The sequence below is a fragment of the Dipodomys spectabilis genome, unplaced genomic scaffold, assembly GCF_019054845.1.
Source record: "Dipodomys spectabilis isolate Male_0828 unplaced genomic scaffold, ASM1905484v1 ptg000082l, whole genome shotgun sequence".
Lineage (NCBI taxonomy): Eukaryota > Metazoa > Chordata > Mammalia > Rodentia > Heteromyidae > Dipodomys > Dipodomys spectabilis.
In genome coordinates, this window is record NW_024870759.1 from 3,885,204 (window position 1) to 4,029,382 (window position 144,179).

A 144,179-nucleotide genomic window follows, 5' to 3' on the forward strand; every position below is an offset into this window, starting at 1 on the left:
TCCTAGTGGCTCACATTTGTTATCCTAACTACTGAGGAGACTGAGATCTGATGATGGCAGTTCAAAGCCAGGTCAGGCACGAAAGGCCTTAAGACTTCTGTCCCCAATTAATCATTAAAAATCTAGAAGTGAGCAGGGCACCGGTGTCTCATGCTTGTAATCCTAACTACTCAGGAGGCTGAGATCTGAGAATCACAGTTTGAAGCCAGCCTGGGCAGAAAAGTCCCTGTGAGACTCTTATCTCCAATTAACCACTCAAAAACCCTGAACTGGCACTGTGGCTCAAGTGTTGGAGTGCCAGCCTTGAGCACAAAGAGGCTCAAGGACAGTGCCCAGGCCCTGAGTTCAAGCCCCACGACTGACAAAATCAATCTAGAAGTGGGGCTATATAGTGTTAGCCTTGAGCTCAAGATCAAGTATCCAGATCCTGAATTCAAGCCCCAGGACAAGCGGGGGTGCGCGCCGCGCATGCGCGCGCACACACACACACACACACACACACACACACACACACACACACACCCCACACACAAACCTACTGAAGAGTTGGGCTATGGGTGTGGCTAAAGAAGTAGAGTGTTTACCTAGCAAGCATAAAGCACTGAGTTCTTTAGCTTGTAGATCAGATTCATCACTCCAATCTCTACTTTTAACATATAGTATTCTTGTGTATGTGTATGTATGTTCCTCCTCCTCCTCCTTCTTCTTCGTGTGTGTGTGTGTGTGTGTGTGTGTGTGTGTGTGTGCATGTGTGTACCAATACAGGGGCTTGAGCTAAGGGCCTGAGTGCTGTCTCTTAGCTTTTTTTGCTCAAGGCTGGCACTCTACCACTTGAGCCACACCTCTACTCCCAACTATTTTTGGTGGTTAATTGGAGATAAGTCTCTCACATCTTTAAGCTGGCTTTGAACTGTGATCAGATCTCTCCTTCTGAGTAGCTAGGATTTCATGTGTGAGACACTGGCCCCAAGCTCCTTCTCTTCTTATAAATACCAATCAGATCATTTTAGGGCTTATCTTAATCCAGTATGATCTCATCTTAGCTCAATTACACTTTCAAATGTCCAAATAAATTCACATTCATAGGTACCAGGGGTTAGAACTTTAACCTACTTGCCAGGGAGTGGACATAATTCAACCAATAACACCTCTGAGTAAATGGGAAATCATTTGCAGGAAAGCTCTTGTTTAATAAGACTCCATTAAAGGAAGAATCACAGATGGTTGACGCCAAACCTTTAAGATTTACTTTTAATAGCAACCATGTGTATAGAACCATGACATTAGCATAATCAACACATTCCAGAACGCCATTAGAAATGCAATCTGTTATCAAGAGCTGTGTCATTGCAAGCAGTGGAAATAAGAACAGTTGTCCAATTTCAGTGGCTTTATCTGTGGCTTCAATGCTGGTTTACAACTATCTACTTACACTGCCAGAATGCCATGAAAATGAATGTTTGTTAATTCCTTTGATTGGGAGTGGTTGAATGACAGGCTTTCACTGTCTCACTCCTGCATGGGCCCACCCTTCCTTATCTTTACTCACAGAGCAGCACAGCGTCTCTGAGTCTAAACAGGAAAAGAGAAGCCCTCAAAGGTTTTAACAGAAGGAATTGAAGCCCTTGATGGATTCACACTAATGATTGAGGAAGTGAGAAGCAGAGTGGTAAGGTAACTTGAAAATGGGCAACAACAAGGTGTGACTACAAGGGATAGCCTAGGGAGTCAAAGGAAAGAAGCAATTCTCAGAGCCCAGAGGCTAAGGTCAGAGGCCGGAGATGGAATCATTGTAAAGCAGCATCTGAGGTTCCTAAGGAGAGCAGGAGACTTTTTTAATTGTAAAGGGAAACAAAGGAGGAGGCTACAATGCTTGATAAGAAATGTACTCATGGGGCTGGGAAGTTGGCTCAGTGGTAGAGCGCTTGCCTTTCATGCCTGAGGCCCTGGGTTCGATTCCTCAGCACCACATAAGCAAAAAGAAAAAAGCCGGAAGTGGCGCTGTGGCTTAAGTGGTAGGGCACTAGCCTTGAGCTGAAGAGCTGAGGGACAGTGCTCAGGCCCCACAACTGGACCAAAAAAACAACACCACCAAAAATAAAAGAAATGTACTCATTATCTTGCCCATGTAATTGTAACCCCTCTGTACAGTATTTTCACAATAAAAAAATTATAAAGGTGATGTACAGAGGGGTTACAGTTACATAAATAAGGTAATGAGTACATTTCTTTTTGAACAGCGTTACCCCCTCCCTCATTTTCTTTCCAGCCCCCCCTGACTCTCCTCCTCCACTCCCTAAAGTTCATTCCCATCATAGTGTCTAGTGAGTATCACTGTTGCATTACTTTACGTTATGCCTTCTGCCCACTCTCTGATCTGTGGACTGTCTCTCACCAGTGTTTCCCATTGGGCAAAGCTAGCCAGAAGTCCCCTTCACAGAGGCCAAGAGAACACATCCCTGTAGGACCAGGCATAGCAGGGAAAGCCCAAGAAGGATATGAGAAATAGTGCTGGAGTCCTGCACCTCTTCTTCTTTGCAAACTTCACTCAAGGAACTTTTCATCAGGACCATGTTTTCTTTTGCCTTCTTACTGCATTTCTTCTTTTGTTAATAAGTTTTTTTTAATTGTGAAAATACCGTACAGAGGGGTTACAATTACATGAGCAAGGTAATGAGTGCATTTCTTATCAAGCATTGTTGCCTCCTCCTTTGTTTTTCCCTTACCATCATCCCTGCCCTCCCCTCCCATCTCCACAAGTACACTCCCCCTTGCCCCCACCCTGCCCCACCCCCCCCCCCCCCACCACGCCAAAGTTATAAAGTTTGTTTCTCAACATAGATGATGTTAGGCGAAATGAACCCCAAGATAAGGACACAAGTAGTTTTTTGTTTCTTGCTATTGTTTCTAACGTATTTATAAGGTGATTGTATTGTTTTGTGTTGTTGCTTTGTATGTCCCCCCCCCAGGGTATAACCTGTTTTCACTGCATTTGATGTTGGTACAATTTGGGGAGGGAAAGGGAAAAATCATTGTTTAAATTCTTATTGCATTTCTTATGTCTAATATCCCAGTGATACCGTTTGTTGCTACACAAAAAGAAGCCAGCTTAGAATTCAATGCATAGGAGAACAAATGAACTTATTAAGTAGGAATAACAATTTAATATGCTACCAAGTAAAACAACCCTTTGGGAATTATTACAAGTGTTGGAGACTGGGCTTTGTTGTTGTTTAACAAAATTTGAAGAAATGGATTAGGCTTTGGGAATATAATGGAAACAAGTTTTTTCCTATTTAAGTCCTAGGTCTGGCAATTCCCAAATTGGCTACCAGCAACTTTTTTTTTTTTTAATTTAATTTAATTTTATTTGTGAACATACTGTACAGAGGAGTTACAGTTACATGGGCAGGATAATGCGTACATTTCTTACCAAGCATTGCAGCCTCCTCCTTTGTTTACCCTTCACATCCCTTCCCAGCCTCCCCCCTCCCCCCCTAATCCCAATCCTTCTCCTTCCCCCCCCCCCCCCTGTCCCCCCCACCCCCACCGATGTTGTAAAGCTCGTTTTGGACATGACAACTTGTACTTCTCATTGTTGCAACAGGTTCACCTGTATCCTTAAACAACTGTTTTTTCCCCATCTCCTCCACAAGTTATACTGACATCAAATATAGTGAAAGCAGGGGTTATACTGTGGGGGAGGGACATACAAAGCAACAAAGAGATAATCTTATAAATGTGTTAGAAACACATCCAGCAAGTTTTTTTTAAGAACAAATTAAAAGTCAAATGACATACATGGGCCTTGAGCTTCAATTAGCTACCAAGTGTTTCTATAGAGTTAAGTCAAGTGAGATCTATAGAATCCTCTTCTCAATTCTTCATTTCTATTTTAATTTCCCTAAGACTACAGAATAAACACTTTTAGGCATACAGTAAACCTTTCCTTTTGATGACTGGTTAGTTATGAGGGCTATCTTTTATCAGATATTTTCAAAATACTAATAGACTAAGTTAACTTCTTATGTTTTAAACTAATGAGTATACCTTGAAACCAAGAGCTACTTAAAATTTTTAGTTTAAAAAATGCTTGCTGTAACAGTGTTTACTGATTTTTTTAATGTGGGGGTGACAGTGGTGTTAGATTCAGGGCATCATGCTTTTGTTCAGGTTTCTTGCTCACAGTTGGCACTCTTCAACTTGAGTCATGTCTCCAGTCTTTTATTTTACTAGTTAATTGGTGATGGAGTCTTACAGATTTTTTCTGACTGGCTTGGCCTCAAAGTGCGATTCTCTGGGTCTTAGAGAAAATGAACACTCCCAATGACTTTAGAAGCACACTTTAAAAATAATTTGAAGCTGCATGTTGGTGGCTCATGCCTATAATCCTAGCTATTCAAGAAGCTAAGATGTTCAGATTACAGTTTGAGGCCAGCCTAGGCAGAGAAATCTATGAGACTCTAATGTCCAATTAACCAGCAAAAAGCTGGAAATGAATGTGTGGCTCAAGTGGAAGAGCACAAGCCTTGAGTGTAAAAGCTAAGCAAGAGTGCCCTAGGTGATGTGAAGTAGGAGACCAAATGCTTTAAGAGAAAATTTTTGAGAGAAAGAGACAAAGCAATTCATTAAAACAATATCTAATGAATCAGAATGATTGAAACCAGTTTCCAGTATCCACAGAACAATAATAACAAACTCAAGAATATTCTAACAAAACATTTTCAAAACATGTTTCTGAATAGATAAGTTGGAGCAGCAGTAGCAGTTTCTAAATGAAACAATTATATCTACTCCTCTGATGCTCTGAAAAGATTTATTTAGTGTTAGTAATGATAGATCAGGTAATATCATTACATACTCACAATAATTTGGATAATTTAAAACAGGTGGCTTTGTTTTGTTTTGTTTTGTTTTTTTACTGGTACTGGGGCTTGAACTCAGGACCTCATCCTGTCACTTGACATTCTACCACTTGATCCACAGCTCCCTTCCAGCTTTTTGCTGGTTAATTGGAGATAAGTAACTCATGGATGTTTTTGCCCTGGCTGGCTTTGAACTGTGATCCTTAGATCTCAGCTTTTTGAGTAGATCGAATTACAGGTGTGATCCACCAGTGCCCCAGATTGAAATACATGTTTCAACCAGTTTATAGAACTCTAAAGCAGTGTCAATACTATGGAGAACATGATACGCTATAAATATTCATGGAGAGACAGTAAAGTTGGTCCCTGGAATCATGTGGAGTAGGTGTGGGTGGGAGGCATGTGTTATGGTTTACAACAGTGAATGTAGGTGGAAAGGGAAAGGTTGTCACTATGTGACAGATAGTTCACATGCAGTAGTTCACAAAAACCTTACTTATGATCACTGTCAGACTGCAATCAATATGTTCATCTAAGCAAAGATACCTAGTGCTAAGAAGCTATAGAACCAGAATTGAAGCCAGGTCTGCCTGTTTTTAAACCCTGTCTGTGTTTAATCCAGTCATGCACTTATCCTTCAATATTTTCAGATAATTCTAGAAGTAAAAGTAAGACTGTGAAAGAATTACTCAAAACTAAAGTATTTTCTCCTCCTAACTCATAGGATCTTTTTATCAGGTCTACCAGGAAAAAAAGATGGTGCTGGCCTGGGCATGATGACAGGCCATGGTAGCAAGAAGGTCTTTTTACCCCACTGTGCTGTGTAATAAAGTTGTTGCACCATTGTGACTCCCAGTTCTGCTCCATAAACCTGGCTTGATCTTAATGTTAAATTAAGCAAACATGCTTTTGTGAGAAAAAAGGGGTAGGTTTGGGTGAATGTGTGCTAAAATTCAATTTGAGAGTAAATATAAGCTTAAGGATCTATGAGAAGTCATTAAATCCATATGAAGTTTTTGCTCCTGATAAGGTATTGACTCCCTTCGAGATATCATTTGTCATTCATACATAGAAAGCAAAGTATTTCATGTCTTTTCTAATATCAGGAAGGTAGCACAACTTTAACTGCAAGACTGTAATACTTTCCACAAAACTTAGAAATGTTGATTTCCTTCTTCTTTTTGGCCATTTATGACATTATGCTTGCTGGGTTGGCACCTTACCACTTCTGCCTCCAGCATTTTTTGCTCTGGCTGTTTCTCAAGATAGGGTCTTACATTTTGCTGGGGCAAACCTGGCCTGCAATCCTTCTGTTTGTAGTTTGTAGCTGGAATGACAGGCACAAGCCACTATACCCAGCTGTTGAAATGTGGTCTTTTGGACTTTTTGCTAGGGCTGACCTGAAATCGCAATTCTCTTTTGAGCTCAGCTTTCCAAGTAGCTTAACTGTTGATTCTTTTTTTCATTTGTACTTTTTGGTGCCAGTACTGGAGCTTGAACTCAGAGCCTGAGCATTGTCCCTCAGTTTTTTTGCACAAAGTTGCCAACTACCACTTGAACCACACCTCCACTTCTGACTTTTAGGTGGTTAATTGAAAATGCGTTGTTTCATGGACTTTCCTACCCAAGCTGGCTTCAAATCATGATCCTGGGATCTCAGCTTTCTGAGTAGGTAGGATTACAATCATAAACCACTAGCACCGGGATGAAATATTGATTCTTTATTCTATTCAAATCATTGGTCTCATTGCTCTTTATGTAGCATAAGACAAAGTCAGACTTTGGGAAGAAAATGAAAGCCTCTTTTTCCCATGAATACTCATGGAGAACCTCCCTCACCCTTGCCTAGCCATTATGGAGAATCATTGCATTAGTTACCTATGACTGAATAACATCTAGCTCTAAACTTCTAGGAAACCTAATGATAACTGAAGAAAACAAAGAGCATTTTGAAGCTTGGATTCTCTGGAAGCAGATGCTGTGACAGATCCCAGGGTGCAAGATGCTTATTAGAGCTGGGCACTGGTGGCTCATGCCTATAATCCTAGCTACTCAGGAATCTGAGATCTGAGGGTCACAGGTTGAAGCCAGTCTGGACAGGAAAGTGTGTGAGACTCTTATGTCCAATTAATCACGTAAAAAGCTGGAAGTGGCACTGGGGCTCAAATGGTAGAGTGCTAGCCTTGAGCAAAAAAGCTCAGGGACAGTGCCCTGGCCCAGAGTTCAAGCCCCAACATCTGCAAAAGAAGATGCATATTAGGGATACATGTTTGTTTGTTTTGTGCCAGTCCTGGGACTTAAACTCAGGGCCTCATTGCTGTTCCTTACCTTTTGTGCCTGAGGCAAGCAATCTACTAGTTGAGCCGCATCACCACTTCTGGCTTTTTTGGTGATTAAGTGGACATAAAAGTCTCGTAACTTTCCAGCCCAGGCTGTCTTCGAACCACAATCCTCAGATCTCAGTCTCTTGAGTAGTTAGGAGTTACCAACACCTGATATAACCAGAAACTTTAAAAAGAAATAAGTTTTCAAACCGATTTTTTAAAGCAATTTAGCTTAGACTTAGTTTTAGCTTTAGGAGTATTTCAGTCAGAAGTTCTGAGTTTTCACTTGTGGTAAATTTTGCCTAGACAGGCCAAGGGTTGATATTTTTAATATCTAAGATGCTCATACACATCAATAAATAAAAACATGAATACTTCATTGGTATAAATGTTTTATGATCTGAGCAGACAAATCCTCAAAAGCAGCAAATAAGAACAATCTCCACTAACAAAAAAGTAATTAAAACTAAGCAATATTTTCCTTATTAAATTAGTATACATTAAAAAATCATGAAATATCTAGCCTTGGTAGGGTTTCAATGAAACAGTCTTATTGCCAATGGAATAAAAATCAAGATAGTGCTCATGGGAAGTATTTTGATTTTTATATCAAAACTAAGAATATAATATTCTTTTTTAAAGCAATTACATTTCTTCTATTCTAAATGAATAATTCCAAAAATAGGGAAAATTCTGATCACAGCATTAATTCGTTGCAGAAACATGAAAATGTGTAAGTATGAGACATGTTTCTAAAAGTCATCATACTCATTTGATGAAGTGTTAGGCAACCATAAAAACCAACTTCATTTATAAAATTTTGAGAATTTTAAAGGAAAGAAAAACATACATTTTGTATTTTCTCTCCAAGTAGAAAGTTTTTATTTCACCTGATACCATTTGTAAACAATCATATGCTGAAACTAAACTGTTTTTCTTCAACAATTTAAAATATTGAAAAGATATTGCCTATTTAGGTTTTTTTAATTTTAAAAAATAGATAAAATAATCTTTACATTGAATATAACTGACTCATATCAGTTTGGCTAGGGATTGGACAGAATGGTTAATTGAAATTTAGAGTAGAATGAAATGCATTTGGCAGGTTAAAATAGTGCCATTGTGCAGTGTTCCTAACAACTTCAGGGTTTTTAGAGCAAAAGACCTGTGTCATTATTCTAACTTTATCTGTCTGCAAAACACACTGAAAAAACTTTTTTTGTGTGTGTGCTTGCTGGTACTGGGGCTTGAACTCAGGTCCTTGCTCTACTGCGTGGCTTTTTCCATTCAAATCTCTTGTGGTACCACTTGAGCCACACCTCCATTCTGGCTTTCTGCTGGTTAATTGGAGATAAGAGTCTCATAGATTTTCCTGCCTGCGCTGGCTTTGAACTATAATCCTCAGATCTGAGCCTCCCGAGTCACAAGGATTACAGGCCCACTGGGGCTTGGTTTAAAAAGACTTTACTGAACTACCAAAGAGATTTTTCCACAAGATCACTTCACTCTTAAAGGTATGAGCAGTAAAGCCCAATGACTTTCTGCAGGAGACCTCCTCCCCCAGTCAGTATTAGTCTATACCTGGAACTGAGCTTTATCATTAACTGGTTGACCCTGTGTTCTTTGAGTAAAGTGCAGCCAGACGTGCAAGTAATGGCTTTAATGTTGTGTACAAATATTCTAAAGCAAAATCCAGAGAGAGGTCCTCGAAACACATAAATGCTTATATTGCATTTCTAGAATTTTTTTTTAGTCCTGGGACTAATGAGTGCTTGGCAATCACTGAGCTACATCCCCAGCCCTCTACAATGCTTAAGGGGAAAAATACTTGCCAGCTAGCTTGGCCTGTGATTTGCTTCTTAGCTTAATTCTCTTGGCTGAATTTGGTACATATTAAAGTTTATTCCTTACTGGAGCTGTTCATGAATACTCATTCACAAATTACCAAGGAATGTGTTAGTTTTCAAACACCTTCCATGTTTAAAGTTTTGGGGTTTTTTTTTTCTTTTCAAATGAAAATAACAATAACAACAACAATAATAATAGGAAAGATTTCACTATGTTCTGGCCATGTAAATGTAAAAGATTCTCCATGATGTTAAAATATCTTAACTATAGAAATGTGCAGTTCATTATTTCTTTCATTTTTCAATACTTGGAAAACTTTATTGCTTTATTCCTGCTTGTGTGTATGTGTGTGTGTGTGTGTGTGTGTGTGTGTGTGTGTGTGTGTATTGGTTGTGGGGCTTGAATTCAGGGCCTGGGGAATGTCCCTGAGCTGTTTTGCTCAAAGCTAGCACTCTACTACTTGAGTCAGAAGTCCACTCCGAGCTTATTTTTAATTGAAAATACAAGTTTCACAGTGAAAATACAAGTCTCACAGGCTTTCCTGCCTGGGCGGGCTTCAAACTTTAATTCACAGATCTCAGCTTCCTGAGTAGGTGGGATTACAAACATGAGAATCCATTGTCTGGCTAGGATATGCTTTTTAAATCAGTGGGTGGAAAGAGGAGGTATGGCTGAAGTGACAGAGCACCAGCCTTGAGTGAAAAAACTAAGCAAGTATACAAGGCCCTGAGTTCAAGCCTGAGTACTAGCACATATTAATTAATTAGTTAATTAAATTGGAGAGTGATAGGAACTTGGACTTAAGAGCAGGTAACATTTGTTTGAAAGGTATTATTTGTGTGAGATAATTTTTTTATTAATTTTTAATTTTTTATAGTTACTATAAAGGTGATATACAGACGGGTTACAGTTATATAAGTCAGGTAATATGTACATTTCTTTTTGGACAATATCACCCCTTCCCTTCCTCTCTCCTGGTTTTTCCCTCCTGTCCCCACCCACAAGTTGTTTAGTTCATTTTCAATGTAGTTCCCAGTGAGTACCATTGCTGTATTTGTTCACCCTTTACCCTTCTATTTCTGTGCCTCCTCTTACCCTCTCAAAGACAGATAAATGAACAAACAAGAGTGCATTTTGGTAAATATTATTTTGTATGATCAAAGGCACATAGACATTGCACTTTGTCAAACACAGACAATTTTCATGTACTCTTTTACTACCAGACTCAAAAACATTTTCCCTTTATATATAATGTAAGTAAATTCATTTTGCCAAAGTGACACTTAATATTCAATAAAATATGGCAAGAATGTGGGGGAGGGAACCAGAGCTCTCATAGGTTACAGATGGGGAAGTAAAATAGTATTAACCCTTTGGAAAACAGTGTGGCAATTTCAAGAGTAAATTATTGATGCTGAGTAAATTCATTGACTCATGCCTATAATCCTATCTGCTCAGGAGGGTGAAATCCAGAGGATCAAGATTTGGAGCCAGCCCAGGTAGACAAATCCAAGAGACCTTTCTCCAATTAACTACCAAAAGTCTGCAAGTGGAGGTATGGTTCCGGTGGTATATTCACAGCCTTAAGCACAAAAGCTAAGCAAGAGCTCATGGTTCTGAGTTCAAGACCCAGTTACTAGTGTACACACACACAAAAGAGTAAAATATTGAGTGAAACCAGACTGTCACTCTAAAATGTGTCCCTTTGATATAAAAATTGCAATTACTTTGTGCTATGGGGATTTGAATTCAAAGCCTGTCCCTTGAGCCACATCCCCAACCTTTTTTCTGTATTTTTTTTATAGATAGGGTCTCCTGCTAACTTTTGCTCAGGCTAGCCTTGGACCTTGATCTTTCTATCTCCACTCCCTGAGTAGCTGGAATTACAAGCATGTGCCACCAAGCCTGGTTAAAAATTATTTTTTAACTAAAGGCAACTAATAATCAGCAAAGGGAAAAGGAGCACTCTGTAACCTCCCCCTTTCCTAAGGACAGAATATAAATTTCCCTGTATAAGAGACAAAGGGGGGGGGGGGCTGGGTACTGGTGGCTCATGCCTGTAATCCTAATTACACAGGAGGCTGAGATCTGAAAATTCCTTGTAAGACTCATCTCCAATTAGCCACTCAAAACCCAGAAGTGGTGCTCTGGTTCAAGTGGTAGAATGATAGCCTTCAGCACAAAGAGGCTCAGGAACAGTGCCCAGGCCCATAATTCAAACCCCACAACTGACAACAAAGGGGAGAGGGCAAAGAGTCTGTGTGTGTGTGCGTGCGTGCGTGCGTGTGTGTGTGTGTGTGTGTGTGTGTGTGTGTGTGTGTGTGTGTGTGTTTCTTCCAGACCTGGGGCTTATTCACACAAGGCTGGTTGTCTACCACTTGAGCTATACGTCTAGTTCTGGGTTTTGGCTGGTTAATTGTAGATATGGATCTTACTAATTTTCCTTCCTGAGCTGGCTTCAAACTGTGAACATCAGATCTCAGCCTCCTGAGCAGTTAGGATTACAGGTGTGAGCCATTGGTACCCTGCTTAAGAGATGGAGTCTTTTGAACATTTTTCCCTGGGCTGGCCTGGAGCCATTGTCCTCTTTGATCTCCAGCTCCTGATTAACTAGGATTCCAGGTGTGTGCCATCTGGAGAAAACTCTTATTTAGCTCATAGATTGTGCTGGATAAAAAACACACACACAAACTTTATTCTATTAGTTTCTTCCCATATATTTGCTTTCCCATAATTTTCCACTTTTGGAAGCCTAAAATGTCTTTCTTTCCACCTGTCATTTCACCACAGATTTCTTATAACCTGTTGAATAGGTTGTAGGTATAATTAACTTGAGTTGCTTTTCACTGAAGTTTTCCCATATGTAATATAGTGGAGCATCAATCTTAACTACTCAAGAGACTAAGATATTAGGATTGTGGCTCAAAGCCAGCCGGGGAAAGAAAGTCCATGAGACTGTGTCTCTAATAAACCAGCAAAAAGCCAGAAGTAGAGCCATGGCTCAAATGGTAAAGTACCAGGCTTGAACAACAAAGCTAAGAGACTGCATGTAGACCCTGACTTCAAGCCCCAGTACTAGATCTCAAAAGTTGCTTAAGGAAATATATAGGGACTAGCACTGGAGGTTGAAATGAAAGAAAGTCACTATGTGATTAGGTCCCTAGGTTATTAGGTACATAACATTGTTCCTAGGACAGAGAGAATCGCTCCAATAAGAATATCAGCAACATAAACATCAGAGATTTGAGGAGAGTCAAGTAGGTTACTAGAAAATAAAATCTTGGTCTAAATGTAATCTAGAGCTCTTTTATCTTACAAAGAGGGTTATAAAAATAGCTGTGCATGGTGCCCCCCTTCAGGAGGCAGAGGCAGGAGGATGAGGAGTTCAAGGTCAGCTTGAGTTACATCAGTAACCTTGTATCAGGAAACCAAAAAGAAGCCAGGTGCCTGTGATACATGCCTATAATCCTAGCTACTCAGGAAGCTGAAATAATAGATTGAGATTTGAAGCCATCCTAGGCAGAAAACTTCAAAAGACTCCATCTCCAATTAACCAGAAAAATGCCAGACACTAAAACACCTCAGAAGTACAAAGCTCCTCCTGGTTCAAATCCAGGTAATTGCACAAAACAAATAACAATAATAAAATTTACAAGACTAGAATCCACAGAAGGCATTCATCTGACAAATTAAAAGTTAATGCATAAGCCAGAAAGTCATTGATAAAGCATGTGAAAATACATATCATCATACAAAGTCTTTTCTTGGTTTTATTTTTCATCCATATTTTTTTTAATTTAATTTAATTTTATTTGTGAACATACTGTACAGAGGAGTTACAGTTACATGGGCAGGATAATGTGTACATTTCTTACCAAGCATTGCAGCCTCCTCCTTTGTTTACCCTTCACATCCCTTCCCAGCCTCCCCCCTCCCCCACTAATCCCAATCCTTCTCCTTCCTCCCCCCCCAGCCCCCCCCCCCCCGGACCAACTTTCATCCATATTTTTATCATCATCAATTAGTTGTAAAAGGGAGGTTAATTCTGACATATCCATATATGCACACAATGTACCTTGATCAATCCCTCTATCACACTCCCTTATCCTCTCTCTCTCTCTCTGATTCCCAAATCAATCTCATAAAACTTTCTTGTTTCAAGTCTCTTCTTTTAATAAAACTCCACCACTGGCAAATTTACCTAAGCATTCATTACTATTTAAAATTTAAACTCAATTGAAAGAGATTACAGTTCACTTAAAGTCAGGCAAGAGTGGGGTGGGGGAAGTGGGGAGAGAAAACGGACAGCAGGAGGGAGAAAGTAAAGAAAGATTAGAAGCCTGGGGGGTTCTGCCATCCTTGACTCAATGTGCCAGGAAGCAGATATCCTAAATGAGTTAGGATTATTGGATCTGCCTTCCACCTTGAAGCAAGACAATAATCCTGTTGAATAGATCTCCCCTCTGAGACTACTTTGGGACTGCTGATTCACTATAAATCTCTAAATATTCTTTACAAATGAACTTGAGATGATTTGATAAAAATGGGCTTTGAGTCTTGTTTCTAATGACTTTCATGTAAACAGTGTGATAAGCGTCCATCTGAAAGTTCCACCTGGACGCTAACAAGGAGATGAGACCTTAAAAGAAGAATACAGGAAGAGATGAGAGGAGGGAAGACCTTAAATATGATTAATGGCAACAGGAGAAGACAGGAAAGTGAATTGCATAAGAAGGTAGAGCCTGATGTTGGGGGTGGGGGGGAGGAAGGAGTTGGGCTGGTGGGGGAGGGAAGGGATAGTAGGGGAAAACAAAGGAGGGGTAATAATACTCCATAGGAAATGAACTCATTACCTTGCTCATGTAACTGTCACTTCTCTGTACAGTATCTTTGCAATAAAAAATAATAATAAAAGAAAGTTAGAGCCTGGGGAAAATGAAACTTCAGAACATTACTAATGGATATAGCTTCATAAGGAACAAATATTTAATTTAGTCTAAAAGAATGAATAATGATTATACAGGTTTTGTTCTGAAAAATGACAAGACTGGAAGTTGAACTGAGGTCTTCACACTTGGTAGGCAAGCACTCTACCATTTAACTCACATCCCCAATCCATTTTTATCTTTTGCTATTTTGGCATAGGGTCATGTTTTTGCTCAGGATCTGCCTCCTTCCTATGCTTTCTGCCACCGATAGGATGACTGACATGTGTCATGATACCTGGCTTATTGATTAAGATGGAATCTCATTTTTGGCCTGTTCCAGCCTCTAAGCCTGATCCTTCAGATTTCTGCCTCTTGAGAAACTGAGATTTCAGGTATGAGCCACTGAACTTAGCCCCAGGTAAACATTTATATAGAGGGAGAATAAACCCAAGAAGCAATATGAAGTGTGGCATTATGAAACATCATGCTTCAATTGCTGATGCATAGACTGTGTGTTAGAGATTGGGGAAGGGGGGGGGAGTTAGGAGCTAAACCTAGAAAGCTGATGTTAACACAATACAATTAACTTGAACACAAATTTTTATATATTTTTTACTGTAAAAATACTGTACAGAGGGGTTACAGTTACATGAGTAAGGTAATGAGCCCATTTCCTATGGAGCATTGTTACCTCCTGCTTTGTTTTTCCCCTTCCATCCCTAAAAAAATAGAATGGAAGAAAGACAGCCTCTTCAGTAATTAGTGCTGGCAAAATTGGTTAAACACCTGTAGAAAACTAAAGCTAGATCCTTATATATCACCCTGCACCAGAATCAACTCCAAATGGATCAAAGACCTTGGAGTCAAAGCAGACAACATGAAAACATTACAAGAAGAATAAGAAGAAACTCTAGGGTTCTTTGGCACAGGCCAAAAATTTCTTAATAAAGACCCAGAAACACAACAAATCAAAGAAAGGTTGGACAAATGGGATTGCATGAAGTTGCAGAGCTTCTGCATGGTAAAGGACATAGCTAGCAAGATTAATAGAAAGCCCACGGATTGCGAGAAGATCTTCACTAGCCATACAACAGACAAGGGTCTCATATCTAAAATATATTTAGAACTCAAAAAACTAAATCCCCCAACAACAAATCCTCCAATAAGTGGGCTAAAGACTTACAGAGAAACTTCTCTGAAGAGGAAATAAGAATGGCTAATATACACATGAATAAATGCTCAATTTCTCTAGCCATGAAAGAAATGCAAATCAAAACAACATTGAGACACTACCTCAACCCAGTTAGAATGGTTATAATCAAGAAATATAATAACAACAGATGCTGGAGGTGATGTGGACAGAAGGGAACCCTACTGCATTGTTGGTGGGAGTGTAAACTTATTCAACAACTTTGGAAAGCAGTATGGAGGTTCCTCAAAAGACTCCACATAGAGCTCCCCTATGACCCAGCAATCTCACTTTTGGGCATTTACCCAAATAATCACAAACAAGGCTATACTAAAGCTACCAGCATGACCATGTTTTTTGCAGCATTATTTACCATGGCTGAGATATGGAACCAACCCAGATGCCCCTCAGTAGATGAATAGATCAAGAAATTGTGGTGTGTGTGTGTGTGTGTGTGTGTGTGTGTGTGTGTGTGTGTGTGTGTGTGTGTGTGTGTGTGTGTGTGTGTGTGTGTGTGTGTGATGAAATTCTATGCCTCCATCAGAAAGAATGATATCTCTCCATTTGTTAGGAAATGGAAAGACTTGGAGAAAATTATATTAAGTGAAGTAAGCCAGGCCCAAAGAAGCATAGGTTCCATGGTTTCCCTTATTTGCAATAACTAGTATAAGTCTAGGACAAGCAAAAAAGTCAAAAGCTATGTACATATGACCATATAAGAGGATGTTAAGTGAAATGAACCCTAAGATAAGGACACAAGTGGGTTTCTTTCTTGCTATTGTTTTTTTTAACATTTCTAAAATGTACTATGTGATGTTTTTTGCTTCTTTTGTATGTTCCTTCCCCACAGTATAACCCCTGTTTTTACTGTATTTGATTCTGGTGCCCTGCATCTTGTATATACATTTTTCTAATTTGGCGAGGGGAGAGGAAGGAAAATAAAATGCTGAAATAAGGATACTGGTCGACCCATTGCCACAATGAGATTTACAAGACACTATGTTGAAACAAACTTTACAACTTGGGGTGGGGGAGGGAAAGGATGGTAGGGGAAAAACAAAGGAGGAGGTAACATAGGAAATGTACTCATTACCTTATTCATGTAATTGTAACCTCTCTGTATACTAATTTTACAATAAAAAAAAAACAAAAAAGATGCCATACAAAAGCATGGTAAACAAGGGTAAGGGTTAACTGATGGAAGTTGGTGCCTTCTCCATTGACAAGAGTCTGGAATGATGTCCTTCCTTTTGAGGTGTGTGTGTGTGTGTGTGTGTGTGTGTGTGTGTGTAATAGAGATACCATTAAAAATGGAGATGTCTCATATGTATTTAACTTTCCCTTATAATTGTTTTCTGAGTTTCTCCTCACATGGTCTTTTCTCAAAATTATTAGCTCATGCCATATTTGGGGATAGGGCATATTGGTTTCCTACATGAGCAATACAAATAATCCATATTGTAAATAAAGGCTCATGGAGGAAGCAATCCTACAGGATCAACTGGAAACTTGCTGGCAGTGGCGACTCCATGTAACCTAAACATAATAAATGTTGAAAAGGCTGCTTGCTGTTTTTACTAAGACAGCAGGTATTTACAAGCAAACAATGACTTGAACTTATTAAACTTGTCAGTTTTGACCTTTTTGCTCTAATTGAAGGAAAATGTGATTTCCAAAATGACAAGAGTTATTCTCTCCTGAGCCCAACAGACACAAAATGATTCTGATCATTCAAAGGGTAGGGCTTAAAAGTGGTCATTAGACCTAAAAACAATCAATAGAAACTTGAAAAGATTTCTCAACAATTTCTGTTTATTTAAGGCTGCTAATTGTTAAGATTTTTGTGCCACAGACCCTTCTGCAGTCTGGACAATGATGTTTGTAAATAAACAAAAGTTCTAAGGTCATAAAGAACACCAATTACATTGAAACACAGTTATCACAGTATTAATATTTTATGGCACAATAATATAGGTGATTCCTTTTTCTTTCTTTTTTGTTTTTGTTTTTTTGGCAGTACTGGGGATTGAACTCAGGACCTTGTACTTTCTGGTTAAGCATTCTACCACTTAATTGACACCTTCAGTCCTTTGTGTTTTTGTAGTTTTTCAAATATGGTCTCATGTCATGCTTTTGACTAGCTAACTTTAAATTGTAACCCCCTACCTCTGCCTCAGTAGCTGGTACTACAGGTGATTTTCATTAGATCTAGCAAAGTATTGTGTTAATCATGAAAGATTTGCAAGATATTTATAACAACTCCTATGTGACAATGCCTGAGATTTCTTTTTTTTTTTTTTGTCGGTCATGGGGCCTGAGCTCTGGGCCTGGGCACTGTCCCTCAGCTCTTCAGCTGTAGACTAGTGCTCTACCACTTGAGCCTCAGCCCCACTTCTGGCTTTTTCTGCTTATGTGGTGCTGAGGAATCAACACAGGGCCTCATGCATGCAAGGTAAGCACTCTACCACTGAGCCATCTTCCCAGCCCCGCCTGAGATTTCTTGTTGCTGAAAATTTTACAAGTGTAGTGGTTTATTGTCAACATTCATAATCAAAAGATATGTTGAAGTTGGGAAAAAATGTAATGTTTTTTTTTTCTTTTCATGATCATAGCTCCCTTTGAATTCTATTAGTTGACTCCAAGTTAAGAAGTAACCCTGAGGTGGGGATGGTGGTACACATCTTTAATCTCAGCACTGACTCAGGAAAGAGTATGAATTTGAGACCAGTTTGGTCTACCTAGCAATTCCTTCTCTCAAGGAAAAGAAAGAAGGAAGGAAGGAAGGAAGGAAGGAAGGAAGGAAGGAAGGAAGGAAGGAAGGGAGGGAGGGAGGGAGGGAGGGAGGGAGGGAGGGAGGGAGGGAGGGAGGGAGGGAGGGAGGGAGATAGAGCAGGGGAAATGAAGGAGAGGGGGAAATTTTCTGGTCTAGGTCCGTGGGGTATAGCTCACTAGCACTAGTATTTGTGAAGCCCTGGGATCAGTACCCACACACATACAGTACGCATGCAGGCATACATTGAAAGAAACAAACCAAACAAATAAACAAATGTCTGATCTAAAAATCTGTGCTCTTATTGCCTACCCCCATAGACACATATGAGGACCACTAGTGTATGTTTAGGAAAATCCTCCTTTTATACCAAAAACATGCTCAGAAATAATAATCAAGCCTTACTAGTCTAGGCACCTCCTCAAAGAGTGATCCCTGCATGTGCAAGGCTTGGTGCTTAGTAGTGCACACATATGCTCAGGTCATTTCAGCTCTTCTGGCTCTGCCTCTGATGTTCTAAGTGTACTCTGACTTAGTTTATTGTAGACATCAAGATTTCTAACCTCTAGGGTAAAAGTTACTTAATTTTTTAAGCCAGAGGAGTTTCTCTACATTTGTGGCAAGAGCTATGAGCCTCCAAGGTATGTGTGCATGTGTGCATGCGTGCGTGCATATGTGTGTGTGTGTGTGTGTGTGTGTGTGTGTGTGTGCCAGTTCTGGGGCTTGAACTCTGTTCCTGAGCTTTTGTGCTCAAGACTAGCACTCTACCATTTGAACCACAGGAGATAAGAGTCTCCTAAGCCTGGTGCTAGTGGCTCCTGCCTGTAATCCTTACTACTCAGGAGGCTGAGATCTGAGGATCACGATTCAAAGCCAGCCAGGGCAGGAAAGTCTGTGAGACACTTGCCTCCAATTAACCACCAGAAAACCAGAAGTGGTACTGTGGCTCAAAGTGGTAGAGGGCTAGCCTTGAGCAAAGGAGCTCAAAGACAGTTCCAGGCTCTGAATTCAAGCCCCAAGACCACCACCAACAACAAAAGAGTCTCATGGACTTTCCTGCATAGACTGGCTTCAAATCTCGATCCTCAGATCTCAGCCTCCTGAGTAGCTAGGATTATAGGTGTGAACCACTATTGCTTAGAAATTTTCAGGTTTTTATTCCAAACATGAAAACAAATGAAAAGAATGACAGGCTGACTCATATTCCTATTTATCTAAACTAGTCAGAAGACTTTCCACCTCCAAGAAAAAATTGGGCACTTTCTCTTTTTTCAGCTCAGCAAATTTAGAATAGTATATAGTGTTCATATATACTATAATTACAATATTGTTGAAAAACTTTTGAGAGACAGAGTCTGACTATGTCTCTTACACTGATCTGGAGCTTGAGATCCTAACTGAGCCTCTCAAATGCTGGAATTATAGGTATACACCACCAAACCCAGCTTGTTTTTGAAATCTTTTAAATGACTCATTTGAAAACATAACATACAAAAAATTTATACTTTCAGTCTTTCTTATCAGCTGCCATAGTAAGCCATCTTGATAAAGCTGACCATCAAAGGGTCAACTTGGAGAAGCCTGACAAATGCACTTGGGAGTCTGAATAGATTTTTGTGTGTGCTGGTACTGAGATTTGAACTCAAGCACTCTCTCTTTGTTTTTTCATGCAAGTCTTCTGTTCTACCACTTGAGCCACTCCTCCACTTTCAGCTTTTTGGTGGTTAATTGGAAATAAGAGTCTCACAGACTTTGCTACCTTAGTTGGCTTTGAAACACAATCCTTAGATCTCAGCCTTCTAAATAGCTCGAATTACAAGTGTAACCCACCAGCTTGAATAAACTTTTTTGTACTTGTTCTGGGGCCTGAACTCAGGGTCTGGGTGCTATCCCTTAGCATTTTTGCTCAAAGCTGGTTCTCTACCACTTAAGCCACAGCTCTACTTCTGGCTATTTGGTAGTTTATTGGAGTTAAGTGTCTCACAGACTTTTCTGCCTGAGCTGGCTTTGACCCACGATTCTCAGATCTTAGCCTCATGCCTAATCTAGGATTACAAGCATGAGCTCTTGGTACCTGGTTTAAATAGACTTTTAAAGGAAATGCTTATAAAGGTATGGACTGGGTTGAAGCAACCAACAAGAGAGGGTGAAGCACCCAGGGACTATCCATTGTTTGGCCTGTGGACCTGACTGGGCATAGTGAAGACTGATATTTAGGCATATTAGTTCTGAGCTGGAACTGTGGAAAATGGGCAGAAACTGGAGGGAGGCAACCACACTTTGACTTTGACTTAGTGGACTACATTGATCATGATGGAATAAACACCCTGACCTCTTTCCTGCCTGTCAGTCTCTCTGTCTTACCATGATTTCCATGGCTCAGGCAAAGAAGAAGCTTTTAGGAAAAGACCATCCCATGGGGGTCACAGCAGTTAAGGCAGAGAAGGGCAGACAACATGCAAGAGGGAGAAATGGAGAAGAACCAGCATATGCCCTCTGCCCTTTGGAATGGTATTTATATAAAAACAAGTTGAGGAAATTGAAGGCAGTTATCTGGCTTATAATTCCAGTCTCTCTTCAGAGGATGCTTTTAAGGAAGGTTTTGTTTGCCATATTGATCAAATTGTGTTAGATAATTGTTTGTTTACCTTCCTATTTCACTTGGCCTTCCTAGTCCCAGGCAATGGGGACGCCTGGAGCTGCAGTCTTGCTTAAGTGAGGCTAATTTGAACTTAATTGCTTCTCAGCTCCAAGGAAAGCACTGCTTGGCTTATTTTGTGTTGCTTTAAAAAATCCTTCTTGTTGCTCAAACTGTGTCTTGAAATATTGAAAGTTAAAGGCTTGATTTAAAGAAGAGCATGGATTTTAAATTGCCTAGAGCCACATGATTCAGAGGATTCTCTGACTTTTGTCCATTTAATGAAGAAAAGAGTAAACAAGGTTCCTGTTTGGGCTATTGATGTAGACAGCCAGAGCCAGCATTTAAAAAATTACCCAAAGGCTTGATTTAATATCATTACTGAACAGAAGTCTGGGAAAGAAGTGATGATGATGTGCTTGGAAAGCATTACCTTGCCCTGATCCTCTGTCCTGTCAAGCAACAACTTCTTTAAAGGGCCAGTACCTCTGATAATCTGAGGCTAGAAACTACCTTGAACCCCTTGGTGGCTGAGATGAGGTATCTACCATCTCATCACCCTACCTCTAGTGCCTCACTTGGAACTCAAGTTCTCTGTCATTTGTTAAGGAACTCACCCACATACATCTGTGTTTCTTGTGCATGGGAGATGTTTTTGAGAATTTAGTCTGGACCACATGCATCATATCTCAATAGTTCCATCACTACTTAATCACCATAGTAACCAGTGGGGTTCCTTCCTACAGTGGATCTTATTCTGATAGTTTCCTGTCCATTTCACTATTGTTGATACACTAGGGAACAATTTTGCACTTCCAGTCTATACTGGTAGATTAAATAAAGGCACAATAAAAGCATCCATAGTCAATTGTAGCTTTTTATGTTGTTAAATGAAAATGCTAAGATGTGTGTATGTCAGCTTTTCCTTTCCTGGAAATTAGAGAAAGAGCATGAGCAAAATGAAAAAGAGACAGCAAAGAAAACACTCAAGCAGAATGGCAAGATGATGGGGAAAGTGAGCTTTCTTTTACCACAACCAGAGAGCTGAATAAAAGGATTTAAAGGAGAAGCTGTCTTTGTGGATTCCCCCTTCCCCTACTTCTGCCAACTCATAACCTAAGGACAATTCACCTTCAATTGACACAGAAATAAGTCTTGGCATGTAGCTACGTGAAATAATGCTTGACTAGCTTGTGTGAGCCCCAAATTCCAACTTTAGCACTGGGAAAAAAGGCATTGGACATTTGCAAGTCTCCTCCACCTGTCCTTATCCTAATCCTACGCCAAAGAGTGGAGAAGGGAAACAGAAAATGAGAACTTCAGTCCATGGTGAGGTGAGCTGGATAGGGTGAAAGTGTCCTTCTTGAGAAGGGCACACATTTACTTTGCATATGGAAAGAACTATGTCAGCTAGGCCTAGTGGCATATACCTGTAATCTCAGCTCTTTGGAAGACAGAGATCTATCTGAGGGATCAACATTCAAGGTCAGGCCTGGCAAAAATGAAGTAAAACTTCTAATTTCAATCAATAAGCAGAAGCTGACAGTACAAACCTGTGGTCTGAGCTAAGCAGAGGTATAGGTAGGAGGATCATAGCCTGAAGACAACCCCTGGCAAGAACTTGAGACTTTACCTGAAAAATAACTAAAGCATAAAAAAGGCTATGGGAACAGTTCAAATAATAGAGCACTTGTCTAACAAGTGAGAGGTATTGAGTTACTCCTGTACCATCAAAAGAAAAAGAAAAAGAAGAATTATATAACAAGATTAAGTTCAGATGTTGTGACTAAAATCCACAAATGACTTTAAAATGCTTCACTCATGTAAAAGAAATCTACAGATGCACAAACTCTACTAGCCTCCTTCCATCTCATAGTCTCATATAGTAACATGAGTTCTAGCCCTCATGTCTATATTCCAAGTAGCAGGAAAAGAGGAAGGAAATAACAAGGGCTAGTCCTTCTCTTCAAGAAAACTTCCTAAGGGTTTCACATGACATTTCCAGTCTGTTGACCATACCTATTGCCACACATAGCTGCAAAGGAGGGATAAAAAATTTGTCTTTACTCTGAGAGGAAAAAACTGGCAGTCTTGTGTGTCTGTCTGTCTCTGTTTAAGCCAAGTTCTTTGTGTGTGTGTGTGTGTGTGTGTGTATGTGTGTGTCACTGTCTCTCCCTCTCTGTTTCTGCCTCTTTGCATCGATATCTCTCTTTTGTCTTTGTCTCACTGACCCTTTCTTTCTGTTCCTATCTCTGTCTCTCTTTCTCTCAGACAAGGTATTTCTCAAACTCCTAAACTCAAGTGTTACTAGCACTTCAGTCTCTCAAGTACTGGGATTACAAGCATGTGCCACTGGCTTCCATTATTTCTTCTTTGCCATACTCCTAATGTCTTCCAATTTATTGTATGTAGTCTACTTTTCCTTTGGAATTCAGTATGTTCTCAGAATCCACTGACTGCTACTTTGGTCTAGTTAGCTCTATATTGCTAGCCAGTGATCACTAGGTTATTTAATCAGATTTCTAAGTTATTTTCATAAGCAAGCTTTCAGAATGTGTGTGTGTGTGTGTGTGTGTGTGTGAGAGAGAGAGAGAGAGAGAGAGAGAGAAAGAGAGAGAGAGAGAGAGAGAGAGAGAGAGAGAAATCTTGCTATGTAGCCCAGGCTGGCCTTGAACTCGTGATTCTCCTGCCCTAACTTCTTCTGTGTTAGGATTTCAGACATGTACCACCACACTTGTCTTCTGGAGGATGCCCACAAGTTCCTTTCAGAAAGAGACAAAACTTGCAATTTGTTTGAAAGAGGATCAAGTTCTTTCATCATCATAATTAATAATTTACTCTGGTAAGGAATTTGGCTCAAATATTTTTTCTTCTAAACTGTTTTCCCCAACAATTAATGCTGACACAGCTTCAAACTTGCTGAACAGTTGAAAGATTTTAACACCAACATCCCTTCATATAGATTCACAATTGTTTTGTATTTAGCCACACTTCCATTAGTTTTTACAAGAATTATATGAAAATACATTGAAACACACATGATAATTCACCTAAGAATAAGAACTCCTCCTCCACGTATAGTACTACTAGCACCTGGGGCAACTGAGTACTAACTGGTGATGTCATCTACATTGAAATTTCTTCAATTGTCACTTTTGAGTTCTCCAGCCCAGAATCCAATCAAGTTTCACACAGTCTTCAGCCAGGATTTTTATTCTCTTATTATTACTTACCTTTTTTTTTGATCAGTGAAGGGGAATGAACTCGGAGCGTTTGTGCTCAAGGCTAGTGCTCTACCACCTTGAACCACAACTCAACTTCCAGTTTTCTGGTGGTTCAATGGAGATGAGTCTCACAGACATTCTTGCCAGGGCTAGCTTTGATCCACAGATTTTACTTCCTGACTGGTTAGGATTGCACGTGTGGGCCACCAGCCCTCGGCCATTATTACTTTTTTGCAGTACTGGGGATGAAATCTAGGCCCTTGCACACACTAGGCAAGTGTTATACTACTTTGCTATATTCCTGACCCCTCTTCCCACTTTTTTTTTAATTTAATTTTATTTTTTTTGTGAACATACTGTACAGAGGGGTTACAATTACATGCTCTTCCCACTTTTGTAGCAAGTCCTAGGGTTTGAACTTAGGGCTTCCTGTTTGGTAAGCAGGCACTCTACCATTTGAGGTGTGCCTCTATCACTTTTTGGTCTGGTTAGTTTTGAGGCAAAGTTTTGCTTTTGCCTCAATCAGCCTTTGAACCTGTGAATATCAGAGTATCCAGTAGTTAGGATGATAGGCATGTATCACTTCGCTCAGCTATGGTTGAACTGGAGTCTGGGGAGTTTTTTTTTGCTCTGCCTGCACTTGATCTACAATCCTGTCATTGTCTCCCAAGTAGCTAGGATTACTGATGTAAACTCCCTACCTCATCTCCCCCCACCATCTCGCCAACATCTGGTCCCCATCTTATTCAGTCCTCCTACCTTTTTTTTTTTTTTGGCATTCATGCTTTTAGCTTTTATTTCAGAAAGTAATAAAGCAGTGAACAATAACACAAACCTGGGAGTTGACAATATCAGACAGAGAATTCACAATTGTTTTGGCTCTGATAAATTACACATCCCGGTTGTGCAAATGAAGGACTTTGCTCTTCATTTCTAGAAGATGTATTCAGCTTGTGAGCATATTCAAATAGCCAGGACACTTCCTTTGAAGTGAAAAAAATCAAAGAGCATTTAATAAAAGACCCTACTTCATGGAAGGATAGTTTACTAATATTTTCTATGAAATGATTCAATTAAATATCAAATCAAAAAAACATACTGGTAACAACTTGAAAAATTGAATGTAGAGAGTGGTTACAATTGTAACAATGAGATGTACAAGACACTACCTTGAGAATGAACAATGAACTTTACAACTTGGGGTGGAGGGGATGAAGGAGTTGGGGAGGTCGGGAGGGAAGGGATTGTAGGGGAAAAACAAAGGGAGGGGTAACAATGCTCCACAGGAAATGTACTCATTACCTTACTCATGTAACTGTAACACTATTTTTACAATAAAAAATAAAATAAAATAATATATATTAAAAATTTTATAAGGACTCTACACAAGGTAGTTATGGAAATGGAAAGAAATTATACAAATTAATTTAATTTGGATTTTGTTCCAGTTGATACACAAGTATATAGTTTGGAAACCTCTGGTTAAAGTAAATAAAAAACAAGGACTTAGTTTTATTTTTGTTTATCTTTTCTCTGGATACTGTGAATCTCACACAAAGTACAAAAATACAAGTACTATATATATAGTATATATATATCAGTATATATATATGCTAATGACATAATAATATATGCCATCTACAAAAAAAATCAAGCAGCCAACATGTATTTAAAAAGTAAAACATACAAGCCAGACACTCACTGGTGGCTCACATCAGTAATCCTAGCTACTTAGGAACAACTGCTCAAAGCCAGACCAGGCAGGAAAGTCCATGAGATTTTTATCACTCCTCCTACCTTTTTTTATTATATTTTTTAAAACATTGACTTAAAAAAATGATCTAGGCAAGTTGTTTTGTAAAATCCAATTCTGAGATTTGTTTGCTGTTTCCTTGTGATTGGATTCAAGTTAAACAGTTTTGGTAAGCATAATTGAGTTTGTGTATGTACTGCTTCACATCAAAGAACAATTCATATGAGATTAGTGATGACTAGTGATCTGAAGTTCAATCTTTCTGTTCTGGTGGTGACTGCCAGATGCCAAATCTGTGAAACAATGGCTTTTCCTCTTATAGTTAATAAAGTAATCTGTGGAGCAGATCAAAACTTGGCTATCTTATGAATAAACTGTTTTCCAACAATCTTTCACTCAATGTGTTCAGCAACTGCTGATACCCTTACCTGCACTGATTAAAGTGGTAGGTTTAAAGTAATTCCTTCTAGTATTTATACTGGATATTTTTTCTATAAAGAAGAGTTTTCCACTTTAATTCCTATTTTGGCGTAACATCATGGACTGATGATTTTTATTAATGTTTTATTAATTAATATCAATGATTTTGAGACACAGTCTCACTATTTAGCCTAACCTGGCTATTGTATAGACCAGGTTGGACTCAAACTCCCAATCCTCTAGCCTCATCCTCCTGAGTACCAGCATTACAGGTGTATTCCATCATGCCTAGATTCATTTTGTTTTTTTGTCGGTCATGGAGCTTGAACTAAGGGCCTGATCTCAGCCTTCTGAGTAGCTATGATTACAGGTATGAGCCACCAGTGCCCTGCAATTATTCTTTTTGGTGCTCAAAATGTTCCAACATTATTGGGAGACATTCCTTATGGCAAAAATGTAACTTCTGATTGGCATATAATACTTGGACTTGTAGACACTATAAATACATTATAAGCTATTGAGGCAGTCATAACTTTGGACTTCCTTTAGCATAGTCACTGTTCATGTGATCCCATAAGAGGAACCCTGGAAATTATAACTGTGGAATTATTCCAAGTTATTGGCTCCTATGGGGCATCAGGCTGCAAATCCAGCCTAGTTTCCACACATTTCATGGGAATCTTTTCTTCTTTGTGCAGATTCTAATATCTTCCTTGGGGGAATTACAGAGAACAGCTGTTGTCCAGCTGTTTGGTCTGTTTTGTGATCTGCTGCTGGTGAAGGCTCAAGTGATAGAATGCCAGCTGTGAGCAAGCTAGCCAAACAAGCTCAAGGCCCTGAGTTCAAACCTCAATATCTGAAAAAAAGAACTCCTAGAAAAATCTAACTACCATCCCTACTCCTTGCATGCCATTCTCACTCATTATTTTCCTATATTTATCCTAGACTTATCTTTCCTATATTTTGAACATTAAAGAATTTTCTTATAGGAAGAAACACTCATATTTATAAAAGTATAACACTTATGTCCTTTCGTACCTTAATTTTTATAATTTGAGACTATCTTGAAGTTCACTGATATTACTTCATAGAAGTCTTTATTAAAAAAATTGTATTAGCATACATTAGTTGTACAAGAGGGGGTTTGCACCACATCAACCTTACATAGTCACTCTCCCTTACTTTCTCCTCCCTTCTTAAAGCAATTTCAACAGATTTCATTGTTGAGTTTTCACACATGCAAACAAATAACCTCCTTATCATAGAGCTTGTTTTACTCTCCTATCATTCTTTTTTATGTATATTAATTGGGCCATAAAGTTTCACCATTGTATTTCACATGTGCATATTATATTTTAATACAAATGGCCCTTTCTATTGCTCTTTACTCATTCTCACCCACTATTATTTAACAGCTTTCAGTAAGATTCCTTCTGCCATCTTCATATGTAGATACATTCTCTTTTGCCCTGCCCCTTTGCCCATCTGAAACCTTCATTTTTTTACATGTGGTGTGTGTGTGTGTGTGTGTGTGTGTGTGTAGTAGTAGTAGTAGTAGTAGTAGTGGGTAGAGCTTGAACTCAGGGCCTCCTGCTCTTACTTGGCATTTTTGCTCAAGGCTGGTGGTCTACCACTTGAGTCATACATTTACTCTTCATTTTTAAATGGCAATCTCATTTCCTTATGTAGACATAACACAGTTTATGCAACCTGTCTCCGAGGAATAGGCATGGAAATCATTCCAGAAGCAGGTATGCTGGAGTATACCTATAGTCCCAGCTACTAGTGAGGCTGAAGCTCAATGGAGATAAGGAATGCAAGGTCACCCTAGGCAATACAGCAAGCCTCAATCTTTTAAAAATATTTATTCTTATTAAGTATTTGTAAAAATGGGGTTCAAGTCCAGAACTCGGGTTATGAATACAAATCATCTTTCAAAGAAAAAAAAAACACATTAAAAAACCCATGGGGGGCGGGGCTGGGAAGGTGGCTCAGTGGTAGAGTGCTTGCCTTGCATGCAGGAGACCCTGGGTTCAATTCCTCAGTACCACATAAGCAGAAAAAGCCAGAAGTGGTGCTGTGGCTCAAGTGGTACAGCACTAGCCCTGAGTTGAAGAGTTGAGGGACAGCGCCCAAGCCCAGAGTTCAGGCCCCATGACTGACAAAAAAAAAAATCCCATCTAGGCACCAGTGGCTCACACCTATAATCCTAGCTGCTCAGGAGGCTGAGTTTATGAGGATCATGGTTCAAAGCCAGCCTGGGTAGGAAAGTCTGTGAGACTTATTTCCAATTAATCACCAAAAAGCTAAAAGTGAAGCTGTAGCTCAAATGGTAGAGCACTAACCTTGAGCAAAAAATCTCAGGGATAGTTCCCAGGCCCTGAGTTCAAGACCCAGAACTGGCACACACACACACACACACACACACACACACACACACACACACACACACTCCATATGGTGGCAGGCAGTACACATCTTTGATCACAGCACCCCAGAAGCAGAAGCCGAGGCAGGAGGATCCAGATGCTTCAAAGTCTAACAAAGATTATAGTGATTCCCTTTTAGCCCAGAATCTCAAGTCCTTTTCTAGGAAGTAGAAACTATTAAAACAGGCAAAGACTACATTTATATTTCTTTTTTTTTTTTTTTTGGGGGGGGGGGTCCGGTTGTGGGGCCTGAACTCTGGGCCTGGGCGCTGTCCCTCAGCTCTTCAGCTCAAGGCTAGTGCTCTACCACTTGAGCCACAGCGCCACTTTATGTTTTTTTTCGTTTTTGCTTATGTGGTGCTGAGGAATCGAACCCAGGGCCTCATACATGCAAGGCAAGCGTTTCTACCACTGAACCAACTTCCCAGCCCTACATTTATATTTCTTACAGCTTATTCAACAAAATGTTTGCAACAGAATAGGCAGGAGAGGCTTATAGATGATAACAAATACCTAGCTAACTTCCTGGGGTTCCCATCACTTATTCTTGAATTAGTGTCATAATTTTTAACTATTTTTGAGGGTTTCATTGATAACGAATCAGATTTAGGAGGATAGGAAAAAGGGAAACTTAAGAAAGGGATAAAGAGATGGACGCGAGTAGTTCACACCTATAATCCTAGGTACTGAGGAGGCTGAGATGTGAGGATTGCGGTTCACAGCCAGCCTGGGCAGGAAAGTCCACAAGATTGTTATTTCCAATTCACCAATCCCCTAAAAAGCCAGAAGTCAATCTGTCGCTCAAGTGGAGAGTGCTAACCTTGACCAAAAAATGCTCAGGAACAGTGCCCAGGTCTTGAGTTCAAGCCCCAGGACTGACACTGAATGCAGGTGAGGGCTTATGAAGTTTCCCTCTTCACTTAGGATCCTTGATTTTGATCTCAGAATAAGAATTTCTGAACAAGATATAGTGGTTTTTTTAAAAAAAAAACAAACTTGGCAGAAGCTTGAAATGTGGCTTAGAGGTACAGTGCTTGCCTTGCATGCATGAAGCCCTAGGTTCCATTCCTCAGTACGCATAAAGAGAAAAAAACAGAAGTGGTGCAGCGGCTCAAGTGGTAGAGCGCTAGCCTTGAGCAAAAGAAACTCAGGGACAGTGCCCAGGCCCTGAGGTCAAGCCCCAGGACTGGCAAAAAGAAAAAAGAAAAGAAAAAAAAAAGAAAAAAAGAGAAAACTTGGCAGAACTTGAGTAAGTGAGTAAGCAAAGAGGCAAGCAGATAGCCAAGCAGAAAGGCAGGGGCACACTCTTGTAGAGTGCTCTCAAAGGGAGACACACAGCTGTTTGGCATCAAGGGTATTTACATGATAAACGGGGTTGACTTCAAAGTTGTGCAAAGATTGGCATTTTATCTTTGTTTTAATCACTCCTGCTGTTACACTTTCAGAGTTTCTGGATGTTTTGGACAGTACTTCCAGATAAGAATGCGTGCTGCTATGAAACAGATGCTTATCCTTGAGATAAGGCAGTAGTCTGGTTGTCTCAGAAGCCGATAATGCTTTTATGTTTCTAAATACTTTGGTTTCTGAGTTGCCTTCACCTCGTCTCACTTCCCCTAATTTATCGCACCTTGTTTTCCCTTAAAATGGTTTTGGTCCCTTACTTTTAAGGGAAGTAGAATGATTGAATATCTCCTACATTTGCTTTAAGGTTAAGTTTTTTGAATTCCTGGCAGCCATTTACCATGACTAATTTTCCCTAGTCTGTCCTGCTTCAGGACCTGCATACACAAACAGGGATAAAGCCAGAAGGTTAGGAGCATAAATACTGCTTCCAGTAAAATAAGGGAAACTTTTCTTTTTCAGTTTGGGCACTTTGGCTATCCTTTGCTTTTACTTTTAAAGTGCAGTTCCACTTAATATGTATAGGCGAAGTTAATTTTTTTGCATACTTGGTTCGATATTGGTTGAACCAACTCAGCTTGAAAAACCCGGGAACCAAAAACTGCCGAGTCCCTCCCCTTCCCACGTGACAGTGACTTTTCCGCCCTGCCTCCGCTTCTGGAGGACGCGCTGCTGCGCACTCAGGTGACGTTACCAACAGACCAGACCAAGTGGAGGTAGAGTGATCCCGCGGCCAAGACCTATGTGGTCTCTTTCTTCAAATTCTTGCTTTTCTCCTGATCACGCTGAAGCCCATTTCTCTTCAAATTAAATCGTTATAGTGAAAATACCTGGTGAATAATCCACCGACCACATCTGCACCTCCTCTTTAACCAACACCTGGGCAACGCTCCCCCGCAAGCAGTGGTATCGCCCGGCAGCTACCAGATAGACGCCTCTTCGCGAGCACGCGCGCGCGCGCCAGCAGCAGGCGGGAAGGCGGAGCCAGATCCTACCAACACCTCATCTCCCCGCCTCTGTGTGGGCCGGGCGTTTGGGCCGGGCCTCAGAGTGCGGGACGGTAACTGCTGGGGCCCTAAGGCAAGCGTCGGTAGGGGAGGGTCAAAGGTAGCGGCGCGAGTTTAAGAACCATGAGTGCCAAGCTCCCGGTCGCTTCAAGCGAAGGCAGCGGCAGCGTAAGCGGTAGCGAAGGCGGCGGTCGCGGCGGCGGTCGTGGCGGCGGCGGTCGCGGCGGCGGCGGCGGTGGTGGAGGCAGTGGTGGCGGCGGCAGCGTCGGCAGCGTCGGCAGCGTCGGCGGCGGTAGTGGTAGCCTCAGCGGCGTCGGTATCGGCGGCAGCAGCGGCGGCGGCGGCCGTCGCGGAAAGCGACGTGAGGGGGAACCCGTTATCAAAATCCAGGGTTCGGCTCCTAAGGTCTCGAGCCCGGCGCCGGCCTCAGGTCTGGCGCCATCACCGGCTTCATCGCCTCTGGCGTCGCCACCACCAGCTGTGGCGTCGCCACCAGTTCTGGCCTCCTCTGCGGCCTCAGTTCCAGCGCCGTCACCGGCTCTAACGCCGCCGCAGCCGCTACAGCCACCGCGGCAGCCGCTGGTGCCATCCGTGGCTCCAGCCATGGCCCTCTCTACGGCCCCGCCTCCTGTCTCCAACGCAGGTGCTACCTCGACTAGCCCTTCCGAGTGGAGCACCCAGTCTCAGTGGCACGCCCCCGCGCACCCACTTTCCAACACCCAGTCAAACGTGTCCAGCCGGGGATTGACTGGGTCCTGGGTCTCTAGTGTGCCCTCTCATTTAAGTAGCGGTTCTGAGCAGGTGGTTGGCCCAGATGCCAAGACTGGCTCCTGGGGCTTCAGCGCCCCAGGCCTTAGCCACCCACCTGCCACTTATGCCTCTACCCCTGACCTTAGCGTGTTCCAGTCATTGGCAGGGGAATCCTTCCAGCCCTTGGAGTCCTCCCGAATTTCAGTACACGGGTCCTCCTTGTCTTCTATTCTTAGCACTCCCCAAGGGACGTTACAAGGCTCTATCCCCTCCTCAGTGGCCAGCACCCCACAAGGGTCAGGCCAAGATCCTACTATCTCTTCGAGGTCCAGCTATCCCTGGGTATTGGTTTCATCAGGATTTCAGGGATCTCCAGATTCTTCCCAACTGTCGGTACCAACACCTCCTACACCCAATAATACTCCCCGAGTGTCATCACAAGACACCACTCCCTATCTGTCCAGCTACCCTTGGATGAGCATACCAGTTTCTTCTGCACCCTATTTTCTTTCTCAACTGTCAGTTCCAGGACCTCCTGCACCCAGTAATTCTCTAACAACAGGAGTAGGGTACTTCATACCCTCACCAGCCAGCTCCCCATCGGGTTCAATACAATTTCCCTTTGTACCCACTAACACCCCTCGAGTGTCTGTAGACGAGCCCACATCATTCTTAGGGACAAGCTTTCCCCGGGTATCTCTAGAAAGATCAGCTCCGCCCCCAGGCGCTCCCCTAGTGTCAGCACAAGGGGCTGCCCCGCCCTCTGGGCCAGGCTCTCCCCGGGTAAGGGTGGAAAGATCGGCTCCGCCCCCAGACTCCCAGCAAGAGTCAGTAGAAAGGTCCGTTCCAACCTTCACATTCGGCACTTGGATACCCACGTCTCTGGAGCATCCCAACCAAAGCATGGCGAACCGGGAGAAGGCGAATCTTACAGGCCACATGTTCGACGTAGTCGTGATTGGAGGCGGTATCTCAGGTTAGTGTGGACCCTAAACCGGTGGTTTAGCTTGAGGGACTCTGGTTAACCCGGATTGGGGAACTTGCAGTGTCTTTGTAGTGTTTGGGGGATCTCATCGGTGCATGCAAGCAAGATTGTAACAGTGGCTGGGGTCCCAGATTCTGCTAAATGGGAAGGAGGGTTAGGTCAGTTTTACTGGTGGTGTGAACTAGGGAAGGGAGGCAAAATAATTTTTACTGCTACTGCTGCTGCTGTTAAAGGAGCATACTTAACTAGTTCTTGTTGTGCAGTTACATTTGGCACTTTATGTGGATTTCCTCAGTGCTCAACAGTCCCAGGATGTGGGTACGAAATTATAAAACCAAGCAACTGAGGAGTTTGAGTAACTCTCCTGACATAAATCACTCAGCTGGGAAGATGCTGAACGATTTTTCTGCCACTTAAGACCCTCCTAGTTCCTGAGGTGGCTGGTTTGCCTCCCGGATTGTACATGCTTTCCCTTGCAGAATATCAGCCTGTGAATTTCTGTTGTATTGAGGTAGTAGGATTAATCTAATTCTGTGCTTCTTTAAATCACTTTTCCTTAGAAAATTGGGTTGATGAAGAACCAAAAGGCTTAATTCTATAGGGAAAATGTAGCTAAAAAAATGGAAAGAGGGAGTGAGCATGTATTTCTAACCTTTGTCATTTTCTTTCAGAACTTGCAGCAAAGTGCAGGGCATTTATTGCCCAAAGGGAATCCTTTTATGAAGCCAAAGCTAAGGGCAAGTCAGGGAGTGTCCTGTTATGTTCTCCTTTTACTAAGAGCTCCAACTGTATACCCTGGTCCTGGCTTGGGTTTGTAACTGACCAAATAAGGGCTACATGAGCCTTTTTAGTATCTTCTAGAAAGTCTCATCAAGATTGATGTACTTAATTACCACTTACATTATCATAATTGGTGAAATGTTTAAAAATTTTAAAATGTATGTGTGTTTCAGTTATAGCTAGAACTCTACACTAACCTGTCCCTTTCCCCAAGAAGTGTTAATAATTTCAAAGATATACTTGCAGGATCTGATTTAGGAAGGTGGAAGATAATAGGCTACTCCCACAGTAATAATTTTTCTGAATATTCCCTTTGAGGAGACTCTGAACATGTTTATGGATTAATTTTTGGAAACAGCTTTGTCTTGCTTGTAAGGGCAAACAGTCCTAAAAACCAGATAAGAGATTGGTGTAAATTATTGCTTTGACAATTCTAGCCAGTGCTAGCAAAAACAAGCCTGTAGTCTGGAGCTTCAGAGAAAAACAGATCCTAGTGGAGAATAAGAAAAAGAATATTCCTCTTGTTTCTCAACAAATATTTGTGACTGCCTGCAATGAAATGGTCTGATGTATTAAAAAAAAAAAAAACTATTCCTTCCAGGCAGCTCTTCTAGAAGTGACATGATAGTTTATCACTAGAAAATAAATATAATGGTAATGTATAGTGTGAATAAGGATTTCTGTCTTTTCCATACAATTCAGAGGTTTATCTGGGATTTTATTTTTGTCCTTTTCTTTGATACAGAGTTTTGTCTTTTGTTTTACATCTGCGTTATCTGCTGTTTCTCCTTTTCCATACCTGATTTCTAATACTTGGTCAATAATAGAAGCTGATTTAGAAGGCAGCTGTTGAACCTCTCGTGCTTTATTCACAATTTTGCTGTCTGTGTCTTCGTGTGTGTGTGTGTGTGTGTGTGTGTGTGTGTGTGTGTGTGTGTGTGTCTGTCTGTCTGTCTGTCTGTCTGTGTCTGTGTCTGTGTGTCTGTGTGTGTCTGTGTGCAGGTCCTGGGGCTTGACTTCAGGGCCTGGGAGTTGTCCCTGATCTTCTTTGCTCAAGGCTAGTGCTCTACCACTTGAGCCACAGTTTCATTTCCTGACTTTTTGGTAGTTAGTTGCTGACAAGAATCTCAAAACTTTCCTGCCCCAGCTGACTTCAAACTGCAGATCCTCAGATCTTAACCTCCTGAGAAGCTAGGATTACAGGTATAAGCCACCAGCTCTTGGGCTTTCTGCCATATTTCTTAGGGACAGCACCCAGATTGTGTAAAACCCCACAAAACTAGTATGTGCCCATAGTCATTATTAATTGTTAATTTTTATTTGAAGGGGATAGAGGAAATTCTTGCATAGTAGGTCACACCCCTATTCCAGAGGCCAGCTTCCAGACCATCAGTGACACTGAGAAAAGCACTTGGCTTCCTCTAAATGCCATCTCTATCATTCAGATCTGAGTGATTTTAATATCCAAACTACTAGAAACATTGTTTTCTGTGATGTTTTCTCAGAGTTTGTAACTAAAATAAAAATAAACTTAGGTCTGCCTCATGTTAGGTCCTATGTGTAGGCTGGGTGTTTCATAAATAATTGAGAGGCATACTTGGAAACTATAGAATATTGTCTTTGTGTTCATACTCCATGGGGAACTTAATTGTCTCAGTGACAGTTTTAAATGCTTTTGGATATTTTCTACAGCTTTTACCAGGCTTGCACATTTCAATGGCACTACCTTCAGTACCTTCAGTATTATTCTTACAATATAACTCCTGAAAGAGTAAATGACACTCAAAATTGATCCAATGGTAGGCATTGTGGACATACCTATTATCCTAGTGCCTGGGAAACTGAGGCAGGAAAATCATATTTGAGATCAACCTTGACTACTTAGTGAGATCATGTCTCAAAAGTTGATTTACATTTAGAGAATTGGAATTATTTTTGCACAAAGAGTAACAGTATCTTGCTAGATCCCCCTTTTGTTATTTTGTTTAAAAGAATATTTTACAACCATTAACCTTTTTTTTCTATCTCCAGCCAATTAAATGATTTTATATACTGTTAGCAGTCAAGAGGGTGTTTCTACAACCCTGCTAATTTTAGGTATTTTTGTTATAGCCAATGCCTGGGTTTTTTTTTGCTTGTCTTGTGTGTGTGTGTATATGTGTGTACATGTGTGCACACGTGTGTGCACATGTGTGCCAGTAGTGGGGCTTGAACTCAGGGCTTTGTGCACTTGCTTGGCTTTTTCTGTTCAAGGCTGATGCTCTACCACTTGAGCCACACATCTACTGCTGTTGGTGGCTTCTTTTTTTAAATTTTCAAATTTTATTTATTTTTATTTTTAATTATTATTGTAAAGATGATATGCAAAGGGGTTACAGTTACATGAGACTGGTAGTGAGTACTGTTGTTTTTGAACCATGTCTCCCCTTTCCTTACTCTCTATTGTTAGTGACTTCTTTAACATATTGTGGCCCTTAGCCATCATCATCTATCTACTATCATATATATATATATATATATTATAAAACTCTTAAAATATGTTTTCTTTGACACTATAAAATACTGAATTTTTATTCTTACATTGATAGTTCCTTTTTTATTCCTTTCATTTAGCTTATGGTTTCTTCTCCCCTCCCCCTTATCCTACTATACCCAGGTTTGAACTCTGGGCCTCACGTTCTTGCTTGGCTTTTTTTCTCATGGTGGTACTCTAACTCTTAACTTCCATTTTTTCCTGATAGTTGCTGGCTCCAAACCTTAATCCTCAGATCACAGCTTTTTGAACCATAGCATTGGCTTTTATAACACCTGGCTGGAGCTTATATTGTTGTGGACATCTAGTTTTGAAATAACCTCATGTTTCTGTTGTTCATCACTTTAGGGTTATTGTCATTCTTTCCCTCTCTCATACTAGGCCTTCAATGTTTCCTTATCTGTAGAAATCTGTAATTTGACTTAGACATCTCTAATTTGAATCCTTCCTCCAAACTCCTGTCTAATACTTTATCTGCTCGTGCATATTTTACACTTAAATACTACAGATTCAGCATGCTTTTCACTCCAGCTTCTCTTCCTCAGTGCTTTGACTTTTATTGCCACCACTATCCTTTCCATCATTTTTGAAACATTTTCTTTCATCTTCCACATATTGCCCCTTATTTATTTTTAATGTGCTGGAGATCTAACACAGGGCCTCATCACTTTATACATCCCTAGTCCTCCTGTACCTTTTAGCGGAGCCTATAGCTCCTGTCTTGAACTAATTCTTTTTCTGCCTCCCTAGTACCACTCTTCTGCCCCCATCCTCAGGACAGACTTATGAAACCTGAAGCCTACCTGGTTATAGCATCTTCCTAGTGACCATACTCTGCAGAAGTGGTCCTGTGTACATTATTCTCCTGGATTTGGTTTACCTTAAATACTTGTTTCATCATGTTTCTTCTATGCTCAAGGCATTCTGGTCTCCTCTTATCAGACTGTCAAGCCCATCCCCACTCTTTACCCTAATTATCTGTTCCTACTTCATTGAAAAACTAGATTACCCACTTTTCCCCAATATGGACTTGAGCTTTAGTCACACTGGGTCTTATTCTAGTGCTACACTATGTTTACTTTGTACCTTCATGCTCTCTCTGGTTTCATCTTTACATGGAAGTGTTTCTTTCCTCTTATCTATCCTATAACGCCTGAGTGAAGATCCTTTCCTTCATCATTGTGACTTCCATTGTTTTCTCTGCTTTGTAGAGCTTGTAATCTTATTTAGCAATTTATGCTTATTTTTTCCTCTTATATTTAAATTTTATTTTTAAGGACAGAGGTCCAGTCATTGCATTTAGATGCTAGGTTTTATGCACAAGTTACCACAAATAGAGCAAATGACAGAAAACCAGTGATGGGAGATTTAGCATTCACCCTTATCTGAGCATTTGTAAAATGGCTCTCTTTAGAGATAGAAATAAGGAAAAGAGAAAAAATCCCACCCTTTTGGGACATTGTATTTCATGAATGTGTTTGGGATTTCAGAGTGTTTGGATCAAAGGGGTTTTAAAAAGCATTATAGTCAATCACCTAAGATTTTAATCCTCCTGACAGTATCTCCTTAGTCTGAGTGCAGCTCTAAACACATCTAGAGAAGATGATTGCTTTATCCCTCTAAGCAACTCATTATTAATAGAGGTAACCCTGGTTCCTGGACTTGTGCAGACTTTTTAGAACCCCTACTATATACTAGGCAGTGGCTAGTTCACAAGAAAGAGAGATATAAAGATGAGTAACACCCTGTAAGGTGCCTTTATTCTCTTGGAAACAGTAATCCAGTGGGAAAATAATTAACACGAATATAGTGAGATAATCATTAATGTTCTGAATGAAAATAAAGTACTGGGACCTTGGGAGAAGCAACAGGATTTTAACCCAACAGTAGAGACCAGAGGAGCACCAATATAATTATAAGGTTCATAAGCTAGACCTTAGCAATACTTAATTTAACCCATATTAGAAGGGCCAGGGGAGGAAAATAGTTGCTTTCTGTCCCCATTGATGCTAGCTACTGAGATGAGTCATTGTGCCATGTCTGCCTATGATTTTCATGCCTGTAAGAACTGTGAATGGTTACCACAGTGAAAACATCTTAATCATAGCACTGGCTTTTATAATTAAATTCCAATGTCATTTAGGAAAAGCTAAATAGTCTGAGTAGTAGAATACCCCCTTGTTTTTGTTCTTGAGCCCAGTTCCATTCCACTAAGAGAAATGAAATTCCTAGTTACCCAGAGGTCAATGGAGATTGACTTTTTTTCTCAGCATCTGAGACAGAAAAACTATTTTTTGCGAGAATAATATTCCAAGTTACAACAATTGAAGGCCCAAGATACCCCAATTTCTATTTTTTTACTGAAATGTATCACATAAGAATCATTTCTGCAATGACCATTTAGAACTTGGCAGCACATCCTATATGGTTTTGCAGTGATTCAGAAAAGCTTCCATTTAACAATAATGGCACTTATTTTTGTTGTCTTAGTTATTTAGATGCTCTGAAGTTCATTGAGAATGAGAATAAATTTTGTCTCTTACAATACTACTTTGCCTCGGCTTTCCATATTTTTATTAAAAATAAACTGGGTTACCTTTACTTGACTGTATAAACCTTTTTTAAAATGACAAGTAAAGAATATAAGAATTGCATTTATTTGAGTTCTGATTTTAAAAATAAAACCTTTATTAAATAGGCTTTTGGGTGGACCTGACATTTAATGGGCAATTTGAGCATGTACTCAATGCTAATTGATTTGAATTTATACATAATCTTCAGCTAATATCAAAAAGGAGTTTTAATGGTAGGTTTAAGTGTCATATTATTCTATGAATCACAGAGACCAATTCTGGAGAAAAATAATGGTAGAAGCTCTTGAATAATATTGGGTCATGTACTCTATGCAATTGTAGCATAGAAATATATTTTAATTTATGAATATTTTTGCAGTGTTTGGATTTAGGTATATCCAGATTTGTATTGGTATACCTATACAACTGAGGTTCTATTGTAGTAGTTTTATATAACATTCAGTTTTACATCATTCAGGTTTTTTTTGGGGGGGGGGTCAGTCATGGGGCTTGAACTCTGGGCCTGGGTGCTGTCCCTCAACTCTTGAGCTCAAGGCTAGTGCTCTACCAGTTGAGTTACAGTGCCACTTCTGGTTTTCTGTTGGTTAATTGGAGATAAGGAGTCTCATGGACTTAACTGCGTGGGCTGGTTATGAACCGTGATCCTCAGATCTTAGCTCCTGACCAGGCGTAAGCCACTAGCACCAGCTTATCATTCAGTTTTATATCACATGTAGTTTTATATCACTCTTGGCTTGTAAAAATTCTCAGTCCTGTAGTTTAGAAAGTGCTATCACCCAGTAAATACTTGTCTAAGGAATATGCCTGCACGTATGAGATGGATAGATTTCCTGGTGATAGGGTTTGGTTATTATTTTCAGTTCAGACAAGTTGATTGGTGAGATTATTCCTCCTGCCTTGCATGTGCTGGTATTGGGGCTAGAACTCAAGAATTTTGGGGGGAGGGGACCTATTTGGCTTGCTCAGTCATGGCTTGTGCTCTAACACTGGAGCTATACCTTCAACCATACCTATTTATTGATTATTTTGGAGGTCATGTTTCATGGACGTTTCTGACCAGCTGGCTTCAAAGTATGACCCTCCAGGTTTGAGCTTCAGCCTTCAGAATAATATAGACATGAGCCACTGGTGTTACCTTTTATTATGACAGATTATATATGTGTATATATATGTTATATATATATATATATGTATGTATCTTTTCATTTTTTAATTTATAAATTGTTTTAGGTAGTTGTACAAAGGAGTCCCACATTCAACAAATAAGTTTATAAGTACAATGCATCTTGATACATGTCACCCCTTTCATCAATCTCCCTCATCTCTTCCAACCTAACCCCTCCCCTCAGTTGCCTTGATTTCATAGGATATACGTTGCATATTTTGACTACATTCTCCTCTTCAATATTATAAATAAAAAAATATATATATTACTAGCAACTTGTGTTTTCCTTCAAATTACCTGTTTGATGCTATATTGTCATCTAGTGTTGTGTATGAGGAAAATGTAAAGTCATTGAGCTGTTGTTTTGTCACATAAAAGGTTGGGTTAAACTATATCTGATGTAGGTCTATATCTTCAGATTTCTTTTTTAGACCAGAACCTCAACTTGTTTTCTTCTATGCTTTATTCTGGAAATGGTTTACATCATCTTTCAAACTGACGTCTTCCACCAAATGAAATCATCACCTGCATCTCTTCTCAGGTTCTCATTCACACCTTCTTTATGGGTTCTCTGATTCTTAAAAGCCTTTTCTAGTTGCTAGGCAAATGTAAACAAAGCTCCACTTATTAATAATATTTAATTGATTGAATAGGTAAAAGTGTCAATAACTTAAAAACCAAATAATAAGCTTTGAGAGTTAAGTACATATTAACCATGTCCAGTGATCACAGAATGTCTTTCTGTAAGAGTTCAAAAGGACAGATACAGAAGCTTAGAGCTATAAACAAATTACCGACTGCCAGAAAAGTTTTAATAACAAAATTTTATCCTGGACTCCTAAAATATTGACTTCCAGGGCAGTATGTTTTTATTACCCACTTCATTGAACTTGCTCTATAGTTTATCCATAGTTCTGCAATAACTTTTAACTATTGCTTACTTTGAAGCTTGGTGATAAATCTAGTAACTTGCTTGACAGTAGTTTATACATGAGACTATTACGTGGACTGTTTTTGCTCTGTGAATGTTTAAATTAAAAATATGAGGCATTCTATTAGGTATAATCATATTCAAGTGACAAACATATGTTTAAAAATAGCAAATTTAGAGTAATATGTAGAAATTTAATAGTTTTGATCTGGTTTTGGGCCATATATCCTTTTGAAAATTTGGTGAAAGCTATTTGACCTTTTCACTACAAAAACACATATTTTTTCCCACGAACTTTCCTCCCCTGCACCAGGCTAACATCCAGTATTGTGGAAACCTCTTCAGTGTCACAGTCCCTGTGGTGTAATTTGGGCAGATTACTGGGCAGATTACAGATGCAGTTTTTAAAAAAATACTAAAGATTTGTTCCATCACTAAATGTTAGTAGTGATCAATTTGTGAATAGAGCATGGCAAAAATAGTCAAAACATTCAGGCTGAAAACCTACATTTTGTGTCTTAAGTCTATGATAAAGAGAATCTATCACCTTGACAATAAAATTTAAAATAAAAAAGAAAATAGACTTGGCTTCTAAGCATGTCTTTTTTTTTTTTTTTTTGCTGGTCATGGACCTGAACTCTGGGCCTAGGCGCTGTCCCTCAGCTCTTCAGCTCAAGGCGAGCACTTGACCGCTTGAGCCCACACCTCTACTTCTGGCTTTTTCTGTTTACGTGGTGCTGAGGAATTGAACCCAGGGCCTCATGCATGCGAGGCAAGAGCTCTATCACTGAGCCACCTTCCCAGCCCCTAAGTGTAAGTCTTAACACATGACAAAGCTAACCTAAAGCCATATCATTAAAAATACAACTTATATAATAATATATATAGTCTAATGTAATATATAGATTAGCCAATTAAAAAAAAGAGAGAACAGGGCTGGGAAGGTGGCTCAGTGGTAGGGCGCTTGCATTGCATGCCTGAGGCCTGGGTTCAATTTCTCAGCACTGCATAAGCAAAAAGAAAAAAAAAGCCAGAAGTGGCACTGTGGCTCAACTCAAGTGGTAGAGCGCTAGTCTTGAGCTGAAGAGCTGAGGGACAGCGCCCAGGCCCAGAGTTCAGGCCCCATTACCGGACTCCCTTCCCCCCCCCCCCCCCCCCCGAAAAAAAGAGAGAACAGTGTAACCTGATGTGTTTGTAAAGAAAAAAATGGAGGAGAAATCATCAATGAAGGCAGTGAAAAGAAGGCTATGGTTGTGTGATTATGTTAGTAGTTTACCAGGACTGATATTTAGAGATTTTTAATATTGAAATGAAGTTGTTAATATTAAATATACATTTATGATTTAATACACATTTGTAATAGCTTATAAAGATAATTAGCCATTGGAGGCATTAGACAAAATTCAGGCAGCATTGAAGAGGGAAGTTTTGATCACAGGGTATTTTCTAGTATTTTTTAGTTTATCTATTTTTTTTTTTGTCGGTCATAAGGCCTGAACTCTGGGCCAGGGCGCTGTCCCTCAGCTCTTCAGCTCAAGGCGAGCACTCTACCACTTGAGCCACAGCGCCACTTCGGGTTTTCTGAGTGGTTTTTTGGAGATAAGAGTCTCATGCACTTCCTTGCCAGAGCTGGCTTTGAACCACGGTCCTCAGATCTCAGCCTCCTGAATAGCAAGGATTACAGGCATGAGCCACTGACTCACGGCCTTCTAGTTTATACAGTTGTCTGCCCAGTGAGGTATGTGAGATATAGGAACTGTCTGTATGGCAGGGGATCTACCTGTAAGCCTGAAATACTGTTGGTACAGATTGAGCACCTCCGATCTGGATATGCCAAACTCAAAATCTGGAGAGAAAAAAATCATATCAAAATGATGCTACACGTGGAATTTTCCATGTGTAACTTCCTGTGACAGGTTGCAGTATAAAAAAGCACATGCACTTAATATAATTTTTTCCAAGTCTTTCCATTTCCTAACAAATGGGGCAATGCCATTCTTTCTGATGGAGGCATAGAATTCCATTGTGTATATATACCACATTTTCTTGATCCATTCATCTACTGAGGGGCATCTGGGTTGGTTCCATATCTTAGCTATGGTAAATAATGCTGCAATAAACATAGTTGTGCTGGTAGCTTTAGTGGGTCTTGTTTGTGAACATTTGGGTAAATGCCCAAAAGTGGGATTGCTGGGTCATAGGGGAGCTCTATGTGGAGTCTTTTGAGGAACCTCCATACTGCTTTCCAAAGTGGTTGAACAAGTTTACACTCCCACCAACAATGCAGTAAGGTTCCCTTCTGTCCACATCCCCTCCAGCATCTGTTGTTATTAGAGTTCTTGATTATAGCCATTCTAACTGAGGTGAGGTGGCATCTCAATGTTGTTTTGATTTGCATTTCTTTTATGGCTAGAGAGGTTGAGCATTTCCTCATGTGTCTATTGGCCATCCTTCTTTCCTCTTCAGAGAAGTTTCTTTAAGAAAGAATGACATTGCCCCATTTGTTAGGAAATGGAAAGACTTGGACAAAATTATATTAAGTGAAGTAAGCCAGGCCCAAAGAAATATAGGTCCCATGGTTTCCCTTATTTGCAATAACTAGTATATGTCTGAGCAAGCAGAAAAGGTCAGATAAGTTGATGTTAGGGAAATGAACCCTAAGATATGTATTCAAATGTTTTTTTCTTTCATGTGATTGTTTCTAACACATTTATAAGATTATTTCTTTGTTGCTTTGTATGTCCCTCCCCCTGCTTTCACTGTATTTGATGTTGGTATAATTTGTGGAGGGGAAGGGAAAAAACAAATCGTTTGAATAGGGATACAGGTGGACCCATTGCAACAATGAGATGTACAAGTTGTTATGTTGAAAATGAACTTTACAACTTTGGTGGGGGGGGGGGGAGGAGGATTGGGTGGGGGGGTGGGGGAAGGATGGGAAGGGATGGAAAGGGGAAACAAAGGAGGAGGCTTGATAAAAAATGTACTCATTATCTTGCCTATGTAATTGTAACCCCTCTGTACAGTATTTTCACAATAAAAAATAAAAATTAAAAGAAAAAAACACATGCACAGAAAGTATAAAAGCACCTTAAGGCTGTCTGTATAAAGTACATATGAACATATAAAAATATTTTGTTTTGCCTGGGGCTTGAACCCTAGTCCTAGGTGCCGTCTATGAGCTTTGTGCTCAAGGCTAGCATTCTATCACTTGAGCCACAGCTCCACTTCTGATATGTATATGAAATATGCATGAACATAAATGAGTTGTATGTTTAGATTTGGGTCTCATGCCCAAGATAACTCTTTATTAACAAAATTATTTTTTTTAATTTTTGGCCAGTCATGGGGCTTGAAATTAGGGCCTGCGTGCTCTCCTGAGCTTTTCACTGAAGGGTAGTACTGTACAACTTTGAGTCACAGCTCCACTTCCAGTATTTTAGTGGCTAATTGGAGATAAGTGTCTCATAAACTTTCCTGAAGGGGCTGACTTTGAACTGTGACACTCAGATCTCATCCTCCTGATTAGGTAGCTAGGATTTCAGGCTTGATCCACCGGGGCCCAGCAAGATATCCTATTGTATATATGCAAATATGACAAACATCTGAAAATTTACAAAATCTGGAATCATTGGATAAGGGGTATGCAATTTATACTCAAGGTTGGTTCAGAGGTCCATTAGGGGCACAGAGAAGGGGAAGTTAATTATACCTGAAAGAAATGACAAGGAAAGGATTTGATGGAGGAAGTCATGCTGGACTAAAGTGGCATGGATTTTAGATTTTAGATAAATTTTGAAATATAATGGAGACGACCTTTCAAGTGACCATTTCCAAATCAAATTAGTTAAGTGCGAGTGGTGGCTTAAGTTGAAAATGTTTTTCTTATGGACTCACATTCATTCATTCAATATTTGTCTACTGTATGCTTATTATGTGCTTCAAGTAAAATCTGTTTTTTTTTTTTTGCTCTGTATTAATGCTTTGGAAACAGTACCTTGAAAGCTTTAGTGTAAGCTGATGTTTGACTGTCCTTTGCATTGTCCTTGGAATGTTCAGTCCAAGAGTCCAAATGTGCAGTTATGTAACAATTATGTTTTCTAGGGACCTTACTAAATAGTAAAGAATTAACTTAAAAGAGGCTATTATGTAATGTACTACACCCAATTCTTGGGTGGCAATGAAAGTTAAAGTCATAGAAAAATGTCATTTTAGGAATGATTGAAGCAGTAGAACATAAGCTATGGAAACACAAAAGCTTTTTGCTACCATACTCTAAACTTGTGCTGTAGGCATTGTTCACTGAGTTTTTATTGTAAATGTTTGAGCAATCTGTATGAGATGAAACCAGCGTATCAAAGTCTGAGTTTTTTGTTGTTGTTTACTTGTTTTTTTGCTGCTATGGGAGTTTGAACTGAGAGCTCATTTGCTCAGCTGGTGCTTTGTCACTTGAGCCACACCTCCAGCCCAACTCTTTGCCTGTTATTTTGGAGATAGAGTTTCATGGACTTTCCTGCCTAGGCTGACTTCTAACTACAATCCTCCAGATATCAACCTTCTAAGTAGGTAGGATAACAGGTATGAATCACTGGCATGTAGCCCAAGTGTTTTGAAGTTTAGTTTTTATGGAAGAATGATAGGGGGTAGAGGAATTGAGAGTTTAACACATCTTTTTTGCCACAGGACTTCTTAAGTTCTTTAATATGCGGTGTTCTCTGGGAATTTCTCCCAGAAGGAAAAAGAATATAATGTATCTCAACTCTTATGAATGTGATGCCTTTCACTTAGAGTTTCTTCTTGAGGATTAATGTCTAGTAAAACAGGAACTATGGCTTTAAAATATATCATAACCTATTGTGCATAATCTGAGGATGACTCTGTGCAATGCCGGTGATACAGTTTAAGTTTCATTGAAAGAACTGGGCAAATGATAAATTAAGAGGTAATTACATTCCCTAACTTAGGTGAACTCTGTTTATTTAAAGTGAAGATGAATGCTGAAAAATAATCAAATAAATTAGGACTGTCTAGACACCAGTCTGTTGAATACAAGGCAAATTAAAGTTAATTGTTAGCATATTTCTGTTTATCCTTTGAAACAGCCCTATTGTTTTACCTTATAGAACTTGAAGAGATTATGAGATTTGGCCTTTTCAAAAGCAGTGAATAATTTCTCTGAAAGGAAGCAAAAAAACAGATGGATATAGATATAGACAGAAAGACAGATATACACATACATAGGAATGGTTGTATATATTAGGAAGAAATATGTTTGTATGGTAATATTCTGTTTTCCTTTGCCAACAAGTACAGTACTGGTTTAAAAACCAGAAAATGTAGAATCTGCCAAAGTTAAAACGGCCTAACGCCCTGTCCTCGTAAAAGCAAAGACAATAGCATTAGAAACTTCCCTATTGCCCTCATATGAACATAAGAACAAAGCATTCTTTTCTTAGTATGTGATCTTTCCATTTGTTGCAACAAGATTTTGACACATGCAATGTAGTGGGCTGTATTGTAGGAAAGCAAAGATGTTTAATGTAATTTTGTTATCAAGAAGTTTATAACAAGCTGGTAATGATAGCACACAATGTGTACTCCCAGCACCTGGGAGGCAGAGGCAGGGTATCAAAAATTCTAAGCCAGGTTGGGCAACATAGCAAGTTCAAGGCCAGACTAGAAAACATAGTAAGACCTGTATAAAAAGAAAGTTCTAGACTGGTGCCGGTGGCTCACGCCTTTAATCCTAGCTACTCAGGAGGCTAGGATCTGGGATCACAGTTCAAAGCCAGCCCGGGCAGGAAAAGTCCGTGAGACTCGTATCTCCAATAAACCACTCAGAAAAGTGGAAGTAGCGCTGTGGCTCAAGTGGTAGAGCACTAGCTTTGAGCTGAAGAGCTGAGGGTCAGCACCCAGACCCTGAGTTCAAGCCCCACAACCGACAAAAAAAACCCCAAACATAACTCTGGCTATTTCCAGTTTAGTAAGTGGCATTATATTTTACTCAGTTATTCAAGCAAAAAAATCTTACAGCCGTTCTTGCTAGGCTACAATTGTAGCCTTACACTTGCTAGGCTGGTGCTCTATTAGTGAGTCATGACTCGTTTCTTTTTGTTGTATACCACAGCCATTAAAATGACTAATTTTGATATTATCCTGAACAATGTAAGGTACTCTTCCATTGAGATCCTTGTAGTCTGGATCACCTTCTCACTCACTGCCTTCTAGCTGTACAAGCCACATTGCCCTGTTAGGACATCAGCCTTGTTTTCATCTTCTCCTGATATCTGAATAGCTCACTTTCTGACTTCCTTAAAATTTCTGCTTTAATGTCACCCTGGAGATGCTTTAATGATAACCCTATCAAAAAAGCAATCCTTGTCACTATTCATCACTCTCCCCTTACTCTGATTTATTTTCATAGCACTTAATAGTTCCTTAATATTTTATAACACAATATTTCTTTCTTTTTTTGCCTCCCCAGTAGAATTTAAATTTCACATGATAACTTTGTATCATATCTGTGAATGTGCTTAGGATCTACATTATTTACTGACTGGATGAAGAAATGAATTGAGCTAGATTTATTTTCTGCATAAACTTTTACTTGTGAAGGTATAAAAGTAAATAGTTGGTAGTACTTGAGGTGTAATGTTAAATAAGATTGGTAATGATGTGAGTTACTGCCTCTTTTCTCACTTTAATGATGCTATGCTTTTATCATTAAACAAAGCTAGTCACTCCAAAAGTCCTGGATGCCAACCCAAATCCCTCCAGGCAAGCTAGCTTAAATGATTCCATTAGTACCTGTTGTGATTGTTGCCTGTACTGGGGCTTAAATTCAGGGCTTCTAGCTCTTACTTGATTTTTTTTACTCAAGGCTTGAACTTTATCACGTAAACCAGCCTCTACTTCTGGTTTTTGCTGGTTAATTGGAGAGGAGCCACGTAGACATTTCTGCCCTAAGTGGCTTCAAACTGGGGTCCTCAGATCTCAGCCTACTGAGTAGCTACAATTGTAGGCAAGAGTCTTTATCACCTTTTGTATGCTATCATAGTGAGTAGCACATCTTGAATTTTTTATTTTACTGAACATCCCTGATAAATCCTGTGTATATCCCAAGTAGGTATTTAGCCATACCTTTTGTAAAGTGCTGAGTTAGTTAATTCAAGACCAGGGAAGTATTGCTTAAGATAGAACCTGAGCCAGGCAGTGTGGAGCTAAGGCAGGACTGTGAGTTTGAAACCAACCTAGTATACATAAACAGTGTCCTGTGTTTAAAAATGATGAGGAAGAGAGAGACAGACAGACAGACAGACAGAAGCAGACAGGCAAGAGACAGAGAAAATAAGGAAAGAACAAAACCTGAATTTACAGAGGAATGATCAACATTACCTAGTATAGCATAAAGGAGTTTAAGGATTGAAGCAAAATTATGAGCATTACGATAAAAGGTGACCTTCAGGGTTACTTTTGTTAAAGATATTACTAAATACCAAGTTGTGCTATGTGGTTAGAATTGCATCCAATGCCATTTCTGTGGGAATAATAGCCATTCCAGGAAATTCGGCATTCCTGCAAAATCTATGGAAACATAGTATGCATGAGCAGTGGCTTTCAGAAGGCATGAGCAGTGGCTTTCAAGAGCTGGAGCTTGGTTTGAGGTTGCCACGGCAACACTGCTGCTAGCTGCATACAATCTCTCACCCAGGCTTTCCTCATTTAATGACCAATGTTGTCAATGAGGTTTGCTTGTAGTAGACTTGCTTTGACAAAAAAAGCAGAATAAAAAACAAAACAAAAAAATCTCTATCAAATTTATTCCATTTTGGTTTCTGTAAAGCTCAGATGTTTGGAGAGACAGCAAGAGAAGAATCATATTGTTTAAAACTCATTATTGTCATTTAAAATATGGCACCACAATTTAAGGATTTGTCTCACCTATGAGCCTCTATTTTCCTGTTTTCAGATTGTTTGCATTTTCAAAGCGATCAGATGTCCTTATATTTTCTCTATGTTTTTCTCCTGTAGTCACTTTTTTTTTTTTTTTATTTCAGTACTCTTTGTATTGTAAGTTTATCTGATTTGGAGAAGGGAAGGGGAAACAGAAATGGTGAAAAAAGGACAAAGGATGAAGCAATGCAACAGCAATACTCAAAAGACACTATGTTGGAAATAAACTTTACAACTTGTAGGGGAGGGGAGTCAGGGCGGTGGAAAGGGAAAGCAGGAGAAAATGAGGAAGGGGGTAACATTGTTCGACAAAAAATTTATTCATTCCTTTACTTATGTAACTGTAACCCTTCTGTAATCACCTTTACAATAAAAAATTTTAAAAAGAAAACCACAGGACACTTGGAGTATCCTGAGTTTTTTTTCCCTCCTAATGTTTTTTATTTGCCATGGCTTGAGAGAAGAGTTCTAAGTGGGCCAGTGTTCATTTAGACTGCTTTCTCCAAAAGCACAGATAGAAGAATCACAGACTTTTGACAGTATAACACTTTTTTAAAAAGCATAACCTAAAAGCAAAATCAAAAGTATGATCTGATAGATACCTTTTCAAGATGACCCTTGTGCTTCAATATCCCAACAAATATCATTCATATTTGCTGATTTAATACATTTAGTACATAGCCTGGGTTTTATTTCCAGCAATCCCTCCAAATAATAAAACAACTTTAAACCCCAACATAATAATTATGTTTAGCCTGAAATCACATTGGTAATCTGAAATGGCAGTGTGTATATATCATGGAAATACAAATGCTTCTAAACAGCTGTTTCCTTCCCACTGTTAGTTAATGATTTACTAGTATATCTGTATCAATCTCTTTCCTTATCTTGGAAGATTGGGACATCAAGCATTTTACTCTTGATTCCATATGCTCATTAAAGTATAGAAAATGAAAGAAAGGAAGAATTATGCTTTACAATACTCATAGTTTGGCTTAGCAAGCTATATTACTTGGGACAAAATGAAATAAAAGCTTTAGTATAAAATTATTTATATAATGTGAAAATTGTAAAATGTGACTATGTAATCATTTTTAAGTTCCTTTTTTGAGATAGGATCTTGTTATGTAGTTCATGGTAGCCTCAAACTTACAGTCATTTCTCAGCTTCCCGTGTGCTGGTGTTTTAGGCTGGGCTATAAAATCAACTTTTATATTGGTAACATTTTATTTGATGGCTTTCCTTCATACTTAGGAATCTTTTCTAACAATTTTGTCCTATTTATTTTCAAATGCTAAGTATTTTCAAAGATTGAACATAAGCCCCTAAACTAATTTGTGAGCTTGATCATTGAGATATAATTTTTTCTATAATTGGAGTTTGTAGTGACAAGGAAAAATTAATATGCATAATGATACACAAAATAAGGTACAAAACAATTAAAGAGTACAACCTAAGAATTACCTCTTCAAATAGGCATCATTGTTTTTTTTCCATTCAAATCCACAGCAACAATTGCATGAAAAAAGCTTTTCTACATGTATAGTGTTTGCCTGTGATTTATTTGTAACCTATTGTGTTTTTTTAACCTTGCAGTTATCATGAAAATTTCTTATCCATGTCTTGTTCATAATAAACAAGAAAAGTGAAACATTAGCACCCATTTAGTCAGCAACTTAGAAGAAAAATATGCTTTGTATATATAGTCACTCCTTAGTAGCTGAAGATACTAGGACACCAGAACCTATAGATGTTCAAATTCTTACATAAAATGGTATAAAATTTACATAGAATCCATGCAATCTATCCATATTTAAATCACATTTAGATGATTTGTAATACCTAATACATTGTAAATAACATGTAAGTAGTTATACTGTTTAAGGGATAATGACAAGAAAAAAGTATGTACATGATTAGTACAGATTTTTTTTTTTTCAGAGTCTGAAAGTATTTTTTGGACTGTAGTTGATTGAATCTGAGGATGCAGAACCCATGGATACAAAGGGCTGTCTCAAGTAGATTTTCTTAAAATAACTTAATTCTTCCCCTTCAAATTCTAAGACTAATAATTCCAATTTATACTTAGGACCACAGGGCTTTTACTCATCTCATTGTTCTTATACTTGCAGATTCTTTTTTTGTGCAAACTGGGACTTGAACTCAAGTAATGAGTACTGTCTCTGAGCTTTTTTCCTCAAGGCTAGGGTTCTACCACTCTGCTTCTGGCTCTTTGGTATTTAATTGGAGATAAGAGTCTCATGGACTTTCCTGTCCAGGATTGGCTTTTCAAACAGTCCTTACATTTCAGCCTCCTGAGTAGCTAGAACTACAAGTGTGAGCCACTGGAGCCTGGCACATTTGTATTTTTACCCAAGCAAAAAAATCCCACTTCTTTGCTTCTTCCTATACATACAATCTCAAGATGATAGGTCTAATGCTAGCACTAAATAAATCATTATTGAAACAGTGTTTGCAATTCTTTGTCTTTAGGATATAAATAATTAAACTGACAAATTATTGGGTTTAAAAATCACTGGTAATAGCTCCTTTCCTCAACCACTTGGACATGTATCTAGGTAATATTTGTATGTAGTTCCTACCTTTTGGTAGCTTACAATGTAGTGAGGGAAACAATTTCTAAGAAGCATATCCTTTAGATATAAATCATAGGAGGTCATAATATGAAATTTTTAAGTGGAAGAAAAAGCATAGATATATGAGGACTAGTGTAAGCAGTGAAAATTTGCCGATAAACACATGCTTCTGTTTATATAATTAACATTATTTTTTTGCAGTGCTTGCTACACAAGTACTCTAACACTGAATTACATCCCCATTCCTATTTGTACCACTGAATGTCTGTGAGAGGAGCTCATAAAATTCTTTAAATATTTATTTCCAGAAAACACAAATACATATTTTAATAGTAATTTTATTTAAATCAACCTGAAATACAAGATAATTAAATTAGTCCATCAGGATCCCTTATAACAGATGATATTGGTGACTCAGTGTAGGTAGGATCTTTTTAGAAAAACAAAATCAGTGGATCATGTGCAATGCATTCATTTTATAGATAGACTTGGTCAAATCTTGGATATCTAGTATATAGATGTTAATATTTCTTTCCTTCTTTCTTTTTTTAGGATTGGCCGCTGCTAAACTCTTGTCTAAATATGATATTAATGTTTTGGTTTTGGAAGCCCGGGATAGAGTTGGAGGAAGAACATATACTGTGAGGGTGAGTGATTTTAATACATATAACTTTGCTCAAAACTGCAAGTGGGGCTGACCATTTGAGAAAACAAGAGTATGTTCAGTTTCTTTAAGAAAGTATGTTTGTTATATCCAGGGCTTTGAATATGGTTTTACTTTATAAAGGGTAAGCAATGGTATTTGGCTTTGAAGGAAACTAAATTGAAAACAGGCAGGTTAGTGTATCACTTGAGCCACACCCTTAGCTGTTTTTGATTTAGTTATTTTTCAGGTATGGTCTTGAGTTTTTGTCTAGACTAGCCTGGATTGTGATTCTCAGATTTATGACTGCCTCAAAGCTAAGATCACAGGCACATACCACCAAGCCCATCTTAGTTGTTGAGAATAGGGGTCTCCAAAACTGCCAAACTGTCAAACTGTGATCCTACTGATCTCTGCCTTCTAAGATTACAGGTATGTACCATCCCACCCAACTGGTTCTATTTTTGATGTTGGCAACACCTGGATGGCTGGGGACCTCATTTCCCTCATATATGGAATCAGAACTATCTTTTGCTCAGGACTGTTTTTTAAGTTTACCTTAGTTATATAAGGATAGGGGCTTTGTGACATTCTAATACATGTATGCAGTGTATTCCAATCAATCTTACTTTCCTTGGTCGTTTGTCTGAAATATATGTCTTCATTTTGGAGATAACTATTAAGATTCCCTTAGCCCATACTTGTTTTTAATCTCTAAAACTTTTTGCTTATTAAATTGAAGCATCAGTCATGTTGCAGATTTTCATTAAGAACAAGTTATATAAAGGAAATGAGAATTCCACGATGCTTGTCCTAATCTATACTAATAGCCTAGGCTGTCCAGCTAGGTTACATTGTTTGAATATGTCAGCACCAGACAAAAACTATTAGTGTATATACAGCATAGTATTATAAACTTCTTAGGTATACAAGAAAGGAGCCTCAGAAATTCATAGAAATGAATGCTTAGCATTTATAGTCTAATGACTAGGAAAAGAAGGTGTTTTTGTTTTTGTTTTGTTTTTTGGTCTTGGATCTTGAGTGCTGTCTCTGAGCTCTGAACTACAGTGCCACTTCTGGTTTTCTGGCAATTAACCAGAGTCTCACAGACTTCCCTACCTGGCTGGCTTTGAACTGTTATCCTGAGATCTCAGCCTCCTAATAAGCTAGGATTACAGGCATGAGCCACCAGTGCCCAGCAAAAGAAGGTTTTAAGAAGGGACAAAAGTTATAGTTCAAACAGGATTTTTGAATCAAATATTGTGAGAAATGCTTCAGATAACATCCGTTTGGATAATTTTTGGAGGAGCTGCCGTAAAACTACTTTGGATCTTAATATACCAAAAATGTCAAGGTTGGAGGTGTTTCCCAGTTGGTAGAGTGCTAGCCAATGAGCAAAAGCAGCAAGTACCGAGTTTGAATCCTGGTCTCGGACCTAAAAAAAGAAAGGAAAGAAAAGAAATAACCAAAATATCAAATTTGGTACTGTTACCTGATACCTGTTCAGTAAAATTTAGCAGGTCCAAACCTGCCAATTTTCCCTGATGTGAGAACCATCATTCTTCAGAATCTAATTAATAAAGTTGAAATGCTCAAAGGGCAAGCACAAGATTATTCTAATGTGTTTCCTAATATAATTCCATGTTTGCAGCATCTTCAGGGGCTAATGAGATCTAAATTAAGGCCCTAAAGACAAGAGTACAGCATACCAGAACACAGTATTGTATTGTACTTTCAGTGTCTTACTGTGGAACCCAAGGGACCACATTTAGAATGTTTCTCCTTCATAAAGAAATGCTCTGTAAAATGCCTCAACCATTTCACTCTTTCATTTAGTATTATTTACTTTAGAGTGTCAATGTTCTAAAGACATCATGCTTGGAAATGCCAAAGAGTCCTTAAAGCCGAGAAGTTAATAGAGTACTAGCTCTAGTTTTGTTCTTCAATGTTAAAATGGGTGTTGGATACTAGAGAAATTTTAGAGGACAGCATAGATGGTTAAAAGAGAACATGGATAACTTGATGTGCTCTCCAGTAGCCTTTCATCTCCAATTCTCTTTCCTGGCTCCCTTTATTCTAGGCACATTTGCTCCTTTGCTATTGAATATACTAGGTTCTCTCTGCCTCAGCCTTTGTACTGGCATTTCCTTCCGTGAGGGTACACTCCTTTTCTGGAAATAACAGATTGGTAAATTGTACTAAAAATATAGAAAAATTATATGTGTGCACATGTAAGATACACACACACACCACACACACACACACACACACACACACACACACACACACACACACACACACACACACACACACACACACACACACACAAACTTTCAAAGCATCAGAGAGCCAGAGACCTAACAAATAGGATTGCCTAGGTATGTAGGGGTGGCAGTAGGGGTGAGATTACTTACTACTGAAGAAGCCGCTGGGAGCCTGAGCAGTGCTTTTGTTTTTGTGCCTGTCCCGGGGCTTGAATTCAGGCTCTGAGCATGGTCCCTGAGCTTTTTGGTTCAAGGCTAGTTCTCTACCACTTGAGCCACAGATCTATTTCTGGCTTTTGGAAGTTTATTGGAGGTAAGCATCTCATTGATTTTTCATCCTAGACTGGCTTTGAACCATGATTGTCAGATCTCAGCCTCCTGATTGGCTAGGATTGTTGGTGTAAGCCACTAGTGCCTGATGTGAACAGTACTTTTGATAGTCTTGCAAAGCTAGAGCCCAGAAGTGGGGGGGGGGGGCGGTGAAGCATAGGGGGGTGTTGGTCAACTTCTTACTTTGGTTGTACTGCAACCAGGACTAATGGTAAACTGCAGTAGGACTAGGTCACATATGTAATTCAGCCCAGCTTAGAGTCATCTCATACTTTAAAAAAGAGGTTTCATGTAACTCCACCAATGGCTGGGTATGGTAGCACATACAGGTTAATCCTAGCTGCAGCGGAAGCTCAATGGTTGGGCATAGTGGCACAAACTCGTTGAAAATAACCAGTGCAAAAAGAGGATAGAAATGTGGTTCAAATGGGAGATTACTTGCCCGGCAAGTGTGAGACCCTGAGTTCAAACTCTAGTACCACCAAATAAATAAATAAATACGCATACATCCACACATATGTATACATACATTATATATCATTACCACCAAATAAATATATAATATTATAATTTGATGATCAAATCATTATGTTAATGAAAAGATATGAAAAGTGGAAAACTGCTTTCAAAAGAGGGTAAGAAAACAATTTTAGCTTATGAGAATTTGCATGTTTATAAAAAATTAGTAGGTATATGAATCTTGTTAACTTGTTTTTGTCAGTTGTGGGGCCTGAACTCAGCCTGAGCGCTGTCTCTCAGCTCTTCAACTCAAGGCTAGTGCTCTACCACTTGAACCACAGTGCCACTTGTGTCTTTTTTCTGCTTATGTGGTGCTGAGGAATCAAACCCAGGGCCTTATGCATGCAAGGCAAGCACTCTATCACTGAGCCACCTTCCCAGCCCATCTTGTTAACTTTTTAGTATTCTTATGATGCATTCTTCCCTGGAAGTTTTAAAAAATGTAATCATAAGCTCATCAATGTGAGTTGATTTAAATTTTTATCCAGTGGCAATCAGGGAATCAAGCCTAATAAATCTCTGGTGTCTCTTCTAGCAAAAGCACACATAATAACTTAAGTGTTTTGTAAAGAATATACTGCAGTGTGCTTTCATCTTTATGGATCACCAGTAGCTCTACAAATGGAAGTGCTCTTCTGAAGTGTCCAGTTGTTTAGTTGCACTTTATCAGGAAGAGATAGGATACCATTTTGTAAAATAAATAAGATCATTTTTATCATACTTTCTGATTTTTAGTTTTAACTAAAGTCTTCGAACCACTTTTCTCTTTTTGCAGAATGAGCATGTTAAATGGGTAGATGTTGGTGGAGCCTACGTAGGACCAACCCAGAACAGAATCTTACGCTTGTCTAAGGAATTAGGCCTAGAGACTTATAAAGTAAATATACGTGAGCGCCTAGTTCAATATGTCAAGGTAAGTTTGAACTTATACCCGTGACCAATGTGAAGCATTTTATTTGAAAAACATTTGGTTTGTTTTCAGTTACTATTTTTTTTCTCAAAGCAATCATAAAAATAGCCTCTTAACTTTAAAGTTTTATTTGACCCTTCTTTTCCTTTGCCTTTTATCTTTTAAAAATTTCCTATGAAGTAAAATCCATGTGGAGGTGAGGTTACCTGGATAGACATGCTCACACACATACATCTCTTCAGTTCTAGGCATCCTCATGTAGAAGACAACTGTAAGGCTAAGACAACTGTAAGGCTCCACAGAACACAATAGTTTGAAGCCACCTCTTTAGCTTTTGTCCTGGTTCTGTCTCTTCATTCTTAGAACTTGGCATGTTTTTGAACACTCTGAATCATTTCTTTTTATCTGGCTTTGACTCTTGGGAAGTCTAGCTCAGTTGTGCATTTCCTAGCTGCTTAAATAAAGGATTGTTTAAACTCAGCTGCCCAGATCCACACAAAAAAATTTGTTATCACCATTTTTCTTTCTCATGAAAGCCAAACATGGAGTAGTTGGAGTCTGGAAAGGTACCTTAAGAAATCAAGTTTCTAATCTGACATTGCAGTCCACTTCCAGGAATGAACAGGGGTCTTTTACTCATTCTAATGGAAGGATTGCCATGCCAGTAACCATATCACTTTTCAACAGACACATCTCTTGCCTTGCTCTGCCACAGATAATCACCGAGAGTCTGGAGACAGGGCTTTGGGAGGTAAGAAAACTGATGTCTAATTAGGAGATCAGGAATTTTGGCAAACTCTGACAAACGTGGTTTGGAAGCTTGAGAGACTCTTGGCAGTAACACATGTGAGAAAAAAATCCAGAAACTTTTAGAAAAATTGTGGGCAGAGGTTAAGAGAGAAATGAAGAAATTGTGGAAAATCCTACAAAGTAGCAACTGAGGGAATATCTCAGTGGCAAGTACTTACTTGCCTAGCATGTATGATGTGTCCTGGTTTCAGTCCCTAGCACCACAGGAAAGTGTTTGGAATTTTGGTTTTACTAGACTACAATCAAAAAGGAAAAGAAAACCTTTCCTTCCTAATTTTTCTTTTCTCTGCTGCATGGTGTTTTCCTAGGCTAGTAAAGAATAACAGCAGTAAGAACAATAGCAGCTAACATATTTAATGTGAGGAGGGAAACTAAATCCACTACACTAAACTAGTGATTAGATCATCATGGAAATTGACACTCCATTCCAACTGGGAAGCAAATGTGAATGATTATTGTCCTGGAATCTGAACAGACTCATGTTTTTAATCTATTCCTTCCTACAAGTCAGACACTGAGAGATATTTATTTTATCTGAGGGTAACAATAAACAACTAAAAACTTTTTATTTAACTCCTTAAATTCTTAGATCTGACGCACTTAGCTGGCATGACTATTTCCATTTTACAGATGAAAAAAACAAACATTCAGAGAGGTAAAGTGCCTTGACAAAGCTATAAAACTTGTAACAGTCTACTTAATCCTGAGTGCATAATCCCCATTATCTCAATATATTGTCTAGGAAATGACAGTGCTGATGGTGAACACAACCATACTGAACCTCCAACATTTGTTTCTCTAAACACATATATTACTATAGAGTATCAATTTCACTGAAGCCTGCTTGGCTCACATGATGAGTGCATGCAGTTAAAAGACCACTTTTCTTTAGCTTTCTTACTTCTTCCAGTCTGTGTTCCTTTATGCACATTTTGAAAAATGGGAAAATATGGAGAAATTGTGGTTATATCTTCAAACTAAGAACCTGCCCGTTTTCTAGCTAGGCCCACTCTAAAACATGATTTGCTAACATGAGATTTTGAAAGGGGTGCCCAGAGCCAGCTTTGGTGAGTACTTCAACTCCTCCTTATTCTTGGCAGAAGTAGGTGGGATCAAAATCAGAAAATGCTGTTTAAAAATCTTGACTTTGCTGGCAAGTTATCCACAGATATCAACATGTTGTCCATCCTTCTGGATAACCTATGAGTTATGTATCTTCAGTTAAATATTGAGCTTTCTTTCCAAAGTCTATAGAATTTTCTAGGTTTTGTAGGGATCCTTGCTTTCTAGAAATCCAAGTATAACCCCTTTGTACTTTGAGAGAGCTCCCTATTTCAATCTTTAGTAGAGGAAACTTCATAGGAAGTCTTAAAGAAGTGGTATGTATTGTATCGGGTGCTTATGTTAAGAAAATAAATTTAAAAGTAGCATCTAGACTCATATTCTTCATTGCTGCTGCTAGGTCCTTCACTAAGGTAAAGTACAGCTTCATCTTTTTGAAGGTTGAAACTACTCAACTCTTACTGTGTTTCTGTTTCTCAAAAACAAAAATATCATTGTGCTGCCATATATTTATTAAATAAAGCATCTTGTGGCATTGAACTTCATAGTCTGAAACTAATTTAAAGAATGAAATTAAGCTGGATATTATGATGCATACTTGTAGTCACTGAGGCAGGAGAATTGCGAGTTTAAGTACAGCATGGGCTACCTAGCAAGACCTATCTCAAAAAAAAAAAGAACAACCCTCCAAAAAAAGAATATCAACACAATAGCACCATTAGGTTATGTAATGTGGCAAGTTCATGTTTTACCTGTACTTTGGACAATAAATAGCACATTTAAATCAAGGTCAGTACCAACCCCACAGTAATGATAAGGCTGACTTTTCTCTATGCAACTTCTAGTATACTCTAGGCCCTGAGCCAAGGTCTTTGCTTCCATTATCTTACTTAGCCCTTACAAAGACCTTAAGGATAATGTGCTATAGCCTCATATCACAGAAAAGATCCAAAGATCAAGGTCAATTAACCTGCAAGTTGAATGAGAAACACTAAGCTGGAATTTAGATCAAAGTCTTTGCATTATTTTATGCTGACTCTTACTATGCCAGAGTCCACTGTCAGTAACTATGGACTCTAGGAAGCTGCCTTATAGCTTGTGCTTGACCTAGTTCTCTCTGATGGCTCTCTCTTAAGGGTCATCTCTTCCTTTAGTGTGTCTCCACATTCAATGTTGATGACCATTTTGCTCACTGATGGCCTAGAAGCCCCAAAGACCCATGTAACTAGCTGATATAATACTTAGTGTAGTAGATGCTTTCATGATGAAAAGGAAGCTAAAACTTGAGGAGCTCATATCAAAGAAAATAGGAAGATATTTGCTTTAATATTCCAAATAAGATTGTTAATAGATGATATAGCAAAAATAATTCCACATATTTAAAAATGTAATAACTCCCACTATTTTCTCCATTCCTAGATGGAAATAAGGAATTGTAGCATAATAGTCTACTTCTTTCACAATACATATTGTCTTCGTGACACTTGCAGTCACTCATGGAAACTCTAGCTTCCATAATCTAATACAGTATATTCTTTTCTATAAATGATACTGAAATAACTACAGAAAACAGGTTTTATGAGTGTTGTGAATTTGATATGGCAATATTTGAGATATTTTATCTGATCTGTAAAGTTAATATAAGTGAATCCCATTGTTTTTAAAAGATGGATTTTAAGTGGCATCAACTAAGTGTATTTAGAACACTTTCTGCCAGTTCTTTTCTTTTAAATGGTAAGAGAAGCAACTAGGTCAGGATGCCTATTAGATTAGTTCATAATGTGCGGTAGAAACTAAGATGTTCCATCTTTTTTTTAGGAATATGTTTTGTTGCATTTTGGTGAGTTACTGTTAAATTTTGCAGTGCCAGGTCTTTGCTTTCTTTGGGTTCCTCCAGATCATAATGTGGGCAGAGTGCAGGGATGGAGTTGCTTTGAAGGATAAATTGACATAGTTATGCATTCTCCCTTTCTCTATTTTTAATCCTTTCTAAATGAAACTAGAGAGTACAGATGTGTACCATACATTTGGTTTGGAGTAGTGTGGTAAATGTTTGTTTAAATAACATAAGCTTTTCTGATAGTAACATCCCAGAAAGCAAATTTTCCCAGTATTGGTTCTGTTCTGCTCATAGCCATTACTCTAGGTTTCTATGCCAACAACTGAAACTTTGGTTTCAGCCTTTTAGAATGTGTGTGTGTCCTGGAATACTAAGTAAATTTTGTTGTTGCTAATAAAGGAACTGGGTTTTAGCTAGTGGGTCAAGTAAAAGGCAGAGGGTGTGCTTTTTATTACTTTGTCCCTTTTCCTCTATTTTTTCAGGTCTGAGACCAGGGGACTTGAACTTGGTACCTGACACTTTCACTCATTGGTTAGCCCTCTACCAACTGAGGCATGCCTCCAAGCCTTCTTTTCTCTCTTTTGTTAAAAAGATTATTTTCTTATTTTTAAAATTAAAGTATGTTAATTATACCAAGGGATTTCATTGTGCTATTTCCATATATACATAGTTTGTCTTAATGCTTACCAGCTAAAATTGTTTTAACTTACCATATTAAATTTTAACCTTCTTTTAGTATCTTTTCTAACTTTTTTTGGTTGGTCATGGGGCCTGAACTCTGGGCCTGGCCACTGTCCCTCAGCTCTTCAGCTCAAGGCTAGTGTTCTACCACTTGAGCCACAGTGCCACTTTGGCTTTTTTTGCTTATGTGGTATTGAGGAATCGAACCCAGGGCCTCATGCATGCAAGGCAAGCACTCTACCACTGAGCCACCTTCCCAGCCCAGCCATTTCCTTTAAAAGATGCCTTTCGTTTTCTTATAATTTCAGGAATAGATCTCAGACAGCCCAACATATATCAAAGGGAAGTTCTAAGATTTTTTTCTTTTATTCATTTTCTCCAAAATATTAGCAAAATAGGTGTGACACAAATTTACCATCTTAACCATTTTTAGGTGTATGATTCAGTGGCATTAAAGTTCATCCACATTGTTGTACAATTACCACTGCTGTCTATCCACAGAACATCCTCTTTGTTGTGATGATGACCCCAGCAGCTGCATGGAATCCTTTTTATCCTTTTCATTTTTTTTTTTTGCTGGTCCTGGGGCTTGAACTCGGGGCCTAAATGCTATCCCTGAGCCTTTTTGTGCTTCAGGCTAGTGTTCTACCACTTAAGACACAGTGCCTCTTCCAGCTTTTTCAGAGTAATTTATTGGAGATAAAAGTCTCATGGACTTTTCTGTCCAGGCTGGCTTCAAACTGTGATCCTCAGATCTCAGCCTCCTGTGTAGCTAGGATTACAAGAGTGAGGCACCAGTGCCTGGCTTCATTCATTTTTAATTTGCTTTAATTTGTTTTTTTTTCCTTTGTAGTACTTGGGATTGAATTTAGGGCCTCACAAATACTAAATAAGTGTCTACTTCTTGAGCCACATCCCTAGCCCATATAGGAATTATTTCTAGAAATTGGAGGCATGGCTCAAGTGGTAGAGTACCAACCATAGGCAGAAAAGGAACTATTGCTAACTACTCATTGAATAGTCCTCTAGTCACCATCTTGCCTTGGAGTGACTTTTCCTAACCCCACAGAAAATGAGTTAGGTGAAACATAAAGAATTTCTCTCATATTCAGGCTGTGGAGCTTGGCAATCACCATTTAGTGAAGCCATGACATTTGGGTAAATGGCAAAAAAAAGCCTCATGAATAGAATGAAACATTCTATAAACAGCTCCCTCAAAGGAGATCACTCTAGTCTCCACAACAGCCTAACTACTGAAGTTTTTGACCTCTCAGGTTGGAATCTAATTACTCAGTGGAGAGTAAAACTTATTCCTTGTTTTCTGCTTCCTTTCTACTTTCCCCTCTGTAATCTCTATCTTTGCCACAGAGCACATATCTACTACTATATCCAAAAGGTTCTATTATTTATCTTCAATTTTCAGACTTTTGCAGTTTCCTCCTAATACTTGAAACCTCTAAACCAATGTCTATGAATCCCATACCCAGTCCCTTCTGACACTTGCTGAAGAAGGGAAGTTCAGACCCAGCCAGAAAGTCTTCTGTCATTAAGCCATCCTACGCTTAACAGTATTGGTGCTTCATTGTAGCTTTTTCATTTCAGAGTCAAATTCAACGGAAAAAAACTTTTGAAAACTCAGTAGGCCTCAGAGTTTTAATAAATGACAGTAATTGCTACTTTAGAGATGAAAAAAAATGTAAGAAGGACTGTTTGGTTCAAAGTCTTATAGAAACAAGAAAGGCAGGCATTTAAACCTTATCAGGCCAGGCATGGTAGCTTATACATATAATTAGGCTATTTGGGGATGAAGATATGGAAGATCATTGTTCAAAGTCAGTATGAAAGCCAGTGAGATCCCCTTAACTCAGTTAACAAGCTAGGCATGCTGGCACATGTTTGTGGTGTCAGATATGAGGGAGACATAAATAAAGGGATCTTAGTCCAGGCCATCTCCAGACAAAAAAACCCAAGGCCTTACCTGAAAAACGTCTGAAAGCCAAAAAGAGTGGCTTAAGTGATAGAGAGCCTGCCTGGCAAAATTAAGACCCTGAGAAGGAAGGGAGGGGAGAATTCATTAATCAGTATCCACAGAACTTGGAACTGAAAGGAGAATGCTTTTTGTCAGTACAGTAATGTTTTTATAGTACTCTATTTTTTTCTTTTGCATTGTGTTGGAATTTCATGTATCCAATGGAATCAGAAAATTTGTGTTAATTACTATTCAGTATAATGAACAGCTTGGTCCTGAAGGCTGTGGAAATGAATCCTTTTCATTTTGGAAGACTCTTCTCATGTCAGCTTTTCCAAACAAAGGGAATGATTCATTTCCTTTCATTCCCATAGCTTTCCTTTAATTTGTCATGTTCAAATGATACATAGTGAAGTGCAAGCTTAGATTAAATTTTATGTCTTCCAGAGTACCCAGTGGTCTAGTTTCCATAGCTATATCCAGCAGAGAAGTATCACTGAAAAAAATCAGGCTTCAGTACCAATAGAAGGAAATCACTCTGGTTTATACCTGTTGACTAGCAGCAGGTGATAAAGTAGATCCTGGAATACAGACATGAGTACAGGTACTAATCCATATAATTATTTGGGAAGAAGTTACCAGTGGACTAGTCATAAACACCCATGTCTTTTTCTAATCTTGAATCATGCCCCCCAGGCCACTTTCTCTTTTTTTTTTTTTTGCTTCAGTTATTTTTCAAATAGTGTCTTGCATTTATGTCTGGGAAAGCCCCCATTGCAGTCTTTCTATTTATACTTCCAGTGTAGCTGGTATAACAAATGCATCTACCATAACCAGCTACTTGTTGAGAGAGGGTCTCACTAATTTTTCCCCCAGAGTGGCCTTGAACTGCATCCAAATTAGCTAGGATTGTAGGAATGGGCCATTAAATCTTACTACAAAATGGAGGTTATTTTTTAACAAAGGAAAAAATGTTAGATTCCAATGCTAGGAAAATTGTACTATAGTCTGATAGACCCATGGCTACTCTCTTTCCCACTCTATGCCATCATCATATCCATCATCATAATGCTGGAGCTGTTGTTCAAATGACTTCCTTCAGTACAGGAGCAGGACTTTGTCCTGTCACAGATAGACAATGTGGGTTCACCCAGTCAACAGCCTAGCTTGAAAGCTCTACTTTTCCCTTCGTCTTTTCAACATTTGGTAACATACTTTATCATTGCACTGTCAAGAAGGGTCCAGACTGAGTACAGTCCATTATGAACTTGGAGTTTTAACTAGATGTGCAAGAGATTTTTTTGCAAGAGATTTTATTTCTCTTTTCAACTCAGTGTTGTGGGATGATGTACCTACTTATCCAGAGGGATATAAATGAGACTGTCTTCCCTGAGTAGCAGGTGGGAAATAAATATTCTGGTTATCACAAGTTCTTTTTTATTCCACACTTTCTCAGGCTTCAACAAGTGCTAGCCAGAATGTGAAGAAATATTTCCTGAGTGTTTCCTAAACAACATTAATGTTTTAAAAAATGCTTTGCAGGAGAGAAGGTTTAGTTCTGTGATAAATTTTGGAAGTGCTCTATGTTCTAGCCCAATCTTTGAGAGTCATGATGCTCATTAACAAATTAGGAGTCCTGTGAGGTCTGGCAATAAAAAAAGACTGTTTAACTATAAACCAAGACTTCCCAGTTTTATCACCATGGAACCATTTTATACAATGTCTGTAAATAAAGATCAGAGTGAGAAATGCTAATGTAGGAAATGGTTTTAGAGATTTGCATTTTCTAAAATACTGAGTCTTTTATTACTTTCTGATACTATCAACATATTACATATAGTACGTTGTAGTCAATTTGATAGTAATGTTGCTTTCTGATCATTTTGGAAAAGGTTTGTATATGGAGCTGGTAGGTCTTCACTACAGGGGAAGGAGCGAGAGTAGGAGAAAGGGAAGGAAGGAGGGAGGGAAGAAGGAAGAAAGGAAAGAAGGAAGGAAGGAATATATTAGTGAAGGAAATGCGCATGGTCACTTCTAGGTTTTTTGTTTGATTCAAGGTTTTGATATTACAGTGTATATTCTAGAGTGGCCTCAAAATTGACATCATACTCTTGCCTCAGCCTCCTGGAATTGTAGGCATGCACCACCATACCTGTCTTCCTTCAGTGTGTGTGTGGGGGGGAGTACTGGGATGAAAACTCAGGGCCTCATATTCTCACTTAGCTTTTTCCACTGAAATCTGATGCTCTACCACTTGATCCATACCTTTGCTTCTGGATTTTTCCTGGTTAATTGGAGATAAGGGTTGCATCTCAGCTTCCTGAGAAGCTAGGATTATAGGCATGAATCACTGTTGCCTGACCTTTTAGTATCTTTTAAGTTTAAAGAACATAAAGATTAAACAAAGTATTTTTAATTTTTAGGTTTTTCCATCATTTTGTGGACTATACTACAGAATTGCCTTACTAAGACAGGGAAACTGAGGTATTTTGTTCATATTCTTCATTGGATGTTGTCACCCTTGAGAATAGCAAATTACTCATATTCTGCTCTCCTTCTCTTGGGCTGAACCAATTCCTAGGGGAAAAGAAATCCCTTATGCACAATAGACAGACTAAGGCCCCAGTTGTCTGAAGTGAACAGCTATGAGACGCCTAGGACTACTCTACTACAGCTCCTTATTTTTTTTAATATTCAGCACTTAGATTTTATTTTATTGCATTATCTCACATTTTGTTATCTTTAAGTAGTTATATAAAGGAGTTGTACAAGTTTTTTTAAAAATCTGATATAGGTAATGATTTATTGGATGGCACAAAGGTAAATGCAATAACAGCAACAAAAAGATAAGTTTAAGTTGATCAAAGAATTTTTTTTGTGTGCCTGTCCTGGAGCTTGTACTTAGGGCCTTTACACTGTCATGGAGCTTTTTGCTGAAGGCTAGTTCTCTACCACTGTCCTTTTTTTTTTTTTGATAGTTAATTGGGGATAAGAATCTTGTGGTCTTTTCCTGCTCCTCCTAGCTTCCAACCACTATACTCAGATCTCAGCTTCTTGAGTAGCTAAGATTATAGGCATGAGCTCCCAGCACCCACAAATCAAAACATTTTTTAAAAAACTGTTATTTGAATATGCTCAGGAAATTGAAAAGACAGTTCACATAGTGGGACAAAATATTTGTAAATTGTTTATATCCAGAATGAGACAATATATTTGAAAATTTTCTCATATACAGAATATATAAATAACTCATAAAACTCAATAGCAAAAAGACAATCTAATTTAAAAAAAAAAAAAACAGGCAAAAACTGGGCACCAGTGGCTTATACCTATAACCCTAGCTACTCAGGAAGGTGAAATTTATGGTTTGAAGCCAGCCTGAGCAGAAAGTCCATCAGATTCTTATCTCTAATTAACCACCCACAAAACCAGAAGTGGGAGTGTGGTTCAAGTAGTAAAATACTATTCTTGAGCAGAAAAACTCAGGGACAATGCCCAGTCCCTGAGTTCAACACCCAGGAATGGTACAAAAAATAGGCAACAGACTCAAATAGATACTTCTCCAAAGAAGATGTACAAATAACCCATAAAGATATGAAAATATGATCAACATCATTAATCTTTAGGGAAATTCAAGTAAATACCATAATAAGGAGCTAGACTCAGTGGCCTAGTCATGTAGTTTCAGCTACTAAGAAGGCTGAGACAAGAGGATCACTTGAGTCCAGAGTTTGAGGTCAGCCTAGACAGTATGCTGAGGCCCTCTCAAAAAAAAACAACAACATCCCATAAAACCATGATAATGCATGTTTGTAATCCTAAATCCTAGAACTTAGAAAGTTGAGGCAGAAGAACCACAAATTTGAAGCCAGGATAAACTACCTAGCATGACCTTGGACCACAAAAAAAGGGAAAGGAGGGCTGGGAAGGTGGCTCAGTGGTAGGTCACTTGCCTTGCATGCATGAGGCCCTGGGTTTGATTCCTCAGTACCACATAAGCAAAAAAAGAAAAAAAGCTGGAAGTGGCGCTGTGGCTCAAGTGGTAGAGTGCTAGCCTTGAGCAGAAGAGCTGAGGGACAGCGCCAAGGCCCAGAGTTTAGGCCCCATGACCGGACCCCCCCCCCCAAAAAAAGGGAAAGGAAAGCAAAAAAAAAAAAAAAAATAGAAAAAAAGGAAGTCAATATGTAATGCCACTTTATGCCCTCCCAGATGGCTATAATAAAAAAGACAGTAAATAATAAGTGTTTTAATAGGGCAGATAATTAGAATTTTATATGTTACTGGTGAGAATTTTAAAATATTGGTTTATCTACTTTTGGGAAAAGATTGATAATTCTTCAAAATGGGGTAGAAAAGAATGGAGAGTGACTAATGAATAAAGGATTTTTCCCTTGAGACAATGAAAATTTTCTAAAAGTACATAGTTGCACACTCTTCAAATATACCAAAATCCATTGAACTGTAACTTTTTAAATTTTTAAGAAATTTATTTTTTACTATTATAAAGATAATATACAGATTAGTTAGTTATATAAGTCAGTTATGAAGTGTAGCTTTTAATAGGTGCATTATAGGATATGGGAATAATATGTAAATGGGCTGTTAGCTATGTGTTTTCAAGAAGGTAACGTTTTCATCTTTTGTCTAACTGCCTTTTCTTCTCCAGTTAATGGCATTTGTGAAAGTCAGAAAATATATACATTTTGCTAGTCCTGAGGCTTGAACTCAGGGCTTGAGTTCTGCCCCTGAGCTTCTTTTGTTCAAGGCTAATGCTCTACCACTTCTTTTGAGTGTTTTGTTGGAAATAAGTCTCACAGATTTTCTTGCCTAAGGTGGCTTCAAACTGTAATCAATCCTCAGATCTCAGCCTTCTGAGTAGCTAGGATTATAGACATGAGCCACCAGCACCTGGCTCCAAAAAAATGTTTTATAAACAATGACTGTGCCAGTAGTGTTAATTTACCAAGAGTCTCCACACAGATTTATGTTGTTTGTTGTTTCTATCTTGTTTACACACACACACACACACACACACACACACACACACACACACACACACACACGCACGCACGCACATTAAAATCCCATGGGAAAGACTATAATTATTATTTTTAAATTATTTATTCTTGATGCTAGTACATCATTTATACCTGAATATAGTGGCTCCTTCTTTGGAGATGGGATTACATGACTCAGGCACCCATTGTATTTTCTGGAAGCTATGAAATGTCAGTTCATAAGCAAACATGCAAGAACCAAGCCCTTGAAATTATGTAAAACGTTGTAGATAACAATTTTGTACTCATAAACAAGGAACAGACATAAAAATGCAAACCATAACACTGCAAATATAATAACAAATCCAGATGTGGATGAGTTCCTAGGGAAACAGGAAATGGGTGGGCAGAGGAAAAGGTTTAAGATGGAACTCTGGGAGATTCAGTGGGTGTGAGAGGGGAAAGGCTCAAGCAACTAGGTGAAGATTTTGGAGGAGTACAATCTGATGGAATGGATCAGATGCAGCCAAGTGCTTGTAGGATGGATACATACCTTCAGATCTAGCTCATTGATGACGTTAGAGTAAAGGGTCCCTATAGGTTTTTAGGAAGAAACAAGTTGCAGTTCAGGAAATAAAAGGATTTGAAGAAAACAGAAGCATCATTTGACTATGAGGTGCAATAACAGAGGCCTGGGAGCATTGCTCTGTGGTAGAGCCCAAGCTTAACATGCTCTAGCATCAAAGGGGAAAAAGGAACATGAAAAGAATGACAATTGAAAAAGATGTATGTCTTCAGTGGTCCCACAGAAATTATATAGTAGAAATTATTTTGCCTTTATTTTTTTGACAGTAATGGGATTTGAACTCAGGGCCCTATATTGGATAGGTAGGTACACTACCACTTGAGCCCATAGTTGGTCTCTCACAGGCACACATCACTATGCCTGGCTTGATTGAGATGAGGTCTTGCCTATCTTTTTTTGTTCATGATGGCCTCTAACTGCAATCCTGTCAGTCTTGGCCTCGTAAATATCTGGGATTACCACTGTGAGCCATTATACCCAGCTGAAGTTACTATGCTTGAAGAGGGCTTGGTTACCCACAATTAGAAAGGGGAAGAAAATAATTTGTTGAATTTTAAAACAGCACACTGCTGCCATCCTATTTATTGGATGTCTTGTTTTATTTGATTTCATTATTCAGAGGATTGTTGTAAATTATAGAAATCATCAAAGATTTTCTCTCACTGGAGATGTACCTCAGTGATAGAGGATTTATCTAGAATGTATAAGGCCCTAGGTTCAATTGCATCTCCAGGAAAATTTTAAGTTCTCAATGGTACTACTGAAAGGTTTGTCCTTAAGTATTTGGGGCACAATTCCAAGGACATTGTGTTTTATTCAACATCAATAATTTCTACTTTGTTGGTGTTTTAGAAGTTTAAGGCCATTTTGGAAAAGTAGTAAATTTCAGAGCATGGGAACAAAATGAACTTGTTATTTTGGAATTTTTCTTTTATTTTTAAAGAGCACTAATCATTTGGAAGTATTATTCCACAGTTCTTGCTTCACTTGCTCTTAGGCATTTCTTGCTGAGAAGTGGTTTAGGACAGAGAAATTGTTAACTTCTTGGTGAGAAGCTATACAATCCCATTTAGTAAACTAAAATTCTTAATCTCAGGCACTTCTCTTTCAGCTGAGAGACCTCCCTAGGGTCTCCTACCATCTTATTTGCAAAAGCAGTCTGGAGAAGTGGGCCATAGAGAAAATAAGTCCATGTTACATATTTGTTAGAAAGGAAAGGGTGTCCTGTAATTGACATTTACCCACATTTCTCTAGCAGGGTTAGATTTTCCTTGAGATAAGGACAGAGAAGGCAGAAACTGATCAAGATAAAACTAATTAATGAAATCTTCTATTTACTTGGTGTCTTTGCCAACAGGATAAAAGTTTTTGCTATGAATGGCCTTTATGATCTTTTTAAAGAATATTTCATGGTTTCTATACCTAAGGAAATTTCCAGGTCAGATTCTTCTCTCTCCTTGAACCTTTCAGTTCTCCTGGCTCCCTTGTGTATTTATGAAAGTTGAATTACTAGGCCTCTAGGATCTTGTATAAGCACACTCAAGTTGGCATCATTGTATAAAGACCTTAGAAATATGGAACACATTTTGTCAAGTTATATTTATAATAATTAACATCTCCAGATGATTAAAAGTACTTAAATTGTTTTAATACAATATTCTTTTTCAAATTAGATCAGTTTTATTTGAAGCTATTAGGTATAAATATACTTTTGAACAGGAAAATACATTTTTCTCCTAGCTTTCAATTGGGATGAATTATAAAAAGAACCAGCTGTTCTGAAGGCTGTCCAAGCTATTAACTCCAGCCTCTCTCTTCTCTGTAGCTATTTTTGTGCTCAGTGTAAAATGTCTCTGCCCTTTTCTCTCAGAACACATTAGCATTTTCCAAAGATGGTCATGTTTCCTCAGTAGTCTTTCTATAACCTGGGGATTCTTACTCTCTATTCTTAATGTTTAGAAACAGAAAAGATACATGTGGAAGATTTATAAGTTTCACATTTTAGAGCACTTTCTTTTAGTTGAGAAGTTTAAAATGTTGTTGAAACAAACCTATCTCCACATTCTATCACACATGTAGGAGGCAAGAAAATATATCTTATGAGCAAAGACTCTGAGAACAGGAAATTTCTGTTCTACTGTTTATTAGCTACTGTCACTGGGCTTTAGTGTTTTCATTTATAAAATGGAAATATTAATAGTGCTTGCCTTCACAGAGCTGGGGGGAACATTATATGACATAACACATATGAAGAGCTTTAGCCAATGCCAGGCATGGAGAAAGAGCTCAATAAATGTTAGTGATGATGGTAGCGATGATGATAAAGGATTTGGAGTCTTAAAATGTTGTACTGTGGCATTTCAGCATAGCATTTTCAGATAAGAAATTAAACCATGTTATCTACCAAGGCTATTCAAATTTGCTATATGGAAAGGTAGTTTACTTCTTTGTTATTTAGTGCCATATATTCTTACTCAGTTGCAAGGTATGGGTATGCTGTTATGTCTTGTGAACCTGCTTTGATGGTCAGAAGGGTTTTTTTTTAACCTTTCTGAAAAATGTTTAATATAACTCCCAATATTGTATAGTACATGCAGGCAACTTTCTACAAATATTTACTCAATTAAAATTTTCTCATGCAAAATTGTACTAGTAGAAAAGATTTGGACTTTATGAATATTGAGATGTGTTTATTTTTATTTTAGCAGTACTGATTATTGAACTTGTGCTTTGCTAAGCAGACATTCTCCCACTAGAGACATATCCTCAGTCCTTTTTACTTTAGTTAATTTGGGGTTAGGGTTTCACCTTTTTACTTGAGCAGCCTGGACTGTGATCCTCCTATGTATGTTTCCCCCACAACTAGGATGACAAACCTAGTTTTTTGTTAAGATAAGCTCTCACTAACTTTTTTGTCCAAGTTAGCCTTAAGCCATAATTCTCCTAATCTCTGCTTTTGAGTAGCTGGGATTACCAGCATGAGCCAACATGTCCAGCAAGAAGACAGCTATTATTTTTTAATCTTCACTTGTTTACACAAGGATATTACAATTTAGCATATCCATTTATGGATCCAGTGATTCTTGATCAGTCACCCCTTCTATCATCCTTCCTCATCCTTTCTATCCTTTTCCCCCCTCCCCCCAGGACTCATATTTCCCACTTATTTTATCACATATGTATAGTGAATATTATGACTATATATGTCCACCTTTCCCTCTACCATTCATCACTATGCCCAACTCCCCTTCCCATTCAAACTATGTCCTAGCCTCCTGGCATTCATTTTGTTAAACTGTCTGTTAATTGTTCAAAGAACTTACTCCATGGAATTTCACTCTTGCATATACTCTACCCTAGTCAATTTAATTGTATATAAAATGCATAGGTCCCTGTGTATATTTACATGAGAGGTTGTATTTTGGGAAGAAGGCAGTTATTTTTAAGGTGTATTTGTCCCTTAGTATATTTGGGGATTGGTTTCAGGAACCCCTATGGAAACCAAGATCCAAGGAGGCTCACAATATGTCATAGCATTTTTATATAACCTATGCATATCCTTCCATATACTTTAAATATTCTCTAGAGTGTTTCTAGTATCTAGTATAATGTAAATGCTATGAAAATAATTGTTATACTGTAGCATTAACAAATAATGGTGAGACAAAAGTGTGTACATGTTCATAACATAGCACTTAAATATTTTCCATAATCAGAACTATGGATACAGAACCTGAGGATATGGAAGGCTGACTATAAAATGAATTGAATGTGCAAATAAGGCCTCAGAGACTACCTACTCCTGGTGGCTTTCTCTAAAGATTGCTTTTGCTTAGCATAATGTATATTACACAATGAATGGGAAATTTAAATGTGTTGGTAAGCCATCCTCATGTTGGAGACATTAGTACCAAACCAGAGGGAAATTATTCAAAGGAAATGAGCAGGGTCACAGAATCAATACAAGACTATAGGTCTACATGTTAGAATCTGCAGAGAGCAGAGGAGCTCTGGAAAGTTAGAGGCAGAAGCCATAGTCATGGTCTGTATAGCAGCTTAGCATCTGCTTATCATGCTGTCCTGAGAAAAGAGAAATTATATTCTGCTTTCTTCTATCCTTGGGCAAAAGCCTCTAGGGTTAAAGTCCTCTGAGTCTAGGTCAGCTCACATGCCCGAAGCTGAACTGTATCACTGAGGTAGGCTGGAGGGAGAAGAATCTAACCATCATCACTTTTGTAATGGCCACTGGTACACAGAACCATCTTCCCTACATAGCTGTACACAGAGGAGCAGAGACAATTTCCCAAAAGGAAACCAAAGTACTGTTCAGAAAGAAGAATGGATACTAGACAGGCCAAATTTACATATTCCCATTGTTCCATACTGCTAATATTTTGATTCTTGTCATCAGATATAGTCTGCAGTCTTGCCAGTCTTTATTTAGCTTGTATAAACCTTAAAACATTATTTAAAATGTTCTCCTTTGCTTCCTGTCCTATATGTGGTCTAAAGACAGTCCTTCATGTCCTCAGTTTGTTCTCATCTGAGTAGGATCATTCTTCCAAAGAGATAAGAACTCAGGAATTTTGTGGCCTCAGATTTTAGAAGCTAGAATGAATTACCTTATTTGTTCAAATAGCTAGAAATGAATCAAAAAGCCATGATTTCCTGTAAACTAAAAGCAAATTTATACAACACTCAGGAAACTTATTAATCCTATTAAAGTTGGGCCTGTTTAGGTAGAATGTATATGCTTTCCAATAAAGTGAATGCTTCTGACCCAGTGAGGATCCTATTCCTTTGAAAATGGCTTAGGTTGGTTGATTGTTGTGGTTTAGAATGTTATGCTTACTTAAAAGATTGTCCTTTGTAATTGGTTTTCTTTGCTTGTATGTTCCAGGGGAAATCTTATCCTTTTCGGGGAGCATTTCCACCTGTGTGGAATCCCATCACATACCTGGATTACAACAATCTGTGGCGGACAATGGATAAAATGGGAAAGGAGGTAAAATGTGTGTTCAGTTTGTGCAGTCTATTACTGAAACAGCAGTGGCAACTGTTTACCATCCATCCAAGGTGCTAGAAACATTGCTCCAGACCCTTTTTATGTATGTCATTTCCAGTGCACCCAACAACTGCAAAGCTGGTATGATTTCCACTCAACAACTGGAGGAAATGAGTACCAAGAGGTTATATAATTTATCCAAGACTACACAGCAAGACACCAGCATTCTAACCCACTCTTGCTGATACTAATGTTTATGTGTCTTCAGTTCTTTGTCATTGAGCATTTTTGTGACATCTTTTGCCAGGTATCTCTACTTAATAGTTATCCATCCATAATACTACTAGTGAAGGATTTTTTTTTCTGCCCCAAAGTTTATTTACTTACACTTAGGCTCTGTAATATCACACTCTCAAACTTGAATTGGGGACTTAAAATGGGCATTAGCTTTTAATCATCATTATCATGCTAATTGCATTACATATTAAATTTATAGTGCTTTTAAGTGTACTTGTGGTAATACTGTTTTGGCAATAGCATTAGAACATGGAATACAAAGAGCACCCTACATCTACATATAATTTCAAGCCAACATACATTGCACAAGAGACTAAAAAACAGTTTTCAGAGGTTCTCATTTAGGGCTTTCAGAGGGGTCTGGCAGTAGTGACAATTACCTTCACGCCTGAGAGTGGGACCATGGGACTTCCTTTCCTTGTAGATCCCAGCTGATGCACCATGGGATGCCCCTCATGCCGAAGAATGGGACAAGATGACTATGAAAGATCTCTTTGATAAGATCTGCTGGACAAAGTATGCTTTACTATTTAAAATCTACTTTTTAACTCTCCTCCTGATCCTTTTCCTGTCTTGAGCGATGATGCTTTTCTTAGTAATTTATAGAAAAAAGTAAAGAGGAAATCTTTCTGTCCATAGAAACTTTGAAGGTACTTTCAATATTTTAGAACAGGTTTAAGCAGACAATAAGTGAAAAACTTAAGAAAATAGGTACATGGAATAGAACATCTTTTAATTAAAGGGTTGTTCAATCACTATATAATATAAGCATAATTACGACTATATTATATAGAGATTAGCTACAAAAGCAGTTAACAAAAATTTAAAAAGCAATTCCATATTGATATAGAATAATAGGAAACTGGAGGGAAGGTAATCTGTATGAATGAAAAATATAACCTATAATAGTTCAGTTAGGATCTATGTGACTAGTTTAGTAACTTATAGTTTATTAATATAGTCATGACTTTATGACTTAATGACAGGATTATTATTATTAACTAAGAGGGCCACTACATGACTAGACAATATAATCTTTTTTAAAGTAGGAATGGATTTTATTAATACAAAACAAAGACAAAGAAAATCAAAAGTCCTTGTAGGAGAGTGGACAGGCTCAAGAAGGAGCTCTGCTGAAGGGAAGAAAGAGAAGCACAGATGTGATGAGTGCATTAAATAATGGGGACAGGGCAGGTCTTCCTAGTTGAGCTACTGGAACAGGACAAGATACTGTCTTTCCTGAATGACTCATAGAGTCAGTGACCCTACCTGATTTTCTTATACAGCCCCTATAATTGTTCTACTTTCACTGTCTGCCCTCAGCCCCTATCTGTCATTCCTGGAAAATACCTATTTCCAAACCATCTGAACATCCTGTTTCCCCCTTCACCTGTGGGTCCTTCCCATAAAAAAAATCCATTTACCACTATCCCTCTCCTCCTAGCTCTATGGTGCATTCTCAGAAGACACTATGTTTGACTAAACACCCTCCAGCCTCTCCTGAGCTGTGGATCATTTCTGGAAAATAGCATCTTGATACACCCTTTCTGTATTTACTAGTAGGTGCTGGGGCAGAATAATATATTCCAGGATTGGTCCACAGGGACAGAGGGAGGCATGGTATCTTCCAGGAATGACTGGAGGAGCAAGTAGAAACAGGTTGGGTGGATAATAGTGGGTACTGGTATCTTTCAGGAATGATCCACTGAGCAGAGTAGGGGAAAGGAAAAGGTAGATATTATGAAAGGGATGGAACCCTCTAGGAATGACCCACATGATCGGAGGGGAGGAAGGAGATGTAAAGATGATGTGAGGGGCTGGTATCTGCCTAGAAAGTCAAAAGGAGAAACACATTTTGTGAACACCTATGATGGGAAGAAAATTGGCAGATGTTAACAACTGAATAGTCAGTGCACCTGGACCATAGAGATGAGAAGAATATGTGGTATAAGGGGAGGTTGGAGCACTGCTTGAGGCTGTATTTAAGATTTGAACTTTCCATTTTAGGCCATTGAAGGGTTTTTGTTATACAAGTCTTTCATAGCCTCCCATGTAGCTAGGATCACAGGCACATGCCACCATGGCTTATTGATTGAGAAGAGTGGGGGTTACACTAACTTTTTGCCCATGTTGGTCTGGAAATACAATTGTCTCCATCCTCCTATGTAGCTGAGATTACAGACATGACCACCACATCTGGCTTATGGTTGGATGGGGTTTCACTAACCTTTTCCCTGCACTGACCTTGAAACCTCTATCCCAATGTCTGCCTCCTGAGTCACTGGTATTACAAAGTTGAGATACTCTGCCTAGCCAAGCAGAAGGTTTTGTTCAGTTTTGAACTCAAAAGTCATTTGCTATAGTATGTAAGAGGGGATGTAGTACACCCAGGTAGAAGCTGGTCCAATATCCTAGACCAGGGTAGAAGCAAAGAACTGAAGAGGTGTAGATCTTTAAAATAGATTGGAAAAAATAACCCCAATGACCACTGAGAAGCATATTGGCATATTAGACAGAAATAAGATTAGCATATTGGAAGTAATCCATAATTGGCAATTAGCAATTTGTTGGCATTTTCTACCATGCCATCCCTAATAGCCCATTAAGACTACTCCTGGAAGATGTTATTCATCCATACCATCAGCTTTTTTTTGGTTGTAATCCATCCCCATTTTCTAGAAGTTACCATCTCCCCACACCATTTACTTTCCTCAAGAATGAACAAATGTGTTTCTTTAGAAATTGAGTTCATAAGACTTTTTTTGTTTCGAAAAAATACTCCTTTTTTTTTAATCTGAAACCAGGATTTGAATTCTTGATCTGACACTTTTTGCTCATTGGCTAGTACTCTACCACCTGAGCTACCTCTCCAGCCCCAACAGAAATACTTTCTAATTGTGAAATATTGCATTATGAAAACATGTGCTTCTCTGTGCTTATATTATTGATGCCTAACTTCGATTCTTGTTCTGTGAATAGGACTGCTAGGGAGTTTGCTACTCTTTTTGTGAACATCAATGTCACCTCTGAGCCCCATGAGGTTTCTGCTCTGTGGTTCTTGTGGTATGTGAAACAGTGCGGTGGTACCACTAGGATATTCTCAGTCTCTAACGGAGGCCAGGTATGGTGTGGCTGTTCTGAAACTGCAACTTTGTGACTTTGCCTTTACCCAGAGCAATGTCCTTGTAACTGCTTCAGTAGTTCCAGTCATGAATAATTAGCAACATAAAGTATCTCAAAAGTCATGTCTGCAGAAAAGTTCTCATTTCTTCTTTTCATTCTTGAAAAGAAGCTTGCAGCCAAAAAATGTTTGAATTTTTAAAAAATAAAGGATAAATTTTACTCTTTTACAATTTAACTTACCAAATACTAAACACGAAAGGGTAAATTGTAAATAAGATGGAATTTATTTGTGATCTTTCCACTAAACAAAAGTTCAGAGCAATTCCTGAATAATCTAAGTTAAACTATAAACTGAATTGTACCAATTTTTTGAGAAATGAAAAATTATAACTTAGGTCTGAATAACTGTGGAAACTTCTTTTATAAAGAACTTTGGTGATGTCGGTAACTAGTTGTAGTTATAAAAGTGCAAAAATTGCTGCTTGTAATGATTGACATACTGTCAGTGGCGGCCTATGCCTCAGTTTGCCAACATGGATTTCTATCCATTTAATGAATATTTTACCAAAACAGTATTCTCTGGTTTCTTAACAAATGTTTTGTGTTAAGGACTTGCCTTTTTAGACTAAACCAGAGCTATTTCCATAGTAAGTGTAGCAGAACTAGCAGATTGCAATGGGCAGAGCACTCATGATCTGATGAGTTGTTCAGGGAGTTATTATAACTTCTGAAGGAGCAAATAGGCATTTAGCCTCCACTATAATTCCAGACTATTTTTTTTTTTTTTGCAAAACGTTATTCAAGAGATTCAGATCCCTAAGACCTCATTTGGTAATGACTGATAGGGCATGACTAGTCCTAATATCGCTATCAGCCTGTTCTCTTTTAAGTTGCCCAGGATGGAACTTTAAGGAGCCAAGAGGAGTTAGAAGTTACAGAGCTTAGGAAAAGCACATCTCCCCCACTTCCTACCTACACAGTTGGGCATCTGAAGTTCATAGACTTCCTATTTCAATTTGGTCTGATCAGTACTGACATAGGGCATTTTTTCTTGTCTGTAATTTTTTACAAACAAATAATGGCTTTTCCCTATTAGAAGCTGTGCAGAGGATGATAACTGAGATTCCTTGGTTAACTCTGCTTCTATCTTGATGATTTTTCCCAACAGTTAAGTGTGCTGACATTGAGGTGTGGGTATGATTTTTCTGAAGGTTTCCTAATCAGTGACAAATATTCCACTCTTCTTATTGCTTCTTCTGGCTTTTATAACTTTCCTTTCCTGCCTACTTCCTGTAGGAACGGAAGTTTGTAGGTGGATCAGGCCAGGTGAGTGAGCGGATAATGGACCTCCTTGGGGACCGAGTGAAGCTGAGCCGTCCTGTTACCTATATTGACCATTCAGGGGAAAACATCATTGTAGAGACACTGAATCATGAAGTTTATGAGGTAACTTCTTTTAGTCAAAAGAAACTTAGTAGTAAATAGATTTTGTGCCTTCTGTAGCTTGAAACCAAATATAATCCAAACACAAGTCTGATTATGCTTAGTCTTTTAAATTAACAGCCTTGGTTGACCTACTTTGCTCTCTTTTGTTGCCTCATTTTGCATGTTGTTACTACTCTGTTATTCACAATAATGAAGACAAGGTTTTTATAGCCTCTGCAAAGACTGTAGCTCATGTTTGAAATGAGATTTTGCATATGTGTGTTTCAGTGCAAATACATAATTAGTGCCATCCCTCCGACCTTGACTGCCAAGATCCACTTCAAACCAGAGCTTCCATCAGAGAGAAATCAATTAATTCAGCGTCTGCCAATGGGGGCTATCATTAAGTGCATGATGTATTACAGGGAAGCTTTCTGGAAGAAAAAGGGTAAGTTCTCTTACTTGTGTTTAAATTATATTAAATGAAGGAGCCACATTCTTTTAGGAATACTGATCTGGAAACATACTGTTTTCACATAGGTAGAGAAAGGATCAAGAACTGGTTAATTTCTTCATAACCTCTGCCCCCTATGACCCAAAGAGTGATGACAATAGGAAAGGGAAAGGAAGGCCTGCAATGATAACTTTATTTGTGGGGTTCCAGTTACTCTTTGTCAGAAGTACTGCTTTCAAGTCAAATAGATGTTTCTGGCTTAATATCATCAATCTAAACTTCAGTAATACATACTATCACAGTGTTGGGGAAATTAAATGAGGCAAGGTCTGGAACTTAGTGTGCTCTCTAGATAATGTGGCTGCTATTAAGAAGTTTGTGCTCACAATCAACAGGATTCCTTTTCACAACTTTTTTTTAGGATTTATAGAGGTGATTTTTTTCCAAGACATCACTTCTTTTCTGCCATGTATCCTAGCATCCAGAGCCATCTTACCTTTTTGCTATGTATTATTCATAAATCCTTTACATAAAGGTAGTAGAGATGGGTCATTTTCCAGATGCATGGAGGAATTCACATATTTGTATATTTAGTGTATGTATTTGATAGGGAATGGCTTCTAGAGAGGGTAAAGATAAGTAGTATAAGATTTGCCTTCCTCTTACTAAAATGGTGTATAAACATTTTATATGTACATGAGCCTCTAATGATGATTTCAATTCCCTGTTGATTTTCTCCTGGTTAAGATTATTGTGGCTGCATGATCATTGAAGATGAAGAAGCTCCTATTTCAATCACCCTGGATGACACCAAGCCAGATGGATCGCTGCCTGCCATCATGGGGTAAATTAAAACTGGATGTTCTATATTTTCTAAATTGTGTTGATGTAGATACTGGCAAAGTATATTGTTTTGAGATTGATCTCAAGCAATGATAAATAATCATGCAAAATTATTCTCATGTTTCCATAAATTAATACATTTATAGTAATGTGTAGGACTACTAAAATTGATACCATTTTGAACTTTTGCCCAGATACTTATTTATTCTATAAAACATATTTTAAGAGCCAAACATGATGATTCACACCTATAACCCTAGCCATTTGAGAGTCAGAGATAGGAGGATTGCAGTTTGAGAGGCAATTATAGAAGAATTGCAGTTTGAGAGGCAGTGATAGAAGGGTTGCAATTTGAAACCAGGCACTGCCCCTTTAAAAAAAAATTATTGAGACTCAAATCTCAAAGAATAAGCCAGATGGGTAGTTCACACCTGCACTCCCAGCAGAGCAATGAGCAACCAGCAACGTAAGAAGCATCAGTAGGAGGATCATGATCTGAGGACAGCTGGGGCAAAAATGCATGATACCTTATCTGAAAAATAACAAAAGCAAAAAGGGCTAGAGCATGGCTCAAGTGGTAGATTTCAAATTTCCTTCTCAAAAGCAGCAACAACAACCTTATACATGTTGAGTATTAGATAGAAAATGCAACTAGATAAGAAGTATGGTAATTAGCCTTGTCTATGAGCATTTTGAAAAGGGAACTATTTTGTCATATAAAACCTCTCACATATCGGGTTACCGGCTTTCTTGTTTTATCCATTCCAAACACTTGCTAAATATTAAATATAAAGTGTTTGCCAGGTGCCGGTAGCTTGTACCTGTAATCCTAGCTACTCAGGAGACTGAGATCTGAGGATCATGGTTCAAAGCCAGCCTGAACAGGAAAGTCTGTGAGACTCTTATCTCCAATTAACCACCTGAAAACTCAAAGTGGAGCTGTGTCTCAACTGGTAGAGCACTGGCCTTGAGCTGATGAACTCAGGGACAGCGCCCAGGCCCAGAGTTCAAGACCCACGACTGACAAATATATATATGTAAGTGTTACCCTGAGATATAAGATGGCTGACAACTAGGAGACACAGTTCAATGTTGAGCCAGCCTAGAATTTAGGACATGGTTCTTTTTCTTGTCAGTCATTCTGAATGAGAAGAGTACACAGGCAGAGCAGGGTATGGTTCTATGTACAGAAGAGAATATCTGTGTGTGGGGATTAGAGGAGAGGGGAAACTTTCCCCTTATGTACCCCTGCCTACTGGGGACTAGGGACCCAGAAGAAATGACCTCCAAAAGGAAATGCTGAGGAAGGCCACAGCCTCCTAGCTGCCTATCCTTTGCTTAAAAAAATATCCTATTCTACCACCCAATAAAAATACAGCACAGCTTCAATAGCTGTCAAGTGACTTAGGGTCCAATGGTTTCCCTTTTGCTCCCTGAGAAGTGCATGCTTTGTGCCTGAAGGGAAAGTAAGCTTGTATTCATCTTGTCATTTTAGGAAGATGACAAAAGTGAAGGAGCAGACCCATGTCCCAAAGGGCTTAGAAAGCACTAGACTTCCTGATAAGTATAGGTGCTTTCAGTGTAATGACCATGGGAAAGAACAGTCTCCTATAATCCCATTGGACAAGCTTGACACTCCTCTTCTGTTGGCCACAGAAAACCAGGATTCTCGAGAATACCTATGAAACCCAGTTTACTTTATAGGTGGAAGAACATTGATGTTCTTACTCTAGGAGTTACAATGACACATGGTCTTCTATGGTTGCTTTGGCTTTATAATGGGGAATTTGTGACAGGGTCCTGCCAGATAGTAAGGGTATTTTCCTTCTGAGTATTATTCTAATCTGTTTTGTTAGTTTTTTTTTAATTCACAAAAAATAATTGTAGAAATTGTGCAGTTTTATATGATATTTTAATATATCTACATTGTGGAATGATAAAATCAAAATCACTAACATTCATTTCAAATAGTTACTAATTTTGTGGTAAGAACATTTAAAATCTTGGCTTCTTCACTCAAGGCTGGTGTTCTACCCCTTGAGCCACAGCTTCACTTCTGGCTTTTTGCTGGTTAATTAGAGATGAATCTTGTAGACTTTTATGCCTAGATTGGCTTTAAACCTCAATCCTGTGATCTCAGGATTCTGAGTAACTAGGTTTCAGATGTGAGCCACGGGTGCTTGGTTTCTTTTAGTGATTTAAAAATATAGGCTGGACACCGGTGGCTCACGCCTGTAATCCTAGCTACTCAGGAGGCTGAGATCTGAGGATCATGGTTCAAAGCCAGCCCAGGCAGTAAAGTCCAGGAGACTCTTTATCTCCAATTAACCACCAGAAAACCGGATGGAGCGCAGTGGTTCAAGTGGTAGAGTGCTTGCCTTGGGCTGAAGAGCTGAGGGACAGCATTCACTCCGAGTTCAAGCCCCAGAACATATATATATATAAAATTGTCACCCTGCTTCACACTACATCACCAGCATTTAGTCTTGAAATCTAATGGAAACTTTGCATGTGAGGAGAGCATACAGTGTCTCTCCAAAAGAGAAAGAATCATTGAGTTGAAGTCAGTTAAGATGCAAGAGCACTCTCTTGCCTTCTCTGTTTGCCTGAAAGCAGAATACAGATTTATAAAAACAAAAGGCCTTTTTTCTATTCTCTAACCCTTACACTTAAAGACAAGAGGCAAATTTTCCTTATTGGAAACAACTCTATCAGATCATATTCCAGATCTCTACAATACAACTTCACTGCACTAATGTCTTCCTGTATAGCTTCTTTCCACAGTTTCCCACCTATAGAAGCCTAAAACTCATTCCTTTGCCTCTTAACTGCATTGTTCTGTATTAGATAGACAATATAAGCCAGAGTCCTAAACCCCTACCTTGAGTTAGTTTTCACCAAGGTGTCTCCCAAAGATGTGTACTGCATGTGATAATAAGCTTACTTGTTTTCTTAATATGTATTTTTTATATGTCTGTCTTAACTATAAATATGAGGATTGAGGAGAGATTTTATTTTCTTATTCATATCTGTTAACTAGCTTCTCCTTTATTTTTTGGCTGGTCCTGGAGCTATCTCTGAGCCTCTTTATGCTCAAGGCTAGTGCTCTACCATTTGAGTCACAGCACCACTTCCAGTGTTTTCTGAATAGTTTACTGGAGATAAGAGTCTCACGGACTTTTCTCCCTGGGCTGGCTCAGGATTACAGACATGAACCACCTGGTGCCCAGTCAGTTTCTCTCATTTTATCAGGCAATTGTCTCCACGCTGCACTTTGTTCTTGATAATGAACCCCTTGAAAATATTTTACCTCTACTTTGCTCTTTGCATTTGGCCAAAAAGCCTCAAAAACAAAGGTGATACTTACCCAGCCCTATATTTATGATAACCATCACCTTTTGGACACGGAAAAGGACCTTGTCTTTAAAACTGTGAAATGCCTCCAACATAAAGCCAGCATGTTTGGTTTTCTCAGAAGGGTCTCTAACAATAATCTTAAAAGGAGTTGCAAATCAAAATGAGGAGCAGTTTAAATTAGGGGGTGGGATAGGGAGGAAATACCTCTTTTCAGCTCTCATGTACTTACCTTTGTGGTCTAGAGAAAAAAAATACATTTTTTCATTGTGCAATTGTCCATACGTGTAATACCAGATATGTGAGTAGGAGGATTACAGTCTGAGGCAAGTCAGCGCAAAGAGCATGAAAACCTATTTGGGGTTAGAGGATGGCTCAAATGTTAGACTGCTTGCCCTAAGTTCAGTCCTGAGTACCACCAAAAAGTACAATTTTAAAGTTATTTTAAGCTTGACAAATAACTTCATTGTCCTTTATCTTATTTAGTTTTTTGTGGGGTGAGGAAGTTGAAGCTTAACCCAAGGCCTTTGCAGACTAATCAAGTGCTTTTCTTCTGAGAGGTGTCTTCAGTTCTCATTTGGATTTTTGAAAGGTTTTAATGATAGTGTGAGAATTTCACGTTATTATCAATTCTTTAAAATATATGTGTATAATTAGCAATGTTGGCATACTCAACAGAATCCATTTGGCTAAATTGGAGCAGACAGATAATAACTGAGTTACTCTATTTGGGGACTGTTTGGTTGGTTTCCCAAAAAGTGGCTTGAAGATGAAGATCTTGGGTGGCTATGGGGAAGTGCTGTAGGGATTTACTGCCTTTAGGGGAAAGGAAGGAATCAGGATCAGATAGAATAAACTGGACTTTAGTGCTGTCCCAACCAAGGATTTCTGCCATCCCATGGGAATATTTGAAGCTGGAATGGCCTGAATTGTCCTGAACTGAGCTCTATGGTACCTATCTCACCCTAGAGCTGGTTACTGGCTGCCAATTGCCTCTAAGGAAGAGTGAGACCTAGACCATTGCATCTCAGCTGCTGAGTATAATTGTTGGGGAATGTTTCAGCTGTGAGCCTTAGGCCATTAATTACTGGCTCTGAAGAGGGAATGTAGGGAACCACTGTGGCATCCACTAAGATACATGTGAATATTTGCCAGCTTTTTATCAAGTATTTGGCAGAAGACATAGTCATTACTGGAATAATGATCTAAGTGCAACATTAATGAATCTACATTTGATTTCCTACTGAAGGCCAAATGCTGTGTTAAACTTTGGGAGTAAACTATCAAATAGAGCATGACTTGACATTTAGGAGCTGACAGCCTAGCAGGGTTTTGGACACAGAGGAAGCTTGAAGACAGAATGACATTTGCTTTAGTTGAGGGGGAGGGCCTGGGAGAGTTACATTAATTTCTTAAGAGAAATGACTGATTATTCAGATGTACCCTCTTTCTACAGCTTCATACTTGCCCGGAAAGCTGACCGACTTACCAAGCTCCACAAAGAAATAAGGTAAAGAATTAATATCCGAAAATTGATAAAAGTTTAGCTTTACATCCTATTTGTTACACTAGTATTAGAATAGCATCAGGAAAAGCACAAGACTTCATAGATATTCTTCTCAGCCTCAATATTTTGCTATGGACCCCCTGACCTACCCCTTGCTCATGTTTTTTTTAATTTAGTTGTACTTATTTGGGTTCATGTTGCAGTTGTTGAGAGGTGGTATTTTCTTGTTAAGTGAATGGAAAGAATAATCACAGAATAAAAAATCTCAATAGAGCCCTCATGATTTAGTCACTTCCCTAAAGGTACTATTTTTCAATACTATTGCCCTGGAGGATAAGTTCCAACATGCAAATTTTGGAAGGACACATACCTCAAACCATAGCTACTAACTTGTGACAAAGTCAACAGTAGCAAATAACACATTTTTTTCATTACAATACACTAAACTTGACTTTACTTTTGATTTTTCATCAATAATAAAATAAATACCAGCCTGAAGGAAGGCATTTGGTTATGATTCCACACACTCTCAACTTCTCTAAAGTTTTTGTAAAACAAAACACTTGCTGAATATATCATTGATGAGAGTAGTGTTTCCCAGGACTGACTCCATCAAAATCTCCCAAAGGATGCTTGGAAAATAAATTTTCAGGGGCCATGGAGATTGGGATTCAGTTGGTTCAAGGTGTAATCGAGTATTTGTATTTTTAACAAGTTTTTCAGGTGATTTATGATGAGCAGCCAGATTTGGACACCAGTAGAAAAACTACAAGACAATTTGCATGATGACCCCTTTGGGCCATTATTTAAGATACAGTCTATTGATTTTAGAGACAAATTAATTGATAAGTACATTGCTCCAGGCTTGGAATGTATTCATTGGTAGAATACATGCTTTATATACACAAGGCCTTATGTTCCATCCCCAGCACTGATAAAAGGCACTACTCCAACATCCTTGCCTTTTCCCCAGAAATGTAATTTTAAAGAGAAGGAAAGGAAAGGATAATTTCTGATGTATTTGTATGAACTTGTCCTTGATTCATCTAATAATATGAAATAGACTTCTCTTCGTGTGTGTGTGTGTGTGTGTGTGTGTGTGTGTGTGTGTGTGTGTGTGTGTGTGTGTGTGTGTGTGTGTGTGTGTGTGGTTAGAAATGGAATCCAATAGCTTGTGAAAGTAAAGAAAATACTCTACCAGTGAACTATATACCCAACTTGGGACTATGTACCTGTGGCCAAACTGAACACCTCCATTTATTCATGAATGCATTTTATGTGTGTATGCATGTATACATGCATGCATGTATATATGTAATTATTTATTTGGAGACAAGTCTCACTGTATAGCTTACAATGTCTTCAAACTCCTGATTTTCCTACCTCTAACTCGTGAGTGCTAGATTTATAGGTGTATACCACCAAACCCAGCTTTATATTTCATTCACCACCAAAATATTTACCATAATGCTGGTTGACTAGACTTTAAGATTCACTCATCATTAAAAACTTAACCACAATGGAGCTTGATTTGATTTTAAGATTCATTCTGCATTAATAATTTTATTATGTATCCAGAAGCACCTTAAGTTTTTTAGAATACTGTCAAGATTTTTGTTTTCTAATTGGCTCAAAATTTCTAAATTGCTTCTAACACTAAGAAGGATCTGCTATATAGCCTAGGAAAGAAGGTACCATACTGGGCTGAGCATATTTATTGAGTACCTACTATGGGTAGTATACTCAAAAGAGTAGAGCCTTGCCCTGCTATTAATTAGCCGACAGTATTAAAGAAATCAGCATCTCATTGAGCCTCAGCTTCCTTATTTCTTGAAATATGCCTTACATCTAGAGATAAATGGATGGAGAATAATCTTAAGACTTATAAAGCAAAAGGGGTTGGAGGCATAACTCTAGTAATACAATTGCCTACATATGTAGGCCTTGAGTTTAAATCCCAGTGCCATCACAAAAGATTAAATGAGCTTTATGTTTGCTGATATTTCAAACATAAAATATGATACTTAAAAGACACTATCATATTGTACTATAAACTTACAAATGGGATCATTCTAGAATTATTCATATGCCAGAAAAATAATACACAATCTGTTCCTAAAACTAAATTTAATTTCATTTTATTTTTCTCATTACTGTCTCTCACAGATACCATAGTAGGTAAGTAAAGAGACAAAATAGTGAAAAATTATGAAAGTTCTACTTGGTACAATGTCTAATTTCAGCTTTTGGAGGCAGAATCAAGTTCAAGGTCATCCTAGGATACATAAACCTATCTCAAAAAAGTCTATTATCTCTTCAAAACAACTGACTATACTGAGACATAAAAACGAGCACAGAGATTCATTGTACTCCTTTCTCTAAATGAATTTATTCATGATGAACCATGCTAAAACTTGTCTTTATTCTGTATCTATCAGTTATTACTTCCTTAACATTTTTTGGCATTTTTATAGGAAAAGAAAAATCTGTGAACTATATGCCAAAGTTCTGGAATCTGAAGAAGCCTTACATGTAAGAAATCCTACAAGCTTTTATTCCCTGTTCTGCTTGTTCAATGTGGTTAAAACAAAACAGTGTATGTTTTCCTGACAGTCATAAGAGAGTAGAAAGAATGTCTTTAACTTGGAAGATTAACTTCAGCAATCCCAAAAGGCCATTAAAAATTGGTGCCAGTGATGGCTTTTCTAAGTAGGAACATTTTCTAAGTAGGAATATTGCCCTAATTTTTCAATGAACTTTTATGGAAAACTTGCAAGTAGACAGGCCTAGGGATTATATAGAAGAGTGGATATAAGAGACACCCACTTGCACACTCATTTGTCTCTTAATCTAACTTGCTGTGAAATGTTTCTATTTGTATGTGTGTGTAAATAAATTCAAGCACTTGTTTAACTCTTCCTAAAAAAAAAAATTGGTGCCAGGTACATGGGGTTTCTGATGTTACATTTCCTTGGGGCTCTTTAAACGGTTCTGTAGATAACTGGTGCCAATTGTAACAATATCTTTGGAGCCACAGTTAATATTCAAGGATGGGCAAGATTGGTTCTCAGACAGAGGTCCTGCTCTCTTGCTTCATACCAATTGCTTATTGCAAAATAAAACCTCAGATATGCCATTATCTGTTGCTGAAGGCACAGCAGTATATCAACAAGCCAAACTAGAATCTAGACTCTGCCCAGGCCAAAGTCATAGTAATTTATTTTCCCATACAGAGACTCAACTTACAACTTATTTAGGAATACCAGTGCTTTTAACCACACCACTGAAAGCAATGAGAGTCAAAAGATTGTTGAAGAACCCACAAATAGCTGGAGGAGTCTTTCCAGGGATTATTGCTGAACTGTTTAAACAATAAACTTTCAGTTTGTGTTAGGGAAATCAGAGGTTATCTCCATTCTCTGAAAGTACACTTCTTATCTTAATTGTCCCCTTTTTAGCAGGATTCCCATCACACCCTTTTCTAGCTTAGGAAAGAGATTCTAAAAAAAAGGCCTTTCTTAGACTGTCCTCTGCTTCTTCTCTCTCAAGGAGCTGTGCCTAGGTAGGTGGGGAAGTGAAAAATGCATTGTCTTAGAAAAACTTCCATAGGAGCCAGGGGCCAGTGGCTCACGCCTGTAATCCTAGCTTCTCTTGAGGCTGAGATCTGAGGATCTAGGTTAAAAGCCAGCCCAGGTAAGAAAGCCCATGAGACTCTTATCTTCAGTAAACCACTAGAAAACTGGAAGTGGCACTGGCTCAAGCGGTAGAGCACTTGCCTTGAGCTGAAGAGTGCAGGAACAGCACCCAGGCCCAGAGTTCATGCCCCACGACTGACAAAAAGAAAAAAGAAAAACTTCCATAGATGAAAGCAGACCTCTCCACTAGCTGATTGTTGATGGGTTTTCATGAAGTCTTAGCTGTAATCAGAATCTGCATGAAGATACCATTTCTCTCATCTCAGATATGGAGCTTCTTCAAGTCTCTCCTAGTGAAGAGATTGAGAAAAATCAGTGTTAGTTTGCTATTTGGTGCCATCATGTTTCATCTTCAGAGTGTTATAATGTAATACTTTATTAAAGTAAAATGCACAGGAGCTTTCATTGTTGACTGCTAGCATTTCAACTCTGTTTTCTCCCCACTGGACTACAGCCTGTGCATTACGAGGAGAAGAACTGGTGTGAGGAGCAGTATTCTGGAGGCTGCTACACAGCCTACTTTCCCCCAGGGATCATGACGCAGTATGGCAGGTACTACCCAGTATTATACTAAGTAACACTGTCCCTGCACCACATTTAGACAATAGTCAATGAGAATTTTAAAGTAGTCAGCATTCCTATGTCGATGTCCCAGAAAGATAGAGTCCATTTCTATCTTTCTGGGTGTCTCTAGAAAAACAAGGATATTAGCACACAGAAATGAGAGGACTTTTGATATGAGCAGTACTTGTGAGATGAAGAAATCTATAATGTCCTTCAAGGGCATTGGAGTCTCATACAAAGACTACCTTTGGCGGCTTGGTATGAGTCTACGTAGAAGAATGTTGCATGTGTTTATATAACACGTCTATCTGGCAGGAGCACCAGATATTTTCTTTCAAAGAGAGGAATTCTCACTGTATATAGTTAAAGTGTGTTGAAGTGAGGTCCACACAGGGCTTAAAGTCCACCTTGACTTAGAAACCCCTTATTCCATATGAGCTATTATGTCTATGCTTCATAAGCATAGTGTCTGAGGTCACTTTACACTTGAAGACTAAAGTGAGTCCTTCTCACCTAGATATAGTTTGCCAATGTGGTTTTTTATTTTTTTAGCAAACAGTATGCCCTAGTCACATAGGGAACATTATACTTTCATTTGGTTTCCAGAGAGCTTGAAAGTTAATGCAAGATCAATCAGTATTTGTCCACTGAGGAAAAAAACAACACTTGTTAACCTTCTTGTTCTTTTTTTTTGCTGGTCATGGGGCTTGAACTCAGAGCCTAGGTGCTGTCCCTGAGCTATTTCTGCTCAGGGCTAGCACTCTACCACTTTGAACCACAGCACCACTTCCGGTTTTCTGGTGGTTAATTAGAAATGAGTCTCCCATGAGCTGGCTTTGAACCACAGTCCTCAGATCTCTACCTCCTGAATAGCTAGGATTATAGGTGTGAACCACTAAAACCAGGCTCACTTTGTTAACCCTTTTGGGAGTGTTTTGTCTGCTTTTTAAAAATGGAATCAAATAGTTTTTTCCAGAATAACAACATTGGTGAATTCTATTAGTTCTGGAGTCACTGGAGAAATATGGACGATGGCACTGGGGCTGAGAGGAGATATACAGTGCTCCTGAATTGGAAAAGACAGGGTTAATGGGTTGAGGAGAAGGCCTTTGGTTGGGGGTGACTGTACAGCTTTGGAGAGATTATAGTCAGTTTCTGCAAACATAGAAGGAGTCAATGCCAAGAATGTTGGGGGCGACATTTGCCCATTTAGTCTAACCTTTGTTTGATTCTCTTTCTAGGACTCGTTTGTAAGAGGAGGCTCATTTCTTTGTTCGCAGCTAGTCCCCAGCGATGTTCCAAGAAACTATAGCTTGTAGTATCATGAAATACATCCATGTAATTCCTTGGGTCTCTCTTCTGCTAGCAAAAAACAGTTAATGTCCTTGTCTCCCCCACCTCTCTTGCCACTCTAGTCCTTCTTCAAATCACTGGGAATGCCTGCATGGCTGGGTTCTGTGGCTATCCAAAGAATATTATACTCCTGGAGAGATGGTGCAGGAAACAACTATACACAGGAAACACAATCATGAAATATAATTGTGGACCAAATTCATGATTTCACAAGCTCACTCTGGCTAGCTTGGTAAAGGTCAATATCACCTTTAGTGTTTTATCTGACAGTCATCTCTGGCTTGAAAGTTCAGATCCTGGTATACAGACCTAGAAATCTAGGAGTGAAGCCTTTCACCTCTGGCTGAGTCTCATGGGTGTTTTCTATACAATTTGAGTTGCCCTGTTTTTTTGTGGAGTAGATGCAGGTAGTTAAGTGCCTTTCCAGATAACTCTGTGTGACCTTTTTGTTCCCTTAAAGAGTGATTCGACAGCCAGTAGGCAGAATTTACTTTGCTGGCACAGAAACTGCCACACACTGGAGTGGCTACATGGAAGGAGCAGTTGAGGCTGGAGAACGAGCAGCTAGAGAGGTAAGGGAGGAAGTCAAGGTACTCACGGCAGCATTTTTTGCATCTTTCTGTTTTTTATCTTTCTTTAAATGGATTTTTTGGGGTCAGTTGTGGGGCTTCAAATCTGGGCCTGGGCACTGTCCCTCACCTCTTCAGCTCAAGGCTAGGGCTCTACCTCTTGAGCCACAGTGCCACTTCTGGTATTCTGGTGGTTTATTGGAGATAAGAGTCTCATGGACTTTCCTGCCCAGTCTGACTTTGAACCATGATCCTTAGGTCTCAGCCTCCTGAGTAGCTAGGATTACAGGCATGAGCCACCAATGCCCGGCTTTTCAATGGATTTATGACATGCTTATGAGCTCCAGTATTTGTTTTTTCCATAATTGTACATTGTATTATAGTTTGACACACTCATATAATGCACAATAACTCAGGCTTACTAGTATTTTCTTCATTTCAAAACTTTATAATTTCTTTGCATTCAAATTCTTCTCCCTCTTTCTATTAGCTATTTTGAAATAGACAGTAAATTGTTGTCTATCGTCACCCTACCATACTGCAGAATCATAGAATTTGTTCTTCTTATCAAACTGAATTTTGGTAGACATTATCCATTCTTTTTACTATCTCACTCCCTGCTATCCTTCTCAGGGTATCCTGTGGTCTACTCTCCACTTCTGTGAGGTCGACTTTTTCAGCTTCTACATGTGGGATAGCATGAGTTATCTTTCTGGGAAGTCCTATATCACAACATAATCTCTTCAAGGTCATTTGAGGCATTGCATATAACAGGATGTCATTCTTTAAAGTTAAATAATATTTCATTGTGTGTATACCACATTTTCTTTATTCATCCATCTACTTCTTGATACTGATAGACTCAGTATACTGAGTTATCTATTTCCCTCATCCCAACTCCTAAGGTTTATCTATGGCTTTTTATCAAAACTTTACAACCTTATTTCATAATGTCATGGTATTTTCAGGTCTTGAATGCTGTAGGAAAGGTGCCCAAGAAAGACATTTGGCTTCAAGAACCTGAATCCAAGGTAAATGTGGCTGATCTAGTGCCATAGACTTGTTACAGTTCATAAAAATCACAACCTCATCTTTTTAATATGTTTTCATTATAAATGCATCTATCTAGGAGATAGCCATGAATGACATTACTCATAGATTTTATTTCTTCTTGTCAGTGCCAAGAGTCTTCTGCTAATGATCTTTGGTCGTTTGTCTAGGATGTTCCATCATTTGAGATCACCCATACCTTCATGGAGAAATACCTGCCTTCTGTGCCTGGGCTGCTGAAGATCATTGGTCTTTCCTCTGTAGCTTCCATCTGGATTGTATTGTACAGACTCAAGCTGTTCCCACGATTCTGAAGTTCCATTGCCCAGCTTCCTGCTTTCTCGTCCTTAGTATTATCACTATCAAAAAGAAAATGGACGAGTTGCAGGTTGTGTCATTGGGCCATTTAAGTGCACTTGATTTAGCCCCCCCACCTCGGTTTAATCTCAGTTGTCATTAAAAACAACCCAAAGAATCAACTTTGAAATAAGATCAAATTCCTGGAGTAAGATCAAATCTTGGCTGTGTAGACTAAGTGGTATTGATTGGTAGACTAAGCCTATGTGAGTGTTCTTAATTTCAAAAAGTTGAAGTGCTTGTGGAAAACTATTTCTGTGTCCTGTTTTTCTGACCTGTAATGCAAAATATCTGATGGCTTCAGAAATAAAACATTTGACTTTGTCTCTGTATAAGTGGTGTAGACTGAGCCCCAGCCTGTGACTGTCCTTAGGAACTAATGATATGTTGGTACAGAGAGGCCAAAGGCTTACAGCTTCCTCGGTGCCCAGCTCCCACTTTGGATGAGGTAATAGTAAATGAAAGCAGCATGGGCACAGGAACATGCAGGTCCTCAGGCCAGCATGGGAATTTCCTAACCACTTAGAATTTCTGTATAGTTGCAGCACTCATTTCTTTGTATGTTTTCCTCTTTTGCTTCTTACAGAGAAGAATGTTTATGGCATTATAATGCTTAAATTGACTTGCTATGAGTTTTTGGTAGCTCCCAAGATGAGCAGAGTAAAATAGAAGCAGGGCTGCCTCCCAGGAGGCCTGCCTGACCAGCCCCATGGAAGTGAGACCAAATACAATAGGTATCTTCTCTTCTGGATTGTGGCTAGACATCAATTGGACTTGGTCAGTGAGAATATTCTAAACCACTTTGAGGATGGCAGACTTTATTTCTTCAGTTAGACCTTGGTCCATAGAATCATATTGTTTTTCTTTTTTCTTATGACCATAGACTTCGATCTCTTAACTTATATATGTTTTTAACATGGTCAGCTATTAGCAGGTCAATTTCTCTTAAGTATTGAAATACACATGAAAAAATCCTGATTATTGTTTATTGAGACTGTTAAATACAGAAAAGAAATTTGGGCTCTATGTGATAACCTCACTTTTTTTAAGTTTTGTAATAGACAAAATTGAATGGATTTTATCTATGAAGACTGAGCTCTCTATTTAGGAGATAAAAAAATTGAAATACTGTCCATTTGAACTATCCAGTTTTTTAAAATATTTTAAAATTTTCAACCAGTATAACAATTGTTTTTAAAATGTAAAACTATACTTTTATTGAAGAGGAATTAAAGGGTTCCAAGAGGAAAGGCAACCAGCTAACCTAAGTTTATTGCAACATTAACCCTATCCTAAATGCAAACTTGTATCTCTGATAGGAGGACTTCAGGTCTTCCAAAGTTTTGCCCATTCTAAGAGCAGAGGGCTGTTTTTCTGCCACTTTTTATCTTGCAATTCAAAAGCAATTTAACTTAAAAGTTGGATATGCTAGTATGCAAGGAGTTGCCTTGCTATTATTATAGCAAACCACAGTGACAAATCTCATCCCTAATCTCTTATAGTTGTTTCTGCTGAGTTACTGATTAACTCAGCTTTGACACACCTTGGGAAATACTACTTTAAACTTTTGAACTGGCAGTATTGTTTTAACTATAATTACATTGTTAGCATATTGAAGTATTGAATGTTGAAGGTCTCCTGAAGGTGCGGTTTACCCTTTTCTCACACTTTGTAGAAAACCAATTCATTCAGTCTAATTCCATCAACCCTATTAAGCTACAGATTTGAGTATCAAAGTAAATGCCATCCAGATGTGCTTAGACATGGGGCTGGGAATATTGCCCATATGTGAGTTTGACTGAATTGGCCTCATTCCATACTTAGGTCAAGAATTCAATTTTTAAAAGTTCATCTATTTGTCACAGTTAACTGTTAAGAAGGCCTTGTACTCCACTGGAGAAAAAAAATCTATTGAAGGATTGTGAACAATATTTTTTTTGTTGTGAACTTGGTGCCTAATGTTCTATGTCAGAAATTTGCCCTTGCTACATGTGAGAGTATGCATATGTGCGTGATTTGCCATTGAAATTAGACATTGCTTATATGATCTGTTTTGTTTGTTAATAAAGTGCACTGCCACTCTTAACTCAGAACTGGCTCCTCTATTCAGCTGCTAGTTCTGTTCTCAAGGTTCAGAGGCTTCTCATAGAAGGAGGTCACAATAAGTCATTATCTGTAGAAGATAGGCTTCAAAGAGCACTTGTTCTTGAGACTCCAGATCTTCAACATTGGGTTTGATTTTCATGTTGTTAAGGTTGCCTGGGAATGGATTAAATGATGGAATACTGCACTCAGCCTGACTGGGTCACTGGCATGGCTTTTGAGCCAATAGTCTCACCTAATTAGCTTATGATAGCTTGACCAAATCACTTTAATTTTCTACCTCCATCTCCCTGACTGAGAAAGTTGAGTTATACTATATGGCTTCAAAGGATCCTTTTTTATGGGTGTGCCAGTACTTGTATTTCAGCACAACAGGGAAACAACAGGATTGGAAGGAATCCTGAAACTGAGTCTTCATAAAAGAGTCTTGCCTAATGGAAGGATCAAAAGGGAAAACACGCACTTATAAACAGGAGTCCAAAATCCAACGTCTTTAGGAATCAGCTAAAACTGAACAATAGCAAGCTTTGAGACCTTATGGAGTAGTGGTGACAAAGCTACCTAGGAAGTATGGACTGCTATGAAGAATGTTCAGATTTCTTTAAATGATCACTGACCAATCAAAACTTATCTGCAGGTTTGCTTCTTGTATCCATATGGTCCTCAAGTCAGTGATAAATAAATACTGTTTGGTTTTGTATCATTTGAATAGCAAATTTTTTAATGAATTTGATTTTCTGAGAAATGAGCAACAAACATCAGAAAATATTTTGTAAAATGATCTAGAGCAGGTCAGATAGCCTGGGTTGGAAGGGTATAAAAAGTGGGGAGCACCCCTCAATCCCTCTTAGAGAAACCCTCAACCATTCCCTCAGCCCACATCTGCTATGTCTGTCATGACTGGTGACAGCAGTGCCAGACTTGATTAGAAGAAACACTGTCTTCACAATGAGATAGAAACCACTACTCTCACTGTGCGCCAGTGGCTCACACCTATAATCCTAGCTATTCTGTAGTCTTGAGTCCTAGAGTTTCAAAGCCAGTTGTGGCAGAGATGTCCTCAAAACCTCATCTTCAATTAATCAGCAAAATACTAAAATGGAAGCATAGCTCAAGTAGTAGATCACCAACACTGAGTGAAAAAGCCAAATGAGAGGGAGGGACCCTGAGTTCAAGCTCCAATACCATCTCACACACACACACACACAAAATCATTGCTCTCACAAAAAAATAAAAATAAATTAAAAAAATAAAAAAAATCATTGCTCTTCTGTCAACATTCCATCTGTGTTGGTTATAATTCCAGTAAACAAGACCATCAGCATAGAGTGGGCTAACCCTTTTAAACTGTGCTGTTTGCTTTGCACCAAAGAGGTGATAAAGTGCAAGAAAGAAGCTGGCTGAGTCACTGAAGAAGAGAATGAAAGCAAAGGAAAATACTAGATAATAGCAGCAGGTCTCCTTTTTCTATCAGAGCTTGACTTTGTTCCCTCCTTCTACCAAGGCCATTCTCTTCAGAGTTTGAAGGAGAAGGCACAGCTAAGGAGGAGTGAAAGTGACAGTTGGTGTGAACTAGTTGTCTGGAACTGGAGTCAAGTTTCTGAAGGTAGCATTGTAGACATCATATAAAAGCATTGACTTGAGGAAACTTAGCAGGAGCTCCCTTTAATGCACTTATAATCAATCCAGAGATGATTATTTCTACTTCTTTATAGTCACTCTTCAGTAGAAACCACATTTTCCATGTAGCACTGAGATCCATGGACAAAATGGGTATGGTATAGGTGTAGGCTGAGGGGACAAAAGAAGAGGAGGAGAATGGGGGAGGTGCTATAAGGTCCACAGAGGAGTACACCAATGAGAATCTTAATAAGTTGGTATTTCCAAAATGAATAGACACCCCAAATCTTGTGCCATTTGCTATTCACATGCCCCTGAACAACCGCTATTTAACTCAGAAGACCTACCTTATAGAGTTCATGATAAAAGTGAGACAATGCAGGCAAAAAGCATGGCTATTCTCTTTCAGCCATTTTGAATGTAAACAGAGGGAAAGCATCTTTAGTGGGGGGAACCATACTGGGGTTTGAACTCAGGAACTCATGCTTGCTAGGTAGGTACTCTACCACTTGATCCCTATTGGCAGACTATTTTGCTTTAGTTCCTCTTTTCAGATAAGGTATTGTGCTTTTGCCCAGGGCTAGCCAGCGTTGGGCTTCCATCCACATTTGCCTCCTGCTTAGTTGGGAGTACAAGTATGGACCAGCAGACCATAGCTTATTTATTGAAAATAGTGTCTTACATTTTGTCCAGGTTAGTCTTGAGCCATAATCCTCCTGATCTCGGCTTCCCAAGTATCTGGGATTACAGGCATGTGCCACTGTCACCAAGCCTGCCTGACCAGAAGACTCTTTTTATAAGCAGTCACCACCTTGGATTTCTTATAATAATTAAACATATACTTATTGAACAGTTACTCTGTGCTGGGTAGGCAGCATGTTATGATTCAGCAGTAAACAAGACAGATGGAGCCTACTTCAGGGAGCATACACTTGATCATAGACATCTAGCAGCATATCAACTGAGGCTCTAGAAAAGCATAGGCTACTATAAATCCAGGGGAAGTGAGATTTCAAAGGAGGTTGTTAGGATGTGACCCCCCCCCCCAAAAACCTCCAGAAGTATCATCTCCATAAATGTGGCAAGGATCCAGCATAAGACAGAAACTAGAAGGTATAAAAGACAGAGATGGCATGGCTAACCACAACAAGCACAGTAAACAAGTGCTGAAAGTTAAGTTCCATTTATCTAACAGACCAGTCTTACTGTCTGATAGCCCTTCTCCACCTTTGAGATCTTTTTAAAAATTAAATTTTATAATGAGCATACTTTAGTAGTACAAGGGGATTTAATTATGATGGTTCCACACAAGTGAGCAGTGTTTTTAATAAATACATCCCCTGTTGTATTTTCATTAGCCCCCTTTCAGGGTTTGACAGTTTTCATTATTTTATCTTTTGATAGATGATAGATAGATAGATAGATAGATAGATAAAACATAATGTACTTTGATAATCTTTACTTTTCAGTATTATTTCCCCATTTCCACTCTCACTGATACCTCATACAGTTCCCTTTCTACATGCATATCCCATAGTCATCATGTCATATCATTATCATCATCATCATCATCATCATCATCATCATCATTATAATCTTAGGTCTAGATCCCACAGATGATGGAAAATGGGATATTTGGCTTTAAAGCCTTGGCTTATCTCACTCAACATGATATCCAATTCCATCCATTTTTCTTTTTTTGTTTATTTATTTAAAGTTTTTTTTATTGTGAAAAACCACACAGAGGGGTTACAATTACATGAGCAAGATAATGAGTACATTTTTTATCAGGCATTGTTGCCTCCTCTTTTGTTTCTCCTTACCATCCCTGCCCTCCTATCCCCCCCACCCCCCACCCCCGCCAAAGTTCTAAAGTTCAGTTTTTGACATAACCTCTTGTACATCTCATTGTTGCAATGGGTCCACTTGTATCCCTATTTAAACAATTTGTTTTTTCCCTTCCCCTCCACAAATTATACCAACATCAAATACAGTGAAAACAGGGTTATACCATGGGAGGAGGGACATACAAAGCAACAAAGAAATCCTCTTATAAAATGTTAGAAACAATAGCAAGAAAGAAAAATCATTTGAGTCCTTATCTTGGGGTTCATTTCACCTAACATCAACTTGTCTGACCATTTCTGCTTGTCTCAGACATATACTAGTTATTGCAAATAAGGGAAACCATGGGACTTATATTTCTTTGGGCCTGGCTTACTTCACTTAATATAATTTTTTCCAAATCTTTCCATTTCCATCACCTGCACCAGAATCAACTCCAAATGGATCAAAAACCTTGGAGTCAAAGCAGATACCCTGAAAACATTACAAGACAGAATAGGAGAAATCCTAGGTCTCCTTGGCACCGGCCAGAATTTTCTTAATAAAGACCCAGAAACACAACAAATCAAAGAAAGGTTGGACAAATGGGATTGCATGAAATTGCAGAACTTGTGCCTGGCAAAGGACATAGCTAGCAAGATCAATAGAAAGCCCACAGATTGGGAGAAGATCTTCACTAGCCATACAATGGACAAGAGCCTCATATCTAAAATATACTTGGAACTAAAAAACTTAAATCCCCCAACAACAAATTCTCAAAGAAACAACTGCCCGATAAATAAGTAGGCTAAAGACTTACAGAGAAACTTCTCTGAAGAGGAAAGAAGGATGGCTATTAGACACATGAAGAAATGCAAATCAAAACAACACTTGGATACCACCTCACCCCAGTTAGAATGGCTATAATCAAGAACTCTAATAACAGCAGATGCTGGAGGGGATGTGGCCACAAGGGAACCCTACTGCATTGTTGGTGGGAGTGTAAACTTGTTCAAGCACTTTGGAAAGCAGTATGGAGGTTCCTCAAAAGACTCCACATAGAGCTCCCCTATGACCCAGCAATCCCACTTTTGACCATTTACCCAAATGATGACAAACAAGACCATACTAAAGCTACCAGCACAACTATGTTTATTGCAGCATTATTCACCATATCTAAGATATGGAACCAACACAGATGCCCCTCAGTAGATGAGTGGATCAAGAAAATGTGTATTAGCCAGGCGCCGGTGGCTCACGCCTGTAATCCTAACTACTCAGGAGGCCGAGATCTGAGGATCGCGGTTCAAAGCCAGCCCGGGCAGGAAAGTCCGTGAAACTCTTATCTCCAATAAACCACTGGAAACCCGGAAGTGGCATTGTAACTGAAGTGGTAGAGTGCTAGCCTTGAGTTGAAGAGCTGAGTGACAGCGCTCAGGTCCGGAGTTCAAGCCCCACGACTGACCAAAAAAAAAAAACAAAAACAAAAAAAGAAAATGTGGTATATATACACAATGGAATTCTATGCTTCCATTAGAAAGAATGACATTGCTTCATCCATTTTTCTAGCAGCTGTGATTCCTTGTCTCACTGGACAATGCTGGGGACTAAGTAAATTTGTTTTAAAAGATCGCCATCTGCTGGCCAAGCACTGCTGCTCCTTTCTGGAGAAAGATTAGCATATTCAATACAGTACAACGCACAGTTGTCCTCCACAAGAGCCACTGGTGTCACCTCTGCCCAGAATGTCCTGTAAACCCATTTGCATGAGACCATTTCGCTCTCTTTTTAGTTATGACACGAATCCAAAATATTGCCAATATCTACAAGTTTTCGTCTGCTCTGTTTTTGGTTAGAATTGCTTGGTGGATCAGCCTCTGTTGTATACATCTGGGTAATGGCCAAAGAGGAAAATGAATGGAAGCTGAGAGAGGCAGAATAGAATAGGAAAGGAAAGGAAATGATCTGGGGAAAGCATGAGGAAAGGGACGAGGTAGAAGACTGACTTTTCAAAGCTGCCTTGACAGCATAGAGATGCAGAAAGTAAGGATGGAAGGAAGCCCAACTTCCTTCCTCACAAATTGCAGTTAGTATTCATAGAGATCTACATGACTCTTGAAATTCTGGGAGCCAAAATCATATTGCATTTATATGTTTGTGTGCCAGAATGGGGTTTAAACTCAGGGCCTTGGGCTCTCATTCTGCTTTCTTGCTCACAGATGGCACTCTACCACTTGAGCCACACTTCTAGCTCTGGATTTGACCACTTTATTGGAGTCTCAAGAACATTTCTGCCTGGCCCAACTTTGTACCTCTATCCTCTAGGACTCAGCCTCCAGAGTAGCTAGAATTACAGGCATGAGTCACTGGCAGCTAATCCCAAATATGTTTCTTTTAGACCCTGTACTATATTAAGACTATTTTAAAGGTCTTTCAGAGAACCCTTGGGTATCTTGGGCTGTACAAATTCAGAAGACCTACAGCTTGGCATTTTGAGCAGTGCCTGAATCCCATGGGTTACATACAGTTAAGGGACCTCAGTGTAGTTAAACAGAAAGGACTTTTGCAAGATCAACAACCAAGCTAATGTATCCAGCCCAGACTTACACTTCATAGGTCTAGTACTGAACCAGATTTACATGAAGAAAAATGAATAAAAGTGGTCTGCTGGACCACTATTCATCTATCTACTCCAGACCATATCACAGCTACCAACAAACATAGGAAAGGCAGATCTGAAGCAGGCCAAAGTGTGCATCCAAAAACCACATTCCCTGGAAGAAGAGACAAATTAAGATAGGCCAAATGGAGTGAGTGAGCACAAATCAGTTTTCATAAAACAGCCAAACCATCTTTGCTATAGCAGTAATTTGAATTTTATGGGTTTTACCAGTCCCCTGTGGGCTTTAACAAACTACCACAAATTTAGTGGCTTAAATCATCACAAGCTTATTGTTCAGAGTGAGTTTTACAGAGCTAAAACCAAGGTGCCAGCATGGTAATTCCTCTTGGAGTCCCTGATTTTCTTTCCTGATTTTTCAGCTTGGAGGAGGTTGCCAGCATTACTTGGCTCACTAATGAGTGTCTTGCTTTTAGAGATAAATGACACCTCCTGGCCTGCATGCTCGCCTAGGACCTCTGTGTTTACATTGGGCATAGAAGGATAATCTCTCTATTTTAGGATTCTTAATCTTATATGGAAAAGTTCCTTTTGCCACATAAAACAACATATTTATCAATTCAAGGATTACAATTAGATTATAATTAGATTACAATTACAATTTACTAATTTTAAGGGTAAATATTTGGTAGTCATTATTCAGATTGCCAGATGGCGTTAGTGAAAAGCAAAAGCTTAACACTATCAATGGTTTGTCCTCAAATTCTTATTATTTTAGATTTCCAGATATAGATCAGCAAATTGAGTTTTTTATTTTGTTTTTGCTTTGTTGGTGTGTGTGTATGTGTGGTGTGTGTGTGTGTGTGTGTATGTGTGTTTGTGTGTGTGTGTAGTCTGCTTGTGTGCATGCCAGTTCTGGGGCTTAAACTCAGGGCCTGGGCATTGTCCCTGAACTTATTTTTGCTCAAGCCTAGCACTCTACCATTTGAACCACAGTGCCACTTCTTACATTTTGGTGGTTATAGAAATAAGGGTCTCACAGACTTTTCTTCTGGGGCTGGCTTCTAATCTCAATCCTTATATCTCAGCCTCCTGAGTAGTTAGGGCTATAGGTGTAAGCCACTGGCACTTGTCCAATTGAACTTTAAATGATGTAAAACTTTATAGGCTCCAGCCTACTCCAGCAGGCATATCCTGCTCCACCACACACGATGAGCATTTCCCATTTTTTCTTCTATGCACACAGAAGCTGCAAACTGTGACCCAGAAGCATAAAACTTGACTCTGATTTTGCACCTTGAAGAAAGGAGAAGAGAGAAATTCTTGTGTTCTAATCCTAGTAACTGAGGACTTAATAAGTGGCAGAACCCCTCAAACAAGAGGGTCTTTCTAGGCACTTGCCAACCATCTGGCTTCTTTAAAGATTACCAGAAAACATGCCAAGTGACGAAAGCTAAGTTTATCAAACATATTATGGCAAGGGAGAACATTGCATTGATGAAATCTGTAAGTAAGGGATCTCAAAGTGGAGAAATTAGGGTTCCCAATTGGGATTGTGTTGTGTTAAAGTTTAGCATAACAAAGTCTGGTTGGGATTGGCAGAGTTTGTAGAACAGAAGCTGGTCGGCACCGAGAGGTGAAGATCTGGAAGTGAATCTCAATGAGTAAGCAGGCATTTGTGATAAATCACCTGTTTTTGTTCAAAGCTTTGTGTTCCAGAAACAAACATTTCTGAAATGAGGTTATTTTGACTAATTATCCCATTACTCATAGACAGAAAAAAATATGGTTTATTTTTGTTTCATTTTTCTAATGGGCACATAAGAAGTTTAAATATCTATGTGGTACCATGTGATGTTGTGATGATACATATACACATTATGTAATATTCAAATCAAAGTAAACAGATTTTTTGTGGAAAAAATATTCAAATCTTCTACCTTAAAAAATATACACGGAGGCCAGGATTACAGGCACACACCTGTAATCCTAGCTACTCAAGAGGTTGAGATCTGAGGATCACAGTTCAAAGCCAGCCCAGGCAGACTGTGAGACTCATCTTCAATAAACCAAAAGAAAACTGGAAATGGTGCTGTTGCTCAAGTGGTAGTGTGCTCGCCTTGAGCCAAAGAGCACAGGGACAGCACCCAAGCCCAGAGTTCAAGCCCCACAACTGATTCTCTCTCTGTCTCTCTGTCTCTGTCTCTGTCTCTCTGTCTCTCTGTCTCTCTGTCTCTCTGTCTCTCTCTCTCTCTCTCTCTCTATATATATATATATATATATGTATACATGGAACATTATCATTACCTACAATCATCTTGTCACATAATAGGACAGGACATCAGAAATTCTTTTTCCTATGTAGCTTAGTAACATTAGTATCTGTAGCTTAGTAACAATCAACATTTTCCCATCCCTCTCTTTTACTCTCAACAACCTCTAGTAACCTCTATTCTATTCTCACTCTCTATGACATCAACTTTAATAAACTCCATGTGGAAATACTTTTGCTCAGTACTTGTCTTACTGTGCCTGACTTAGTTCATTTAACAGAATGATCTCCAATTCCATCCATGTTGGCAAAGATGACAAGATTTCATCCTTTTATGGCTGTATATTGGACCATCATGAATGTTAGATTTTGTGTCAATGTGACCAAATGCCTGATAGAGACAATTTCTTATTGGTGTATACTAGCATGTACATAGTAAAGAGTTTGTTTCATCATGATATTTCCATACATGTATATAATGTACTTTGATCATGTTTAGCACCTCTATTACTCTTTTTTTTAATCCCCTCCCCTTTTCCATTCTCTGTCCATCTCCTTAATAGTTCCTTTTATAGCTTCACGACTTTGGTTAATTTTGCTTTCCTCTCACTTCCACAATGAAAAAATAATGTGATATTTGTTTTTATAAGACTGACAGACTGACTTATTTCACTTAATATGGTAATGGCCAGTTCCACCCATTTTCTAGCAAATGACAATTTCATTCTTCCTAATGGCTGAATAAAACATTAGGTTGATTCTACAATTTGCTATTGTGAATATTATCATGATAGATAGGATAGACATGACTATATAGAACAATGAAACCTGCTTTGAAATTGTTTTAAGAAAGTGGGAGGAGATCCTTACTACAGTAAGCCAAATTTGCTTTGTTTCAATAAATACCCAGAAGTGGTATGCTGGATGATATGGGAGTTCTAGTTTCATTTTTTGAGGTATCTCTATAATGTTTTCCATAGTAGTTACCATGATTTACATTCCCATTAGTAGTGGCTAAGATGAATTCCTTTTCTTCTACATCCTAACCTACATTTGTTGTTCTTTGTTTTCATGATTTCAGTCATTCTGACAAGGATGAGATGGAATTCCAATGTAGTTTTGACTTTCATTTCCTTGATGGCTAAGTATGCTAAATATTTTTCATATATTTACTAATCATTTGTATTTCTTCTGATGAAAAGTATCTGCTCAGTTCATTTGCTCATTTCTTCATTCTATTATTTGATATTTAAATTTTGAGTTCTTTACATATTCTGGATTTTAAGACCTTGTTGAATGAATGAATAGCTGGTGGAGATGTTTTCCCCTTTTATAGGTTTCTCTTCACTCTGTTGATTGCTTCTGTAGTACAGAAACTTTTTTGTCATGGAGCTTGAACTCAGGGCTTGGATGCTGTCTCTGAGCTCTTTTGCACAAGGCTAGTGCTGTACCACTCTGAACGACAGCTCCACTTCCAGTTTTTTTTTTTTTTTTTTTTTGGTGGTTAATCGTAGATTAGACTCTCATGAACTTTCCTGCCCAGTCTGGTTTTGTAGTATGATCCTCAGATCTCAGACTCCTGAGTAGCTAGGAATACAGGCATGAGCCACTAGCACCTGGCATATGGGAATTTTTAATAATATGCAATATCATTTGTCAATCTTTGCTCAATTTCTTCAGCTGTTAGAAATTTAGAAAATCCTTATGTAGTCCTATTCTTAAAACATGTTATTTGATTTCCTCTGGTAGTTGGGAAGGTTCAGGTCTTAAGGCCAGCCTTTGATCATTTTAAGTTTACTGTTATATGGGGTGAGAAATAGAGATCTAGTTTCAGTACTCTACATGTAGACACTTGGCATGCCAGGTATCTACATGTAGAATAGATACAGGTAGATATATACCAGTTTTCCTGGCATGATTTGTTAAAGTGGCTATCTTCCCTCCAATATATTTTTTTTGATATCTTTGTCAAGAATCACCCTTACCCTTTCTTAAAACAATTTCAACAAGTTTCATTATTCTATTTTCATACATTCATATAAAGAACTTCAACAATAGTCAGAATCTTTCCCTTTTTGCCAGTCCTGGGGCTTGAACTCGGGGCCTGTGTACTGTCCCTGAGCTTCTTTTGCTCAAGGCTAGCACTCTACCACTTGAGCCACAGCACCACTTCCAGCTTTTTCTGTTTATATGGTACTGAGGAATCAAACCCAGGGCTTCAAGCATGCAGGAACTCTAACATTAAACCATATTCCCAGCTCCCATACTCACAATCTTTCACCCTGTCTTCATGTTTTTTCTTCGTACTAGTAGCCTCCCCCTCCCCATACACTGATGGTTTTACATTCCTGCTATTCATTTTCTTAGATGTACATTAATTGTTCAAAGAGGGTTAATCATGGCATTTGCACACATGCACCTGTATGACACTAATCAGACTAACCCCCTTGATTATTTTCTCATTCCCCATCACCCTGCTCCCTATTATTCAAATGTTTCAGTGAATTTGTTATGCCATCTTGATATATAGGTATAATGTATTTTGATATTCTTCATCCTCTAACAGCCTCTATTCTTCTCCCCACTCTCCCTAGTCCCTTATTTTCTGCAGTAATTTCAAGGTTTTAGGTCCTACATTTAAGATCTTTGTTCTACTTTGAATTGATATTAGCATGGGGAGAGACACAGGGATCTGGTTTTAATCTTTTCCACATAGATGTTATAAGTATTGAAGAGGCTATTTTTCCTCCAATGTGTGTGACAAAATATTACTCACACACCTTCTCCTACAGTTAATTCTCGATCATGATTCCTTGCCACTCCTTTTCCTTTTTCTCAATACACATTTGAAATTGTAGTTGAGCCAGGTGCTGGTGGCTCAGGCCTGTAATCTTAGCTATTCAGGAGCCTGAGATCTGAGGACTGTGGTTCGAAGCCAGCCTGGGCATGAAAGTCCATCAGACTCTTATCCCCAATAAACTACTCAGAGAAAGCTGGAAGTGATACTGTGGCTCAAGAGGGAGAGTACTAGCCTTGAGCATAAAGAAGCTCAAGGACAGTACCCAGGCCCTGAATTCAAGATCCAGGACCTGCAAAAAAAGAAAGAAAAGAAAAAGAAATTGCAGTTGAGTGTGGTGGAATGTATCTCTAACTCCAGGCTGAAGCAGATGATCTTGAATTTGACACTAGTCTGGGCTACATAAAAAAATTTCTAGCCCATCTAGGATACATAGCAAGACCTTGTCTGAAAGATTCAAAATCACCTATTTGCTGAAATGATTGTTTAATGTCTCTCTACATGAGAGACTCTCCTACCCATGGGTTATCTGTTTGCAAATCTGGAGTTGGTTACTCGTCCATGCAGAGGCAGGGCCTTGGGTGGCTACTTTCCTGGGCTGCTCACTTCCAGGCACATGGTAATCTTAGTGATTTAGCCAGGGTGCCAACAAATGTGATCCATTTCTTTTCTGTCAAAAAAATGTTGGTAGGTGCTGCCTTCAGCCGTGATTTTTGGTAGATAGAGAAATAAGCAAGCAAGGATCAAGGATTGCCATTAATATTCAGGTTCTACTGTGAAACATCACTTATAGAAGAACAATGAAAAGCCACTGTCATTTCCCAGGACCATAATTTCATATAGTGCTCAGTATCATAATGCTAAATGATAGATTCAAACATATTCAAGCTTACTGCTCTTTAATTATTTCACTCCCATTGTAACAAGCCCTCCAAAGAAGTGATTTAAATGATCCAATTAGTAAAGGGCTGTCAGCCAAGAAGAAATAATTAACAAGACCAACCCTCAGATCTCATCAGGACTCCTTGGATTCAAATTGGAATCCAAGAGAGAAACATTTATTCATTATTTATTTCACTCAGTCATTTATGAAGTGCCTGATTTTTAAGAGAAGCTAGGTATCTAGCTAAAATACAAAAATTAATGAATTAAAATGAATGGCGTAAAAAGGATAAAAGAAACCTAGTCTTAACTCAGATTACATCAAGGGCACATCCAGGAAGGTACCTCCCATCGCCCACTCATCAATGTGTGGTAAGACTTTCTCATTAGGTAGAGAGGAATCTATTGAACCAATATGAGGTTTGGCATCAGGTAGGTGCTTTCAAACACATGGCAGATGATATCATCCATGGGACAGTATCCTGTAGGACAGTTGCTCTGCAAGGACAATCACTCTGAGACAGATAAAAATGATCTAGGCCCAGTACAATACCTTCTCCTGGGTCAGAGGCTGAGCACTCTTCAAATTTTTTCCCTATGTGACAGAGTTTTGAAAAAGTGGGAGAGAAAGGTAGAGCAAAGCTAGGAGAAGAGAAAACTGCCATTAGTTCTATTGTCCTTCTATCCACCAAGCAGACTATGACCCAAAAAGTACCGCCCACATCTTATACCCACGTTGGGTATCCTTCTCTCTCACATTTTTAAAATAAGATTTTATTGTGAAAATACTGTACAGAGGGGTTACACTTACAAAAGCAAGATCATTCCTTCCCTCCCACCTCCTCAAATACACCCCTCACCCCACCCACACCCACACACCCGCCTAAATTGTTTTTTTTTTCTTTCTGAGATACTGATTATTTCTTTTTTTTTTCTGGTTGATCAGGTTTTTTTTTTTTTAATTGTGAAAATACTGTAGAGAGGGGTTACAGTTACATGGGCAGGATAATGAGTACATTTCTTATCAAGCATTGTAACCTCCTCCTTTGTTTCCCATTCCCATCCTCCCATCCTTCCTTCCCCCACTCTCCCCCCACCGATCACTCCTCCCCCATTCCAAAGTTCGTTTTCCGACATAACGACTTGTATATCTCATTTTGCAATGGGTCCACCTGTATCCCTATTTAAACGATTTGTTTTTTCCCTTCCCCTCCACAAATTATACCAACATCAAATACAGTGAAAGCAGGGGTTATATCGTGGGGTAGGGACATAAAAAGCAACAAAGAAATAATCTTATAAATGTGTTAGAAACAATCACATGAAAGAAAAAAAAAACATTTGAATACATATCTTAGGGTTCATTTCCCTAACATCAACTTATCTGACCTTTTCTGCTTGACTCAGAAATATACTAGTTATTGAAAATAAGGGAAACCATGAGACCTATGTTTCTTTGGGCCTGGATTACTTCACTTAATAGAATTTTGTCCAAGTCTTTCCATTTCCTAATGAATGGGGCAATGTCATTCCTTCTGATGGAGGCATAGAATTCCATTGTGTATATATACCATATTTTCTTGATCCATTCATCTACTGAGGAGCATCTGGGGTGGTTCCATATCTTAGCTATGGTAAATAATGCTGCAATAAACACAGTTGTGCTGGTAGCTTTACTGTGGTATTGGTTGTGATCATTTGGGTACATGCCCAAAGGTGGGATTGTTGGGTCATAAGGGAGCAGCTCTATGTGGAGTCTTTTGAGGAACATCCATACTGCTCTACAAAGTGGTTGAACAAGTTTACACTCCCACCAAGGATGCAGTAAGGTTCCCTTCTGTCCACATCCCCTCCAGCATCTGTTGTCATTAGAGTTCTTGATTATAGCTATTCTAACTGGGGTGAGGTGGTATCTCAATGTTGTTTTGATTTGCATTTCTTTTATGGCTAGGGAGGTTGAGCATTTCCTCATGTGTCTATTGGCCATCCTTCTTTCCTCTTCAGAGAAGTTTCTCTTTGCGGGGAGCCGGGGCGAACGCCATTACAAGATGGCGCCCACTTCCTTTCAGCTTTGAGGTAAACAACTCCATATTAGGCAGTGCTTGGCGGGACTGTGGGTCCCGGGCTTTGCGCATGCGCGAGCCACGTAGAGTCCCCAGCTAATCCCGTGGCACCTGGTGACGGTGAAAGGCAGACGACCAATGATAGAACGACCCGTGTTCCTATTCCATATATAAGCGGCCACGTTTCTGTACACGGGATCTCTCGCTCAAGCTCTCCCATCAACTCAAAAGCTCTCCAATAAAGTGTGATCTGAGAAGACTCCTGGTGTGGTGGTCGTTCTTCCTCGCTGGCCGAGAAGGCGTTCGCCACAAGTGGTGCCAAAACCCGGGAACCACGCGAGAGGCCGAACAGGAGCCAGAACTCAACACACGGAGAGGAGACGTTGGATCAAGAAACGCCACATTGGGTCCCGAGTTGGTTGACACGACTTGTCAAAGAAGACCAAGAAAAGAAGAAAAATGACTGCGAAATCTCTGATAATGATGATACTACTGATGGTCAAGATCTGCCCCAGCCAGGAGGAACACAGATGGGGGATCCTGTCGGTGTTCCCGAGACCGATGCCAGTCAAACATGATGCCAGACTTTTCCCACGATTATTTGTTATCTTTTAGGTAATTGGACTGGTGAATTTGATGAGATGCTGGATCAGCTGCGGATTGCCATTGTTACAGTGAACTCAACGCGAGTGGACCCCGGATTGGTGGAGGGACTCCAGTCTTGGATCTCCTCTGCTGTTTCCTGGTTTAAAGAGTGGGTGGGAGTTGGGATGTTTTTGGCCTGCTGCTTGGGAGGATGCGTAATCTGCCTATGGTTGGTCTGTCGCCTTCGAGCCCAAACCAGAAGGGACAAGGTTGTTATCTCACAAGCATTAGCCGCCTTGGAGAGTGGATCCTCACCCCAAATTTGGTTGTCAGCCCTGAAGGGCCATGCATAGCCTTTGCACCCCGAGGGATCAGGGGATCCCATTGCACCGGGACAGGTATGCAGCTTACAATACGGGACAGGGTGCTAGGCGTATGCACTGCACTTGAGGAAGGCCTCCATCTCCTCAAGAAGAGCAAGTCTGTTTGCATGTGGGTTGATGGCGTGCTTTCCCCACCCCTGGAAAAAAGGCATCGGACTGGCGGGCCATCCTCTGGGGAGAGGTAACCTGGAACGAAGGCTTTGCATTGTCCTCTTCTATTCAGGGAACAGACCTCTACTCTTACCTGTTGCCAAAAACAAAAAGGGGGAACTGCGGGGAGCCGGGGCGAACGCCATTACAAGATGGCGCCCACTTCCTTGCAGCTTTGAGGTAAACAACTCCATATTAGGCAGTGCTTGGCGGGACTGTGGGTCCCGGGTTTTGCGCATGCGCGAGCCACGTAGAGTCCCCAGCTAATCCCGTGGCACCTGGTGACGGTGAAAGGCAGACGACCAATGATAGAACGACCCGTGTTCCTATTCCATATATAAGCGGCCACGTTTCTGTACACGGGGTCTCTCGCTCAAGCTCTCCCATCAACTCAAAAGCTCTCCAATAAAGTGTGATCTGAGAAGACTCCTGGTGTGGTGGTCGTTCTTCCTCGCTGGCCGAGAAGGCGTTCGCCGCATCTCTTTAAATCTTTAGCCCACTTATTTGTTGGGCAGTAGTTTCTTTGAAGATTTGTTGTTGGGGGATTTAATTTTTTGAGTTCCAGGTATATTTTAAATATAAGACCCTTGTCTGTTGTATGGCTAGTGAAGATCTTCTCCCAATCTGTGGGCTTTCTATTACCCTGATAGCTATGTCCTTTGGCAAGCAGAAGCTCTGCAATTTAATGCAATCCCATTTGTCCAACCTTTCTTTGATTTGTTGTGTTTCTGGGTCTCTATTAAGAAAATTTTGGCCTGTGTCAAGGAGACCTAGGGTTTCTCCTATTCCATACTGTAATGTTTTCAGTGTCTGCTTTGACTCCGAGGTCTTTGATCCATTTGGAGTTGATTCTGGTGCAGGGTGATATATAAGGATCTAGCTTTAGCTACAAGTAGTTAGCCAATTTTGCCAGCACCATTTAATGAAGAGGCTGTATTTCTTCTATTCTATTTTTTGAGCTCCCTTATCAAAGATTAGGTGGCTATAGGTCTGTAGGTTCATTTCTGGGTTTTCAATTCTATTCCATTGGTCCTGGGGTCTGTTTGTGTGCCAGTACCAAGCTGTTTTGATTACTATGGCTTTGTAGTAGAGTTTGAAATTTGGTATTGATATCCCTCCAGCACTGTTCTTTCTGTTAAGGATCATTTTTTCTATGCAGGGTCTTTTATTGTTCCATATGAATTTTTGGATTGCCTCTTCTATTTCCTTGAAGAATGAGGTTGGAATATTGATAGGTATCACATGGAACTTGTAGATAGCCTTGGGAAGTATTGCCATTTTCACGATGTTGATCTTGCCAATTCAGGAGTATGGGAGTTTTTCCGACTTTCTCAGCTCTGTTTTGATTTCCTTTTTCAGGTTTTTAGTTTTCATCATAGAGGTCCTTCACTTCTTTGGTTAAGTTGATTCCTAGGTATTTTATTTTTTGTGGGGCTATTACAAATGGAGTTGCTTTCCTAATTTCAGCCACACTTTTCTCATTGTTGGTATACAGAAAAGCCATTGATTTTTGAAGGTTAATATTATACCCTGCTACTTTGCTAAGGTTTTGAATCAGCTTTAGTAATTTGGGAGCGGGTCTGTGTGATTCTTTAAATACAAGATCATGTCATCTGCAAAGAGGGAGAGTTTTATTTCTTCTTTCCCTATTTGGATGCCCTTTATGTTTGCATTTTGTTTTATTGCTGTAGCTAGGCATTCTAATACTAGATTGAAGAGAAGTGGAGAGAGTGGACATCCTTGACTCATTAGTGAGTTAAGAGGAAATGGCTTTAGTTTTTCACCATTAAGTATAATGCTGGCTGTAGGTTTGTCATATACAGCCTTTATTGTACTGAGGAATGTTCCATGGATTCCTAGTTTTTCCAGAACCTTCATCATAAAGGGGTGTTGGATCTTGTCAAATGCTTTTTCTGCCTCTATTGAGATAACCATGTGGTTGTTCTTATCCTTGCTCTTTCTGATATGATGAATTATATTAATTGATTTGTGTATATTGAACCAGCTTTGCATCCCTGAAATGAATCCTGTTTACCGTGGTGTATGATTTTTTGGAAGAATTAAAGTTGATTGGCCAAAATTTTGTTGAGAAGTTTTGGATCAGTGTTCATCAAAGAAATGGGTCTATAGTTCTCTTTCTTTGATGAGTCCCTGCCTGGTTTTGGGATGAGGGTTAAGATGGCTTCATAGAATGAGTTTGGTAGTGAACTTTCTCTTTCAATTTCATTGAAGAGTTGGAGGAGTATTTGTGTGAGCTCTGTTTTTAAGGCCTTGTAGGATTGCTCTGTAAAACCATCTGGTCCTGGGCTTTGCTTAGATGGGAGGTCTCTTATTGCTGTTTCTACTTCAATGCTTGATGTGGGCCTGTTAAGATTGTTTAACTCATCTTGGTTTAGTTTTGGCATGTCAATATTTGCTGGGAAAAGGTCCTTTTTTGCCAAGTTCTCAAATTATTAGCATAAAGTTTTGAGAAGTATTCCCTTATAATGTTCTGAATCTTGGTTGTTCCTGTGGTGATGTTTCCATTCTCATCTCTGAGTTTATTTATTTGGGTGTGTTCTCTTCTTTTTCTGATAATATTTGCTAAGGGTCTGTCAATTTTGTTAATGTATTCAAAGAACCAACTCTTTGTTTTGTTTATTTTTTCTATGGTTTTTTTGGATTCTAATTCGTTTAATTCTGCTTTAATTTTAATTATTTCTTTCCATCTACTGAATTGAGGTTTCTCTTGCTGCTCTTTTTCAAGGAGGTTCAGATGTCTCATTAATTTGTTGGTTTCAGATCTCTCCAATTTGTTGATGTAGGAATTCAGAGCTATAAACTTGCCTCTGAGTACTGCCTTTGCTGTGCCCCAGAGGAACTGGCAATTTGTGTGTTCATTTTTGTTGAATATAATGAATGTTTGAATTTTGTTTCTAATCTCTTCCATTACCCACTGGTGATTCAACAATGTGTTGTTCAGCCTCCATGTATTACCAGACTTTCTTTGGTGGCTTTTGGTGTTCAGTTCTAATTTTATTCCCTTGTGGTCTGGGAGAATGCAAGGTATAACTTCAATGTTTCTGAGTTTGGACAAGTTTGCTTTGTGACCTAAAATGTGAGCCAGGCAGGTCAGGTCATGTTCCTGTGACCTGCTAAATGACTCTTTTGTTTTCTTCCAAGGCTTGAGTTGGAGCTAGCTGCTCAGCCAGGTCTTTGTCACTATCAAAGATGGAGATCTCCAATAGTTTGGGGGGAGGGGTGGCCTTCCCTCCTCTGCTCCCTGAGAAGAAGTGAGGATATCAAGCTTCTACTCATGCCAGAGTCTTGGTTCCTGGGTTGTCTCTGGTCTGCAATCTACCGGATGAAGATGTCTGCTCCTTGGGAGTTCTTGCTGGTGTTGAACAGAATCCACTTGCCGTGTCTGGCGCCTTTGTCCTGGACTCTCTGTGTTGCAGGTATGGCAGCTATGGCTGTCGCCACCGCCGCCACAGCCACAGCATGGCCACTGCGGAAGGGAAGTACTCAGGTCTGTCTCCTTGCCTGGATTTTCTCTCTCTGTACTGTGATGGCACACTTCGTGTGATTCTCTGGCTTAGGACTGTTCAATGGAACACTAAAACTGCTTTCTATGTGAGAGCTTTTTTAGCCTCCAGATCTCCTCTGCCATCTCCCTGGAACTCCGAGCACCCGCCTCAATTGTAAACTTCATTTTTCGACATAGCATCTTGTACATCTCATTATCGCAATGGGTCAACCTGTATCCCTATTTAAACGATTTGTTTTTTCCCTTCCCCTCCACAAATTATGCCAACACCAAATACAGTGAAAACAGCGGTTATACCATGGAGGAGAGACATACAAAGCAACAAAAAAAAATCACATAGTACCTTATGAATATGTTAGAAACAATAGAAAGAAAAAACACTTGTCCTTATCTTAGGTTCATTTCACTTAACTTCATCTTATCTGACCTTTTCTGCTTGTCTCAGACATATACTAGTTATTTAAAATAAGGGAAACCATGGGACCTATGTTTCTTTGGGCCTGGCTTACTTCATTTAATAGAATTTTGTCCAAGTCTTTCCATTTCTTAACAAATGGGGCAATGTCATTCCTTCTGATGGAGGCATAGAATTCCATTGTGTATATATACCATATTTTCTTGATTCATTCATCTACTGAGGGTCATCTGGGTTGGTTCCATATCTTAGCTATGGTAAATAATGCTGCAATAAACATAGTTGTGCTGGTAGCTTTGGTGTGGTCTTGTTTGTGATCATTTAGGTAAATGCTCAAAAGTGGGATTGCTGGGTCATAGGGGAGCTCTATGTGGAGTCTTTTGAAGAACCTCCATACTGCTTTCCAAAGTGGTTGAACAAGTTTACCCTCTCACCAACAATGCGGTAAGGTTCCCTTCTGTCCACATCCCCTCCAGCATCTGTTGTCATTAGAGTTCTTGATTATAGCCATTCTAACTGGGGTGAGGTGATATCTCAATGTTGTTTTGATTTGCATTTCTTTTATGGCTAGGGAGGTTGAGCATTTCTTCATGTGTCTACTGGCCATCCTTCTTTCCTCTTCAGAGAAGTTTCTCTTTAAGTCTTTAGCCCACTTATTTATTGGGCATTTGTTTCTTTGAAGATTTGTTGTTGGAGGATTTAATTTTTTGAGTTCCAGGTATATTTTAGATATGAGACCCTTGTCTGTTGTATGGCTAGTGAAGATCTTCTCCCAATCCGTGGACTTTCTATTGATCTTGCTAGCTATTACCCTGATAGCTATGTCCTTTGCCAGGCAGAAGCTCTGCAATTTAATGCATTTGGAGTTGCAGGGATATATATAAGGATCAAGCCTTAGTTTTCTACAAGTGCTTAACCAATTTTGCCAGCATCAATTACTGAAGAGACTTTCTTTCTTCCATTCATTTTTTCAATGCCCTTATCGAAGATTAGATGGCTGTAGGTCTGTGGATTCATTTCTGGGTCTTTAGTTGTATTTCATTGGTCCTAGGGTCTGTTCTTGTGCCAATACCAAGCTATAATGATTACTATGGCTTTGTAGTAGACTTTGAAATTTGGTATTGATATCCCTCCAGCACTGTTCTTTTTGTTAAGGATTGTTTTTTCTATTCAGAGTCTTTTATCACTCCATATGAATTTTTGGATTGCCTCTTCTATTTCCTTAAAGAATGAGGTTGGAATATTGATAGGTATCGCATTTGTGATTAGGGTTATGATGGCTTCATAGAAAGAGTGGGTAGTGAACTTTCTCTTTCAATTTCATTGAAGAATTAGAGGAATATGGGTGTGTGTTCTGCTGTGAAGGCCTTGTAGAATTTCGCTATCCATCCATTCCTGGTCTTTTCTTAGGTGGGAGGTCTCATTACTGTTTCTATTTAAATGCTTAATATTGGCCTGTTAAGTTGGTTTAACTCATCTTGGTTTAGTTTTTGCATGTCCATTTCATCCATGTTCTCAACATAAAGGTTTGAGAAGCATTCCCTTTATAATGTTCTGAATCTTGGTTGTTTCTGTGGTGATGTTTCCATTCTCATCTCTGAGTTTGTTTATTTGGGTGTGTTCTCTTCTTTTTCTGTTAAGATTTGCTAAGGGTGGGTTGATTTTGTTAATTTTTTTTGAACAACCAACTGTTTGTTTTGTTGATTCTTTCTATGGTTCTTTTGGATTCTAATTCATTTAATTCTGATTTAATTTTAATTATTTCTTTCCATCTACTGGATTGGGGTTTAGCTTGTTGCTCTTTTTCAAGGAGGTTCAGAAGTCTCATTCAATTGTTGGTTTCAGATTTATCAAATTTGTTCATGTAGGAACTCAGAGCTATAAACTTGCCTCTGAGTACTGCCTTTGCTGTGCCCCAGAGGAGCTGGTAATCTGTGTTTTCATTTTTGTTGAATATCATGAACATTTGAATTTCCTTTCTAATCTCTTCCATGACCCACTGATAATTCAACAATGTATTGTTCAATCTTTGGTGGCTTTTGGTGTTCAGTTCTAATTTTACTCCTTTGTGGTCTGAGAGAATGCAGGGCATAACTTCAATTTTTCTGAATTTGGAAAAGTTTGCTTTGTGTCGTAAAATGTGGTCTATTTTGGAAAATGTTCTGTGTGCTGCAGTGAAAAACATGTATTCTGATACTGCTGGATAAAATATTTGGAAGATGTCTGTTAAATCTACTTGACCTATGCAGTTCTTTAGATCTGCAGTTTCTCTGTTGAGTTTTTGCCAAGTTGATCTATCTAGTGGGGATATTGGTGTGTTAAAGTCCCCAACAATTAATGTCTTTGGATCTATGTGAGATTTGAGAGAAAGTAGTGTTTCTTGGATAAATTTAGGTGCTTCGTTGTTTGGCAAATAGATATTTAGAATTGTAAGATCCTCCTGAAATGAGATCCCTTACTTAGTTTGTAGCGACCTTCTTTATCTCTTCTCACTAATTTTAATTTAATGTCTATTTTATTTAATATTAGGATTGCAGTTCCTGCCTGTTTATGGTGGCCGTTTGCTTGGTAGATTTTATTGCAGCCTTTCACATTGAAAATGTGTTTGTTTTTATGGGCAAGAGTGACTCTTGAAGGCAGTAGATAGAAGTTTCTTGTTATTTAATCCAACTAATCTATGACGCTTAATTGGAGAGTTTAGTCCATTAATGTTGACAGTCAAGACTGAGAAATGTGTTACTTCCTGCCATGTTATCCACCTTCTTGGGGTCTGTGGCAACTGGGTTCTTCCTCTGGTTGTTGGATTCTCTGTTTGGGTGTGGTTTCTTGGACTTTATTGTGGTCTTGTTGGTTTTCTATGTGGAGGTCATATTTAAGTATATTTTGTAGGGCTGGTTTGGTAGAGATATATTGTTTCAGTTTTTCTTTGCTATGGAAGGTTTTTATTTGACCTTCAGTTATGAAGGAGAGGTTAGCTGGGTACAGTATTCTTGGTTGATAGTTGTTTGTCTTTAGGGCATGGCATACATCATCCCAGGCTCTTCTTCCTTTCATTGTCTCTGCTGAGAAATCTGAGGTGATTCTAACTGGTTTCCCTTTATAGGTGATTGTTCTTTTCTACTTGACAGCTTCAAGTATCCTTTCCTTGGTCTGAATTCATCTTGTGTGGATTATGATGTAACAGTAGGATGTCCTGTTCTGGTCTGTTCTCTTTGGGGTTCTAAAAGCTTCTTGTATCTGAATAGACCTATCTTTTTGCATATTTGGGAAGTTTTCAACTAGGATCCTGTTAAATAAATTTCCTAGACTATTAACTTCTGTCTCTAGGTGCTCCTCTACACCCATTATCCTCAGATTAGGCCTTCTGATGGTGTCTTCCAAATTCTGAATAGATCTATCATATTTCTTGGATTTGTCTTTGATAGTTATATGTTCTTTATCTACAATATCTAGGCTCTCTTCAATCCCTGAGATTCGATCTTCTGCATGGCCTAACCTACTGTCAAGACTTTCTACTTTTTTTTTTTTTACTTTATTTCTTTTCCTTCTAATTAGTTGGCTTTGATGGCTTCAAATTCTTTGTTGTAACTTTGTTTTAGATCTTGAATAAACTTCTTTACTTCCTTAATTTGGTGATCAGTGTTTATTCTCAAATCACTTAATTGATTGGTTATGGTTTCCTTGGACCCGCATTCCTTCTGTCCGGCTCCATTCAGCATTCCCTTTGTGGTCTCCCTGAATTCTTTCAGCTGTCTGTTTATGGATTCCATGAATGCCTCTATTGATCTTTGTTTGTTCTCATCCTTCTCTTGCAATTCCTATATTACTCTTTGATTAGCTTCCTCACACTCATGAAATTCCTGTGTTTCTCTTTGTTCTCAGCCCACTCATGCAATTCCTGTGTTTCTCTTTGACTGTTCTAAGCCTGCTCACACAATTCCTGTATATCTCTTTGACTGTTCTCAGCCTGCTCACGCAATTCCTGTATTAATCTTTGAGTAGCCACCTCACACTCATGAGATTCCTATAGTAATTTTTGGTTAGCCTCAACATGCTCATGAAGTTACTGTATTAATCTTTGGTTTGACTCATCTCGCTCCCTATCACACTTGCAGTGAGTCCATTGCAGGTTTTCAATCTTTTCATTCACCATGTTTACCAGCAGTGTTTGTATAGCATTTTGGAAACTTTCCTCTGAATTATTCATTACTTGTTCTCTAACTTGATTATTCTGAGTGGGAGGTGAGATATCCGGACCTGTCATTTTTCTTGTGTTTCTCCAGCTTATTCTGCCCATTTGGTATGAAAGTAACACCAATTTGTGCTAGATCACTATATTAAGCATCAAGCAGAGTTCTATAATTGTACAGTCAAAATGGCTGCAGATACAATCTAGGTCAACAGATACAATCTATTCAACATCAGATAACTATGGATTAATGGACCAAGAATATGCAAAAGAGATTCGGTAAACCAGAAATTATTAGGTTTAGGGAGAATTGTGGGGGAAATAGGATTAGAGGGATGTGGAGAAGTAAAAGGAGAGTGAAGTTAACAAAGTCCTAATCTCAGAGAGGGAAATGGATAGGACAGAATGATATGAGAGAGATTGAAAAACAAGAAAAAATGGAAAAACAAAAATTAAACAAATGAATCACTTAAAAATTATGTAAGTTTCAAGAAATGATATTGTGAGAAGAAAAAGATAGATTGAGAGACGTGCAAAGATAAAAAGGAAAAAGAAAAATGAAAAATAAAAATTCTTAAAATTGGAATACTTGAATGTTATATAGGTACAAAGAAGTAATGGTACTATTAAAGAAGGTAAGCCTAATAGGTTGTGAATTGAGTAATAAGCTTCTGGATTAAGTATGTACACAATGAGAGATATGGTCTAATAATAAATGACGGGTATATATCTGAGGATGAGAGGAACAGCAATTAAGTCACTCAAAAAAAAAAAAAAGAGAAAGGGAAAAGAAATAAAAGGAAAAGAATAAGAAAAAAAGGACCAAAAGGTCAAAAAAGATTTAAAAAAGAACACACACATACACTTCTAAAATTAAAATTATGAACGAAAAAAATAGAAAACATTTAAAAAATAACAATAATAAATAGGTAGAAAAAAGAGTTCTTTGATTTTTTTTTTTTGGGGGGGGGGAAGATCTTGTATCTCCCCTGTGTCCAAAACCAGTCTCTTAGTGTAGTCTCTGGTCTGCTTGTGGTGTTTGGTTTTCCTGTGGCTTCATTTGTTTCTTAAGTCGGGTTCTTTTGAGCAGGCACAGAGCTCTGCCTTACCCAAAACTTTGTGATCCTCCTCCCAGGCTAGTTCAATGGGAGGGAGATCTGCTTTGAGTATCACAAAAGAGGGAGATGGCTGTTTCCTCTAGTTTGGAGATGCTGTGATGAGGCTAGGTTCTGGGTAGAGTTGAGGCCTTTCAGCAAACAGCAGCTTTTCCCTGAAGGGCTATCTCCTGAGACACTCACAGAGCCCAGCCTGGAGCCATTCTCAGGGTTTATGTTTACCGAGTTTCAATTGTTTGTGTAGGCTGCCTTAGGGAGGGGCAGCCTCTGGCTCTGTTTACCCAGTGAAGAAAGTCACTCCTCCTGGGGCAGACCCCCTCTGCCTGAGCTGGGTGACTTTCTCCTGGATTGAGCTGAGCCTGGCAGGTCAGGTCAGGTTCCTGTGATGTACTAATGGCTCCAATTGTTTCCTTCCAAGGCCTGGGTTGGAGCTAGCTGCTTGCCCGGGTCTTTGTCAGTATCAAAGATGGAGATCTTCTCCAGTGGTGAGTGAGGATCTGCCTTCCCACCTCGGCTCAGTAAGTAGGAGTGAGGATGTCAGGGTTCTACTAACACCAGACTCTTGTTTCCTGGGCCATTCCTGGTCTGTGATTAGCAGGATGAAGCTTTCTGCTTTTTTGTCAGTTCTTGCCGGTAGTGAGTAGAATCCGCTGGCATGCCGCGTTTGGCACCTTTGTCCCAGATTTTCTCTGTTGGTATGGCGGCCACGACCATCACTGTATCCGCCACAGCCAAGGCTAACAGCAAGTGCTCAGATCTGTCTCCTTGACCAAGCTGCCTGGATTTTCCCTCTCTGGCCAAACTGTCTGTACTGTGATGGCATACTTGGTGTGATTCTCTAGCCTTGGACTGTTCACTGGAACACTAAAATTGCTTTCTATGCAACAGCTTGTTTAGATTCCAGCTTCCTCTCTGCCATCTTCCTCTAGTCTCTGTATCCTTCTTTCTTGTCAACCTGGAGAATGTTTATATTTGTATTTAGAACTGAGCTCCAGAATTTTCTTTTCTAGAAACTCAAAAAGACTCAGATTGGTCCAGTGAAGTTTTTCCCCCATCCCTACCCATCCTGGCTGACAGTGCTATTCATATCAGACACCTGACTTGATTGACACTGGACACACTCTTACTCTGTACTTCCCTTCCTCCTCCTCCTTTTCTTCCTCCTCCTCCTCTTCCTCCTCCTCCTCCTCCCCCTCCTCCTCTTCCTCCTCCTGCTTCTGCTCTTCCTCCTCCTCCTCCACCTCCCGCCCTTCCACCTCCTCCTCTTCTTCCTCTTCCTCCATTTCCTCCTTCCCATTTTCTTTCCTCTTTCTCCTCTTCTCATTTCTTCATATTGAGCCCAAACTGGTCTTATACTTGCAAGCCTCTTCTTTTAGCCTCTCAAGTGCTGGAATTACTGGCACATGCTACCATGTCTAGCTACCCTAACACTCTTCTGAAATAACATCTTTCCACCGCCCTCACAAAAGTGCAAGACTTTCTTCTGGATTTTCTATAACCTGGTATTTGACAAGGTTTTGACAGCAGGCAAGAGCAAAGAGAATATAATGTAATGAAATGGCCTAGAGATAAGATAGGCAGATGTGCCACAATCAAGAAAATAGCTCAAAGCCACTCAACATTTTGCCTTGTAGATAAATGGATTCTCAAGGAAAACAATCAGAATGCTTAAGGAAGAAATGGCTGGGGACTAAAGATTAAAGAAAGGTAAAAGAAGAGGTTAAAGTGATCAGGGCTGGTGGCTAGTAGCTAAAATGTCATTCTGCTGGAGTGGCATATAGCTTGTCAGTGACTCATTACATGGGCTCAAGAAGATGACAAGAGGAATTACATCCAAAAATGGTAGTTCAGTACAAATGCAAGCAGGATCTGATAGACTGCTTATTTCTAATACAGGAACTTGGCTTCCAGATGTCATTAAGAGCAATCAACAGGGGAATGTTGAATTCTGGTGAGTCCCCTACAGCACTTAAACTAATAGGAAACCAATTAACAACCCCCCAAGCATATTCCAGCAAGTTGTCCACTCAGTCCCCTAGAGTGTAGACCCTTCTAGTTTATTCAATCTAGTGACAAGGCTTACTCCATTATTAAAATGAGAGTGAGCAGTGAATGAGTAAAGTGCCCTTGCTCTTATGTAGGACTTTTCCTTTGTAATTGGAGCCAGGGCTGTGAAGGAAAGAAGAGCACATATGTCTAGCATGCTAATGGACAAGCTCCAAAAGGGTACGAAGTGACAGAAAACTGAGTAATTGGAGCAAAGCTGAGTTGATGTTTGAACGGAACCAGAAAAAAAGGCACGTGTGTGTTAGTAAAGGCAAGACACTACTGTAAGGCAGGTAACTGTTTTTTTAACAAGCAACTTAAAGCTTCTTTTAGCAGGATGCCAGTGGTTCACATCTGTAATTGTAACTACTCAGAAGACTGAAATATGAAGATCACAGTTCAAACCCAGCCTGGGGGAGAGTTCCAGGAAGATGGCGGAGGAGAAGCTGGAGGCTAAACAAGCTCTCACATAGAAAGCAGTTTTAGTGCTCCAGTGAACAGTCCTAAGCCAGAGAATCACATCAAGTGTGCCATCACAGTTCAGAGAGTTAGGCCAGAGAGGGAAAACCCAGGCAAGGAGACAGATCTGAGCACTTGCCAGCAGCTATGGCTGCAGCAGCTGTGGTGGTGGCAGCCATAGCCGCCATACCTGCAACACAGAGAGTCCAGGACAAAGGCGCCAGACGAGGTGGGTGAGCAGATTCTACTCAACACCAGCAAGAACTGACAAAGAGCAGACACCTTCATCCTGCAGATCTCAGACCAGAGATGACCCAGGAACCAAGACTCTGGTGTGAGTAGAAGCATGACATCCTCACTTCTTCTCAGGGAGCAGAGGAGAGAAGGCTGCCCCTCCCCTCCCCCACTACCGGAGATCTCCATCTTTAATAGTGACAAAGGCCTGGCTGAGCAGCTAGCTCCAACTCAGGCCTTGGAAGAAAACAAGAGTCACTTAGCAGGTCACAGGAACTTAACCAGATCTGCCAGGCTCAGCTCCACCCAGGGAAAAGTCACCCAGCCTGGCCCTTAGCCCCAAGAGTGGCTTTCTTCACTGGGTAAACAGCCAGAGGCTGCCCCTTCCTACAGCAGCCTTGACAATCAATTGAAATTCAGTAAACATAAACCCTGAGAATGGCTCCAGGCTGGGCTCTGTGAGTGTCTCAGAAGCTAGCCCCTCAGGGAAAAGCTGCTGTTTGCTGAAAGGCCTCAACTCTACCCAGAATTTAGCCTCATCACAGCATCTCCAAACTAGAGGAGACAGCCATCTCCCTCTTTTGTGATACTCAAAGCAGATCTCCCTCCCATTGAACTAGCCTGGGAGGAGGATCACAAAATCCTGGGTAAAGCAGAGCATTTTTCTGCCTGCTCAAACAAACTGACTTAAGAAACTAACCAAGTCACAGGAAAATCAAATACCACAAGCAGACCAGAGACTCCAACTAGAGACTGGTTACAGACACAAGGAAGATACAGGATCTTCCCATCCACCCCCCCAAAAAAAATCAAAGAACTTTTTTTGTACCTTTTATGAAATTTTTTTTCCTAAACCTTTTTTAATTTTTAATTAAAAAAATTTGTTTTCTATTAACTTTTTTTCTTCCTCTTATAATTTTTATTTTAAGGGTATATGTGTGTGTGCTTTCTTTTTCTTTTTTAAAAAATTTTTTTGTTTAGCTCTACTGACCTTTTGACCCTTTTTTTCTTTCCTTCTCATTCTTTTCACCTTTTCTTCTCTTTTGTTCTTCTTTGCATGAATTAATTGCTTTCTGATCATCCTCAGATATACCCTTAGTCGATTATTAGACCTTATCCTCAATTGTGTACACACTTATCCAGAAATTTATTACTCAGTTCAAAACCTCTTAGACTTAAATTCCTTAATAGCAGTACTACGTCTTTATACCTATATAATATTTTAAGCATTTTTATTTTTGTTTTTCATGTCTCATTTCTATCCCTACCCTGCTCTTATCCTATCCATGTTCTTCTCTGAATATTACATTTTTAAATTTGCATAATTTTTAAGTTTTTAAGTGTTTCACTTTTTAATTTTTGTTTTTCTATTTTTTCTTGTCTTTTTTCTCTTTCTCTTTCTTCTTTTTTCTCTCTCTCTACTATCATTCTATCCAACCTATTTCCCATTTGAGATTAGGACTTAGTTAACTCTCCCTCTGCCTTTCCACATCCCTCTATTCCTATTTTTACCCACCTCTCTCCCTAAACGTAATAATTTCTGGTTTACCAAATTCTTCTTTGCTATTCGTAGACCATTAATACATGGTTGTTTGATGTTGATTAGATATATCTGTTGAACTAGCTTGTATCTCCAGACTTCTGACTGTGCAACTACAGACTTTGGTTGATGCTTGCCCTAAGATAGTGTTCTAGCACAAAACTGGTGTTACGTTCATCCCAAATGGGCAGGGCCAGCCAGAAAAACACAAGGAAAATGGCAAGTCCGGGTATCCCAACTCCCACTCATGATAATCAGGGAACAGAACAGATAATGAATAATCCAGAGGAGAGTTCCCAAAAAGCTCTACAAACACTACTGGAAAACATGGTAAATGAAAAGATTGAAGACCTGCAAAGGACTCTCTTTGAGCGTGATAGGGAGAGAAAGGAGGCAAACCAAAGGTCAATACAGGAATATCATGAGCATGAGGAAGCTACTCAAAGATTGACACAGGAATTGTGGGATCAGATTGAGAACACTCAAGGAGAAATAAAGGAATGGCGTGAGCAAGCTGAGATCAGTCAAAGAGATAGACAGGAATTGCGTGAACTGGCTGAGAACAGACAAAGAGAAAGTCAGGAATGGCATGAGCAGGCTGAGAACACTCAAAGAGAAACACAGGAATTGCATGAGTGTGAGGAAGCTAATCAAAGAGTAATACAGGAATTGAGAGAGCAGGATGAGAATACACAAAGATCACCAAAGGCATTCATGGAATCCGTGCACAGAGAGCTGAAAGAAGTCAGGGAGACCTCAAAGGGAAGGCTGAGTGGAACCCAACAGAAGGAATGGGAGTCCAAGGAAACCATAACCAATCAACTAAGTGATTTGAGAATAAACACTGAGCACCAAATTAAGGAAGTAAAGAAGTTCATACAAGATCTAAAACAAAGCTCCACCAAAGAATTTGAAGCCGTCACAACCAACAAACTAGACGGAAAAGAAATAAAAAACAAAGTAGAAAGTCTTGATAGCAGGTTAGACCATGCAGAAGATCGAATTTCAGGGACTGAAGACACCCTAGATATTAAAGAGAAAGAACATACAACCATCCAAGACAAAACCAAGAAATATGATAGATCTATTCAACACTTGGAAGACACCATCAGAAGGCCTAATCTGAGGATAATGGGAGTAGGGGAGCACCTAGAGACAGAAGTTAATTGTCTAGGAAATTTGTTTAACAGGATCCTAGCAGAGAACTTCCCAAACATACAAAAAGTAAGGCCTATTCAGATACAAGAAGCTTTTAGAACTCCAAATAAACCAGACCAGAACAGGACATCCCACCGTCACATTATAATCCACACAGGATCAATTCAGACCAAGGAAAAGATCCTTAAAGCTGTCAAGGAGAAAAGATCAATCACCTACAAAGGGAAACCAATTAGAATCACCTCAGATTTCTCAGCAGAGCCAATCAAAGCAAGAAGATCCTGGAATGATGTATGCCATGCCCTAAAGACAAACAACTATCAACCAAGAATAGTGTACCCAACCAAACTCTCCTTCATAACCGAAGGTCAAATAAAAACCTTCCATAAAAGACTTGGAAAAAATTAGGGCTGGGAAGGTGGCTCAGTGGTAGAGCGCTTGCCTTGCATGCTCAAGGCCCTGGGTTCGATTCCTCAGCACCACATAAGCAAAAAGAAAAAAGCCGGAAGTGGCGCTGTGGCTCAAGTGGTAGAGCGCTAGCCTTGAGCTGAAGAGCTGAGGGACAGCGCCCAGGCCCAGAGTTCAGGCCCCACTACCAGACCCAAAAAAAAACAAAAAAAGACTTGGTAAAAATTATACTAAGTGAAGTAAGCCAGACCCAATGAAAGATAGGTCCCATGGTTTCCCTTATTTGCAATAAGTAGTATATATCTGAGTCAAACAGAAAAGGTCAGATAAGTTGATGGTAAGGGAATGAACCCCAAGATAAGTATTCAAATGTTTTTGTTTGTTTGTTTTCCTTTCATGCAATTGTTTCTATAATATTTATAAGATTATTTCTATGTTGCTTTGTATGTCCCTCCCCCACAGTATCACCCATACTTTCATTGTATTTGATGTTGGTATAATTTGTGGAGGGGAAGGGAAAAAACAAAGTGTTTAACTGTGTTTAACTAGGGATACAGGTGAACCCATTGCAACAATGAGATGCACAAGTCGTTACGTTGAAAAATGAACTTAACAACTTTGATGGGGGGTGGGGGGAGGATTGGGTGGGGGCAGGGGAGGAGTATGGGAAGGGATGGGAAGGGGAAACAACGAGGAGGCAGCAATGCTTGATAAGAAATGTACTCATTATCTTGCCCATGTAATTGTAACTCCTCTGTATGGTATTCTCACACACAAAAAAACCTTCCATAGCAAAGAAAAATTAAAACAATATATCTCCACCCAACAAGCCCTACAAAAGATTCTTAAAAATGTCTTACACATAGAAAACCAACAAGACCACAATAAAGGCCAAAACCACACCCAAACTGAGAATCCAAGAACCATAGGAAGAACCCAGTGACCACAGCCCCCGAGAAGGTGAATAAAATGGCAGGAACTACCAAATACCTCTCAGTCTTATCTCTCAATATTAATGGACTGATCTCTCCAATTAAGCGACATAGACTGTCTAGTTGGATTAAAAAGTAAGATCCTTCTAATCTGCTGCCTTCAGAAGTCACATCTTGCCCATAAAAACAAACACATTTTCAATGTGAAAGGCTGGAACAAAATCTACCAAGAAAACAGCCCCCATAAACAGGCAGGAGTTGCAATTCTAATATCAGATAGAACAGACTTCAAATTAAAATTAGTGAGAAGAGATAAAGAAGGTCGCTACATACTAATTAAGGGATTTCCCCTTCAGGAGGATATTACAATTCTAAATATCTGATCGCCAAACAACAGAGCACCAAAATTTATCCAAGAAATACTACTTTCCCTCAAATCCCACCTAGATCGAAAGACATTAATTGTTGGGGACATTAACACACCACTTTCCCCACTAGATAGACTAACTTGGCAAAAACTCAACAGAGAAACTGCAGATCTAAAGAACTATGTAGATCAACTAGATTTAACAGACATCTACCGAATGTTTCAACCAGCAGCATCAGAATACACCTTTTTCTCAGCAGCACATGGAACATTTTCCAAAATAGACCGCATTTTAGGCCACAAAGAAAACTTGTCCAAATTCAGAAACATTGAAGTTATACCTTGCATTCTCTCAGACCACAAGGGAATAATATTAGAACTAAACACTAAAAGCCACCAAGGAAAGTCCTGTAACACATGGAGGCTGAAACATGAGTGGATCATGGAAGGGATTAGAAAGAAAATTCAAATGTTCTTGATATTCAAAAAAAAATTAACGAAGTAACCCAGGCCCAAAGAAAGATAGGTCCCATGGTTTCCCTTATTTGCAATATCTAGTATATGTATGAATCAAGCGGAAAAGGTCAGATAATGTGATGTCAGGAAAATGAACCCTTAGATATGTATTTTAATGTTTTTTTCTTTCATGCATGTGTTTCTAACACATTTATAAGATTATCTCTTTGTTGCTTTGTATGTCCCTCCCCCACAGTATAACCCCTGCTTTCACTATATTTGATGTCAGTATAACTTGTGGAGGAGATGGGGAAAAACCAATTGTTTAAGGATACAGGTGGACCTGTTGCAACAATGAGAAGTACAAGTTGTCATGTCCAAAACGAGCTTTACAACGTCGGTGCGGGGGGGGGGGGGAAGGGGGGGAAGGAGAAGGATTGGGATTGGGGGGAGGGGGGAGGCTGGGAAGGGATGTGAAGGGTAAACCAAAGGAGGAGGCTGCAATGCTTGGTAAGAAATGTACGTATTATCCTGCCCATGTAATTGTAACCCCTCTGTACCGTATGTTCACAAATAAAATAAAATTAAAAAAAAATTAACACACAAACTAGCATCTTCTCTGGGACACAGCAAAGGCAGTACTCAGGGTCAAGTTTATAGCTCTGAGTTCCTACATCAACAAATTGGAGAGATCTGAAACCAACAATTTAATGAGACAGCTGAGCCTCCTTGAAAAAAGGCAGCAGGATAAACCCCAATCCAGTAGATGGAAAGAAATAATTAAAATTAAATCAGAATTAAATGAATTAGAATCCAAAAAAAAAACCATAGAAAAAATCAACAAAACAAAGAGTTGGTTCTTAGAAAAATTTAACAAAATTAACAGACTCTTAGCAAATCTTATCAGAAAAAGAAGAGAACACACACAAATAAATAAACTAAGAGAAGAGAATGGAAACATCACCACAGAATCAACCAATATTCAGAACATTAAAAGGGAATACTTCTCAAAACTTTATGCTTATAAGTTTGAGAACTTGGCAGAAATGGACTTTTCCTAGGAAATATTGACATGCCGAAACTAAACCAAGATGAGTTAAACAATCTTAACAGGCCCATATCAAGCATTGAAGTAGAAACAGCAATAAGAGGCCTTCCATCTAAGAAAAGCCCAGGACCAGATGGTTTTACAGAGCAATCCTACAAGGCCTTAAAAACAGAGCTCACACAAATACTCCTCCAACTCTTCAATGAAATTGAAAGTTCTCTACCGAACTCATTCTATGAAGCCATCATAACCCTCATCCCAAAACCAGGCAGGGACTCATCAAAGAGAGAGAACTATAGACCCATTTCTTTGATGAACATTGATGCAAAACTTCTCAACAGAATTTTGGCCAATCAACTTCAATTCTTCCAAAAAATCATACACCACGATAAACAGGATTCATTTCAGGGATGCAAAGCTGGTTCAATATACGCAAATCAATTAATATAATTCATCATATCAGAAAGAGCAAGGATAAGAACAACCACATGGCTATCTCAATAGAGGCAGAAAAAGCATTTGACAAGATCCAACACCCCTTTATGATGAAGGTTCTGGAAAAATTAGGAATCCATGGAACATTCCTCAATCCAATAAAGGCTGTATATGACAAACCTACAGTCAGCATTGTACATAATGGTGAAAATCTAAAGCCATTTCCTCTTAACTCACTGAGACAAGGATGTCCACTCTCTCCACTTCTCTTCAATCTAGTATTAGAATGCCTAGCTACAGCAATAAAACAAAATGCAAACATAAAGGGCATCCAAATAGGGAAAGAAGAAATAAAACTCTCCCTCTTTGCAGATGACATGATCTTGTATTTAAAGAATCACACAGACCCGCTCCCAAATTACTAAAGCTGATTCAAAACCTTAGCAAAGTAGCAGGGTATAATATTAACCTTCAAAAATCAATGGCTTTTCTGTATACCAACAATGAGAAAAGTGTGGCTGAAATTAGGAAAGCAACTCCATTTGTAATAGCCCCACAAAAAATAAAATACCTAGGAATCAACTTAACCAAAGAAGTGAAGGACCTCTATGATGAAAACTTTAAAAACCTGAAAAAGGAAATCAAAACAGAGCTGAGAAAGTCGGAAAAACTCCCATACTCCTGAATTGGCAAGATCAACATCGTGAAAATGGCAATACTTCCCAAGACTATCTACAAATTCCATGTGATACCTATCAATATTCCAACCTCATTCTTCAAGGAAATAGAAGAGGCAATCCAAAAATTCATATGGAACAATAAAAGACCCTGCATAGAAAAAATGATCCTTAACAGAAAGAACAGTGCTGGAGGGATATCAATACCAAATTTCAAACTCTACTACAAAGCTATAGTAATCAAAACAGCATGGTCCTGGCACAAGAACAGACCTCAGGACAAATGGAATAAAATTGAAAACCCAGAAATGAACCCCCAGACCTAGAACTATAGCCACCTAATCTTTGATAAGGGAGCTCAAAAAATAGAATGGAAGAAAGACAGCCTCTTCAGTAAATGGTGCTGGCAAAATTGGTTAAGTACTTGTAGAAAACTAAAGCTAGATCCTTATATATCACCCTGCACCAGAATCAACTCCAAATGGATCAAAGACCTCAAAGTCAAAGCAGACACTCTGAAAACATTACGGGATGGAATAGGAGAAACTCTAGGTCTCCTTGACACAGGCCAAAATTTTCTTAATAGAGACCCAGAAACACAACAAATCAAAGAAAGGTTGGACAAATGGGATTGCATTAAATTGCAGAGCTTCTACCTGGCAAAGGACATAGCTAGCAGGGTTAATAGAAAGCCCACAGATTGGGAGAAGATCTTCACTACCCATACAACAGACAAGGGTCTTATATTTAAAATATACCTGGAACACAAAAAATTAAATCCCCCAACAACAAATCTTTAAAGAAACAACTGCCCAATAAATAAGTGGGCTAAAGACTTAAAGAGAAACTTCTCTGAAGAGGAAAGAAGGATGGCCAGTAGACACATGAAGAAATGCTCAACCTCCCTAGCCATAAAAGAAATGCAAATCAAAACAACACTTGGATACCTTCTCACCCCAGTTAGAATAGCTATAATCAAGAACTCTAATGACAACAGATGCTGGAGGGGATGTGGACAGAAGGGAACCTTACTGCATTGTTGTTGAGAGTGTAAACTTGTTCAACCACTTTGGAAAGCAGTGTGGAGGTTCGTCAAAAGACTCCACATAGAGCTCCCCTATGACCCAGCAATCCCACTTTTGGGCATTTACCCAAATGTTTACAAACAAGACCACACTAAAGCTACCAGCATGACTATGTTTATTGCAGCATTATTTACCATAGCTAAGATATGGAACCAACCCAGATGCCCCTCAGTAGATGAATGGATCAAGAAAATGTGGTATATATACACAATGAAATTTTATGCCTCCATCAGAAAGAATGACGTTGCCCCATTTGTTAGGAAATGGAAAGACTTGGACAAAATTCTATTAAGTGAAGTAAGCCAGGCCCAAAGAAACATAGGTCCCATGGTTTCCCTCATTTCCAATAACTAGTATATGTCTGAGTCAAGCAGAAAAGGTCAGATAAATTGATGTTAGGGAAATGAACCCTAAGATATATATTCAAATGTTTTTTTTCCTTCTTGCGATTGTTTCTAACACATTTATAAGATTGTTTCTTTGTTGCTTTGTATGTCCCTCCTACATGGTATAACCCCTACTTTCACAGTATTTGATGTCTTTATAATTTGTGGTGGGGAAGGGAAAAAATAGTTTAAATAGGAATACAGGTGGACCCATTGCAACAATGAAATGTACAAGTTGTTCTGTTGAAAACAAACTTCCCAAGTGTGGTGGTGGTGGGGGAGAAAGATTGTGTGGGAGAGCAGGGAGATGATAGGATGGGATGTGAAGGGGAAACAAAGGAGGAGGCTACAGTGTTTGATAAGAAATGCACTGATTACCTTGCCCATGTAATTGTAGCCCCTCTGTACAGTATTTTCACAATTAAAAAAACCCATACTGGGAATGAAAGTCCATGAAACTGATCTCCAATTACCACCCAAAGGCCAAAGTAGAGCTGTGGCTTAAGTCGTCGAATAAAAAATCTCAGGGAAAGCCAGGTGCCAGTGACTCACGACTGTAATCCTAGCTACTTAGGAGGCTGATATCTGAGGAACACAGTTCAAAGCCAGCCTGGGTAAGAAAATCCATGAGACTCTTGTCTCCAAATATGCACCAGAATAAAAGTGGTGCTATGGCTCAAGTGGTAGAGCACTGGCCTTGAGCTGGAGCTCAGAGATAGCATCCAGGCCCAGAGTTCAAGCCCCACAATTGACAAAAAAAAGCTCAGGGACTGTGACCAGGCCCTGAGTTCAAGCCCTAGGACTGGCATGCTCCTGCACACACACACACACACACACACACACACACACACACACACACACACACACACACACACAGCAGCAGCAGCAGCAGCAGCAGCAGCAGCAGCAGCAGCAGCAGCAGCAGCAGCAGCAGCAGCACTTTGGCTGGTCTGAGAATTAATTTTAAAAGCTGGACATCTACCCCTCCCCCAACTTGTATCTGAGCCCTTTGAGCCATTCCCTGCCACAGTCACTTTTATAGTTATCTTAGGCTGGGAAGAATAGGATTCATTGATAAGCATTTTGTGACAAAAGGCAAAACTGCCTGTCAAACAGACAATGCCATTTTATTATCTTGAAAACAGCCAAAAGCTACAGACCTCAAGCCAGGCCTCCAGAGAAAATCAGTCAAACAAGTCACCTGTAAGTAAGTCAGCTTATGAAATGGGACTCTTGTAACTGTACATTCTCACGCCCTGCCCCCACAAATTCTACTTAACTTGAAGCCAGTGTCTATACCCTGAAAGATGACTGAAGGTGTACTGAAGTGCTGTCTTCTCGTGGCTGCCATGTAATAAATCTCTTTCTCCATCCTTCATCACATCTCTTTATTTGGCATATGGGGCAAGTGGCTGGAACTAACATTGGATTTCTGGACTTTGGGCTTGGGTCTAAAAATTGTTCTACTTATATATGAATTCCTTGGGCAGTGAGGAATGGGGACAATATTCCCACTGTAGTTGGTTAAACTCTCAAGATGTCCTGGAGAACTGGCCATTGTTGTCAAGATGTCTTGGTAGGTCAAGTGACACAATGACCACTTTGTAGTCAGTGCTTCCAATTTGGATATTGTGTTCCCATTCTTGTGTCTTAACCTGCTCTGTCCTATGTCTACTCTGTCTTTACTACTGCCACAGAAACTAATTTTAGCCAGGACAACTAATTTAGTATGTGTAGCATGCTTGGATTCAGGAATTAAATCAAGTCCAGTGAGTGGCAGTAGAAAAAGTAGCAGGATTAAAAGAATATGTGATTTCTTGGCAAATCTCTTTCTTACATTTTCCTAAAGGAGGCCATAAGAATGGCAAGAGATGCGATTTGTCCAACAGAGAAGCTACCTCAGCTGTATGGCTTTGAAATTGTTTTTGGTTTTGATGCCAATACAAGGGATTGAACACAGGACCTGGGGGCTATCCCTGAGCTCTATTGTGCAAGGCTAGTGCTAGCCACACCTCCCCTTCCAGTTTTTGAAGAGAAGAGTCTCATGAACTTTCCTGCCCAAACTGGTTTTGAACCATGATCTTCAGATCTCAGTCTTCTGACTAGGTAAGATTACAGGTGAAGGATTGACGCCCACTCTATTGTCCCAGGCCCATACAGACGCCAAGCAAAATCTCGGGTATGTGTGAACTTGTTTGATAAGCTGGCAGGGCAATCCACCTAAGCCCAGCTGTTAACATCCCATTGTGGGCCCAACAGAAAGGCCCCCACTTGCCTTGACCTAGAGGCTTTTTCTTTTTCTTTTTTTTTTTTGGGGGGGGGGGGGTCCAGTCGTAGGGCCTGAACTCTGGGCCTGGGCGCTGTCCCTCATCTCTTCAGCTCAAGGCTAGCACTCTACCACTTGAGCCACAGTGCCACTTCTGGCTTTTTTCTTTTTGCTTATGTGGTGCTGAGGAATCGAACCCAGGCCTCAGGCATGCAAGGCAAGTGCTCTACCACTGAGCCACCTTCCCAGCCCCCCTAGAGGCTTTTTCATTAGCCTCTGCCTCCTTTCTCAGACTTCCTATAAAAACCCAGCTCCTGTCCCAACTCTCAGGCGCAACGTCCAAACCCACGGGAAGTTTGTGCACCTCACTGTGCCTCAATAAACAGTTCTTGCCTGTTGATGATGGAGTCCAGCCTATTCCTTTTCCATTCTCCTCCATTTTCCTAACAACAGGTGTGAGCCACTGGAATACATCTTGAAGATCGTCTAACAAATAAAATATCTATGAAACTGTCACATAAAGCCTTTTCAGATTTGACATGTCTATCTCTGAGACTAAGAAAAAGAAACATGTTATATTGTGCTACTCAGCAGAACTCTCTGAAATTGCCTATTGACTCCTTTATGTGACATTTTCAAGTACCACGGCATTTTTCACACCAGTTGTTGCTGTAGCAACCAGATGTGCAAGCTGACACCAAAAACTTCCTCGGTGGCCCTTCTCACACATGCACAATCCTAGAAGTTCAAGGCATATTCCTAAGAGCATGTTGACCAATGTAGGACCAATAGATTCCTCTTTGGTCCTTCAAAAGATCTATTCTGAAGTGCATTTTGCCCAACTCTTCACACGGTCCCCAGGAGCTCATAGCAAGAACACACCACTCTGACTCACTCTTCCCATTCTTGCTTCCTGGGATCACTCCCCCAGTGCAAGCAATCCATGCAAAAGCTCTTGTGAGACCCTCTGTTTTTGAGGGAGGATGTAATCCAAGGCAACCATACTTTTCAATTAAGATATTGTTTCTTCTATTTTGTTGTTGTTGTTGTTGGTTGTGGGGCTTGAAGTCAGGGCCTGGGCGCTGACCCTGGGCTCTTTTTGCTCAATGCTAGTGCTCTACCACTTTGTGACACTTATCCACTTCTGGTTTTCTGTTGGTTAATTGGATATAAGAGTCCCTGTCTGGCCTGGCTTTGAACCACGATCTTCAGATCTCAGACTCCTGAGTAGGTAGGATTACTGGTGTGAATCACTGGCACCCAGCGATATTGTTTTGTTAGTCAAATTATTTCTAAACTCCAAGAAATATGTTTCTATAACTTCTGAAATTTTAACTTCTATTAAAGTTGAATTAATGCTTAACCTTCAGAGAGAAATTCTGTTTCCTTTTTAAACATTTTTGTCAGTATTGAGGTGGGAACTCAGGACCTCACAGTGCCTAGGGAGGTGCTCTATTGCTGAACAATGTCTCTAGCCCAACACTGTTTCTTCTCATTCCAAATTATTTTCATTTATTTATTTGTTTGTTTGTTTGTTGGTTGGTTGGTCATGGGGCTTGAACTCTGGGCCTGGGAGCTGTCCCTCAGCTCTTCAACTAAAGGCTAGTGCTCTACCACTTGAGCCACAGCACCACTTCCAGCCTTTTCTGCTTATGAGGTGCTGAGGAATTGAACCAGGAACTCATGCATGTAAGGCAAGCACTCTATTACTGAGCCACCTTCTCAGCCCTCCAACTCATTTTCTACACATCTTTCTGCACCAATATAACAGGAAAGAAGAAAGAGGAAGTAAACCAAAGTTCAATAAAATATCTGCAGACTTTTCTGTATCTTCAAATCAAGACATTCACAGAGAAAGGCTATGATGATGTTTGCTCACTACCAACTGCTAAACTGCCCCATGTGTCTAGGCATGTGGATCTTTCCAAAGCCCTTCAGTCATCTAGACTCTCAACCTAAGTTGAGAATCAAAGCTTTAGACTCATCTGTCTACCTAAGAGGCAAGCTCTATCAGTCATTACTGCTACCTCAACTACAATATAGACAAGAAGACAGGTAATAATCTCAAAATGAAGAGATGGATATTGATAATTGGCTTCTGCACAAAAGAACACAGAAGCAAGAGTCCAGAGGAAGATGGTGGAAGAGAAGCTGGGGGCTCTCATATAGAAACCAGTTTTAGTGTTGGAGTGTAAAGTCCAAGGTTAGAGAATCTAACCAAGTGTGCTATTATAGTACAGAGAGTTTGGCCAGAGAGGAAAAATTCAGGCAGCTTGGTTAAGGAGACAGATTTGAGCACTGACCAGTGTCTGCAGCAGTTGCCATATCAACATAGAGAGTCCCAGTCAAAGACCCCAGAGGCAGTGTGGGAGCAGATTCTACTCACTGCCAGCAAGAACTGACAAGGGTGGAAATCTTCATCCTGCTGATCACAGACAGACACAAACCGTGGATGGCCCAATAGCCAAGGGAAAGGGCGTGAGTACCACAATAGACATCTTCACTCTTTTCATGGACCAGTGGTTGGAAGGTAGTCCCTCCTCACCACAGGAGAAGAACTTCATCTTTGACACTGACAAAGACAGGGCCAGAGCAGCTAGCACATAACTCAGGCCTTGGAAGAAAACAGAAGGAACCATTCAACAGGTCAAAGGAACCTGACCTGCAGGGCTCAGCTCCACCACCAGGGGCAGAAGAAACTCCACCCATGGAGAAACGACTTTCTTCACTGGGTAAACAGCCAGATGCTTCCCCATCCTACTGTAGCTCAGGCAGCAGACCCAGCTGCAGGAGGGTAAAAGAAAAACAATTGGAAACTCAGTAAACATAAATGCTGAGAATGGCTCCAGCCTGGGCTGTGTGAATGTCTTAGGAGCTAGCCCCTCAGGGAAAAGCTACTGATTGTTGACAGGCCTCAACCCTACCCACAAATTAGCCCCATCACAGCAACTCCAAGCTAGAGGAAACAGCCACTCTCTCTTTTGTGATATTTAAAGCAGATAACCCTCCTACAAAAAAGCCTGGGAAAAGGGTCATAAAGTCCCTGGTAAAGCAGAGCTTCCTTCTGCCTGCTCAAACAAACTGATTTAAGAAACCTGGAAATAGCAAAATGCTTAAATAAGGATACAGGTTGACACATTTTAACAAGGAGATGTACAAGACACTATGTTGAAAATGAACTTTACCGCATGGGGGCGGTGAGGAGGAGTTTAGGGAGGAGGGGAGGGAAGGGATGGTAAGGGAAAAACAAAGGAGGAGGTAACAATGCTCAATAGGAAATGTACTCATTTGTACAATAAAATACATATTAAAAAGAAGCCAATCAAGCCACAGGAAAACCAAACACCACAGGCAAACCAAAGACTCCACCAAGAGACTGGTGATGGACACACAAAATTCCCCCCCCCCCCAGAAAAAAATTGAAGAAAACTTTTTTCTATCTAATTTTTAAACAGTTTTCTATTTTTTTCAATATTTTTATTTTAGATTTTTTAAATTCTCTTTTCACTCTTTTCCCTTTTGGTCAGTTTTGGTATTTTGCTTTACGTAATTGCTGTTCTGTTCATCCCTAGATATATATTCGTCTTCAATGATTAGACATTACCTTTCATTGTAGGCATACTTAATTCACAAACTCAATTCACTATTTTATTCTTTTTTTTTTTAATTTTATTTTATTGTAAAGCTACTATACAGAGGGTTACAGTTACATGAGTGAGGTAATGAGTACACTTCCTCTTGAACATTGTTACCCCCTCCATTGTTTTTCCCCTACCATCCCCTCCCTCCCTCCCTTCCCCGAGGTTCTTTTTTATTTGATTGTGATTAAATGATTACATAATTTCAAAGTCACAAGTTCATTCTAACTTCCCTGGAGCAAATTGTCTACCACAGTCTGTAATATATAACAGTGTTCACATGTTATATACCATGTTTGTGATCAGCAGCATGGGGATATTTAGTAGTGGTTCAACCAGATGAGCGGGAGTTCTTTGTTTCTTAAGTCCTGTTAGTTTTGTCGTATCACCTAACCTTTTGGATTTAGCATCCACTTATCAGGGAGACCATGTACCGTTTGTCTCTTCGTTCTTGGCTTACCTCGCTCAACATGATTCCTTCTAGCTCCATCCATTTCCCTGCAAATGCCATTATTTTGTCATTTCTAATGGCTGCATAATATTCCATTGTGTATAGATACCACAATTTTTGGATCCATTCATCTGTGGTGGGGCATCTAGGTTGTTTCCATATCCTAGCTATTGCGAACAGTGCTGCAATAAACATGGAGGTGCACGTGTCCTTGTATATTGGTTCCTGTTGTTCAGGGTAGATGCCTAGAAGTGGTATGACTGGGTCGTAAGGGAGGTCAATCTTTAGCTTTCTAAGGACCCTCCAGACTGCTTTCCAAAGTGGTTGTATAAGTGTACATTCCCACCAGCAGTGTAATAGGGTTCCTCTTTCTCCACATCCCCTCCAGCATTTGTCGTTGGCTGATTTGTGGATGTGGGACATTCTGACTGGGGTAAGGTGGTATCTCAGGGTTGTCTTTATTTGCATTTCCTTCACCACCAGGGATGATGAACATTTCCTCATGTGTTCTTTGCCATTTTTATTTCTTCATTTGAGAAGTCCCTCTTTAGTTCCCTTGCCCATTTAGTAATTGGTTTGTTAGGTTTGGGAGGGATTAGTTTCTTGAGTTCCCTGTATATACAGGATGTTAACCCCTTGTCTGATATATTGCTGGTAAATATTTTTTCCCAATTAGTTGGTTGTCTTTCTAGCTTAGTTGCGATAGATTTAGCTGTGCAGAAGCTTTTTATTTTAAGGTAGTCCCATTTGTCGAGTCTCTCTCCAACTTGTTGTGACCCTGGGACTCTGTTCAGGAAGTTCCTTCCTGTGCCTATTAGTTCAAGTGTCTCTCCTACTCTGTCCTGCAGTAGTTTCAAAGATTCAGGTTTAATGTTAAGGTCTTTAATCCATTTTGAGTTGATGTTGGTGCATGGTGATAGACTGGGGTCCACTTTTAGTTTTCTGCATGTGGCTGCCCAGTTTTCCCAGCACCAGCGGTTGAAGAGGCTGTGTTTCTTCCATTGTATGTCTTTGGCTCCTTTGTCGAATATCAGCTGGCTGTAGGCCTGTGGATTTATATCTGGATCTTCTATTCTGTTCCATTGGTCTTCGGGTCTGTTTTTGTGCCAGTACCATGCTGTCTTTGTTATTATAGCTCTGTAGTAGAGTTTGAAGTTCGGCATGGATAGCCCTCCCATATTGTCTTTATCCCCTAGAATTGTTTTGGCTATTCTAGGTCTTTTGTTGTTCCATATAAATTTTTGGACTGTTTTCTGTATTTCAGTGATGTACGTCATTGGGATTTTAATAGGAATTGCATTGAATTTGTATATTAGTTTTGGAAGTATCACCATCTTTACTATATTAAGTCGGCCTATCCAGGAGCATGGGAGGTCTTTCCATTTCCTAGTGTCTTCTGCAATTTCTTTCTTTAACTTTTTATAGTTCTCATTAAATAGTTCTTTTACATCTTTGGTTAGGTTAATTCCTAAATATTTTATTTTTTGGGAGGTTATTGTGAATGGGGTTGCTCCCTTTATTTCCCTCTCTTCCTTTACGTTATCAGTGTATAGGAAGGCAACTGATTTTTGTGGGTTTATTTTGTATCCTGCTATTTTGCCGAAGTGACTTATGATTTCTAAAAGTTTGGGGATGGAGTTTTTGGGATCGTGGAGGTATAGTATCATGTCATCTGCAAAAAGGGATAGTTTAACTTCTTCTTTCCCTATGCGGATCCCTTTAATGTCTTTTTCTTGCCTTATTGCCCTGGCTAAGGGTTCTAGGACTATGTTGAAGAGGAGTGGAGACAGTGGGCATCCTTGCCTTGTTCCTGTTTTTAGGAGGATTGGTTGTAGCTTTTCCCCATTAAGTATAATATTGGCTATTGGTCTGTCATAAATGGCTTTTATTGTTTTTAGAAATGTTCCTTCTATTCCTATTTTCTCCAGAGCTTTTAGCATGAATGAATGTTGAATTTTATCAAAGGCTTTTTCTGCATCTGTGGCGATAATCATGTGATTCTTGACCTTGGCTCTGTTGATATGCTGGATTACATTTATTGACTTACGTATGTTAAACCATCCCTGTGTCTCTGGGATGAAGCCTACCTGATCATAGTGTATTATTTTTTTTTATGTGTTTCTGGATTCTGTTAGCTAGAATCTTGTTAAGGATCTTTGCATCTGTGTTCATCAAGGAAATTGGCCTGTAATTCTCCTTTTTGGTTGGGTCTTTGCCTGGTTTGGGGATGAGTGTGATATTGGCTTCATAGAATGAGTTTGGGATAGCTCCCTCCTTCTCTGTTTCTCTGAAGAGCTTGAGGAGTATGGGTATTAGTTCTTCTTTAAAGGTCTTATAGAATTCTGCTGTGAATCCATCTGGTCCTGGGCTTTTTTTTGTTGGAAGACTTTTGATAGCTTCCTGTATCTCATTATAGGATATTGGCTTATTTAATTGGTTAACTTCTTCTTTGCTCAGTGTGGGTAACTTGTATTTCTCTAAAAATGCATCCATTTCCGCCAGATTTTCTTCCTTTAGAGAGTATAGCTTTTGAAAGTAGTCTGTTAGAATTGTTTGGATATCTTGGGTACGTGTTGTGATGTTTCCTGTGGCATCCCTAATCCTATTAATATGGGTTTCCTCTCTTCTTTTTTTAATTAATCTTGCCAACGGGCCATCAATTTTGTTTATTTTTTCAAAGAACCAGCTTTTTGTTTGGTTTATTTTGGTTATGGTTTTCTGATTTTCTAATTGGTTAATCTCTGCTCTCAATTTGGTTATCTGGCTTCGTCTAGTAGCTTTAGGTCCCATTTTTTCTTGTTTTTCTAGCTGTTTTAGTTGCAACATGAGATTATTTACTTGGTCTGTCTCCATTCTCTTGATGTGGGCACTGAGGGCAATAAATTTGCCCCTCAGGACTGCTTTTGCTGTGTCCCACAAGTTTCTTTGTGAGGTGTTTTCATTTTCATTGAGTTGTAGGAAATGCTTTATTTCTTCTCTGATCTCTTCTGTTACCCAGGCCTTGTTAAGGAGTGTGCTGTTCAATTTCCATGTATTAGAGAAATTTCTGCGGTATGCTTTGTTATTGAGAACTAGCTTGATTCCACTGTGGTCAGATAGGATACAGGGGATTATGTCGATCCCTTTGTATTTGCTTAAGTTCCTTGCATGAACTATGATATGGTCTATTTTGGAGAAAGTTCCATGAGCTGCTGAGAAGAATGTGTACTGTGTTGTTTTAGGGTGAAATACTCGGTAGATGTCAGTTAATTCCGCTTGAAGTATGGCCTCACTTAATTCGGTAGCTTCTTTGCCAATCCTCTGGTTGGTAGACCTGTCCTTTGGTGAGAGTGGCGTGTTAAAGTCTCCTAGTATTATTGTATTGGGATCTATTTTATTCTGTAAGTTTGAGAGCATTTGTTTAACATATCTGGGTGCACCGATATTTGGGGCATATAAGTTGATGATGGTTATATCCTCCTCTTGGATTGTTCCTTTTATTAATATGTGGTGTCCGTCCTTGTCTTTCTGTACTGATTTTAATGAAAAGTTTATTTTGTCAGATATCAGGATAGCTACACCTGCTTTCTTATTGGGGGAATTTGATTGGTAGATCCTTTTCCACCCCTTCACTCTGAGTTTGTTTGTATGTTTGGCTGAGAGGTGGGTCTCCTGAAGGCAACAGATGGATGGGTCTTGTTTTCTGATCCAGTCCTCAGTTCGTTTTCTTTTAATTGGCGAATTCAGCCCATTTATATTAAGAGAAAGTATAGAGAGATGCATTGTTGTCCCTGCCATTCCGTTTTCCTAAGTTTTTCTTCTTTCCTTTCCTCCTGTGCTTGCTCAGTTAGACTTTGAGTAATGCCTGTTTGGGGCAGGTCCCAGTTCCTGGTTGCTTTCTTCAGGTTGTGTCCCCCCTCTTAGAATTCTTTGTAATGCCGGCTTAATGTTTATGTATTCATTTAGTTTTTCTTTGCTATTAAAAGTTTTCAGTTCTCCATCGAATGTGAATGCTAGCTTTGCCGGGTATATCAGTCTGGGTTGGCAGTTATTGGCTCTCAGGGCTCGTATGGTGCTTTCCCAGGCTTTTCTTGCATTCATTGTTTGTGTGGAGAGATCTGCAGTGATTCTAATTTTTTTCCCGTTGTAGTATAGCTCCTTCTTCATTTTTGCTGCATGCAGGATTGTTTCCTTATTATTCAGATCCATCATTTTTACTATAATGTGTCTAGAAGTGTTTCTCCTGGGATCTGGCTTGTTGGGTGTTCGATAAGCTTTTGTGATGTAGTTAAGATGGTCGTTTTTGAGGTGGGGAAAATTTTCATTGACTATCTTGTTAAATAGGTGTTGCATTCCCTTGCTCTGGAATTCCTCACCTTCGTCCACTCCGATTATGCGAAGGTTAAATTTTTTAGCATTATCTGCTTGCTCTTGAATTTCCCTTTGGTTTAATTTGAGTGATTTTTCCATATCTGTCACTTTTTGGTCCAGTTGGTGTATTCTCTCTTCTGTATCTGACACTCTACCTTCCATTTCATTCACTCTGTTGACCGTGGCTTCTATTGTGGTTTGCATGGTGGAAATGGATCCCTTTATGGATTCAATGTTGGTTCTCAGAGTACTGATCTCACCTCTCAATGAGGTGAGATCATTATGCATTACCTCTAATTTGGCGTTTATCTCACTTCTTACTGAGGTTTGTGCAGCTTCTATTTTTGCATCCAACTTTTGTTTGATATCCTGTATATCTTTTGATAGTTCATCCTTGTGCTCTTTCAATTTCTGATCCATTTCTCGCTTTATTTCTTGAGTCATTGCCTCCAGCAACCCTTGGATGTAGCTTTTGTCTTCCATTCCTGCTTTGCTCCCACTGGGGCTCTCCCCTGCGTGGCTGCTGGCTTTTGAGGTGAGCTTGCTGTCCTGGGTAGTGGTAAACCTTGTGATTTTTCTCTGTGATTTTCGCATGGGGGTTCAGGAGACTGCTCTTCAATCTTGTTTTGGTGTGTCTGTCTTTGTTTGGTTGCTGATTCTGTATTGGTAGAGAGAGTCTGTGCCTGATCTGGATTTTGTTGGGAGCCTATTTCCAGCTGCTATTCTGACTTACTTAGGATTCTCAGCTCTCTGCTGTAGATTGCTGGCAATTCCCGCCTTTGGAAGGGTTGAGCAGCCTAGACTGCTTGTGTTTGCTCCTGCGGGTGCTCTTGGGAAGATCAGATGCTCTGGATGCACTCTCCCAAATACTGGAGTCTGCTATGGGCTCCTGATGTGTTTTTGTTTGTTTGTTTTGGGCTGGTTGTGGGCTTGAACTCTAGGTTTGGGTGCTGTCCCTCAGCTCTTCAGCTCAAGGCTGGCACCCTACCATTTGAGCCACAGCCCCACTTCTGACCCTTTTTGCTTTGTTCAGGCGCCGGTCCCCGGGCCTGGTTCCGGCCCCAGCCTGGAGCGCGCTCGTTAGGCCTGTGCTAATGTGTATACCACCTAGGTTATGCAGCCTGGAGGACACAGTTCAAATTTCTTCTACTGTTGGTAGTCTTGACCCAGGGGCACTGTTCCTGGCTTGGGCATTTAAGCTCCCTTCCAGGGGCGCTCTTGCTCTGGCCTGGCCAGCAGAGTGTGCTCCACCGGCTGGTGGAGCTCTCGAACAGTTCCCAGTTTTAGTGGGTCCTGTGGTCCGGGTGTTGGGGTAGGGAGTCTAGGTCAGGGTCTGGGGATTCCCTCCAGCTCTGGTCTCCCTTGATGGATTCACTGTCCCCTGTGGGGTACTCACCCTGTAGGTCGTCAGTTGTTGTTGCAATCCGAGTTCAGTTGGGGTGGTTGCGGGCTGGGTTGGGTGGCCCCCGCCGGGTCGTTGCAATCGCGATTGGGCGGGTGGTCTGTGGACAGGTCCCTTTGTCGCGCTGCTGGTGCCGGGCCGCTTTGGCGGTATGGAGCCTCTCCGCTCCGGTGGAGAGTGAGGGGTGGGGGTGGGATCCTCGTGGAGACTCCCGGCTGGTAGGTTTCTCTGTTCCTGGCGATCCGCTGTTCTGCAATCCGGTACCTGGTGATCTGCAAGCGGCCCCCTGTGTCTCTGGGGCTCCGGCAGCCCCCGCCGGGCCGGCTGGCCGGCGGCTTGGCGCACTGCCGCGCGGCCAGTAAAGGTTGGGGGAGGGGTCTTCGCTCTTCTCTGTTCTGAATTTCTTTTCCTCTCTTTCTTTTTTTGTTATTTTCCACCTCTGGTTTTTCTCTGAGTGTTCGTCTTTTTGTTGTTGTCGGTCTCTAGGGGAGATTAAGCGTTGGAACTCGAACTCTCTTTTTGGTTGGAGAGAGCTGTGGCGTTTCCCTACTGCCCCGTCGCCATCTTGGTCCGGAAGTCTGGTTTTTTCATTTTTGCTTATGTGGTGCTGAGGAATCGAACCCAGGGCCTTGAGCATGCAAGGCAAGCACTCTACACTATTTTATTCTTAAGTGTTTCATTTAAAATTTTTTATTTTTCATTTTTGCTTTTTCTTTATCTCTCTTCTTCTTTACTTATACCTTTTCCTCACAGTGAATTTAGGTCTTGGTTAAAATCCTTCTCTCCCTTTGCCACCTCACATTCCTATAATCTTATTTTCTCCTCACAATTCTCCCTAAACCTATTCATTTCTGGCTGTTGACTTCTTCTTTGACTTTCTTAATCCATTGATTCCTAGTTGTTTGCTGTTGAACTAGGTTGTATCTGTTGAACTAGGTCATATCTGTACTCATTTTGACTGCATCAGTCTGTGCAACCACAGGGCTCTGGTGGATGCTTGCTTTAAAGTAGTTTTCTAGCATGGAATTTGTTTTGCTTTCATACCCAAATGGGAAAAACAAGTCAGAGAAACACAAGAAAAGTAGCAAGTCCAGGTACCTCAACTCCCACTCATGATAATCAGACAACAGAAGAGTTAATGAATAGTCCAGAGGAGAGTTCCAAAATGCTCTACAAAGACTACTGGTAAACATGCTGAATGAAAAGATTGAAAGCCTGCAAAAGACTCTGTAAGCATGATAGGGAAATGTCTGAGCATGATGAGGCTAACCAAAAATTAATAATGGAATTTCATGAGTGTGAGGAGGCTAATCAAAGATTAATAGAGGAACTGCCTGAGCGGGATGAGAATAAACAAAGATTAATAGAGGCATTCATGGAATCCACAAACAGAAAGCTGAAGGAATCCATGGAGGACAAAAAGGAAATACTGAATGAAACCCAATAGAAGGAAAAGAAGCTAAATGAAACTATAACCAATCAACTAAGGGATTTGAGAATCAACATTGAAAACAAAATTAAGGAGGTAAAGAAGTCCATACAAGATAAAAAACAAAGCTCCAACAAAGAACTTGAAGCCATCAAATCTGGCCAAGTAAAAGGAAAGGAAATAAAGTAGAAAGTCTTGACCATGCAAATCTCTGGGATTGAAGACAGCCTAGACATTATAGAGAAAGAACAGACAAGTATTCAAGACAAATGCAATAAATTTTATAGATCAATTCTACAGATAGAAGACACCATCAAAAGGTATAATTTAAGGCTAATGGGTGTAGAGGAGGGCCTAGAAACAGAAGTTCAAGGTCTAGGAAATTTATTTAACAGGATCCTAGCAGAGAACTTCCCAAACATGCAGAAAGATAGGCCCATTGAGATACAAGAAGCCTTTTCCAAACTCAAATAGACCAGATCAGAACAGGACTTCCCACCTTCACACACGTTGTGATCGCACAGGATCAATTGAGACTAAGGAAAGGATCCTTAAAGCTGTCAGAGAGAAAAGATCAATCACTTATTTTTTTTTTGGGGGGGGGGGTCCGGTCGTGGGGCCTGAACTCTGGGCCTGGGCGCTGTCCTTCAGCTCTTCAGCTCAAGGCTAGCGCTCTACCACTTGAGCCACAGTGTCACTTCCGGCTTTTTTCTTTTTTTGCTTATGTGGTGCTGAGGAATCGAACCCAGGGCCTCATGCATGCAAGGCAAGCGCTCTACCACTGAGCCACCTTCCCAGCCCCCAGATCAATCACTTATAAAGAAAAACCAATCAGAATAACTTCAGATTTCTCAGCAGAGACAATGAAAGCCAGAAGAGCCTGGAATGATGTATGCCACACCCTAAAGACAAACAACTATCAACCAAGACTAGTAAACTCTCCTTAATAACTGAAGGTCAAATACAAAGCTTCCAGAGCAAGGAAAATTGACACTATATATCTCCGCCAAATTAGCCCTACAAAAGATACTTAAAAATGTCCTACATACAGAAAACCAACAAAAGCATGATAAAGGTCAAGAAATGGCCCCCAAACAGAGAATCCAAGAATCATAGGAAGAACCCAATTGGCAGAGCCCCCAAGACGGTGGATAACATATCAGCAACTACCAAACACCTCTCAGTCCTAACTCTCAATATTAATGGACTTAAATCTCCAATTAGGCAACATAGATTGGCTAGTTGGAGCAAAAAGCAAGATCCTTCTATCTATTACCTCCAAGAGACATATCTTGTCCACAAAAACAAACATATTCTGAAAGTGAAAGGCTGGAATAAAATCGACCAAGCAAATGGCCCCCATAAACGGGCAATAGCTGCAATTTAATATCAGATAAAATAGACTTCAAATTAAAATTAGTGAGAAGAGAATAAAAAGGTCATTACATACTAATTAAGGGATCTTATTTCCAATAAGGGACTCTTATTTCCAATAAACCACTAGAAAACTGGAAGTGGCTCTGTGGCTCAAATAGTAGAGCACTCACCTTGAGCTGAAAAGCACATGGCCACAAGCC

At 39.4% G+C, this 144,179-nt stretch overlaps 1 protein-coding gene across 1 annotated transcript; it reads left to right on the plus strand.

The window, feature by feature from the left end:
• Nucleotides 1-31,209: 31,209 nt before the first annotated feature.
• On the plus strand, nucleotides 31,210-93,377 carry LOC122110911 (amine oxidase [flavin-containing] A). Its single transcript, XM_042683632.1, has 15 exons — nucleotides 31,210-32,522; nucleotides 51,637-51,731; nucleotides 55,616-55,753; nucleotides 72,596-72,700; nucleotides 73,422-73,513; nucleotides 75,977-76,118; nucleotides 77,417-77,566; nucleotides 77,834-77,993; nucleotides 78,747-78,843; nucleotides 83,653-83,706; nucleotides 86,178-86,235; nucleotides 87,853-87,950; nucleotides 89,776-89,887; nucleotides 90,853-90,915; nucleotides 91,105-93,377. The coding sequence occupies exons 1-15, from the start codon at nucleotides 31,400-31,402 to the stop codon at nucleotides 91,246-91,248; spliced, it is 2,631 nt and encodes an 876-aa protein (XP_042539566.1). The 5' UTR covers nucleotides 31,210-31,399; the 3' UTR covers nucleotides 91,249-93,377.
• The last annotated feature ends 50,802 nt before the right edge of the window (nucleotides 93,378-144,179 follow it).

What these genes read in the sequence shown, in the direction of transcription:
- LOC122110911 (XM_042683632.1), top strand. Translation starts at nt 31,400, where the DNA reads ATGGCCCTCTCTACGGCCCCGCCTCCTGTCTCCAACGCAGGTGCTACC. An exon ending in GCCTAGTTCAATATGTCAAG is followed by an intron (nt 55,754 to 72,595) that starts GTAAGTTTGAAC and finishes TGTATGTTCCAG; the next exon opens with GGGAAATCTTATCCTTTTCG. An exon ending in TCGCTGCCTGCCATCATGGG is followed by an intron (nt 78,844 to 83,652) that starts GTAAATTAAAAC and finishes CTCTTTCTACAG; the next exon opens with CTTCATACTTGCCCGGAAAG.